The sequence below is a fragment of the Mytilus californianus genome, unplaced genomic scaffold (assembly GCF_021869535.1).
Source record: "Mytilus californianus isolate M0D057914Y unplaced genomic scaffold, xbMytCali1.0.p SCAF_2, whole genome shotgun sequence".
Classification (NCBI taxonomy): domain Eukaryota; kingdom Metazoa; phylum Mollusca; class Bivalvia; order Mytilida; family Mytilidae; genus Mytilus; species Mytilus californianus.
This window is the reverse complement of record NW_026262668.1, coordinates 31,278,962-31,423,140: the sequence shown is the minus strand read 5'-3', so window position 1 is coordinate 31,423,140 and position 144,179 is coordinate 31,278,962. Positions and strand designations below refer to the sequence as shown.

Sequence of the window (144,179 nt, the reverse complement as noted above, 5' to 3'; positions counted from 1 at the left end):
AGTCCGTATGGTAATTTTTCAACAATAGGATTTATCCCATACGAAGAGTCAAAATATGCTAGCAAACATCCCAGCTTGGGATTTTCTTTGTGATACTCTATTTCTGATAGAATATCGGACAAGTCATAAAGACGTGCGCTATCTTTGTTCGTCAAGGTAGGGAAGTTGACGAGTTTACTTGTGAGAGAGGCCTCCAACATTTCTGGAGCACCATATCGCTCATCCAGTCTCTGCCATAACCTTTGTATGCCTTTTGTAGGATTATTTGCGTTCGACGCTCTTATGCTAATGGCATGTTTAGCAGACTCTGGCCCGATCCACTTGATCAATAGGTCTATCTGTTCAGAGTCAGAAACTTGTAATTCGTCTGTGACGTTTTTAAAGCTGGCTTTCCATGTATGGAAGGATTCTGCCCGGTCATTAAAGCTTGTTAGCCGGGAGAACAGCAGGTCCTTGCGTAGGAGAAATCTGGTAATCTCCGACGTAGGGTTGATTTGTTGCTGTCGTGCAACAGGGATCTCTTCTGAAAAGCCCTGTTTTCCTATGCCAGTTATTGTTCCCAGATCTGGGAATACATTAACTTCCGGTGACTTAGCATGTGTAGGCAAGACCGCAGGTGTCTGTGATGGCAGGTTCAATGTCACGGAGGGCACGAAGTCTGGCGCTTCATGACTTAGCTCAATCTTAACAGACGTTTGTTTTTTCTGTTGAGGGGCTGTCACTTCCTGTATGGCAGTTGGTTCAAGATGTTTATTAACAAAGTCTTGCACACGTTGGAGCGGGTCTTCCGTCTCGTCAGGGAGATCGTCTAGCGCTTGGCTGTCATCGTACTCTAGGATACGATCCTCGGCTTCAGCGGCTGCAGCTTCTTTCTGTGCTTCTAGAAGGTTCAAATTGGCCTTTAGTTCAGCTCTTTCCCGGCTTACACGCGCAGCCTCTTGTTCCAATTGAGCTTTCCTGAGTATTTCGTGAGCTTTTCTTTGAGCGGCTTCCTGTTCTAATTGAGCTTTTCTTTGAGCGGCCTCCTGTTCTGCTTGGATGGCTTCTTGCTCCATTTCGGCTTTGACTTCCGTCTGTCTGAACAGAGCTTGTTCTTCTAATAAGGCCTCCTGTTTAAGGATCAGCGTATGTTTTTCGGCAAAGGCTATTTTAGACTTAGCAGCCTCTGCTTTGGCACGCTTCCTCCGTGCTAGGCTTGACATATCAGAGACGTTTGAGCTCCCACTGTGTGATGTTTTCTTACCCTTAGATGTCCTCGTTTTTGTAGATTTAGCCTTTGTGAGGGTAAGGCGATGCTCGTGTAAAGTTTCAATTGCCAGGTCGACTTTAGACATTCGGATATCCGTTGAAAATTTGCACGTATCAATGTCTTGAAGGCTGTCTAATGTTCTTGTATTTTTGAGATATTTCAAGTACTCGTCTGTGAGCCTGCGATAATTAGTACAGGCTTGTACAATTTTATCTTGTGATGTTAGCAATTGCTGGAGGTCGTTAGGAGGCTTGGTCGTTTCTAATAACTGAGATTCTAGGTTTGACCATAGGGCCTCTAAGTCGTGATAGAACTTGTCACGTTTTTCTCTAAAGGCTCCCTGTCCCTTTTCGGTAAGTTCACGTACTCGCCTAGTCTTGGCATTTTCATCTAAATGTGTGTTATCAGACGGATTTTCTTCTAGTTCTTTAGGGACATCTCCCTCAGGGGGCTGAACCTCTTCTTGCTGTTCGTGACTGGGATCCATGATGTAAATCAACTAGCAATGTTTGTTCAACGTTGTTGGTTTGCTGCATAGGACGCACAAGCTGTGTTGCGTAGTGTCAAGGTAACAGCTACGAACGATGCTCCGTTGTATTTCCTGTTCAGGAGATGTGTAGACAAGTTGTTGTCAATTTACTGTGCTGAGCCTGACTCAGCTAGCTTAACCAGGTGACTGTATCGCAATCTCGGCAAATATATAAAGAACACAACTTGTTTCGAAAATTGTAATTATAATATTCCACCAGAAAGGTTTACAAGTAGTCAGTAGATTGTTTGTGGTCAATTGACAGTGATATGTCTCGATTTCCTCAGAAAATTAAATGTCGTCCATGTTACATGTGTTGAAATATTGAAGCAGACGGTGTCACAGAAATTAAAGGCAGTCAATACGTACGGTGATGTAAGAAATCGGTCCAGTGCGATTTGTTCCGGATGATTATGAAAACATATAGTAAACATTGAATGTGAAACAGAATAAATATAGACGTTACTAGATAAGTGTATTTTACATTAAAAACAAGATCAGTTGTATTAAATTTAGTCATTAAACTCAGTTATTTGAGAATTGATATTTATAATATATCACTACGTTCGAGTCTCCGGCTACAAAATGCATACCCTCTAATAGTGTTTGCGTCAAAACGCTCGGGTGTACATATGCATTTCAGAGAACAAATTTTTAATCTAAATAAATTAAAGAATTGGTTACTCACTGTCCGTTGCTACAGCTACTGCCGAAGTGTCGTTTAATTTTTTGCGTTGGGTAAAAATTGACTTGCGCATAATTATGCACCAGAAGAGACTATCCGCATTAGGGTTGATGCATATTCATCGAGAAATCCAATTAAAACTTTACTATAAATTCTTTCATACATACAAATATTTTGTTTGGAAGTTTGGCTATAGAAAACTTATTAAACGACAAAGAACTTCCTAATTTTTACGGTGATGGTATTTAACGAGCCCTTAAATTTAGATACGATTCGGGTAAAATATCGATCCTGTATATAAATTTACAATAAAAGGTTACCCCATTCAACACTGTAATTATATCCCTGAATATTGTTTTTCATCGGTATAAATATTGATTTTGTTATCAATTAATTAAAACCCAACTAAATTTTATTGTTATACACATACATGTACTTCTTTTAAACTGAGTTTTACTGTGCGTATTGTTATGTATTTCTTTTATTCTACATTGGCTAGAGGTATTAGGGGAGGGTTGAGATCTCACAAAACATGTTTAACCTCGTCGTATTTTTGCGCCTGTCCCAAGTCAGGAGCCTCTGGCCTTTGTTAGTCTTGTATGTTTTTTAATTTTAGTTGATTTATATGTTTTGGAGTTAAGTATGACGTCTATTTTCACTGAACTAGTACACAATTTTATTTAGGGGCCAGCTGAGGACCACCTCCGGGTGCGGGATTTTCTCGCTGTGTTGAAGACCCATTTATGGCCTTCGGCTGTTATCTGCTCTTTGGTCGGGTTGTTGTCTCTTTGACATATTCCCCATTTCCATTCTCAATTTTACATGCACATTCACGGTCCTACAATATGCCGATATTTTTACCATTACAAAATATCGGTTTTTTTTACTGTTAATCACGTCTTAACTCTAAGTCCATTGGATGTTGAATGTGTTCTGATTGATATCTTAGTCTTAGAAATACATTTGTTGTATTAGTTGTTATTGGCTTTGAACTAGCATTCAGTAACTGCGAGTACTCTCAGATATCTACCTTGTGTTTTTGTGGGAGTTTTTTTTTCTAGTTTTTTTGGTTGTTCATTGTATCGATCTCATGAGTTAAACCCTTTTCAACTATATTCTTAAGTTTGTTTTTATGTTGTATTGTTACACCACTGTCCCAGGTCACGGGGAAAGTTTGGTGGCAGCAATCATGTTTCGGCCGCTACATTCTATATATATGAGCATGTCACTCTTCAGGAGCCTGTAGTCAGTGGTTGCCGTTTGTGCTGTATATCATATTTAATTTTCTATTATTGTCTTGTACGTTTCGGGGTCTTTAAAAGCCTTTTCACTCAAGTTTTCTTTATTATTTCATGGGATCTGAAAAACGATGTTTCCTGCAGAAGGTGCCAAAATATACTATGTTTGGAGTCCCCTCAAGTAATACATGTTGCGAGTTGTATTGATTTAAATGGACAATAGATGGACAATAGACATCTCCATATAATTGGTGATTTAAACTGTGTAACCATATACATCTATGGTGTAACTGAGTGGACCGTATCAAATGAAACTCGTGTGTTTGTTTTTTTTGCTATCTTCTGCAGACTGGAAAAAATGCACATCAAAATCTAGGTAAGTTTTTTATTTTCTGAAACATAGGCTATATGGTACTTTTATATATCTAGGTCCTGCTATGCCTTAAAACCTTCCTAAATGCATCAGTTTGTCTGAACTTATAGCAAATTTTGTGGTATAAAAACGGCCATATTTAAGGTTCATCAAAAGGAATTGAAAAATATGGCAGTGTTTACACCACAAAATCTACTATAATTACAAACTGATGCATCTAGGAAAGTTTTAAAGCATGGCAGCCAGGACCTAGATATATAAAAGTTATATGTAGTCTATGTTTCAGAAAATAAAAAAACTTACCTGGATTTTGATGTGCATTTTTGTCTCTGGTGGCATGAGAGTTGTCTAATTGGAAATCCTACTCCATTTTCTTATTTTCAAAGTGCTACAATATCAAATCGGTAAAAATACAGAATAAAAGTGACATGCCATGCAGTTTGTATCTATTTCAAAGGGAAACGTTGTTCAAAGCAATGTTTCATCAGGGTGGAAACAATCCCCAAAATGAGGGATATCCCTTAAACAAGGACTGTCCCCCTGACAATGGGTCATTTTGCTGTTGTATAAAAGAAAAGAGAAAAACTTTGCTTTTTTTAACTTAAAACGGAAAACATTCATTATATTTGGAACAACTTTTCTAAAAGAGGGATACCGGTGACTTATTTTTTAATAATAAAGAAGATATAAGTCAATGAATATTACAAAATTCTTGGACGTGTTTTGACAATATAATTCAAGATAGATGTATAGTTCTTTTTGAAAAGTTTCTTCAGATAATATAAATATGTGCCCTTTTGTACTAAGACGTGGTTTTAAAAAAAACAACAACATTTTTTATCACTTGAAATATACCCCTCATAAAAGGGATAGTCATTACACTGAGGGGTTACCCCTCACATAAGGGATCGTTCCCAACCTGTTAATTGTATTTAAGGATGTTCGCTCCTCTTGTCTTGTTTTTGAATTTCTGTCAGATATTCGGAATTCTCTGGTTTTATCGATGTATTGCCAATACAAATTTTGCCCGCTAACCCTACGTTTCTTTTCATAATTTCATTACATATAGTTTAAAAAGCCATATTTGAAAATCTTATAAAATCCTTGTTATTTTTTCAAAGTTTTTGATAGAAAAAAGGTGCCAATGATAAATGGATGAAAAATCTAGAGAGAATCATTTCCCGCCAAATTTTCAATGGCTTATATATCGAAAACATGCACACGGACCCTTAATTTTTTTCTGCTTTTTTAATTCCATTTGTTATATACTATCAATTTATAACAGTCTTTTAAAAAGTTTGTTATTTTGAAACAGAGCTAGGAGCAAACATCATAAATAAAAACATGTGGATTCGATGGAAATAAAGCCAAGATTTTTACAAATTCACAGACATGATTACAGAGATTTTTGTTATAAAATTTTAAATATAAATTTCTCTTTTGTTGGTCCTTCAGTGTATATAAAGTGCGAATCCAGTTTGTTCATTTTCACTGTCGTATGCGAGTATGTCTATTGTAGAATAAAGGATGACGGGAAAAACTGCGTTTGTTTACTTTTTGAAAATACGAAATAATTGATTTGAATGTATGTTTTAACACAATTTCATTAGAATATAACTTTTAACGTACAATAAGAAGGTTAAAGTTAAAAAAAGTGTAACTAAAGCAGCTGAATCCATAATATTGTTTACTGAATGCGATTCATTTTAACTATAAATGCGACGCATTATCACTGTAAGTGCAATCATTTCTGATATGGAATTTTTGGAGGTGCGATGAATTTTTATTGTTGTTTTATATGATAATTCGACATGCAACAACTGAAAATAGTCTTTAAATGACTTTAATATTGATGATATTTACAATTTGGAATGCAAGCTAGTCGTAGATGCTTACTTGATTATACACGGGTATAACAGGGTGCCTATAAAGTGCGAAAAGAAATAGAAACGAAAAGAAACGAAAAGAAACGAAAAGAAACGAAACGAAACGAAAAGAAACAAAACGAAACGAAACGAAACGAAATTAAATAACGAAACGACATCAAATTACGGTTCACTTTAATTAATTTTTTTTAATCTATTTATAAGAACAAAACTTTAAAAAGATCATAAAATACTTAGACAAATACAATATTGTATTACTTGTGTATGTGCCTTGTTGTGGTTTTTCGTGAGGGTGAGGCAACACTGACTGGCCTCTCGGAATTAACGTTCCTACAGTTGTCATCCTAGCTGTTTAATGGTACACTGGAGCATCCAAGTTTAAAACCAACTAAGGCACGGACCATTTGACTTTTTTTGGGGGAGGGGGAGTCTGGTCTTTTCATGTAGACCGGGATTTTTTTTTTCGAACGCTACGCGGGACAGATTATTGTTTTCATTGTTCAATGTAGAAAATTTATTTGAGATTTTTTTTTTCTAATGGAAAAATGTGGCCAACTTGGATTATTTTTTTTTAATCCAAGTGCTTGCTAGACAGATAATTTGTTTTACCTAAATCAGGCCCAGGATGTTTTTTCTAAAAAAAAGACCCCCCCCCCCCCCCCCTCACCTTTCCCCAATAAAGTCTAATGGTCCGTGTCTAATCGTGTCTGTCTAGTATAAAATATAGAGTTTATAATCAAATATTATATATTGTGTTTAAATTCCTAAACCACAGCTTGTTAACGATTACGCTGAATTTCATAGTTTTTTTCCCAATTTTAAAAGAAATTGTATCAAACTAGACAATACTATTTATAAATATAATCGGCTTAATATTCAATTTGACTGATTTAAATTTTATTTCTAATTCGTTTCGTTTCTTTTCTTTTCGTTGGTTCCTATTTCGTTTCGTTTCGTTTTATGTTGATTTCGTTTCGTTTTGTTTCTTTTCGTTTCGTTTCTTTTCGTTTCTATTTCTTTTCGCACTTTATAGGCACCCGGTATAACAAACGCATGGTTGATTCATGACATTGTGCGTTGTATACCGTTCGTCGATATTTTTTTCGGGGGCCTCGGTAGCCGAGTAGTCTAAGTAGTTACTACTGTAATCACTAGCCAGTCAACACTGAGGTTGTGAGTTCGAACCCCGCTCGTGCGGGTGCACTCGACTCCAATCTTAATTGACTAGGATTGTCAGTTTTCCTATCGAAGGTCGGTGGTTTTCTCCGGGCACTCCGGCAAGTTCCTCCGCCAATAAAACTGGCCGCCACGAAATAGCCCAATAGCGGTGTTTAAAAGTGGCGTTAAAAACACAAAAAACAAATCAAATCAAATCGATATTTTTTCTGTACGTTCGTTGTATGTTTTCGTCATAGTTCTGTACCGTTTGTAAGTAAAACATCGAGTACATAATTAGCTGTTTCTATTGAAATGCCTATCTTGTATTTATACCCCGCTTTAAAAAAAGTGAGGGTATACTGTTTTACCTCTGTCTGTCCATCCGTCCGTCCGTTCGTCCGTCCGTCCCATGAATATTTTTCGTCGAATCTTTCTCAGGAACTACAATACAAGGATTTCTGAAATTTGGTTTCAGGGTTTATGTAAGTCGCAAAGAGCCAAACATCTATGCTCTAATTGTAGTATAATCAAGTTTGTGTTACACCGAGTGTTTGTTTCGCGATGTTTACAATTGATTCACAGACCTGTCTATTTAAAAAAGTTACAGGGTGTTGATGTAATATAAATAATATACAATGCTGTCAGGAGCAATACACTTTGTTTTCATACACATTGAATACTTAACTGAACAGTACGTCAAGTAGTCTTTGGTGAAAATTTTAGGACGGTCTATCTACCAAAATCGCTTCGCGATGCAGCGATTAACGTCCGGAATCAATCATACGCGGTTATACCCCGTGGTAAAGAACCATTTAAACATGTTTTATAAATTTTGACTTGGATGGAGAGTTGTCTCATTGGCACTTATACCACATCTTCCTATATCTACTAACAATAAACAGTGAGTGCTTTTCTTTCTAACACGAACGATGCAAACGACTAAGCGCGCACATGTTTTGATCATTTGTTTCTAACATACGTTTGCAAAGTTTACATAAACTTTGACCAACTATGCACTCGCTAAAAATGCGTCTACACTTTGTCGTTCATCGTTTGTTAGTACAAACGCGACATTTGTTTCTAACTTCAACCTGATCTGATTAAACGATGTATTTGTTTCTACGTTTGTAAAAAGTCTGTTTACCAACAATATGTGCATGCATTATTGGAAGTTCAAACAGGGTCAGTAAACACTGATTGAACGATGTATTTGTTTCTACTTTTGTAGCGTTTAGAAAACAACAACAAACGCCACACAACGTTTACAAAATTTTGGTTAGAAAGAAATGCACTCAGTATTTAATATATCCTTGTATTCTTACAATAACGTATTTGCTTATTTGTAACAACGATTTCTGAGAAATTTAAACATAAATTAAGGTGACTCGATTGTGGCTCGAACTTTCTTTACTGAATAAGATGTATATACAACGGCATGATAAAAATCAATTATCCAGGCATCCAAGCGTCAAATGTAAGGCAATTGTTTGTGCGAGATGAAAACGTTACCACTCACTCAATCGTTACACCCCAGTTCTATTGGTATACTTCATAGTTTCTATTTCTGAAACAAGTGTAAATTGAATAGATCTATTGTTACGAATAACAATGAATTTGGAGTGTGACGAGCAGGGTTTCTGGAAACCCCATGCTTCTATATATTATTCATAGCAATAGAAATTGTTTTTTTTTTTCTAATAGCATGAACATAAGAGATTACGAATTGTGTTCACTACAAGTTGTTTCAAGACATATTAAAAAAAACATATTTCAGGAAATTCCAATAGCGAAAAAAATATTTAGCATCTATTTTGAATAAAAAAAAATCATTTAAAAACTCCTTTGCTTGAAGCTACAATTTTAATCCCATATGGCAATGTCTTAAAGAACATATATGTAAAGAACTTTTATTTGAATTATACATTCAAAACATATAGTTTTCATATGGACTAAGTCTTAAAGGGGCACTAGCTGTCAAAATCATATTCACCGATTTGACTCAAATTCTCATATTTGATTTATAAAATACTAAAACACATATCCAAATTATAACATGTCTTAAATAAACAGTTAATAATGCATATACTAGATAATATACATAAGAATTTCGTGTGTATTTTAGTCTAGACGCCATCTAATTAACTATCGAGATGACCCCGAAAACTACCGACGGTCACATAACAAGTTTTTAACATAAACATAGATATAAATAGAAATGGTCCTCGTGCAAATGGGTTTTTCTATGTTTATTTGATTTTGTGTTTTAGGTAAAAAAATAAGTTAATTTTCGATTTTACTTGCATAAGAATGATTGTTTTGTGGATCGAACCAGTCAATCAAATGATGTACCTTTGTTTCACTTTCCATGTCGACATTCTTTTCTATTAATAACCAAACACGCATAATTCATGTGTAATCCATCTCTAGCTAAGGGGTTAAATTGAAGTTCACATGCATACGGATTCAATGAGGTCGAATTATTCACTTGCAAGTGAATAATTCATCATCAATGTTTCTTAGCTTATTTTGACAAAATTGAACTGTACTGGCTGCTAAAAGCGAATTATTATTTCACTATTTCACTTTCATTAACTATTGAACAAAAACAAACGTAATTTAAATTTTGTATGTATCTCGTAGCTAGTGCCCCTTTAATGTATCATAAAATAAATATTAATGTTTGGATTGTTGAAGACTAATGATAGCACCCAGGGGCGGATCCAGCTATTTTTAAAAGGGGGTGCCAACCCAGGATAAAAAAGGGGGGGGGGGGGATTCCAGCCATATGTCCCCATTCAAAAGCAATAATCGTAAAAAGGGGGGTTCCAACCCCCGGAACCCCATCCCCCCTAGGATTGCCCCAAAAAAGGGGGGTTCCTACATATGCAATCTGTATTTTTGTAGGTTAAGCGTGTCCGGTCGTCGGGTTTCTAATCCAGACACACCTATCCCTCAGTATGTTCCAAAATGAATGTTTATAATTAATGCTGAGAAAGGAGGGGGGGGGGGGGGGCTTTTTTAAAACTGTAACATGTAAAATACATTTATGATTACCTACATTTAACTGTAACATGTAAGTACTTTGAGTTATTAATATTGCGTTAACTTCAGTCTCTTCTACCAATTCCAACGCCTGACTGGGGGTCTCATTGGGGGGGGGGGGGGGTTCTGATCCCGGATCCCGCTTACTGCTTTGTCAGATTCCCGTATCCCGCTTACACTATGTACGTAAGCAATTCTCATTTTTTTGTAATTTCCCGTGTCCCGCTAGACTTCAGTTCCCGTTTTCACGGCACAAAAATTTGACTTTCACGTGTCACGCTTACAAAAAATCGGCAATCCCGGGTCACGCTTAGACCCCAATGACACCCACCTGACTCATAATGTCGTCCGTCTTATACCCGTTCATATTGACAACTGCATACGAGAATGCACGATATGGCCAACCTTGATCTGCTGATGATCCATATAAGCACATGGATTTAACGGGCATATGCAAAACGGAAACTTTGAAATGAAGATCGTCAGATTAAGGTTACTAGTGGGTTTTCATTTAAAAAAAATTTCTTATTATTCATGGTTTGATATTGTCAATAAAAATGCTATCCGTTCTTTTTCATTTAATATTCAATGTAAACAAATATAGGGTTTAGCATCGGGTGTAAGTTAGTTATACACTTCGGGATACGGGTTTTCTTATCCAGACACACCTATTCCTCAGTGTATAACTAATACTGAAATGAAGATCGTTTTGTGACTGCTCTGTGTTATCTAAGATGCATCCATTAGAGCTATTTTCCTAATGCTTGTAGTTTAAAGGTTTGGTTGGCTTGCTTGCTTTTTTTAGTATAAATGTATGCTTGATCTTAATTACAATGCTTAAGCAAACATTTATACAAACAAAGCAAATAAGCCAACCACACTTTTAAACTACAAGCATTAGGAAAATAGCTCTAATGACGTTTAATAAGTATGTGATGTAGATTTAGACCGAAACCGAAAACTGCTTTTTCGGTGACGTGGATTCGCTTAGCTGTCCAAGATATATGTATTCAATGATGGCGTGTCATAGGAAAGGGTAAGTTTAATCCTACATATTGATCTGGATCTGGACAAATTATAAAAGAAAATAGAATTGACTATATAAGCAATAAATGCCTTTTTACCTCAGACTTTCACTCACTAAATATGCATATATAATCAATCCTTCTGACTTCATAAACTTTGTTAGAGAGTCGGCTGAATTAAGACTTTATATGACGAAAATTAATTAATGTCCTTCTGTGAAAATGCATCGCTTGTACAATAGAAATGAATCGCCCTACAGTGAAAATGAAAGTCTAGTATCATTATTCGACAGTAAACATGAATCGCATCACAAAACCAGCATAGTGGAATTTGATTCAATATCAACAAGCTGAATAACAAAACCTGTTTTAAGTTATACAACATTAATAGTAATGCTAAAAGGTATTCATTTTTCTGCAAATGAAACTTAACTGCTACGTTTAACTCTCGTGTGCGCTCTGTTCGTGAACTTTTCTTAATATTTATCTATCTGTGTATCAATTTTACACCTGGATGGCTGTAGGCGCGATGAAAACCCGTCCGCATCTCATACCTATATCATAAATTTATAAAAATAATACATATTATATATTGTTTCTTATTTTATTCAAAAATCATAAATTTGTCGTCTGTTTATTTTATCATTCTACATTTCATCAGAAATTTATCACGGATACAGTAAAAATGGCATTTCATGATTCGCACATTACATACACTGGTCCTTGATGTGCTAGCGTTAATTATTTACAGAAAGTCCTAAACAACCTTTACAATCCAAAACTAATGTCGAGCGCACCCTATACTAGAAGGTGTAATTCAATATCTATTGCGTAAGCTCCCTTTCGATTTTTATAATTTTCAGAATTTACGTTTACTAGTTATGGGGTTTTATTCATCAAAAAAGGGGGATTTTCCAGTTTTCGGAAAGGAACTCAAAAATGCTTTCAGCAGTTTTCATGAAACTTTGGTAAATTGTTTATTTCTATTGTCATAAGCTCCCATTCGATTTTTATAAATTTTAGATTTTACGTTTCCGAATAATGGGATTTTATTCATAAAAAAGGGGTGACTAGTTTTACCCAATATCTTTAATTATATATATTTGTAATAGGGGAATCATTGCTAGCGCTGCATGCAATAATACTCTATCTAGTAAGCACCTAATTGTCAAATATAGGAGTACTAGGGGAAAGGCAGCGGATTTTTTTAAAATAAAATTCCCATATGTTCAGCATAGAAACACCAAAAGGGCACATTATCCTTAATTGATGATCGCTTTTTAATAGACAGACAAACCTACATTTAACTGGATTTTATCTGAAAATTTACTGTTGATGGTACATCTTTGATTTGATTTTTGATTTTTGGTGTTTTAACGCCACTTTTAAGCACCGCTTTTGGGCTATTTCGTGGCGGCCAGTTTTTATTGGTGGAGGAAGCCGGAGTGCCCGGGGAAAACCACCGACCTTCGATAGGAAAACTGACAATCCTAGTCAATTAAGATTGGAGTCGAGTGCACCCGCATGAGCGGGGTTCGAACTCACAACCTCAGTGTTGACTGGCTAGTGATTACAGTAGTAACTTCTTAGACCACTCGGCCATCGAGGCCCCCGAATCTGTTTGAAGACCATATCGTAAAATGCCTTTCGTTTTTATTTGCTGTTTTATTGTTGTTTCATTGGCCAAACCCAAAAAATGTCCCTTTATTCCGATTTTATCTACTACAATTACTCAAATACAAGTCTTCCATTGTAGACGTGTGTCTCGTACATGGTATCATTTAATGCCACACTATATCACATTGAAATTAATCTTTTTGTCCACAAGAAACCTAAGGAATATATCAAGTTAAAATTCAAAAACATGTTTACTATTACTTCACGTTAAAGAGACTGTTGCGAGTTTGATTCAGGCTTTTGTAGACAAATTTACAAATGTACTAAACATTAGGATCATGTTGATTTAATCTCACCAGAGACATTATATGAGGATATGGAGGGGGTTTATAGAATTGCGAATAATGAGGAAAAAATATAAAGAATAGAGAAAATTTTACCCCCCCCCCCCTCTTTATAGCTTGCTGTTTGGTGTGAGCCAAGGCTCCGTGTTGAAGGTCATACTTTGACCTATAATGGTTTACTGTCTACAAATTGTGACTTGGATGGAGAGTGGAGAGTTGTTTCATTGGCACTCATACCACATCTTCTTATATCTAGTCAATGTATCAAGAAAATTCACCTGAATCAATGATTGATTTATTTGATTGTTTCTTACTTAATGTCCAGTGGCAAACACTTCTAGATATTTAATGCTAAGAAAGTGGTCTAAGAACTAAACCATAGATTTATAATTGAACCATTAAAATGATGTCAAGGGTGAGATGTCTCCTGTTGACCGGTAAAAGATAAACTAATCCAAGTACGAAATCATGAAGTATTGGAAGAAGTCAAGGTCAACTGAGACCTGCCAGACAACCAATGTACACCTTACAAACATATTATAGACCATATATATAGTTGTACTAAAACATACAATTTTATTATTATGAAACAAAATAATGCAAACTAGATGATCAGATAATTATCAATATTTTTCATAAATTTTATTTTGCAATCAATCTGAAATGCAAGTTGACAGAAGATGAAGAAAATTTATATAACATTCAAGTAGATATGAATGAAATAACACTACATTTGTCAAGAAGAACAATTAATTAAGGTTACTGCTTACTCTGAAAAAAACCAGACAGGCATAAAGTATTACCCATGTTGGTTATTTCCTTTAAAGAAATAAATAAGATGTACATTATAAATTTTTTTTACATCTGCGTAAATCCTTTATTTAATAACAATGTGCTATATGACTAAGATTTAGAGTGTATGTCAAAGTGGCAGCAAACCAACAAGACAAAAAATCGGAAGATGTCTATGAGGGTCTGGATGAGAGGTCCATCATTTATGTATTCTTTAATTTTTTACGTAATTTTTCTCTATTCTTTTTTTTTTTTGTCCTACTTTTCTTTTTCCTTATTTATTTGGCCATTTATTCTGCAAAAAAAAAGGCTATATCATGGGGAGAGCTATTTCAAACATTTAAACAAAAACAATGCAATTTTAAAAATCAGACAAAAGGTCTTTAAATTAACTAAAACTTTGGAATACAGCAAAATGCCTTGAGTGTGTAGGTAGAAGTAATATCTTTGGTTAGCTTGCTTGCTAGTTGAACCGTGAAGTCATTATTAAGTTAGGTTTACTACCCTCCTTTAAGAGTAGACTAGTCCGACAGATAACCAATCTATCTGTCGGTAGGACTAGACTACTCCAAAAGGAGGGTAGTATACCTAACCTAATAATGACTTCACGGTTCAGCTAGCAAGCAAGCTAACCAAAGATATTAACTTTACCTACACACTCAAGGCATTTTGCTGTAAAAGGGAAATTGCTTTTTAACAAATAAAATTCAACCATTAGATAATGTGATAAAAATTAATATCAATTTAAACTAATACAACTTATATTTTTGGGATATATTCCAATTTATAAAAAATAAACAATTGTTTGAACTGGAATTAAAATAAATGGGAAAATATGTCCATGGGACATAGATGATGCCCCCGCTTGCATATCATATAAAGTTATAAAGGAACATAACTGAAGAACGGTAACAGTGACGCTACCCAAATTTGATCTGAGTTTTGTGGTAATAAGTATTGTGTATAAGTTTCATAACATTTGGTTGAGGCAAACTTAAGTTAGAGAACGGAAACGAAAAATTCAGCATTTTTTCCATTTGTAAAGAGGTATAACTCTAGAACAGTAAAAGTGACACCACAAAGTTCAAACTTGATCTGTATTTTGTGGTAATAAGCATTGTGTATAAGTTTCATAACATTTGGTTGAGGCTAACTTTAGTTAGAGAACGGAAACGAAAAAATTCAGCGATTTTTCCATTTGTAAACGGGCATAACTCTAGAATGGTAAAAGTGACACCACCAAAATTCAAACTTGATTTGTATATTGTGGTAGTAAGCATTGCGTATAAGTTTCATAACAATTGGTTAAGGCAAACTAAAGTAAGAGAACGGAAACGAAAAATTCAGCAATTTTCCCATTTGTAAAGGGGCATAACTCTAGAACGGTTAAAGTGATGCCACCAAAATTCAAACTTGATCTGTGTTTTGTAGTAATAAGCATTGTGTATAAGTTCCATAAAATTTGGTTGAGGCAAACTTAAGTTAGAGAACGGAAACCAACTTTGGGACGTACGGACGGACAAGGGTTAAACTTACGGCGGGCAAATAAAAAATGACTTTAAAGTCTATCTGAATTAGTTTGCAAAGAATTCTGCTCAAACCAATGCTAGGGGCTGTCTCAAACTTGCAGTTAGGCAAGAGTTTTTGTGGTTCTATTTTTGCTCCTTGTTGAAGGCCTCACTTTTACTTTTTAAGAACAGCAATAAAAGTGCTGTTCCTTGTCTTTTTCTATGTTTTTTGCTGTGTATGTACTGATTTTGTGTCATGGATGAATACCCTATATCCTTTGCTTTTCTAATTCGGGATCCATTGCTGGTGTTGATAAGTCTTAATTTTTGATATTTTGTGTTTTTAAAACCATGATACAAAAGAAAAATATCTTTTTAATTCAATTAGACATATTTGTCATTAGATTAATAGCATACCCTTTAAGTATTTCTATAATGAACTTGATATAATGTCATAAAGCACAAACATATATGTAATTTTCAGGAAATAGAAATAATAACTGGTATATACCTTAAACTTATCACATAAAGTTTTTTTATTAAATTTCAACCCATAAGAGGAGAAGGGTTAAAATTGACCCTAAGATTTAAATATTTTTTTAATCTAGCCGGAGTACTACAAATAGTTCATGGAAATGGTTGTGATATAACTATTTATCTATTTGGAACATAACACTATAGTTTATGAAGTAACTGCTATGACCCCTTAATTATGCATAATTTGTGTTGAATCGTCCAATTTTCCATAGTTTATAACAGTTTTTGAATAGTTACTTTTGGCTGCAATCCTTGATCTAGGAATTATTGTTGTGTCTAGGGATAATATAAACATATCAGAAATATGCTAACCTTGGAGCATGTATTATAATGTACTTTTATTCAGAGATTTGTTATTGCTTAGCAATATTTTTTTTAAAATGGACCCATTGAAGAAGCAAACTGTGACCTTTTTAATCTTTATTATGAAGTTGACACTCAAGGCCATATTTTGGCAAAAGTGAAACTTGTTAAGTCAGATTGAGGTCAGCCAGTTTGAAATTTGCTGTTTCTTGATAGAAATCAAAAGAATAAATTTTGAATTTAGACTTTCCCAATATATTTCCATTGCTGAATGCTTTTTTTACTGCTGTTAATCAAATATGAAGAGAATTTGTCCAGGCACTGAACTGAATATCCAAAAGTTTTACTAGAGGTTGCAACATGGACACTGTTTAAGATACTTTTTAACAGACTAGATATTTTTTTATTTTTATGAATGACAATATAAGAAATTTTATTATGCGTGAATATAAGTGTGTTGTTCCATAATTAGACACATTTTTTCAATTCACCTCACTGATAAAATAAATCATAATAATAAATAACTTACATATCTATATATCACAAATGCTACAATAATGAAAAAGAATCCCAATAAAATAATTTATTATATACTTAGTAGTGTATACATGATATCGATATCAGTCACAGTTTTAAAGGCTTTATCACACCAAGTGGTCTAAGTAGTTCTACTACTGTAATCACTAGCCAGTCAACACTGAGGTTGTGAGTTCGAACCCCTCTCGTGCGGGTGCACTCGACTCCAATCTTAATTGACTAGGATTGTCAGTTTTCCTATCGAAGGTCGGTGGTTTTCTCCAAACACTCCCGTTTCCTCCACCAATAAAAACTGGCCGCCACAAAATAGCCCAAAAGCGGTGCTTAAAAGTGGCGTTAAAAACACAAAAAACAAATCAAATCTTTATCACACCATTAATCTGTATGACGTCACGTCAACGATATCAATCACTGTTGCATGAAAAAAAATCTACTTGATATATATAATAAAGTGTATAATATGATATGGCTTTTTCAATATCACACACCGAATCCACCTGCACCACCTGGCTGTGCCTGTTGAGCTCTCATCTCTTTTTCTTTATCTAAAATGATAAAGAGATCATGCAATACAGATGGAATGGGAGGACATTTGGGTCAAACATATTATTGAAAGGCTTGAATATTTTTAATATTTTTGCAATTTTAAGGGTCAAAGTATGGCTCTAATCATATTATCACATTCACATGCAGTCTTCATGCAAAACTTTTTTAAAAATCACATTGAGTTACTTATTGACAAGTTTTCATGTAAACAAGCATCAAATCTCAAACTCCTTGGGTTTTTTTTTACATCAGACTTTAGATTTTATATAAACTGTTTGTTGATTTTTTTGTGTAAGTACTGATAAAAGATTTTCATATTGTAAACCTTTACCCAAAATGCTTCTATGCAAACAAAAAAGTGTGTCCAAGCAGAAGATTCAACATATGGAGAATTTTGCTAAATCACCCAATTAAACAATGATGAGGGAATAAACAAGAGGCTCTCAAGAGCCTGAATTGCTCGCCTGTAATTTTTTGCTTAAATCTTTCATCAATGATTGTTTTTGCTTTTTAATATATATTAATGAGTGGCTTAAAAGTTCCATTGAGATGTTCTTTGTATCTCATATTTTCTTCAAAAGCAAAGAAACACATTTTACCCCTACGTTCCATTTTAGCCATAGTGGCTATGTTTCTTGACGTACAAGAAAATAAAATACAAAATTTATACTAGATACTCTGAAACTCATTCAGCCCACGTTTGGCTGAAATTGATTCAGCAGTTTCAAAGGAGAAGATTTTTTAATGTAAGCAAACTAGATGAACAAATTGTGAAAAATTGTCTTTAATGGGCAATAACTCCTTAAGGACACATTTGACAATTTTGGTCTTTTAACTTATTTGTAGATCTTACTTTGCTTAACATTTTTGCTGTTCACAGATTATCTTTATCATTAATAATATTCAAGATAATAACCAAAAACAGCAAAATTCCTTAAAATTACCAATTTAGTGGCAGAAACCCAACAATGGGTTATAAGTTCATCTGAAAATTTCATGGCTGATAGAACTTCACCTTATGAACACTTTTACCCATGTCAGCTTTGTTCTAACTCCTTTGGTTTTTTAGATATAAGCCAAAAACTGCATTTTACCCCTATGTTCTATTTTTAGCCATGGTGGCCATGTTTTTTGACGAAACAGAAAATAAAACACAAACTTTATTCTAAATACCCTAAGGATCATTCAGCTTAAGTTTGGTTGGAATTGGTTCAGTGGTTTCAGAGAAGAAGATTTTTTAAAGTTAGAAAACATGATAAACAAATTGTGTAAAATTGTCCTTAAAGGGCAATAACTCTTTAAGGGGTCAATTGACAATTTTGGTCATATAAACTTATTTGTAGATCTTACTTTGCTGAACATATTTGCTGTTTACAGTTTATCTTTATCATTAATACTATTCAAGATAATAACCAAAAACTGCAAAATTTCCTTAAAATTACCAATTTAGTGGCAGCAACCCAACAATGGGTTATTAGATTCATCTGAAAATTTCAGGGCTGATAGAACTTTACCTTATGAACACTTTTACCTCTGTCAGATTTGCTCTTACTGCTTTGGTTTTTGAGGTATAAGCCAAAAACTGCATTTTACCCCTATGTTCTATTTTTAGCCATTGCGGCCATGTTTTTTGACGAAACAGAAAATAAAACACAAAAATTATTTTAGATACCCTAAGGATCATTCAGCTTAAGTTTGGTTGGAATTGGTTCAATAGTTTCAGAGGAGAAGACGTTTGAAATAGTTTACACCAGATGGACGCCGATGACGGACGCCAAGTGATGGCTAAAGCTTACAGTTCCTTCGGAACGGTGAGCTAAAAACAAAAAATGCATAAAAAACATCTTAGTACATTACAGTAAGTAAAATACTTACACAATTCCCACACATGTTTTCTAAGTCTATTTTGTTCATCTACTGACATACCTAGATAAGTAAAAGTAACTTCAATGAATAAAGAATAACAAAAAGCAAAATTAAGTATAGCCTGTTCGATAGTTCAAAAATGGTGTGTAACAGGACAAGGATAACACAAGTATTGAGTTATCTAACATAGGGATGAACTATAATTGAATCTAGAAAAACATATTATATGGATTCCTTTTTGTTTCCAAATTGCTAAAATTTCAATACATTCTTTACTTTAATATATAAGATCATTTGAACTGAAGTAAAAGATACATAGAGTTAATAGAGTTATACAAAAAAATAAAATACTAGCTATTGCTCAGAGTATTCTAAAGTTATCATTCTGAACCCGAATTTTACTAATGTTCACTCAGAAACAAGTGAAAGTGATCACAACTTTGAAATAGTAGTTGCAGCAGCAGTCAAATATAAAACTTTAACATGTATTTCATGGTAAGTAATATGTTTACATCAAAGCCACCCCTGCCATCTTTTATACAGGATTTGGCCCTAGAGGGATGTTGACCAAATTCTGTTGAAATTCTTCATTATATAAACTGAATACTTCAAAACAGCCTTTCAAAGGAGTGAAAATTGCATTTAAGCACATATATACTCATACAAAACCATTGAATATTAGATTAATAATTCAACAGAGACTTCACCATTTTTGAGTATTTCAAGGGGAATAACTCTGAATGCTCAATAACATTTTACTATTGTGTAAAATTGGAAAGCATCAATCTAAAACAGTGATAGTTATTGAAATTGACCAGCATTTCATTGAAGGTAGTTTTGTTATAAAGTCTTACACTAAAGCTAACTTTTGAAGTACCATCCAAAAACCATTATACCATTCGGAGGTAAATCAAGGGTATAACTATGGGACAGTGATTGTTGCAACTGTAGAAATCAACTTTCAGCTGCATTTTATGGTAGGTAGTATTGCTAAGTTATATGGTCCTACACAAAATAGGAACTTAAAAAAACAGAAATAAGTTGTATGGGACAAACAGATAGGCAAGCTGCTTGCAAGATTATTTTCAGGAAGCATAATGAAACATAGAAATCCCAAATTTGAGCCGATTCTTTCGAGTTAAACATCATTTTCTAATAAGAGATGATTTGTCATAATTAAGAATACTTACGTAAAAGTTTTATTTCTTCTTTTATAGATGAATCATTTACATTTACATACTCCATTTTGTCAAGGTCAAAGTTATAACTGTAAAAAAATTCAGTATACATGTAGATACAAATACAAACAGATCCTAAAAAAAAAATAATTCTGGAACTTTAAATATATTATTTTCATTTATTAACAGGTATGAAAAGGCAAATTAATTTCAATACAAAAATGTTGTTTAAACTCAGTTTTTACTTTATGTGGTTTATTCTATCAGATGGATCAATTTTCATCTCTTTGGAGAAATGACAATTAAAATGAAATTTGACCATTGGGTGGAAACCTTACTGAGGCATCATCAAGTATCATCATCTATCATAGAACACACACATCTCATCATAATACTTTTGGAGCTACCATTTTCCTCGGGGGGCACTTCCTATATACAAGGTGATAGGACGTGCCGCTGGAATAGGTCACCTTTTCAAGCTTGAAAATATGTGAAAAGGTCAGGGAAAACTATCCAAAATATAAGATAAGGTCAATAAAGTTCCCATAACTTCTTCGTCTGTCATCTTTCTCGGTGTTCCCGTCTGTGTTTTTATCAACCAATTTTTCTCTTTTGACACTTTGGTATTCCACTCTTACATTACACACCACATGAAACCCAAACAATATGGGAAAAGGTTACATTTTTACCCACACAATATATGAAAAGGTATACATTTTCAAAATCTAAATTATATGAAAAGGGTGGAGTAACAGAACCCCAGCGGTACCCCCTATCAATTAAGTATTGAAGTAGCACCCCCGAGCCATTTTCACTATGATTATTATGTCAGATAATACATATTCTTGACATAGAGTCATATTTTCTAAATAAAAACCTTAGCTTACCCTATTCCTTGTTGTAAGATGATGACACAACTTTTATTTAAATAAAAATGTACTCTTACCCTATTCCATGGTGCAAGGTCATGACTATGCCTCTGCAACCTCTCTGTGTATCTTTATGGTTGAGTACTGTATTATTTGCCTCATTATCAAGTGTCCTCCATTCTGTAGGACTATCATCTTTAAACTGATACTGTATCACTATTCTTCTGTTAAAAAAATGATTCATGTTTTAAATTTACGATCCAACAGCAACATCATTTTAAGAAACTTAATCATTTTCTCAAAGAAAAAAGTTAAAATGATCAATAATGTAAAAGTGTACTTGTAAAGTAAATCAGAAGGAATGCAGGAAATTTCATACATTCCATATATTTTCATATAACCTCTGATGGTGGGTTGGAGGTCACAGTTTCTAAGGTTTCATTTATTGTCATGGTAACCAATTTTTGTGGATTGAGCAAAATTATATTTTTTAGTCATCATGGATATTTGATTTCATGGATTTGCCAAAGTTAGCATACAGACCTAAAGAAAATTTGTACTTTGCTGAGCATTTACATTTGTGGTTTACATATATCCACAAAATCCATTAAAAATTGGTACCTTGGTATATTTGACCAAAATATTTCAGAGGTTGAAAAGCTAGGCAATCCATATTTAGTTTAGTGATGATGTATGTCAAAGGTTATTATGATATAAGGTATTGTATTCATAATCAGGAAGCAAGATGACGAAAGGGTGTGCTGGCAGACTGATAGAATAAATTATAATTTTAGAAAAATACAAACGTTAACCCCTATTTATTCTTTCTTCTTCATCACTGAAATTAAAAAAAAAACATTCAACTATAAGTTTAATTGATATAATAAAAATCAAAAATCTTTCATTCTTGCTATAACAACACTGATAATTAACTCATGTCCTACGCACATTCGGGAATTAAAGTGTTGTCCATTCACTGGTTGAATATTTTTCTTTATTGGAATTATTGGATTACTTATTCTATGATTAACAAGCATTCTGTGAGTATTGCATGGCAATACATAGTCCCCTACTGGTTACAAATTCATTGTAATGGAACAAAATTCTAACTTGATCTATAACTTGTCATGGTGTAAACTACATCAAAATATCAAGTCAAAATCTTCACCCCCAATTAAGCTTAACCTCTCATTTAGAACAGCATAAAAAAAATTAACACTTTGTTAACTAATTAAAATTCTGCAATTAGATCTTGCATGAAAAACATAAGTTGATATAAATTCTATAACACTTTTACTAAAACAAGGTATTTTGACCCCCTGAAATAGAAAATTGAATCCTCTATCCTAATTGATCAAAATTTTATTAATTTATGATAGAAATAACACCACTTTAATTTTATAATAAAATGCTTCGCTGAGCGCAGCCTGATACGACCGCAGAGGTCGAACCCTGAACAGTTGGGGCAAGTTTATACACAATATTTAAGCTTGATACTATCTGAATTTAGATTGTGATCAAATTTTTGACATACTATAGGTTTCTGACACAAAATTAATGTGGTCAAAGATCTTAAAAATTTGAAATGGGACATTTAATTTACCTGGTTTAGTGGTCTGATATCCAAAATCTAACAACATGGTTAGATTCAGCATATAAAAAAAACACCAAAAATTTTATTTTAGTTGAAATCAAACAAAGTTTAATTTTGGACCCTTCAAACCTTAATATGGACTAATTTGAAAACAGGGCCCAAAATAAAAATTCTAAATGCACAATAAGATTCAGCATATCATACAGCCGCAATAATTCAGTTTTTTAAGAAATCAAACAAAGTTTAATTTTGGACCCTTTTGACCTCAATGTAGACCAATTCAAAAATGGGGCCCAATATCCAAAATAGTAATACAATAGTTAGAACCCCCAAAAATTAAAGACTTTAATAAATTCATCCCATTGAAATTGGTTAAAAGATTTGTATTTATTTTCAATTGAAGATTTCTTGCTATTGCACAATACTGTGCAATTGAAGATTTCTTGCTATTGCGCAATACTATGCTATTGGGCAATACTGTGCAATTAAAGATTTCTTGCTATTGTGCAATACTGTGATATTGAAGATTTCTCGCTATTGGGCAATACTGTGATATTACGCAATACTGTGCTATTGCACAATACTGTGCAATTGAAGATTTCTTGCTTTTGCACAATACTGTGCAATTGAAGATTTCTTCTTGAAACTTTTCAAAAAATTTGAAATTTCCAAAATTTTGAAGAAAAAAATGTGAACCCCCCAAAAAAATTGGAAAAAAAAAATTCCCCCAAACTTTTTGAACCCCCTCCCCTGCAGTAATTACCCCCAAACTCAATACCAGCCTACCTTTTGTGGTATGGAGCCTTGAAGTACACTTTTAGACAGATCCATACACTTATACACAAGTTATTTCCGAAAACTACAAAAATGCTTGTTTTTGGCCCCTTTTTGGCCCTTAATTCCTAAACTGTTGGTACCATAACCTTCAAAATCAATCCCAACCTTCCTTTTGTGGTATTCAACCTTCTGATACAATTTCATAGAGATCCATTCACTTAAACTCAAGTTATTGTCCTCAAACCAAATGTGTCTTCGGACGACGCTGACGACGCCAACGACATGATAGCATTATACGAACGCAAAAAAACCTGTACACCACTTTATCTAGTTTTTATTTTGCAAAAAGTGTCTTGAATGAAATTAACTGCTTCGCTGAGCCCAGCTGGATACACCTGCAGAGGTCCAACCCTGAACAGTTGGGGCAAAAATGGACACAATATTCAAGCTTGATACAGGTCTGAATTTGGATTGTAATTAAATATTTGACATATTATAGATTTCTGAATAAATGTAGTCAAAGAACTTGAAATTGGTTATATGAATTGATTTATACTCAATTAAAGACTTCTTGCTGTTGTGCAATACACTGTGCTGTTGCGCAATACTGTTGTCAGACTATAAACAAACAATAACTTTTCAATGTTATATCAGAAATTTATAAAAAAACTAAAGGGAGGTTATCTTAATAGATATAAATCAGTCATCAAAGTTTAATGAAAACTGCTCTAAGCACTTTAAGGATATTGTCCAAAAACTTGAAAATCAACCCTTTTTTTATGAATAAAATCTTATAACTCGGAAACGTAAAATCTTAAATTTATAAAAATCAAAAGGGAGCTTACAACAATAGATATAAACAATTTACCAAAGTTTCATAAAAAATGCTGAAAGCATTTTTGAGTTATTGTCCGAAAACTGGAAAATCCCCCTTTATGTAATGAATAAAACCCCATAAATCAGAAACGTATAGTCTAAAACTTAAAAAAATCAAAAGGGAGCTCATGTCGATAGAAATAAACAATTCACCAAAGTTTCTTGCAAATTGGTGAAATTGTTTTTGAGTTATTGTCCAAAAACTGGAAAATCCCCCCTATTTTAATGAATAAAAAACCCCATAACTCGGAAATGTAAAATCTAAAATTTATAAAATTCTAAAGGGAGCTTACATCAATACTGAATAGATATAAACAATTCACCAAAGTTTCATAAATTTTTGAGTTATTGTCCGAAAACTGGAAAATCCGCCTTTTTGTAATGAATAAAACCCCATAAATCGGAAACGTATGGTTTAAAATTTATAAAAATCAAAAGGGAGTTCATGTCGATAGAAATAAACAATTCACCAAAGTTTCTTGCAAATTGGTGAAATTGTTTTTGAGTTATTGTCCACAAACTGGAAAATCCCCCCTTTTTTAATGAATAAAACCCTAAAACTCGGAAACGGTAAATCCGAACTTTATAAAAACGAAAGGGAGCTCACGTCAATAGATATAAACAATTCACCAAAGTTTCATAAATTTTTGAGTTATTGTCCGAAAACTGGAAAATCCCCCTTTTTGTAATGAATAAAACCCCATAAATCGGAAACGTATGGTCTAAAATTTACAAAAATCAAAAGGGAGCTCATGTCGAATTCACCAAAGTTTCTTGCAAATTGGTGAAATTGTTTTTGAGTTATTGTCCACAAACTGGAAAATCCCCCTTTTATAATGAATAAAACCCCAAAACTCAGAAACAGTAAATCCCAAATTTATAAAAAACGAAAGGGAGCTCACGTCAATTGCTATAAACAATTCACCAAAGTTTCATGCATATTGGTTAAAGCGTTTTTGAGTTAATGTCCGACATGTTGACGACGGACGGACGGACAGACAGTCAACGGTATACCATAATACGTCCCGTAAACGGGCGTATAAAAACATATGTTTGAAAAGATTTTAAATACCATTTTTTCTTAGCTATGATATTTTGACCCAATTACCATGGAAAATTGATTTTGACCCAATTACTATGGAAAACGAACCCCACCACATGTTAGGATTTTATTTCATTATAGCATTTTAACTACTTATACCATGATTGTATTATGTTCAAATTAGTATCTGGAATTAGTGAACAGGGAGGGCTTCAATTTTCCATACAGGGGGCAGCAGGGGGTCAATTTTCCATGGGTTCAAAAAATAATATGACACTACCAGGGGGTTAAACTCAGGAAATCCTGAAGGGTAACTTAATGACCTGAAGGGTTACTTACATTATTTCTAAGTCAAAGCAGGCATCTGCACCAAATCTGTATCTTTCTCTTGTACCATTTGGCCATTTCACCTTTTGGAAAATGAAAAAATATAAATGTTATTTTCAGCCAGATGTATAAAAAGTACAATAATTCAAAACAAAATATGACACTACATGGGTATAAATTAAAAGTGTCTTTTTATACAAAAATCATTGTGTCTCTTACTTCAATTATTTTTCCTGTATGACACATAAAATGTCCGTTTAATATTTTGTATCCAAAAAATAAATCAGTCAGTAGAAAACTACCGAAAGATCAGAAAACACAAACAAGATTGTATCCCTCACCTGGTAAAATAAAATGCTCCGCTGGGGCGCAGCTTGATACGACCGCAGAGGTCGAACCCTGAACAGTTGGGGCAAGTATGGACACAACATTCAAGCTTGATACAGCACTGAATTTGGATTGTAATTAAATATTTGACACAGCATAGGTTTCTGACACAGAATGAATGTGGTCTAAGAACTTAAATTTTTTTAATTTACCTATTCAAACCATATCATTATTATTTGCTTATATATATAAATCAGAAATAACCAATTTAAAATGGGAAATTTTAAAGTAAAAAAAAGGAAAAAAAAATCCCCCCCCCAATTTTTTTAACCCCCTTATGATTCATCACCCCCTAAAACAATCCCAGCCTTCCCTTTGTGGTATGGTACCTTGCAGTACAATTTCAGAGAGATCCATACACTTGAACACAAGTTATTGTCTGGAAACTAGAAAAATGCTTGTTTTTTGGCCCCTTTTTGGCCCCAAATTCCTAAACATTTAGGGCAATTACCCCCAAACTCATACCCAGCTTTCCCTTTGTGATATGGAACCTTGCAGTACAATTTCATAAAGATCCATACACTTACACACAAGTTATTGTCCTGAAACTAGAAAAATGCTTGTTTTTTTGCCCCTTTATGGCCCCTAATTCCTCAAATTTTGAGGGAATTACCCCCAAAATCAATCCCAGCCTTCCCTTTGTGGTATGGTACCTTGCAGTACAATTTCAGAGAGATCCATACACTTGAACACAAGTTATTGTCTGGAAACTAGAAAAATGCTTATTTTTGGCCCCTTATTCCTAAACATTTTAGGCAATTACCCCCAAACTCAATTCCAGCTTTCCCTTTGAGATATGGAACCTTGTAGTACAATTTCATAAAGATCCATACACTTACACACAAGTTATTGTCATGAAACTAGAAAAATGCTTGTTTTTTGCCCCTTTTTGGCCCCTAATTCCTAAAATTTGGAAGCAATGACCCCCAAAACCAATCCCAGCATTCCCTTTGTGATATGGAACCTTGTGGTACAATGTCAGAGAGATCCATACACTAACACACAAGTTATGTCTGGAAGTTACAAAAATGCTTATTTTTGGCCCCTTTTTGGCCCCTAATTCCTAAACTGTTGGTACCATAACCCCCAAAATCAATCCCCACCTTCCTTTTGTGATATTGAACCTTATGGTAAAATTTCATAGAGATCCTTTTACTTAAACTAAAGTTAGAGTGCGAAAACCAATGTGTCTTCGGACGACGACGACGACAACGTCATACCAATATACGACCACAAAATTTTTTAGCAAGTTTGCTAATGAGGACTTTGTGCTTCTGATAATTTTTTCAATTTACATATCTAACCTAGCTCCTATAGTTTTTGAGATAACTGCCAAAACTACCAAAAAAGACATATCAGGGGCAATGAATTCAAAACAGGCTGCCTGTTTTTCTCCAATTGTCAGGGAAGATACATCTTATCATGGTGATCCTTTTTTTGCAATTTTCTCTTTTCTAGCTCCTATAGTTTTCAGGATAACGACCAACACTGAGTGCTAAAAATTGGAAAAAAATGATATGTCAGGGGCAAAAACTCATGAACAAGAAGTTAAATTTTTCTCCAAATTTTAGAGTAGATAGTTCTTATCATGCTGAACATTATTGCCTTTTACACTTTTAACCTAGCTCCTATAGTTTTGATGATAATAGTCAAAAACTGTGAAAAATAGAACTTGCATTTTTAGGGGCAATAACTCCATATAGCATCTTCACATTTTTCTGATATTATCAGGTAGATCAATTTTGCAAGTTTCAACAGATAATGGATGATGGATGCAGAGATGGCAAAACAGATGAGCTAAAAATGTACAGTAAAACCAGTAAAATGTAAAAATTTATTTTTACCTTTTTTTGTGTTTTTGTTGAAAACTATAATAGACAGATAGCAAAATTAATCAGCAAGACTAGATCTACAAATAAGTTAACAGTGTCAAAATTGTCAGTTGACTCATTATAGGAGTTATGGTCCTTAAATGAAGGTTTTTACCAATTTATGTGGGTTTACCTATTATGCTGAAAAAAACCTGTTATAGATAATTAAGCAAGACAAGATTTATAAATTAGTCAATAATGCTGAAATTGTTGGTCAACTTTTAATTGCAGTTATTGCCCTTAAATGACAATTACAATTGTTTATGGCTCCATTATATTGACAAAATTGGGTGAACAACTCAAAACAGACATAAGTGTGCTGAAAAAGGCAATCAATCTTTGGATGATCCTCTTTCAAATTCATATCAAGCAGCCTACAGCTTCCAGAGCTTCAAGACTATTTGTAGAACTCTTTATGTTTTATGGTATGTTTTTGTTGTTAGATTGTGTAGTTATTGATGTACACCCTACACTCTTTCAAGTCCTGTTATTCTTTTTACAAATTAAAATTTCATCTGGAACCAAAATTTAGTCGAATGATCCTAGTGTGACCTACACAGTGTCAAATCCACGTCATAAATTCTTGATCAGTTTTCAAGTCCTCACTCAAACACCTAAAACTAATCATGTAAAACCAAGCTTTTCTTTGATGATCTTTCAATATCTGAAATGCGGATAAATAACAAGTGAAACTGTGAGCTACTGCTCACTGATGATACCCCCACCGCAACTGGATAATTTTAATAGTGTAAAAATATGCAAGTGTTTGGTAAACAGGAAGTTGTTGAGTGATGAATCTGAAAACACATCACACGGTATAGCTGACTTACATAAACCCTGAAACCAAATTTCAGAAATCCTTATGATGTAGTTCCTGAGAAAGATGCGACGAAAAATATTCATGGGACGGATGGACGGACTGACGGATGGACTGACGGACGGAAAGACAGACAGAGGTAAAACAGTATACCCCCACTTTTTAAAGCGGGGGTATAATTAAACTAAATAAAGATACTGTTATCTATAGTCATCACCAATGAAAGTTAGGTAGATTGAATTTCTCTTAATAAATTTTCTCAGATGCAAAATATTTGTTTATATATTGTTTCATTTAAATGCACCAAACTGCTTAAACAAGTTGACAAAGGTGTGTTGTTATTTGTTGTGACCTTTAATCCTTTATGTAATCTTTGTAGGTTGTACCATAAGTGTAATATCAAATTACTGTTAGGGTCTTAGTGATCAAGTGGTCTAAGAAGGTCTTCCACAGTAATCACTAGCCCATCAACACAGAAGTTGTGAGTTCGAAAACCTTGCGGAAAGGTGGGCTTGAGTCGAATCTTAATTGAATATTTAGTTTTGTGGTTCTATCCACCTTCCTCCACCAATATAAAAACTAGCCAAGAGTGTTACAAGTGGTGTCAAACCCCAACAATTAATCAATTACATGTAGTGTTAAAATTTAAATATGATAACTGAATCTTTTAGCTAATTATCTGAAGGAAAGTCGAAGATGAAACTAAAACAGAATCTGATCAAAAGTAAACATGCTTTATCAAATTTATAAAAACATGATTTTGGACTCTGTGGGACCTTTATAATAAAGCAGGAGTCCAAATTACAACCTATTCTAGCATACGTGTAATAGAAAATCAACTTTGGTGCACAAGGGCTATTGAACATAATTAATAAGTTTTGGAAAGGAATTAAATTTTAATGCCCCCGCTGTAGGTGACGTGGCTATTTAGTGTTACCCTTGACCTTCCGTCCATTCTATTTTTGTACCAAAGCTTGGGGGGGGGGGGGGGGGGGGGGGGGGGTATTCATGTCCTCAGACACATTCTTCTTTTGATTAATATAAATTATAAGAAAGATTACATATTTTTATGGGACATGTATATGGCTGTTTTGATAAGATGATGTTTCCAATATTTTATTTAAAAATATATAAAAATTTATCACAGATTAATAAATGTAGCAGTTATTCTGGATCTATCATTTGCACTCTGTAAACATTCTTTTTCAATTACATATTAATCATTTATCTACCCCAAATCATTATATCATGATGAAAGAATCAGAAAGATACCGTTGATTCATTTATGATAGAGGATACCAATTTTTGTGGATTGAGGGAAATGTTTATTTTCATGGATTATTGATTCCACTGGTTTCTTTTAGCAATTCTTCATATACAAGATTTCAAAAATAAATTTTTTGTTGAACACTTAAAACTCATGGTTAACCTAAATCAATGAAATCAATGAAAATTAGTTCAATGTACCCTATTAATAAATAAAATGCTTCGCAGAGCCCAGTCTGATTGACCGCAGAGGTCGAACCCTGAACAGTTGGGGCAAATTTGGACACAATATTCAAGCTTGATACTATCTGAATTTGGATTGTGATCAAATTTCTGACATAATATAGGTTTCTGACACAAAATAAATGTGGTCAAAGATCTTACAAATCTAATGTGCAATACTGTGCAATTGAAGATTTCTTCTTGAAACTTTTCAAAAATTAGAAATTCGAAAAATTTGGGGAAAAAAATATGAACCCCTTAAAAAAATGGAACCCCCATCCCCCCAAACTTTTCGAACCCCCTTGGAGCATTAACCATCAAACTCAATCCCAGTCTTTCCTTTGTAGTATGGAACCATTGTAAGAGAGGTAATTATATGCATTGAAATCACAGTATTTGATGTTTCTAGAAACAAAAGCTAAAGTAATTGTCCATTAACCAGGAAACCCTTATTTTCCCCCCTTTTTTGCCCCTTATTCCTAAACAGATTGAGCCATAACCCCCCAAAGCCAATCCTAACCATCCTTTTGTGGTGTGGAAACTTGTGGTACAATTTCAGACAATTCTATACACTGTTCCACAAGTTATTGTCTGGACACAGAAAAATGCTTATTTGGGCCCCTTTTTGACCCCTAATTCCTAAACCATAGGGACCATAACCCCCAAAATCAATCCCAACCTTCCTTTTGTGGTTTCAAACCTTGTGTTTAAATTTCATAGATTTATATTTACTTATACTAAAGTTATTGGCAAATTTCCAATTATACTAAAGTTATTTGCAAATTTTCAATGGAGTTTATTATACTAAAGTTATTGGCAAATTTCCAATGGAGTTTATTAATACTAAAGTTATTGGCAAATTTCCAATATACATAATTTAAAAGCAGTGTAAGTGAGGTAATTCAAATGTGTTAAATTAACCTGGAGTAATTGTCCATTAACCTGGAAACCCTTGTTTTTCCCCCTTTTTTGCCCCTTATTCCTTAACCATTTGAGCCATAGCCCCCCAAAGCCAATTCTTACCATCCCTTTGTGGTATGGAAACTTGTGGTATAATTTCAGAGAGATCCATACACCATTCCACAAGTTATTGTCTTGAAACTAGAAAAATGCTTATTTGGGCCCTTTTTGGCCCCTAATTTCTAAACTGTTGGGACCAAAACTCCCAAAATCAATCCCAACCTTCCTTTTGTGGTCATAAACCTTGTGTTTAAATTTCATAGATTTCTATTTACTTATACTAAAGTTATTGTCCGGAAACCAAATATCTTCGGACGACAACGTGATACCAATATACGACGCAAAAATTTTGCAGTCGAATAAAAAATGAGTTCACAGTAACACTTATAACAAGGTCACTCTCAATTTATGATCAATATTTTTAAGTCCATGATGTTTCAAAAGATGAAATCAATTTATAAAAAACAATAGGCAAGATGAAAGCAAAAAGAACATTTTCCCTGCATTAACATTTTGGTTTAGAGACTATAGTCAATCAGGATAGTCTTCTTATGTTGTCTATAATTATTGACTACGGTAATTCATTGTTGGTTGATTTAATCATTTTCAACAAAATCACATCAATCACTTGTTTGCTTCCACTTATCAACTGCCATGGTCAGCTTTCCGTGTATTTTGTCTTTATTCATACTCATCACATGACACAGCTCACATGAACAGACCACCTGTAAAATAGATAACTCTAAATAGAAACACAGGCTCTCGGTTTTGATATTCAATATACAGTGGATTTATTTATTTTTCATGGGGACCAATTTTTACATGGATAGAGGAAAACTTGCATATTTGTGGATATTTGTTTCATGGATTTGCCAAAGTCTGCATACAACTTTTAGAAAAAGTGATACATGTACTTTTTTTAACATTTATATTTGCGGTTAACCTTTACACACTAAATCCACAAAAAATTGGTATCCATTGAAAAAATCCTGCATCCACAGTACCTTTTTTTTTATTAATTGACAATTTTCAAAGACACAGATCTTCTGGCTAACAATAAAAATTTACTAGTAAATTCTTTGATGTAAATGTCTAGATACCCTTTTTTGTTTGTTTTGTTGTATTGCTGTCTCATTTACATATATCTATATCACATTTTATTCATTTGGTTAGGGAGCTACCATTTGATTTTTATTAGGGGGGGGCTAGGATGAAATTTGAAAAAAAAGGCAAGGCAGGAGTTTTGAGTAAAAAAAAGGCAGGATGAGACACTTTGCAAAAAAAAAAGTCAGGATAAACTAATAAAAAAAAAGGCAGGATCGAATAGAGTGAAAAATAAAAAGGCAGGACAGTGATTACAACTAAAAATAAACAGCTGCGCCATGAGTGCATGATATGTCCGTCGTCTTGTGTGTGAATTTTTATGCAATGATCATAAATAGTTTCTGACATACGCCGCGACATGCGAAAACCCCCCTTTTTTTACAAAAAACTCAATATCTCTAAAATAAAATTTTGAATCAAGACCAAAAAGTATACAGATCTTTAGATTAATATAACTAAGAAGTGTGTAAAATTTTAAGCAATAATCATAAATCGTTTTTGAGATACAGCGCGACATGTGAAGACCCCCCTTTTAAAAAAAAAAAAATCAATATCTCTAAAATAAAATTTTGAATCAAAACCAAAAAGTATACAGATCTTTAGATTAATATAACTAAGAAGTGTGTAAAATTTTAAGCAATAATCATAAATCGTTTTTTAGATACGGCGCGACATGTGAAATTTTTTCATCCTAGCCCCCATAAAAATCAAATGGTAGCTCCCTTAATAATGTCTTTTCATGATTTTATCTATTAGAGAATCTGCTGTTGAAAGCAGATATTAGATCTCTGATTAGCTTAAACAATTTTGAGGTTGTCATACTGCAAGGGCATATTTCAAATTGTTGGAACGTCTATTTTGTTTAAATTTTGTTGCACGGTTCCTTTTTTGACAGATTTGGAAAATATCATGTATATAAGAGTCACTGAGAATCAAACCTCGTCCTGAAATCTTAACCTTACTACTTGAATTTAAAATTGAGGTCAAGGTTAGGTGACAATGACTGGCTTACATGATCTCACCATGAACTACATTCATACAAACATATCATCCTAGGTTAAGTGGGGATAGTTGTCTCATTGGCATTCATACCACATCTTCTTATATCTATATAATTAATGAAAGTTACTTGCAAATTGTTAGTATGGCTATTACCAGAAAAATTAATTCTTGTCTCCAAGAGCATGCATATCTTTGCAGGCAAGACAATGAAACAAAGTTATATATGTAGAAATTGATGACTATTTTTTTTTTGGTGTACGGATTATTTAGATCAATCTCTTTTAGGAAATAAAAGCCAAAATATGTATACTGTGGATTTATTTATTTTTGTGGAAATTTGATTTCGTAGATTTGCAAAAAGTCTGTATACAAGTGTTTAGAAAATGTGTACTTTTGTTCAACATTTAAATTTGTGGTTTACCTTTATATAATAACTATTTCATAAAACAGTACTTGTTGATATTCATAGTTTTTACATAAAATATACATGATATATAGCGAAATTTGAAAGTTTGAATAAAGTAATTTGCTTTGGGAAATGTCTTGATTGTTATCTTTAAGAAATGGTTGAGGATTGTTATAAAAAAAAATGGTTTTAAAGGATTTTTATCCATACCTGAGACTTCCAAAGTAGCACCAGTAATGTATCGACTTTTATCTGATGCCAAAAATACACAGGCATCTGCTATGTCTGCAATACAAACAAAAAGTTTTTATTTTATCCATATTAATGGAGTCTGATACCGTATATACAGGTTCACAGTACCATACTGGCAGTTACATAGTGAAAGGTCAATTAGTATTTGAGGAATCAACTCAGAGGTTAAATTAAATATTTAATCAAGAATATGTGTCCATAGGAACACCATGCCTTTAGCGTACAATCACAATTATGTGTTCATTGAACTAATCTTGGTTAAAACCCTAATTTGACATATATATACATTAAAAAGTTCACATTATAATAAATATTGGAACTAAGTTTAAAGTTGATAAGACCACAATCTATCCAAACCAAAACTTAAACTTGATATAGGGTGACTGACTAACAGACCAATTAACAGACAAATGAATGCACAAACAGGAAAACTATATGCCATGCATATAAATTGTGTAGCATTGTTAATAAATGAGGTTAATGATAGGAGTCCTTCATTTCTGTATTCTTTAAATTTAGGTCATTTTTCTATATTTTTTATTTTTTTGGCCCACTATTCTCGATTCTTTATATTTCATCACCCCATTATTCTATTTTTTTTTAATTTTTTGGGCCTATTTTTCTCTATTCTATATATTTTTTGGCCTTCATTCTGCATTTTGTGTCCATTATTCTCTATTCTGTAAACCCCATCCAGACCCTCATTACTTTAAGTGGGAAGCTCATATGATCCCTCTTGGTATAAAGATATATAAGTATTGGTCACCGTAAATGAGAAATCAACTCAAATGTTAAAACTATATTGGGTCATTAGTCACTGAGTACCAAAATAATCATATAAGGAACAAAAACACGATAGTTACATCAAAAATATATTAATCAAAAACCTGATAATAAATTGTTCAAATAAGGCCTTTGAAAATAGTGGAATTAACTACTTTTGGAGTGTCAAAAACTCGTTGGAAGTACTTGATAAATTGCATGCATATATTGGTGATTTTGAATCTGTTCAAAGTTTTGACTTTTCTACCCTATATACCACTTTGCCTCATATTCTTATTAAGAAAAAATTCACACACCTAATTAAATGGGCATTTAAAAAGTCGGAATGCGAATACATATGTTCAAACTCTTTTAGGTCATTTTTTAGTAGCAACAAACAAAAAAGCTATGTCAATTGGACATGTACATGCTTTGATACTATATCTGCCCTTGAATTTTTACTTGATAACATTTTTGTTCGCTTTGGAGATCCCGTATATCGTCAAGTTATCGGAATTCCAATGGGGACTAACTGTGCACCACTTATTGCGGACCTGTTTTTGTATTGTTATAAGTTACAATTTATGACTAAAATCAGCAAAGACCCATCGAAACAACATCTGATACAAAAATTTAACAATACTTTTAGATATTTGGATGATATATTGGCTCTCAATAATGACAACTTCAGTATGTATACTAAAGAAATTTATCCTGTTAAACTTACTTTAAATAAAGCTAATAATAACAATGACCACTGTCCTTTCCTCGATCTTGATATCTATATCATTAACCGGAAGCTTAATACAAAAATTTATGACAAAAGAGATGATTTTTCATTTCCTATCGTTAATTATCCATTTTTAGATGGTGATGTTCCCTTGTCACCATCTTATGGTGTTTATATATCTCAACTTGTACGATTCGCTCGTGTATGTAACAACGTATTAGATTTTAGCGAGAGAAATTTATATATTACTGAAAAATTATTACACCAGGGTTTTCGATATCATAAACTAGTCAAAACATTTACTAAATTTTATCATCGGTATAAGGACATCATTCGTAAATATAACTCAACATGCAGACATCTTATACGTTCGGGTATTTCACATTCAAACTTTTATGGTAATATTCTTTACAAAGCACAAAATGTCAGTATTCACCTCAAAAGCTAACAAAACCTTTAAACAGACTTATTAAGAAGGGATATAGTTACGATACTGTTGTCAGGTCATTAAAAATTGCATATTTTGGCTTTAATATTGATTCACTTATAGGGTCTTTGCATCGGAATTAAACATATTTATTCTAAAACCAGTTGTTGGCATGACACGGGTTATGTTCTTCTCATATATTTTATGACGGTATAATACTAAACCCCTAACAGGAGGGATTGTGCCTGATATTCATATGATGAAGACATAATCTTTCAATCAGTTTAATTGAGGTCTGGAGCTGGCATGTCAGTAACTGCTAGTAGTCTGTTGTTATTTATGTATTATTGTCATTTTGTTTATTTTCTTTTGTTTCCTATTCTGACATCGGACTCGGACTTCTCTTAAACTGAGTTTTACTGTGCGTACTGTTGTACATTTGTTTTTTCTACATTGGCTAGAGGTATAGGGGAGGGTTGAGATCTCAAAAAACATGTTTAACCCCGCCGTATTTTTGCGCCTGTCCCAAGTCAGGAGCCTCTGGCCTTTGTTAGTCTTGATTCATTTTTAATTTTAGTTTCTTGTGTATAATTTGGAGTTTAGTATGACGTCCATTATCACTGAACTAGTATACATATTTGTTTAGGGGCCAGCTGTAGGACGCCTCAGGGTGCGGGAGTTTCTCGCTGCATTGAAGACCCATTGGTGGCCTTCGGCTGTTGTCTGCTCTATGGTCGGGTTGTTGTCTCTTTGACACATTCCCCATTTCCATTCTCAATTTTACAAAACATATTATGGATATTTGCTGCTATATTTTAAGTTTTCTTAGTATTTTGCAACCATTCTGTTTTTTTTTAGTTGAAAGAGTGTGAAAAGCAGAAAACAGAGAAAAATATAATAACACTGCATGTTATTTTTCAAAAAAGCAAAATGAAGTCTTTCCTTTTAAGTAATATTTGTTAAGATTATGAAACTTTTGTGTAATTATTATTGTATGCCTAATTTCTAGGTTTTATAAAAATGATGCTTAAAACAATGACAATAAAATCATTTATGTTAGTAATTCGTCTGACTGCGATAGCTACCTTCTGGTTCCCCTAGCTTTGTCATTGGTATCAACATCTGTGTAATCTGCATAAGATGTTCTGGTACCTTTTCTGTCATTGGTGTTTTGATAAAGCCAGGTAAAATAGCATTTACTCTTATATTGAATCTGAAAACAAATTTATGTGATAAAGTAAATCTTTTCAGTTAGTTGTAGCATATGGTATATATATATCACTGTTTATACTTATACATTCTTATTTCAAATTACAGTGAAATGCCAAATATCAAACATTTGACCTGCTGCATTTGTTTGCACCTGTCCTAAGTCAGGAACCTGTTGTTCAGTGGTTGTCGTTTTTTTATGTGGTTCTTAAGTGTTTCTCATTACTGGTTTTTTATATATAGATTAGACCGTTATTTTCCTGTTTGAATTGTTTTACACTAGTTATTTTGGGGCCCTTTATAGCTTGCTGTTCGGTGTGAGCCAATGCTCCGTGTTGAAGGCCGTACTTTGACCTATAATTGTTTACTTTTTACACATTGTGACTTGGATGGAGAGTTGTCTCATTGGCACTCATTCCACATCTTCTTATTTCTATATGAAACTGATCTGTCACTGACTTAAAAAACATTTACATGTACTAGCACAAAAGTGTTCCGAAGTTAAATCTCCTTAGTGTTGTGTTTGATTATATCCTCTTTTTTATGTTCAAAGGAGGTTTCAGGGATATGTAAATGATACAGCAACCCAATAACAAAAATAACAAAAAGATTTTTAATCCATAAGAAAGTATTGACATTAGCAATGTCAGATCTTTGATGATGATTGTTAAATTAATTCACTTCTTGTCAAGACTCAGATTTGTCTAAACCCAAACTAAAAGACATACAAATAGTTGTGGATACCTGTATATTTTTTTACTTGTATATGTTACTTACTTTGCTACTTCTTTAGCAGCTGACTTTGTGAAGCCTATCACACCAGCCTTGGATGCTCCATAATTCGTCTGACCAACATTGCCTACCTGTAAATAAGAAGAGATACTGAGTAAGCATTTATGAAAAAAAAACTATAAATGGTACTAAAAAAACATATGAACATGATGTACACGTGAGATACAAAATGATAAATTGCTTGAATTAGGGACTTTTAAAAAAAAAATTGTCCAACAATTGGATGATACAGATAGTAAGTAATGTGTGCTGCAATCTTTTCGGTGCTAACCAATGATAAGATGTTATTAGTAAAATGTACTTCTACTGTTTAGTTCTTGGAAATCTCCAATAGACATGTTACGATTTTCTAACAGGGAAATTTTGCTGATACATTATAATTAGGCATCTGTTAATACCACTGGAATTCCTAATTTATATGTCAATATCATGAAAAAATATGGCAGACATGGCAAGATGGTAGAAATCCCATTTACTCTTATAACTATAAAATATACACTGAAGTAACATTAATTTTTCTATGATAACCAAGGCCTATTTCAAAAAAAAAGAATTATGTTTTCAAATTCAAAGTAGCCAAGTGTAAGAAAATCATTATTTCCAAATTTAAAAAAAAAGTTTTAAATCATCTGAATGACTAAGTTTAGAAAATTTAAGTAAGAAATAGTCTCCAAATTTTTTTCTACAAAATATTATTTTTCATGATTTTAATTTACTTAAAAATTCTATGGAACTGAGCCACAGGATTCTATGCAGTATATACAATAACTTAAGCAAGAGATGTATGTAGTCTGCTTGATAAATTATAATAAGGGCTTATAAGATATGTCAATTTCACAATGCATAAAAATTTGGTGGACTTTTAGAGAGTTATTTCCCTTATATGTGTTTATACAAAACCTTAGTGATGGATATTTGTCAGTTTAATCTAAACTGTCTCATTATCATCATAACAGTCAGTGCTAGATAAAGTCAAAATATTTGATTACACACATTGTTTTCTTAATATAAATATTACACATTTTTAAACAAGATAAATATGTCAGCTTTTACTCGCTAATGATACCAATTCAATAAGAATTTGGCAAACAATATGTTTAAATTGCTTAAATGAGCAACAAATGTAAAAATGCATCCAACCATATTAAAAGCATGTTCACTTATAGCTAAATGATAGCAAATTACAGTTAGTCCTGAATTGTAGTCCCAAAAATACAACGAAAATTTCATACATGGTCATTATGACAGTGTATGTGTAAGAAAATTGAGGTATTGAGTACACTTAAATCTGATAAGAGAGAGCGTGAAAAAACATTATAAAGTACAGCATACTCACATGAAGCCTGAAACAAAATTCAGGAAGTAGTTTCTGAAAAAAGGCAACAAATATTTCATGGAATGGACGGACACACACTTAAAACAGATTTAGCCCATCCTTTTGAGCTGGGTAAAACAACATAAATTTTTTAAATATACTTATATCAGTTTCCTAATAAAATGAAACATAATAAAATACCTTCCCAACAATACTTGATAGATTAATAATGGATCCACCACTTAATTTGTTCTCTACAATGGCTTGACTGACTGCTTTGTTTAACAGATATGTTCCCTGAAATAAATGGGAGATAACTCAATACAGATTACTAAGACATGCTTCTTTTCATTAAACAAATGTCTAAAAGACAACCTCAATCTCTCTGAGTGAGAGCTTGGGATAAAATTATTTGATGTGTTTCCTAGAATATACATGTAGAGAGTAGATCTTTAAAATTCTGAGCTCTTTCACCTCCTGTGGGTGTGCATGCCTCGTTATAATAAATGGGAGTTACCTCTGTATCAATTTGATTCTGAACATTACAGATAATTTTCTAACAGGCCTTGCTTCGAATATTTTCTGAAATAACTGGAAGATAATATTGTAATCAGATCACATCATAATCCTAAATCAAGTTAAACCATGTGATGGAACATTTTTCTTTGAAGATGAAAAGTTCTTTAAAGCCTAGTTTAAAGCATAGAGAGATACATCTGTCAGTTTGTCGGGAATCTTTGTGTTTGATAATTTATGAAATAAGATATATATTTAATTTAACTAAACTTCTATTGTATAAAGGAGATAGTCCGGGAAGGGCTAGTTTTGGCCTCAAATTCGAAGTACATTGGATGAAAGATTTTTGACATTTTTTAAACACTTAAGTGTCTACTTCAGTCAATTCAATTAGTATGTGTAAAAGATTTGAAATGATTTGGTCATTACAGAAGTTCATATTCAAGCTTAAATATGAAAAATTTATCAAATAAAACATCACTTTTCAGATGGTTTTTGTTTAAAATGGAAGTGGCCGCATTCGTGTTCAGCATGTTCAGTCTCAACCTTTATATATCTTATGTATTATCATCAAATACAACATATATCTAAATATTAAGACTGAACACAAATGCGGCCACTTCCATTTTAGACAAAAACTGTCTTAAATTAGCACAAATGCTACAATTGTGAAGATTTCAGTAATTTTGCATGAATTTATGATGCTATTACCTGATGCATGTGCATTGTTTTGTCAAAAACTGCCCATATTTATGGAACAAAAGTATTCTACTTTCTAATAAAGAGCTTAAAGTTTACATTTCAACAAATTTGTAAAAATGCTATATTTTGGGGTCAAAAAGGGGTCTTACCGTGCCTACTGCTTTAATTTTTACAAAATGAAATTGGTCAGAATTTGGATTGACTATTTCAAATAAACTAATTTAACCCTGTCACATGTTTATTTGCTTGTCCCATATCAAGAACCTATTTAGTGATTGTCTTTTGTGATATCTTGTGTTTTTGTCCCTTAGGTAATTTGGTGTTGACGACAGATGTTTGGTGGTGTCTGTTGGATTCATTCCTAGCTTTTTTTAAACTCAGAGGAATTAAATGATTGAAAATTAGTATAGATACAAATGTATTGTTGAAGACAGAATGTTGACCTGTAGGTTTCTATTGTTTTTCTAAGTTGTTTGCAGCTGTCTTGTTGACATATACCCGCCACTCTTTCTTTTGTTTTAATTCTTTAATTCTTCTTTAGTACCTTTAAATTGACATTTATTACTTCATCCCACATTTCCTCTTTCATTTTTAACATGTATGTATCTCTTGTGATTCCAGCAGAGTTAACAGCAATTGTAGGGACTGCCATATATCTATCTCTGATATCAGTCATCAATGTGGCTACTGATGCTGAGGATGAAACGTCAACAGTAAAAGGATGATGATGTCCTGAAGGTAATATGAACAAAGAAAATAAAATAATGTGATAAAACCATTACAAATGTGAAATTTTGCCTAATGTACTATGTGACCTATCAAAGCCAATAAACACCTGCTAAGGAGTACAGGTATATAAATCTAGCTTATAATACAGTAACTAAAATAACATACATTTATCCTTGGTTTAGTGAATTTAAAAAGGCCTTAAAACTGGCTGTCTCAATACTACTTCAAACAAATAAAATGTTGCTTTTCTTGGCAGTTGTTTCACAGTACTCTGTACAGTGTATACTTATTTTTACAATGGATCTAAAGGGATGACTAGGGTATAGAAATATGGTCACCTGGACGTCTTCCAATCAGGCTAAAAAAACATTTGCTAAATTGGGTGTACTTTGGCTGTGCAGGATGTACATGTATAAAAACACAGAGACATCCTGTCAGAATGTGGATGTAAAATTTGAAGCCTTGAGTAGTGGGAATGCCACCTTCTCTGCATGTAATAGAACCATTAAAACAACTTTCTGATGGATAATAGGTAGCCTGTTGCAATGCATAATTTCTGTCCCCTATCCAACATATACGCATTTTAAGTGGTAGTCCAAATTTCCAGCCGTTCATACCATTACAGAACCTAGCTACCTATTGGATTCAGTATTAACGGTTTTTCGTCCTGAATATGCATGAAATATTTTAGCTAATAACAATCAATCAATTAGTATTGTTTGAATGTAGTCATTTGGTGATTTATAAATTTCGGTAATTGGACTTATCAAAAGATTATAAGTCTTGGTAAAATATAAAACATGACAAAAAATGTAACTAGGTTGTCGTTTGTTGATGTGGTTCTTAAGTGTTTCTCGTTTCTCGTTTTTTTATATAGATTAGACCGTTGGTTTTCCTGTTTGAATTGTTTTACAGTAGTCATTTTGGGGCCCTTTATAGCTTGCGTACTTTTACCTTTATTTGTTTACTTTTTACACATTGTGACTTGGATGGAGAGTTGTCTGATTGGCACTCATACCACATCTTCTTATTTCTGTTTATAAGACTTATAAAAAATAAGGATATGTGGTATGATTGTGAAAGAGGTGTTTATAACATTTGTTTATTTACATATCAAGATTAAGACAATGGAACATGAAAGCTTCATTAATTTACCTTCGCTAATTGACTTAAGCATTTCATGTACATGGTGTACTCCATCTTTGTTTACATCAGCCATAGCAACCATTGCACCTTCCTTTGCAAATGCCTGACATATTGCTCGCCCAATACCACTACCAGCGCCTGATTACAAAAAAAATATGTACTATTATTTTTCAATTAATATATTTGAAACATTTATTGCATTTATTACAGTTCATACATTTTCCCATTAAAGCAGTCCGGCCTCCTCCATCAATAAAATCTGAACAACACAATATTATAGCTTATGGTGCTGAAATAGGCATTAAACACCAATAATTACTCAATCATAAATTCTAGTAACAAAACTGATTCAATAAATGAGATATCAAATTTATTTTACCTAATAATCTTATATAAATTATTGATACAATACAACTGAACTGCTTACACATATATAATGTATATCTGTACTCTGCAAGAGTTTCATATGACATCCCATTTATATACCAACGAATGCAATGACCTTTATATACAATTAATTCTGTGGGGTGCCATATGGAACTCTTACCCTGTACTACATTGGAATTCCAAGGTTTTATCGTTTAACTTTTGTATTAAGATTGAATTTGTTCATTCAAAATTAAGTTCATAAAAATTACACAACCCCCTAAGTCTTCATTGAAATATCCATCTTTTGCTGCATGTTTGGAATTCTGGTTTAGATTAAATGATTGAGGAACAGAGTAGTACCGGTACATAAAAAGGATAACATACAGGATTTACAAAAAATCTGCATTACAGAACAGACCAAAACAACTACATGTTGCTATATACTAACAAACATCCAACCCTCTGAAGATAGATGTACAAAAAATGTACAAACAACAAATAAAACATGATGCAGATAGCCCAACTTGTCAATATAATGGAATTTTATATGACTATCATACAAGTAAGAGGTTTAGCAAGCTATAAAACCAGGTTTAATTCACCATTTTCTACATAAGGAAATGCCTTTAACAAGTCAGGAATATGACAGTTGTTTTCCATTCGTTTGATGTGTTTGAGCTTTTGACTTTGCCATTTGATAAATGACTTTCCGTTTTGAATTTTCCTTGGAGTTCCGTAATTTTGTTATTTTACTTTTTGGTACAGGCACAAAATATGTTGGCTGTTTTAAAGGTTCACAATTAAAGCTTCCCATTGCCTAACTAGACAATATGTTAAAGAAAAACACACAATAAAAATATGCACATGCATGCAGTGCAGCTTCTAAAATTTAATTTTGTCTCTGTAGTGGTGCTTCTCCTGTATATAGTTCTAATTTATTATAAGCCAAGCGAGTAAAACACAGATCTATAATAATTACTCCTGATAGATATATAACAGCCCTCCACTACCTCAGGTTTTTGAGCTGTGGATTAATGCCAAAAGGGGTCTGGGGTTTGAACCCTGGCTGGTACAAGATGCAGTAGAAATTTTGGATGCAATGATCATGCTATAATGGTAAATGTATTTTGTACAATGTATATTTGAAAATCATGGCCAATAACACAAATTAAATGTATTTTTGAAAGTAAAACCATCATACAGATACATGTATATGCCTCTGTATGTATACAGCTATATCTTTTTTGAAGTAATGTATAGAATATTGTTGAACAAAAAGTGGGCAAGGTATCTGAAATTTGAAACCGGGTCTGTTCTCCCTGATTCACGTTTGCCCTTGTACCTGTTCGCCCTTGGTCTGTTTGCCTTACCTGTTCGCCCTGGGTCCGTTCGCTCTGAGCTTTATTTTATTTTGTTGTATATTATACGTCTTGTTGTATAATGTAGAGTATATGTTAAAGTTTGATCAAAATTTCGCCGGATATTGATCATATAATTAAATATCTGAATAAGTTTAGTAAACCTTATTCCACTATATCAAATTTGTTTTAAAGTAGGGCGAACATGTTATCAGGGCAAACGGACCCGATACCATGAAATTCTTCTTCTTCCAAGTAAGGAACCCAGGTCTGTCAAGTTTTCATGAAGCCAATGCGTGAGATTTAGAAAAAGTGGTAAAGATCAAAGAGAAAATACTATAGATCAATGGAAAATGTCACCAAATAAGCATGAAAATGCATGAGTCACACGCACATTGCATTGTGTGACAGATTTGACTGCACTGGGATCCAGATTCAAAATTTAAATGTACATGGTTCTGCGCAAAAACTTTGCACAGTGTCAGGCAACACAGAAAGTTCTCTCTTGGCAATTTACAAGAGCGATCGATACATATATAAGTATATATGTTTTTCTTTTCAAAATTGGATTTTGTTCCCCTGCCATGCATATAAGTGGCCTTAACTTTGTGCTGTCCATGTACATTTACTAAATTTATGCTATTAAAGATGAAGTTACTGTTGTAATTTGTATAAATCTCAGATAATTAGGTTTCATAGAGTTTATGTCCCAGGTTTTAATTTAGCTTAAATTGAGACTACTATAAATGTCCAAGCATAATATTCTATACAGTAGAGCTAAGCGAAAAAAAAAGAGACTTTGGTGGGAAATGGCACTGAAATTTACCAGTTACAAGCGCAAGCTTTCCTGCGAGCATTTTCATTGACAGAGAGGTCTTATCGTCCTATATTTCTATTTTAAGAACCGGAAACCAAACTTGGGGAAACCCCATCCGGGTCGTTGTGATGGACGCCCCCATGACACACATCAACATGAAATATTTATCATATTTATTTTAGGTTTCTACGGTATATGTAGTTCTCTGACAGACAGAAATGGTAACTATATTTCAAATCCCTGATGCCTTTCCTTATTTGAAAAAAATATGTTTCATTTCAGCGCGTAATTCATGATTTTGAGCATTTTATATATAAAATTATTAACAATAAGAAGATGTCGGGGATAGCCTATTACTATGTCTCTGGTTATTCAAACGAGAAAACTTAACAATTGTAGTCACCTCGGCACCTGGTAACCCTATTTAATTCGGCACCTAGTTGAATCTGGACCCAAGATTTTTATATTTAGATATAAGAAGATGTGGTATGAGTGCCAATGAGACAACTCTCCATCCAAGTCAAAATTTATAAAAGTAAACCATTATAGGTCAAAGTACGGCCTTCCACACGGAGTCTTGGCTCACACAGAACAGCAAGCTATAAAGGGCCCCAAAATTACTAGTGTAAAACCATTCAAATGGGAAAACAAACGGTCTAATCTATATAAAAAACGAGAAACACTTATGAACCACATCAACAAATGACAACTACTGAACATCAGCTTCCTGACTTAGGACAGGTGCAAACAATTGCAGCAGGATTAAACATTTTAATGGTACCAAACCTTCACCCTTTTTCTGAAATATTAGTGTAGCATCACAACATAGAAAGACACACTATAAAATATCAACCGAAATGGCTTAACTCAATTAAAGGACATATTAACGGTAAACGGACAGAAAGTCACAGGACAAAAAGTCACAGGACATAAAGTCACAAATTTGATAGGACAAAAAGTCACAAATAATTTGTTGACAATTTTATGAATGTATAAGAGAAAGATCTTGAAATAATTTCTTTTTATTACATATATTCATTTTTAAGTTTAGGAAATTGTTCATAAGCCTTGATAAATGAAAATTTATTGAATTTTAATCATGCAAAGGATACATTTCTTGGCACAATGAAGCCTTTTAAGTACCAAGCCACTTTAACATTTTGTTTTCATAGCAATTATGTGATCATTATTGATATTTATTGAATAAATTTTAATTACAAAGTTGCTTCATATATAAGACTTCAAGAAAAAAAAAAAAAATTTATTAAATTAGTGTTTTCTTGATTAAAGAAAAATAATCTCAAAACTGAATTGTGACTTTTTGTCCTGTGACTTTTTGTCCGTGACTTTTTGTCTGTGACTTTTTGTCCTGTGACTTTCTGTCCTACATTCATATTAACATAGTGAACATACACTGAACAAATAAATTTGACCTATGATACAATGTAAATACAAAATAAATAAACTAAGGGAAGAATAATAAAAGTAACATGTTATACCGCTATGAAATGTTAAACAATTTAAGAAAAACAATATGCTAGAACAAAAATATCAGCCATTTGCAATTACTTTAAACACAGGTAAATGAAAATAATTTTGTTGTTAGGTATATGTGTACAGTTCAAATAGAGAAAGGAAATATTTTTACAAAATAAATAATTTTGATGTTCATAGTACGAAGTGAAAATTTATAGTAATACCAAACACCATGAATTCTACTAGCAATGTGCAGTATCCATGTCGGTACATAGGATTGTTCACTATACGTATACGGAACCCTTGACCAGACAGTATATTGCATATTGCTAGTAATCAAACAAAAGTTGATATCGATGCCACCGTTATTTATTCTACACAATTCAAGTAGACAGGAAATGCAGAAAAAAACAATTTTAATAACACTGATTAAATGTATTTTTATTACGGATTAAACAACAGCTTGGGTAGGATAAACTGGTGCAGTTTCAACCAGACCAAAAGGAGAATTTTGACTGGCACATTGTTTACCCATGTGACGGATTGCTTCCCTTCAGTGGTAGATAATTAGTCAGCCGTTAAATAAAGCAGTTGAGCTAAGGAAGTACTTCTTTAGCTCAGTCGGTTAGAGCGCTGCCTTGTAACACAGAGGCCCCAGGTTCGAGTCCCGGGGGAGACTATGTGATTTTGCATTGAGAATCATGATCTCTGGTTACATTTGGTGCCCAACTAAAAAACCCACAGTACATGCAGTAGTTAGAGTGGAGTTGTAAGAGTCATCATGGTATGATGACTCTTGAGGTGGGGGAAGTGTGATAGGATTGCTTCCCTTGAATAGTAAATACTTAGTCAGCTGTAAAAGGTTGAGCTAAGGAAGTACTTCTTTAGCTCAGTCTGTTAAAGCGCTGCCTTGTAACACAGAGGTCCTGGGTATGAGTCCTGGAGGAGACAGGCAATTTTGTAATGAAAATCATGCTCTCCGGTTACATCCGATAGAATCTTCTAATGTATACATATCCTATGTTTTATAATATTATATTATATATTAATTATGAAACATCTTAAAATACCTGAAATTGTTAAAACAACAAATAGGTAATTTTTTTTGCTTGGTATAAGTTCTTAAGTTAGAATATTGAGAAGAAATAAAAACATCTAATAAATTTATTGTTCTTCATTGTTTATTTTATAACAATGTAGAATTACTAAAGGCAACAGTAGAATACCGGTGTTCAAAAGTCATAAATCGATTGAGAGAAAACAAATCCGGGTTACAAACTAAAATCGAGGGAAACACATCAACTATAATATGTATAAGAGGAAAACAAAGGAACAACAGGAACACTGAAGTGCAACAAAAACAAACGCCATAGAAACAAACTATTTGATAACAGCTGCCATATTCCTGACTTGGTACAGGACATTTTAAGAAAAAATGGTGGGTTGAACCTGGTTTTATGGCTAGCCAAACCTCACGCTTACATGGCAATGTTAAAAAATATATCGCTAAAATGACAACACTACGTGACAGAAATACAGCACAAACACTCATCACAGAGAAAATTTACCTATTTCAATAACCTCTAAAATTGTCAAAAATATATATAAAAAAATCATGTTCCCCATATATATATCAAAGATATTTGTATAGCACTATACAAATCCTTTCCCATACCTCTAAACAAATGCTAAATAGCTATATATAGGAAAGAAAAAGGTTTAAAAAATATTAGGTGTCGAAATGACTTTATATACATGAATGATATAGGTGCCAAATCGACCAGGTGCCAATTTGACTTGTACCCAAACTTAAACTGCCTGATTTTTGTACAAAACAATAAACTAAAAACAAATATGATATACAGCAATAAACGACAACCACTGAATTACAGGCTTCTGACTTGGAACAGGCACATACAGAATGTTGCAGGGTTAAACATGTTTTAGGGGCGGACAGTGGTGTAACACATACAAATTAAACAAACTATAGAAATTAGTTGAAAAAGGCTCAACTCATTAGATCTATACAAAGTACATATAAAACCTACCAAAAACACAAAAGACACAAAGTACAGATCTGAAAGTACTCATAGCTACTGTTCAAAGCCAATCACAACTAATAAAAAAATCATGTGTCTGAGACTAAAATATCAATCAGTACACATCCAAGATAAGTCATTTGTAAGTATAGTTCAGATAATAAGATAATTGATAAGATAAGAAAATCTTTATTTTAGACTCAAAAGGTCCATATATATAAACATAATATATTCATGACACAAAATATTTTGTTTAAACAGGATACAATGTTTAAATATTTACACAGTATTATAGTTAAAATTTTAGATATAACAGGAGTGTGTACTGATCTAGTCTAAGATTGTTCTGGTATCTGAGATCTTTGAAAAGATGCAACCTTTTGGGGCTGTTTTTGCCAACTCAGACTTGCATAAATTTTGTAGGCAAGTTTCTGTCTGAAAATCGTACATGTATTGGATCCATTTTCAGGTAGACACATCATACATATCATTTGATTCCTTAATTTTTTCCATGAAAATGTACCTTTAATTTGTGTACTTATCCTGCTTATACCCTGTGGATAAAAGGTACTTTTTTGTGTAGAAAAATGAATAAGAAATTGAAAGATATACGATGTAGTGAAATAATTTAACTACCTGAAATTAGTCTGAGATTGCTCTGGTGTCTGACGTTCAGCCTTTTTAAGCTTTGTTGGGGCTGTGGGACCTCAGAATTCAGTCCATATAGAAAACATGGAATTTGCTGACCTAGACCTAATGGGACAAGTTTCCACCTAATATTTATAATAGATCCAGTTTCGTTGAGTAGACCATCCATGCATCATTCTATTGCTAATTCATTTTACTCCATATGTATACGTATATCATAATTACAAAATGTCCAAGAGAAACAATTAACAATGTATTGAATTCTTATAATGTATCAGGATTTTGTGTAAGCACTCTCACACTTACACTTTTATAAAATTTATATCGGAAGATTAACATCAGCAAGGTCTTGTAGTATACATGTATACATGTAGATGAAAAAGTTTAAGAAAACAAAAAAATATGGCCCTCGGACAGACACATGTAGGATACAATGTATGTGCATCTGCAGAGGACATTATTGTGATTAAAAATGATCAAATTCATCTTTTTGCCATTACTAAGAAGCTCTAAATGCAAATGTTAATACATTAGCTGACAAATTAACCATCATGTAAAGTACATGAATGTATGTTTTTTGTACATTTCAGGGAACCCCAGTAAAAGATGTGACAATACCAGACAGTGCCCTGAGGTCCCTCATTCTACAGAAACATTGTGATTATATAGCTTCATATGGGACTAAGAAAGATGATTATGTAAGTAAATAAATGTATAGAAGACTACAAAAGCAGTTACATGTATGTATCTCTTAATATTAAAGAAAGAGATATTGAGTACATTTTTATAATCATGATAATGCATCTACCAAACAAATGTAGGTAATCTAAAAAGAGACACCAAGCAGCTACCATATATTGTTATACATCCACCAAACAGTCTAGGTTCACCTAAAAAGAGACACCAAGCAGATCCCATATATTATTATACATCCACCAAACATTGTAGGTTCACCAAAATGACATCATGAGGCTCTATCAGCTATTATTACCATAAATTCAGAAGTTTTTGCATTTTTTTATTATTGCAAAAAATTGTGACTGAATAGCATTAATAGGTTTTGCAAAAAGAAAATTTGCATTTTAAATTTTGATAGCATTTCCCATAATCTCAATAATTTATCTTGCTTTTTTGTTGGCTTTTCAACGATCACAATAATAATGCCATGAAAAATTTATACAATAAAATCTGATTTCAATGCAGTCACCACATCTGGCTTACTTTTTGCGCTATGCAGAAGATTCACACTTTGATACTGAAATAGTAAAAGTAGTGACCCCTTTAAATTTTGATATCAATAAAACAGAAATTGAAGTACAATGTAGCAATAAAATATTAGTTTTAAAAAAGAATTTTAAGGACAGGTTTTTGACTGTCGCCTAATGTCTTCTTTGTAAAGCTTTTTTGCATCATTGTTCCCAGATTCAATAACTTGCTTACCTGTTATCGTATCAGAAATGACTTTTTCTAATGTTTTATAATAAAATTTTATTTTCAAAATTAAACATTTTATAATTTTGGCAGCAAGAGGTTATTTGAAAATGTTCCTTATACTGAGTTATTGGTATCTTTAATTTTCAAGGAGACTAATGAATTTCATTGTCAATCACTTTAAGATGATAGCCAGTGCTGTTTGTCCAAATAAAAGTCTGCATTTTTCTGCAATACATGCATAACATTTTCAGGGGTTCACCTTTCATGTCTTTCTCATGTTAATGTCATAAAAGTGAATTTTATATTCTGAGGCAATGCATTGTTATTCCATTCATTGATTTTGATATATGGATTATTAATTGACATTAGTTGGAATGGATTGGAGATGTGGAGATCTCAGTATAAAGTAAGTAGATGTGGTATGATTTCTAATGAGACAACTATCCACTAGAGACCTAATGACATGGTTGTAAGCAACTTTAGGTCAATATACAAAATACTAAACAAATACCAAAAGCTTTTAAAGGCCCCACATGACAAATAGTGAAACAATTTAAATGATGAAACCAGTGGTAAGATTTGTGCTAAAACAATATACTAGAACTAATATGGTGGGGACAGCAACCATTGATATCAGCTGTATTACTGTGGATTCATTTATTTTCAAGGGAAAATTTTCCTGGATTGAACAAAAAACTTGCATTTTCATGGATATTTGATTATTCATGGTTTTGCCATATTCTACATATAAGACTATAATAAATTTGTAATTCGTTGAACATGTAAAATTCATGGTTCACCTGTAACCACTAAATCAACGAAAATTGGTACCCCATGAATAATAATGAATCCACACTTAATATGTTTTTGCAGGAGTATTGTATCACAGAGTATCTACGTATGAGTGGGATGTACTGGGGACTAACAGTTATGGATATGATGGGACAACTGGACAGAATGAACAAAGATGAAGTTATACAATTTATACAGCAATGTCAACATGAGTGTGGGGGAATTGGTGCCAGTGTGGGTCATGACCCTCATTTGCTCTATACTCTGAGTGCTGTGCAGGTGAAGTTTAATTTTATGAATTAAAAATTAACTACTTCAGATAAACTTCTAGATTTTGGAAAAAGAAATCATACAGGACCTTTTACTTTCCTTAGTTTAAAACTACTAATTTTATAAACAAATTCTTATAGAAAAAAACACTTGTAAGTCATTTTAGCACAACTTAAAGTGGTTTAATACATGATCCAAATGTGATGACAAGATTTTTGTAAAAGAGCCACTGGTTTAGTTTCTTAAGGACTTAATGAATATTTATTCTAAACAATTATTAAGGTGCCCGGTCACCCTCATGCATATATATATATATATGGCCTGATCAAACTTCAAAATTATCTCAGATTTTCCACTCCACATACATTTTGTAATATGATTTAACCTATAAATTTACTGATGATTAAGTAAATATGTTAAAGTAATCACTGACAGATAATGTGTATTAAATGTGTTTATTAATCCTCTTATTCATTGTTTAATATCAAAGAAGTACATATACAATTTTTATATCCTGCTTTTTACAGATTTTGACCCTGTATGATGCTACAGATACAATAAATGTAGACAAAGTCGTGGATTATGTAAAAAACTTACAGCAGGATGATGGTAGTTTCTATGGTGATAAATGGGGTAAAAACCTTATAGAAATATTAATGTTATATAAGAATTGCATTAAAATTACAACTGTTTAAATTTTTTTAGTCAAAATTGTTTCTCTTACCATTAGTGATCGCAAATACAAGCAGTATAAATACCCCATTGGAATTTTTGTAACTAGATTAAAATCACAGTTTCCTGCCGAAGGTCATCAATTCTCTCCAGGCACAATGGCTCCCACAGCCAATAACAACTGGTGTTATATAAAATGCACATATATCCAAATAGTGCTGAAAGTGGTGTTAAACATAAATAAATCAATCAATCAATAAAATCACGAAGAACATAATTGTACTTTTGTTGACTCATTTGTAGGATAAAAAAAAAGTAACTGTCTGTAATCGATAGTTGATTGGCTTGAGTGCTACTTGGCAATGGCTCAATAAAACATCTGTCAAAACACCACTTTTGAGTTCCAGCGGCACTTTTCACAAAAAATCTCATAAGTAAAAATATTTGTAAGTCATGAACATTTCAATATAACTTACAATCAATTTTAGTCAAGTGATTTTTTTGTGTAAAGAGACGCTGGATCTTTAAATAACAATTGAACTTAATTTTGTATCTGTTGACCTAATATGAGGTTTGCAAAACGATTGCTTTTGGTCTTTGGTTTTTCATTTTCAGTGATATTTAGATGATCAGCTTTCAATGGTGTAATTAAATTCAGTGTAAAGGAAGACTGAATGGTGCTTAATCATGGAAGGAATAGGCTAACATGATCTTGGGATGATATTACAAATAACGTTTTAACTTACTTGTAGGGGTCTCCATAGCATGACAGATAGCTTGATAGATAGCTTAATAGATAATACTGACCTTCAACTTCATGAGAAAACAAAAATACTTTGTATGACTATAAATATGAATAAAAGAAAATGTAAAGGGAAAGGAAATGCAGAGTAAATGTATACAAGACAGCAACCCAATGACAAAAACTACCAAAAGACATCTAGAGGAGAACATACAGTCCTCAGCATTGTTAGGTGTCTATACAGTATGTCATGCTCTTAGTCTATAAACCATTTAAACTTCTATATAAATAAAATTAATAGATGTGTTTTGATGACAGAAAACATAATTATGAAACTGCTAATTGAAAAAAAAAACTTTTATTTAACATTCTATTTTTTACAGGGGAAGTTGACACCCGATTTTCATTTTGTGCTGTTGCCTGTTTAGCTTTATTAGTAAGTATTTTATTCAGTTTGGTATAAATGATTGAACAGCAATACTAACAAGCATTAGCAGGAGTAAATTCTTTTGATTAAAAGATAGCTGGACGCCAGACTTTCCTCTTGTGATTCCTGGTTACACGTTTCTTATTAGTAATCAGTTATATTTGAACAGTTGTGTATGACTCTGATGGACAGTGTATCATTCTATTCTGTTAAATACCTGATAAATGTGGGGTGTATTCTTTGGATTCCTCATTCATTTTTAGCTCTCCTGGCTGAAGGCCAGTATGTGTTTTTATACGCCGTTTACGGGACGTATTATGGTATACAGTTGTTCGTCTGTCCGTCCGTCTTCAACATGTCGGACAATAACTCAAAAACACTTTCAACAATTCGCATGAAACTTTGGTGAATTGTTTATATCCATTGACGTGAGCTCCCTTTCATTTTTAATAAATTTTAGATTTTAATATAAGTTTCCGAGTTTTGGGCTTTTATACGACCCCAAAATTTTTGACTATAAATATGAATAATGATAAATATATAGGCAAAAACTGCTATACATGATCTACAGAAATGATCATATTATCAAGGATTCATAAATGATTTTTTTTTCCATTTTATTGTTTCTTTCTTTCACCTTGAAAACTATAATAGCTAGACATCACCTGTAAACAGTAAACCAATTGATATAAATTTAAGAATAACAGACTAAAATTGATCATAATAAAAATATAATTTACTTTGTGACATCAAAACTCAGACTACATACACATTTATCAAGTTCAGATCATTTTTTTTTAGAAAAGACTTGATGCAATAGACATAGAACATGCAGTAGAGTTTGTGTTGACCTGTATGAACTTTGATGGTGGGTTTGGCTGTAGACCAGGAAGTGAATCTCATTCAGGACAAATTTATTGTTGTGTTGGAATGTTAGCTATTGTAGGACAACTTCATCATATAAATGCAGATTTATTGGGTTGGTGGTTGTGTGAAAGACAGCTGCCCTCTGGTGGGCTGAATGGTAAGTGTAAATAGGAGAATATCAAGATAGTTGTTGTTTCAATTTGGGAGTTGAAAAGTTATATCATATGACATTTTTCTATGCATACGCCTAGTATTTCACACAAGCAAATTAGGCATGTTGATTGACTTAAATAGATTTCTGATGTTATTATGTAACTTTTTTGTGTAAAATGAAAACATACACATTTGAAGGGAAATTTTATAGTAAAGGTGTAATACCACCAAATCATAGTACGTCACATCCGGTTGCATACGAAAAAGGGTTGAAAAAAAAATTTCCCTTGAATTTGACAGTTGTAGGAAATTAATCCTACATTTCATTGCAGTAAAAAAAATTCTGAGTCATAAACATATATCTTGGGTGTTTCAAAGCACCATTATTTTTTTATTTGGTGTTTCTATAGAATATTTTGGAAACTTGAGATTACATGGTTACTAAAGCTTGTACACCGGAAAAAAAGGGGTGACAATTTGATTGGTTAACTTCCAGTGATGGTTATTTCTTATATGCAATGAAATGTTATGTGAAATTTTGTCTATAGTACTGGACAGGATAAAACTTTACTCATGCCAAGTATTTCTTTATTTGAAACAAAGATAAATTCTGGACAATTTTTTGAAAAGTGCAAATTTGACAAAGACTAATAGGGGAAAAACTGGTGGTATTACACCTAAAGTGTATTACTGTAAGTTAAGAAATTGTTGTGTTCATTTATTATTGCAATTGTTGAAAAATTGTCAAAAAAACGAGATTTATAAATGCAATTTCAGGAAATGGTGCATACAAAAAATGCTGAAAAATTGAAATGAGAGTTTTAATGCCCCTGCCCTTGTCCATCTGTATGTCCGTCCATCTAAGTCTGTACATCCCAAAATTGGTTTCCCCACTTTAACTTTAGTTTGCCTCAACCAAATGTTATGGGGAGCCTCGGTGGCCGAGTGGTCTAAGTAGTTAAGTCTCCCAAACGAAGTTTGGGAAGACTTATTGTTTTTGCTCAGTTCTTATTATTATTATTATTCTTCTTCTTCTTCCTCTTCCGCCGCTTTTAAATTTGAACTTGTCCGCACCCGTTCTCCAAAACCGCTTGTCAGATTAACTTAGAGTTTCACAATATGTTAGACTAACATGTCTAGTGGTGCAATCAGGGTTTTGTTTGTTCAATGGGGTTTATAAAGGGGTACTTTGAGGGGCAAAAAGAAAAGAGGGTTTTACTATAGAACCCTATGGGATTTTATTTTTTTAAATTTTCAAATGAGTATAAATTGAAAACATTTGTGATAGACACAATCTATTTAATTGAAAATGTTCTAATTGATAAAGCACATTTAATGAAATACAGGGTTAGTCCCCAGGGGTCACCCCCACCCCCTGCCATTTAAAAAAGTTCTAATACCTTGTAAGTGGTCAAGATCCCCACCCCTAAACCATATATATTTTGGTTTGTCATGCTAAGATGGTTTGAATGATATACAGGGTTAGTCCCCAGGGGTCATCCCGACCCCCTGCCATTTGAGAAAGTTCTAATATCTTGTAAATGGTCGAGATCCCCACCCCTAAACCATATATATTCTGGTTTGTCATGATAAAGCACATCAAATGTAATACAGGGTTAGTCCCCAGGGGTCACCCCCCACCCCATGCCATTTAAGAAAGTTCTAATATCTTGTAAGTGGTCACGATCCCCACCCCTAAACCATATATATTCTGGTTTGTCATGCTAAGATGGTATGAATGATATACAGGGTTAGTCCCCAGGGGTCATCCCGACCCCCTGCCATTTGAGAAAGTTCTAATATCTTGTAAATGGTTGAGATCTCCACCCCTAAACCATATATATTCTGGTTTGTCATGCCAAGATGATTTGAATGATATACAGGGTTAGTCCCCAGGCATCACTAATGCATATAACTTTACTGGACCAAACCAATTTTCACTGGACTTTGCCCAATGTCAGGCGACCCTGGGAATTACGAATTATGGGAGCTTCGTTTGGGAGACTTCGTAACAGCATCCTGTTACAATCATTTCTTGTTACTACTGTAATCACTAGCCAGTCAACACTGAGGTTGCACTCGACTCCAATCTTAATTGACTAGGATTGTCAGTTTTCCTATCTAAGGTCGGTGGTTTTCTCCGGGCACTCCAGCTTCCTCCACCAATAAAAACTGGCTGCCACGAAATAGCCCAAAAGCGGTGCTTAAAAGTGGCGTTAAAACACCAAAAATCAAATCAAACCAAATGTTATGAAACTTATACACAATACTTATTATCACAAAACCCAGATCAAGTAAGAATTTGGGTAGCGTCACTTCTACCGTTCTTGAGTTATATCCCTTTATAATGTTATATGCAAGCGGATGCATCATCAGTGTCCTCACGGACACATTCCCCATTTATTATTTATGGGAAACCTATTCCATCATAGTAATAAAAACATCACAAACGTTTTTGAACATTTTTGAATTTACAGTATTTGCATTTAAGCATGTTAAGTACATTGTGCATTTCAGTTATTCCTAACCAGGTTTTTTTTTTCAAGGCAAAATGCTTAATCTACAACATGACCTTTGACATGAATATGCATGAAATATTTTCTATTGGACAATTAGCAAACGAAAAGCAATCAATTAATCAATATGACGTTTTGGAAAGGTAATTGAACTGAGAATGGAAACGAAATCTATTATGATACTTATTTGCTGAAATATTGATTATGTACATTTTGTTATTAAACATAAAAAGGATGACAGAAATGATCAAAAACATTTTACAGTACAACAAAGTTCACCAACCACCAACACCAGACTGAGTCCTCTTAAAAATAGACATACAAACAAAAACATCAATGAAAAACACATTGTCTTGAATGACTTGGTACAGGCACAAAATGTGTTGCAGTGAAACTAGTTTTACTTGCACACAATCCTCCCCTTTGCCTACCTACACTGCATGTCGTGAAAGTGAAACACATTAAATTGTAGTTAAACATTGTAGAAAAATTTTACTTATATTACAATTTTCTTCAATATGTATTATGTTTACAATAAAATCAGTGTGCAAAATTGATGGCAACCTCAAAAGAAATTATGACCATTGAAATTAATATATTTGGAAGGTTTGAATTTAAGGTATATGTTAAAACCAATTGGATCAGTGTTATTTCAAAGTGAGGACAAATAAATTGCAGACAGTATTTTGCTTAAAATTTACAAATTGAATTTTATTGAATTTATTTTACTATTAAAAATTTGTATACAATTCTCAGCTTAATGAAATAAAGAGTTAAAAATTAAGAATTTCTTTTATAGGTAGACCAGAGAAATTACCAGATGTTTGCTATTCCTGGTGGGTTTTAGCCTCACTTAAAATCATAGGAAAAATACACTGGATTGATAAGGTAAAAAACATATGCAAGATTTATTTTTTCTTCATCAGTATATGCAGGAAATATATAAAAATAGGAATATTGATTAGGTTTTTGTCAAGCCTGCGACTTTTGTCGCAGAAAGCTCGACTTAGGGATAGTGATCCGGCGGCGTTAGCGTTAGCTAACTTCTTAAAAGCTTTATATTTTAGAGGGTGGAAGATATGGATGCTTCATACTTTGTATATGGATGCCTCATGTTACGAAGTTTCCATCAGTCACATGTCCAATGTCCTTGACCTCATTTTCATGGTTCAGTGACTACTTGAAAAAAAAGTTCCAGATTTTTTGTAATGTTAAATTCTCTCTTATTATAAGTAATAGGATAACTATATTTGGTATGTGCGTACCTTGCAAGGTCATCATGCCCGTCAGACAGTTTTCACTTGACCTCGACCTCATTTCATGGATCAGTGAACAAGGTTAAGTTTTGGTGGTCAAGTCCATATCTCAGATACTATAAGCAATAGGTCTAGTATATTTGGTGTATGGAAGGACTGTAAGGTGTACATGTCCAACTGGCAGGTGTCATCTGACCTTGACCTCATTTTCATGGTTCAGTGGTTATAGTTAAGTTTTTGTGTTTTGGTCTGTTTTTCTTATACTGTATGGCATAGGTCTACTATATTTGGTGTATGGAATGATTGTAAGGTGTACATGTCTAGATGGCAGGTGTCATCTGACCTTGACCTCATTTTCATGGTTCAGTGGTTATAGTTATGTTTTTGTGTTTTGGTCTGTTTTTATACGACCGCAAAAATTAAAAATTTTTTGGTCGTATATTGGTATGACGTTGGCGTCGGCGTCGGCGTCGTCGTCGTCCTAGACACATTGGTTTTCACACTCTAACTTTAGTTTAAGTGAATGGATCTCCGTGAAATTTTACCATAAGGTTCAATACCACAAAAGGAAGGTTGGGATTGATTTTGGGGGTTATGGTACCAACAGTTAAGGAATTAGGGGCCAAAAATAAGCATTTTTGTAACTTCCAGACATTACTTGTGTGTTAGTGTATGGATCTCTCTGACATTGTACCACAAGGTTCCATATCACAAAGGGAATGCTGGGATTGATTTTGGGGGTAATTGCCTCAAAATTTTAGGAATTAGGGGCCAAAAAAGGGGCAAAAAACAAGCATTTTTCTAGTTTCATGATAATAACTTGTGTGTAAGTGTATGGATCTTTCTGAAATTGAACCAAAAGGTTCCATATCACAAAGGGAAAGCTGGAATTGAGTTTGGGGGTAATTGCCCAAAACGTTTTGGAATAAGGGGCCAAAAAGGGGCTAAAAATAGCATTTTTCTAGTTTCCAGACAATTGCTTGTGTTCAAGTGTATGGATCTCTCTGAAATTGTACTGCAAGGTACCATACCAAAAAGGGAAGGCTGGGATTGATTTTAAGGGTAATTGCCTCAAAATTTTAGGAATTAGGGGCCAAAAAGGGGAAAAAAACAAGCATTTTTCTACTTTCAGGACAATAACTTGTGTTCAAGTGTATGGATCTCTCTGAAATTGTACTGCAAGGTTCCATACCACAAAGGGAAGGCTGGGATTGAGTTTGGGGGTGATGAATCATAAGGGGTTTCAAAAAATTTGGTGGGGTGGGGGGTTTCCTTTTTTTTTCTTTTTTTCCTTTTTTTTTCTTTTAAAATTTTCCATTTTAAGTTGGTTATTTCTGATTTATATTTAAAAGCAAATAATAATGATATGGTAGGAGATACACACCAAACAGGATGTGTAAATTATTATATAATAAGTATTGTGCAATAGCAAGAAATTTTCAATTGCACAGTATTGCACAATAGCAAGAAATCTTCCATTGCACAGTATTGCGCAATAGCAAGAAATCTTCAATTGCACAGTATTGCGCAATAACAAGAAATATCCAATAGCACAATATTGCGCAATAGCAAGAAATTGTCAATTGTACAGTATTGCGCAATAGCAAGAAATATTCAATTGCACAGTATTGTGCAAAAGAAGATACTTCGTATAAATTGCTTATTTCTTGACCAATTTCAATGGGGTTTTATTCTTGAATTCTTGGGGTTCTTTAATGTGCTGAATCTAACCGTGTTATAAGTTTTTGGATTTTGGGCCCCGTTTTTAAATTGGTCCACATTGAGGTCCAAAGGGTCCAAAATTAAACTTTGTTTGATTTCATCAAAAATTGAATTATTGGGGTTCCTTGATATGCCGAATCTAACCGTGTATTTAGATTCTTAATTTTTGGTTCCATTTTCAAATTGGTCTACATTAAGGTCCAAAGGGTCCAAAATTAAACTAAGTTTGATTTTAACAAAAATTTAATTCTTAGGGTTCTTTGATATGCTGAATCTAAACATGTATTTAGATTTTTGATTATGGGCCCAGTTTTCAAGTTGGTCCAAACCGGGGTCCAAAATTAAATTTTGTTTGATTTCAACAAAATTGAATATATGGGGTTATTTGATATGCTGAATCTAACCATGTATTTAGATTTTGGATATTGGACCATAATAGGTGAATGTCCAATTTAAAATTTTTAAGTTCTTAGACCACATTCATTCTGTGTCAGTAACCTATGCTTTGTCAAATATTTAATCACAATCCAAATTCAGAGCTGTATCAAGCTTGAATGTTGTGTCCATACTTGCCCCAACTGTTCAGGGTTCGACCTCTGCGGTCGTATCAAGCTGCGCCCTGCGGAGCATTTCATTCTTATACTGTATGCAATAGGTCTACTATATTTGGTGTATGGAATGATCGTAAGGTGTACATGTCTAGCTGGCAGGTATCATCTGACCTTGACCTCATTTTCATGGTTCAGTGGTCAAAGTTAAGTTTATGAGTTTTGGTCTTTTTTTCTAATACTGTATGCAATAGGTCTACTATATTTGGTGTATGGAATGATTGTAAGGTGTACATGTCTAGCTGGCAGGTGTCGTCTGACCATGACCTCATTTTCATGGTTAAGTGGTCAAAGTTAAGTTTTTGAGTTTTGGTCTTTTTTTCTAATTCTATATGCAATAGTTCAACTATATTTGGTGTATGGAAATAGTTTATGATCTATATGTCAGTCACACAGGTTTTATTTGACCTTGACCTCATTTTCAAGGTTCATTGCTCAGTGTTAAGTTTTTGTGTTTTTGTCTGTTTTTCTTAAACTATGAGCAATAGGTCAACTATATTTGTTGTATGGAAGAATTGTTAGCTGTACATGCCTGCCTAGCATGGTTCATCTGACCTTGACCTCATTTTCATGGTTCATTGGTCAATGTTTAGTTTACTTGGTTAATGTTAAGTTTATGTGACAGTTGTAATAAAGCTTTATATTTAGGACTATCAACATAATATCAATGATTAGTAAAGAAGGCGAGACATTTCAGCGTGTGCACTCTTGTTTTCTATCAACACTGAACTAAATAGTTTATTTATCAACACAGAACTAAATGCCTGCACCTCATGTATGTCAAAATTTTCTTCAATAAATTATAAAAGAAAGGTGGAAGATATTAAAAGGATATTCAAACTCATATGTCAAAGACAAACTGACAACACCATGGCAAAAACAAAAAACATCATAGACAACATTCTACAAAACTCAACATAGAAAACTAAAGACCGAGCATCCTGAACCCCACCAAAAACTTGGGGTGATCTCAGGTGTTCTAAAGGGTAAGCAGATCCTGCTCAACATGTTGCTTAACAAATGATTACTTAGAATCATCTGCAGCTCTTTTCACAAATAATCTTAAGAGTAAAAATACTTGTAAGTCATACACATTTCATTATAACTTAAGATCAATTTTAATCATAAGATTTTTTGTGTAAAAAGTGTTGCAGACGTGTATAATTATTATTAAGTGTGGTTTGTCAGGTAGCTTATAACAGCATTGGCACAAAATCTTAACCATTTGAATCATATAATCTATGGATTTAAACTTTTGAAGAATGAATAAAAGGAGACTTGGAGCAATTTAGAGCTTGACATATGGTATAGACAAAGTTCTATTATTTAAGAAATATATTGTCCATGAAAAAGTTTATTCTTACAATATCATTAAACTTTAAAAATTGAAATTATTCTTTTTATAATCAACATTTGTCCTTTTACAGGCTAAACTAACAAAATTTATTCTGGCATGTCAAGATGATGAGACTGGAGGGTTTGCAGACAGACCTGGAGATATGGTAAATATCATCTTAAAAATAAAAGAACAAGTGCCCCCTTTCCCACCTTACACAATACACACACATATTTAGGTGCCTGTCCCAAGTCAGTAAGCAAGTATATCTTAATAGTTTTAGTCTTTTAGGGAATTAGTATGATGGCAGATCTTTGAAATTTGTCTGTTAAATTTATTCACAGCAATTAAGACTCAAAAAGTCAGATTTCATAGATTGATATTTTGTATAGACACCTGACTGTAGTTGAAGGCTGTTTGTTAACACTGAGATGTCTATTTGGTGAGGGTTTTTTATCATTGGGTTAATGTCTTATTGGTGTATACCAATATCTGATTTTTGTGTTCCTTTTTAACTGAATCGGTTTTTTGTTTGTTTTTTTAAGCGCTTTTGCCTTTTAAAGACTTTTGCAAGCTCTGTTTACTTTATTTACACTTGACTAGTCTCCAGATGAATTAGAGCTTTACATACGGTATTGATTCTTGTCTTTTGTTGAAGACCATGAGGTGACAGCTAGATGTTTTACCTGATAAGTTTTATATTTGGGTTACTGTCAAATCCTAAACTTACATTACTTTTTATTTTGACTTGTCAAACAGGAGAAACTGGAAAATGACAAAAATCAAATAAACAGTGCCTTTTTTTTTGTTTTTGCAGCATCTTCAACAAATATGGTGATATTATTATAACAATTAATAATTTACAATTTATTTGATTTCAGGTTGATCCATTCCATACATTATTTGGCATAGCTGGACTCTCACTTTTAGGAGAAGATAAAATAAAACCTGTCAACCCTGTGTTCTGTATGCCTGAGGAAGTCATAAGGGGGAATGGAATTCAGTTAGAACTTTTGTGATATTGATTTTTATATACAGGGCTCCAGAAATTTCAAACAGAACATCTCTTTTCAGGAAGCAGAATTGACAGTGAATTGAGAAGTAAGGTTTACGAAAATTTTGCGAAATGTGTTAATGCGAGTGAGGCTTACACTAGAGGAAAAGTATAATGGGAAAGCAATAAATTTATTTGTGATATACTGTTCATTCAAGAACAATTTATTACGCAAATTTAATGTCACAGTAAATGTACATGTAGTGCTGAAAGAGAGATAACTCTTAATTTTATTTGAAATAATTGTATATGCATGAATAAAAAATGTTATCATTAATTTTTCTTTCTAAGTGCTTTAAAATGCAAATAATACCAAGGGAACTTAAAAATACACGTATACTTGAAAATAATAAGCATAGTTCAGTTGAAATATAGATGGTTAAATTTTAAAATGCCTTTTTTGACCAATTATCTTTAAATTATGTCTTCACTTAAGCTTGTATTTTTCTTTGATATAATGTTTAATTTTTGTTATTCAATTTTATGTTGGAGAGACTTACTTACTATCGAAGGCAAGTTTTTTAAGTCTTTTTGTTTTTTTCAGTAATGCACAGTGTGCAGATGTCACAGAAACCTATTTGCTCTAGTATGATTTAATTGTACATGTACCATTACACACATAATAGTGGAATTTAGATATAATCATACATTTCTGCCATATATGTCTAATATAGATATGAAAAAGTTTTTGAATGGATACATCAGTTGTATGTAGGATATCATTGATATGAAAGGACTTTATTTATTTTTCTTTAATTTTTGTTGTTATTATTTTGAAAATTTTGAATTTCTGAAAGCATTTGAAACCATGATATTTTTTATTATTGTTATTGTTAGAATGTAGAAGTACATTTTATTGATTAATGTTTCACTCAATACATATTGGTCAACTGATGCTCATACCTTCATCTTTATTAATTGTTGTATGCTTTACATCCAATGCCATTACTTTCACATAAAGTCTATGTTTTGTGATATAGTACACAGTTTATAATCAAAGTGCATACTCTCAGAACAAATCTATGGTGTGTGACGACTTTGGAATTATCATTCACTACTTTGATTATGAACTGATGATGGCTGATAACCTGATTCAATAAAACAACTGACAAAAAATATTTGATGGCAATGAAAATTCAGAACAATTTGATATTTTTCATAATCAGTAGACTATAACTTTTTCTTGTTTTTAAAATGTTAAAAACATTAACATCTACATTACTATTTTATTTTGGTACTTTAAATTTGAAATCAATAAATGCATTTTATTAATGCAAATTATAAAATGCTGTCTGCAATGTCTAATTTAATAATTCAACTTAGACAAATCTGTTATCTAACCTTACATATTTAAATTTCTCTTAATTTATATATGCTTTCAAGTAAATTGTAAAAGTATGTTATAAAAGGTAGAATGAAAGATTTTCATGTTAATCATCAATTGCCATTTTATGTGGATACATCATGGTAGTAATAGATGTATTAAATATAAATAAAAATTATTCTGTTAGTTATATTTAGTAGGAAGAATCTTCCAAGGATCCCTTCAACCCTGGCATTCAAAATGTTTGGTTTTGAGCGTTCCTGATGAAGGAAAACCAGAAAATCACTTCAGATGCACAAAATTAATAAAGTGTTTTTCTCATTTTCCTAGATTTGGTCATTGATTTTTTTTCCCTCCTGATGCATTTCTTTAAAAAAAAATATTGTTTTACTGGAAATTTAGATAGCAGATTTTGAAAGAGCAACTTGAATTTTCAAATTAAAAATCTGACAAAAATGTAATGTTATTGTAGTAAATAAACCATTTTGTAAGACGTTTCGTCCACTGGCCTTCTTCAGTTTCTTTATTATCTTATTTATTATAGATAATAAAGAAACTGCAGAAAGCCATTGGCCGAAACATCTTCATCCCTTTGTAAATTTTACTGACGCCATCATGAGTTGGTTATCCGTTAAGGAATATCTGTTTCACAGATGATAGCGAATATGTTCCTAATGTCGTTACTACAATCCCGTCCCCTTTTCCCGAATGTGACCTACCGAATTAGACTTATTACCAACATGACCGGTGCCACATGTGGAGCAGGATCTGCTTACCCTTCCGGAGCACCTGAGATGATCCCCAGTTTTTGGTGGGGTTTGTGTTACTCAGTCTTTAGTTTTTTTCTGTTGTGTTTTGTGTACTATTGTTTGTCTGTTGGTCTTTTTCTTTTTTGGCGTTGTCAGTTTATTTTCGACTTGTGAGTTTGAATGTCCCTTTGATATCTTTTGCCTCTCTTTTACAAAATGGTTTGTTTACTACAATAATATAATATATGTTCCCTATTGGAAATTTGAAACAAGAAAACATGTAATGGAAAAATTGAGTGTTTTGATGTTAGTCATGTTAGAGTTGTCTTCCTTTGAATGGAAAAAAAAGATGAATTGATTTTACATATAAACTACATGAATTTCAGAGCAATTCTGATAAAACAATAATGGATGAATTAATGGTAGACTCCTGAAAAACAATTAACATTATAACATTTACATATCTGATATACAAATAATTGCATTAATATGGATTGAAACAACATTTATGAGGTTTGTCTTTCTTTTACCAGAAAAAAAAAAAACATGAACCAGTGAAGTTTATATATATATGTATTTATATATATAATATGTTCATTAATATTGAGTAAGACTTTATTTTATAAGTTTTGAATTTCCTATTAGGTATTTTAGATAACTGTCAATAAATACTTTCACCCATGTGTATCATAACCTACAAAAAAAACTGAAAAAAACACATTATAAATTTGATGCGTCCAAGCGCTTTTCTGGATTTACTTTCTTCAGGAATGCTCAAAGCCGAATATTTGAAAGTCAAGGATGTATAGGGACCGAAAACGTTGCTACAATACATGCTTCAATGCTTAGATAATTTCATTGATTAGGAACCCTTGATGATTTAAATTTTTTTGACATTTAGGGTACCTGGCAAAGATAAATAGAGATGCATGTTTTGCAAATCAAATTTAATTTCATTATACAAGTTGTATATTCATTGGCACAGTGGCAAAGCTTCCATTGAGGTATTTGAGCAACTGCCTTGCCAAATTTTGTACCAAGAAAAAAATAGAGTGGGTAAAAAAAAGAAAGGAAAAAATGAGGTGTATTTAAGAGTATGGAGTGAAGATTTCTTTTACTTTTTAAACATATATTTCTCAGTATTAGCTTACATAGTGTTCTGCTATATACATGATATCCTCTCACTTGATAATTCGAAGTTTTGTAACCATGTTGAACACATCTATCCCATCAAACTTGAAATAAAGGATACAACAGATAAAGTTATGTCTGCCTCATATTTTGACTTACATCTAGAAATTGACAATGAGGGTCTGTTGAGAACAAAACTTTATAGCAAAAGAGATGATTTCAGCTTCCCAATTGTGAACTTTCCATTTCTATGTAGCAACATCTGCTTATGGAGTATATATCTCCCAGTCAATACAATATTTCAGAGCTTGCATTTCCTATCTTGATTTTCCTTGATAGAAGGTTGCTGCCTCCTGAAATATGTTTCACAGATGACGACAGATATTTTCCAATTGTCATAACCACAATCCTGTCTGTCCTCTTTTCATCTAAGATGACCTACAGAATGAGACTTATCACAGGGCTTGAACTTACATTATCAAAAACATTGGGTGCCACAAGTGGAGCAGGATCTGCTTACCCTTCTATTGTTTGGTGGAGTTCGTGTTGCTCTTTATTTTTCTATGTTGTGTTTTGTATACTGTTGTTTGTCTTTTGATCATTTTTAGTTTTTGCCACGGCATTGTCAGTTTGTTTTCGCCTCTTTCATAACAGTATAAAAACATAAGTCAAACTTTGTTTCATTAAAATATGACAAAATATTTTGTTTAAGGAACGGACAAATTATACTTTTGATAAATCTGAATGAAGAATTGTGAAACTGACATGATACTTATTTTATTGGTCCAACATGCCTTCCTTTTCCAGTGTTGAAACTCGTGCCACACATTCTGCAGAACCTATCTATTGGACTGTCAATTTGCTGTTGTCCTGTATGAAATATTAATGACTGGATGTTAGGCAAATGTGAACAATATATAAATCAATTAACTTTTTGCATCTGTAAATTGCAAACAGGCTTCGTCCATGAACTATCCGCTGCCTTTAAGATCAGATAAACTAAACCGGAAATACATGTACACCTTAGAATCATTCCATACACCAAATATAGTTGACCTATTGCTTATAGTTTCTAAGAAACAAACTTAATCAGGAAAACTTAACATTGACCAATGAACCATGAAAATGAGGTCAAGGTCAGATGAACCATGCCAGACAGACATATACACCTTACAATCATTCCATTAACCAAAATATAGTTGACTATTGCTTACAGTTTAAGAAAAACAGACCAAAACACAAAAACTTAACACTGAGCAATTAACTGTGAAATGAGGTCAAGGTCAAATAAATTCTGCCCGACTGACATGTACATCGTAGAATATTGCCATACATCAAATATAATTGACCTATTGCATAAAGTATTAGAAAAAAAGCCCAAAACACAAAAACTGAACTTTAACCACTGAACCATGAAAATGAGGTCAAGGACAGATGACACCTGCCAGTTGGACATGTACACCTTACAATCATTCCATACACCAAATATAGTAGACCTATTTCTTATAGTATCTAATATATGGACTTGACCACGAAAACTTAACCTTGTTCACTGATCCATGAAATGAGGTCGAGGTCAGATGAAAACTGTCTGACAGGCATGAGGGCCTTGCAAGGTACGCATATACTAAATATAGTTATCCTATTACTCATAATAAGAGAGAAATTAACATTACAAAAAATCTGAACTTTTTTATCAAGTAGTCACTGAACCATGAAAATGAGGTCAAGGACCATGGACATATGACAGATGGAAACTTCGTAACATAAGGCATCTATATACAAAGTATGAAGCATCCATGTCTTCCACCTTCTAAAATATAAAGTTTTTCAGTAGTTAACGCTGCCGCAGCCGGATCACTATCCCTATGTCGAGCTTTCTGTGACAAAAGTCGCAGGCTCAACAAAAACCAACATATTAAAGTTGTAATATTTTTAATTATGTTTCATATCCATAAAAATCATGATAGTGTTCACATTACAAAATGACTTTAGGTCAATTTTCTTCAGTTTCTTATATACCTTCATGCATAACAATTATGTTTATCACATTTTAAGGAAGAACAAATACAATACAGTACATAATTTACATGATTCTTTAAAACAAAACAAAAGTCAATTTTTACTGTGGTAAAATTACAGAACAAAACATCACATAAAATAGATTGGCTTAATTAAAAAATAAGAATGATATCAAGAATTGTCAGAATTTGGATGAAACAGTACAAATAGCATCAGCAACTATTTGTTAGTTGCACATCTATTGCTATTACCTGATATGTTAAAATTAAAGCATTGGTTCTGCAGTTGGCCTATTTGTTTCAATAAACTTACAATTTTTATGAGTACTTTTTAGGTGTTATCAAAATGTAAACAACAATAACCTCATCACTTGATATCATGGACATAAACCAGCTGAGTTGGTTAAGATTTTTTATGCTTGCACATACATTTTCTCTTTTCAGTTGTTTTTTTTAAATGGCGAACTAGTAAGAGATCATATATAAAATGAGATATTAAAACATAGTATCACAGAACACCTTATTTATCGTCATCTCTATAAATCTTAATAAACAATAAGTATTTCAGTTAAATATAAGACATCAAAAACAGGATATAAACAGACTCAGCACATAAATCTAACTCTCGGCACGTAACTAACTCTCACAGTGTTCCATAATGTCATTCACTCTCATACATCTAACACATTCATACAGGTATCAACAGTATCATGCTGCAGACTGAGGTATTCTCCCTTTAATCCCAACAATCTCATCCCAACCTTTTCTGCAGGTTCGTCGAATCCATTCATCCTCATCATCATCTGCAATTATAGGTAAAATATTAAGTTTTTAATCAGAGGACTTCAAATTAATTTTTATAATTCAATAAGAGTATTTTTTTGCTTTATTTTTTTCTTGAATTTTAAAATACCTGGTATGTGATATTCAGCTGAAAATATGCTGACTAAATAATAAAGGCATTCCAAAAAGAAAATGTATCAAATTTTTTAACTGATTTTGGTATGTTCAGTGTTAATTTTTTTAGTTTTCTAATATTGCGCTTAAAAAAGCATGTATCATGTTAAATGATATTATGTACAAACTGTTAAAATTTTGTAAACTTAGGTTGAGACAAGGAAAATAATAGTCCTAGATAACAAATTTAATTGAAATAAGAGCACTAGAAATGTTTGCTTATTTTGAGAGCATTTAAAAAAAAAAGATGGCTGACAAATAAATTTTGACTCTTGGGATTAATTCATGATGTCATGATTTATATATATTTTATTTTGTTAAATGCTTCCTTAGCATAGAAGCTACAATTATCAAGTTTCAAATTTTTTATTTGATCCAGCTGGGGAACGAACCCACACTCCTCCCAATTCAAGGTGAACTCACTACAAGCTATATTATATATATACACATGTATAATGTTAAAATTACATTGAGTTATCTAATGAAAGATGAAAAAAAAAACAATCATTTTTACAATTCAAGATTTTTCTAGCAGTCTTTGTTGAAGTTATAATGTTAAAAAAATATTATTTTATTAAGGTCTTATTAATATAAACTTCTTTATTCCTCTAAACTGATAAAGATTAAAAAAACCAGCATGATTCATACTATACCTGGGGATAAATGCACATTTATGAATAAATAACTAAGAATTAAAAATTTAAACTAAAGCTTTCTATGTCAGATTTTGTTCTAACTTACCTGCATTTCGTAAAAATTTATGATTATAATCGACAACAACTCTCGTATCTGGATTATAGAATCCATCTCCACAATCATAACATCCTTCTGGTATGTCTCTGGGGGGCACTCTATTTGTTAACTGTGATCGACCTTAAAAAATATATTATCACAATATTAAAATAAGGAGATATGGTATGGTTGACAATGAGACAACTTTCCACCAGATTCCAAATTACATGGATGTAAGCACTGTATGGCCTTTGATAATGAGCAAAACCCAAATTGTATAGAAAGCTATAAATGGTACAAACATGACAAAACGTAAAACAATTTAAAAAAAAATTTCCAGTCTATCTTCTACCATTGGAATCTGATTATGTACTAATTCTAAGTTGTCAACATGGTCAACAACTTTCAAACTATAACAAGAGACTGCGCACATTTTTGTGATAAGCATATTCCAACCTATAATTCCATCGGAAAGATCTGAAAAGGGCTTACATATAACAACTCCATGCTTAGCTTCTAACCAAAATTTAAAGTGTCATTCTGTTCTGTAGTACTGGAGAAATATGTGTGCGGTTAAAATATTAAGGTCTTTCAACATATCAAGATTTAAAGTATCAGCAAACAGGAAGTACGTGTCTGACAGATGAAAAAGTGCTCACACTTTACAAATCATCTCTGTCAAGCTGCTGACTAAATATAAAGAAGTTCTTTCCCTTAGTACAATGATAATTTAGCGATGAAAATGTTTATTGGATGAATGGATACTGGAATAACAATGTCTTTTTGACTAATTTCTTACATCACCTAGATCATTCTTCATCATATAATCAAAATTTTATATGCAGTATAATATGCTTACTTACTTATCGGTATTCTTCTATTCAGTCATAGCACATCATTGTATTTTTTTTGCAGGGGAGATAACTGCTGTTTATAAATAAGACAGCATGTGAAAATGACAATTACATAAATGTAGTTTCATAAACCTACCTGCAGGTTTTAAACCATTACAAATTTCTGTATAAAATCTTCTATCATACCCATCACAATATTCCCAATTCTCTTCCTCATACCGTAATCCATCAGCAAATGTGTATTTACCCTGTAATAAGAAATTAAAGCATGATTTTACAAACTATTATACATACTTTGAGGGGATGCTTATTCAAACAGTGTCAGAATAAATATAAAATACTGGTAATATAATAAACAATTTTATGATTTATAACGATATTAATGACAAAATTTACTATAATCAATATTTTCAACAGGTCATACTTTAGGGCTCTACAACAATGTTTCTCCGCTTGGTAGAAGTTCATGGATTGATTTGACAAGTATAATGGTCATTTTCAAGCTGCATATACAAGTGTAAGAACATCTAAATAATTACACTTGCTTTTAATTAAAAAAAAATGAAAGTTTTACCAAGAATTAGATGATCATGAATTAGCCTGAATGAATATACCAGGGTAATTGAATTTTGCAGCATATAAACAATAATGTTTTATATACTTATTTGTGATTACAAAAATTTGTACTGTTTCCCCTAAGTAGATTATATAGCCATACATTACTAATAAAGAACTGTACTTTAAAGATGATAAAATTAAGACAGATGAACAACAACATGACATATGTACAAAGTAGTTAACATGCTTGACTTAGAATCAATTATTGAATACAGAATCCATTATTACCGTGGTCTAGCTTTCAAAGATAAATAATGGATCGTCGCGATAAGATTATAATCCTTACATTAACAATGTTATTATGTATGTACATGTATCAATTAGTGTCCATAGTAGGACATTATTTTTTTTTTAACTTTAAAATATTTCGTATCAGATTCCATTACAAATATTCTGTTCTAACTAGACAATATTTTGATATTATTATTATTGGAGTCATTGGGATTAAAATCTAAAAAACCACCTAGGCCTGCATACCTCTATGGCAATACCATTCTCCCATGTTGCATCATATTTACTACCGTTTGGGAAAAATAATGTTCCTTTTCCATGGAACATGCCATCCTTCATATCACCTTCATATTTTGTTTCTGTTGGAAATTCATACTTTCCCTTTCCTTCCATTCTAAAAAGAAAGTTAACTGAATTAGTAAAATTACAACAGAGTTCTCGAAAAGTGGTGGTCCGAGGGATTTGACCACCAAAATTTTGTAAGGACCGACACAATTTTGGTATTTTGCAATTGAAATATTAGTGGGGATCAGTATATTTTCTTCAAGGACCACCAGAGGAAAAAAGATTTCGAGAACTCTGTTATAAACTCACTTGCATTGTTAAAGTTTGAATCGATAGTAAGATAATAGAAAATAAAGTAAATTCAAAGACCATGTTTCAAAAGAATTTTGAAAATTTCACTACAAAGTACCTATTATTTTGCACTGAAACTTAAAATTAAAATGCATTTAATGCTTATATCAGTTCTACCCTCATCCTTATTTTGAAATTTATGTGAGCAATAAGGCCTTAGGTATCAGGCAATAAAACCTGTCTATTGGCCCTAGGTGCCTTTTATGTATTAGTTTCATGGACTTGCTGTCTCATTAGCGTATACATTACCACACATCTTCTTTCATTAATACCTATTCTGTTCAATAACCTTTTAAGAGTAGTGATTTAATCTATGTATTTGAAATTCATCTTTGATCTTCTATGTTGTTTTTCGAATATCGACAAAGATAACTGATGCAATTTTCTAACAGTATCATGCATTAACAAAACTAACTTTGCTTATAAACATGATAAATGTTAAAACATTTTTATTTTGCATTTTATTTTTTCATTTGTACATGTGTACATGCAAGTTAAATTTGCGTTATACATGTATGTCAGACACACACAATTTCAAAATCAATATTAATCATCTAGCAGCAGATGTTTATTTATAAAAATTGTGGAAAGGTTCAAGTTGGAATTAAAAGATTAACAAATTAATGGCATCTTCTTAAAGTCATATGATACTTCAAATCTAAAAACAGCGGTGGATCCAGCCATTTTTAAAAGGTGGGTTCCCAACCCAGGATAAAGAGGGGTTCCAACTATATGTCCCCATTCAAATGCATTGATTGTCAAAAAAAAGGGGGGCGGGGTTCCAACCCCTGGACCCCCCCCCCCCCCCCCCTGGATCTGCCACTGAAAAATAGGTTGAAAATTTTGTATATTGGGACAAAGTCTGCAATAACAGTAAGAAAATCACTATACTAATAAACTCAAAATTGTTATTTTATTTTTATCCTGTTCCTGTTCTGTTGACGGACGCTGCCATGTTGTAAGTCATATGATTTCCCCAAAATTTGTATAACTGATTATCAAAAAGAATAATGGGAACATACATTTTGAATTTTTCTGTTTGAGTTCGAAACAAATTGAGACTAGAGCTTATTCAACATACGATTTTATAGCAAGCAAAATGAGTTCTCACCTCAGATCAATCCGGCAGATTTTTGTTAAATCATTTATAACCCGACTTTTTATATTCGTTGTTTTTTAGGTATAATTCTCATGCTTTGAAATGAGAAGAAAAAGACACGCTTCCTGAAAAGCTGAAGATTATGTTTCTTTCTTTACATGAAAAATGTATATAAAAAAACATCACTCTATCTTTTACAGACGTGCCATGTAGTAATGTCCAAGGACGTTTGACAAAGTATACAATCAAAATCAAAATTATTCACTATTCTTATTGAAAAGGTGTACAAATTAGCTGTGTTGTACTACACTAGACTAGTAGTAGTACTACACTGTTTTCTTGATGTAAACTGTTCATGGCTTGTATTGTGAGTTTGTTGGATACAATATATCCTGTTTGGCTTGTTAAGTGTATGGATATCCCAAAATGTGACCTTATATTGTGTTTACTGATATTAACCTCCCATTTTTGTAATCTCCATCATAACTGCTGCCTGTGTACTCCATTTTGCCGCAATATTTTGTTGTCAAGGAAAACGGAAGTTGTATATTTACAAACAAAAGTCGGACATCATAAATCCGGAGATCGTAATAAAAAACAGCGATGCATTCGTTTTAAGATCTTTTAAAATTCGGTCTCCTCCTATATGAAGGTATATACATATGTGCCAATGGAATGGGGTCCCTTTTTTGATACGTCAAATATATCAGTGGGGTGCAATTTTACCGAGGAAATATATCAAAAGGTAGTAATTGAAAAGTGTTTTTAATATATAATAAGATCGTTGTATATGCATATAGGTACTATCAGAGACATATAATACAAATATAATATAATTGTATTATATGTCTCTGGTACTATTTGACCTGATAAATATATGAATGGGTTATGATTTCGCTGTGAAATATATGTATAGGTAGGGATTTCACAATTATTCAATATAATCCCATCTGCACAACTGTACCCAAAATCCCATGTTGAGACCCCCCCCCTTGGCGCCAAGGAACTCAATATTCAGAACAACAGCTTACAGATATTCTTCATGTTCTTGATGACAATGAATCAAAAGCCAACTAGAAATAAAAACACATTGGACCTTCTTATCACCAACTGTCCTAGTAAAATGATGAAACTATAGATGTCATTCCAGGAATTTCAGACCATAATATTGTATACATACAGTATGCAGAAATGAACACCAATCAAATGACAAACAACCAAAAGCCAAGAAAAATCCAACTGTATAGAAGAGCTAAATGGGACAACATAAAAGAAGATATAATATATGAATTTGCTTTATATCAAAATTCAAAAAGAAAGCATGAACAAAAAGACAAACATAAATATTCTCTGGAATATGTTCAAGGAAGGACTAGAAAGCAGTAAAGCCAACACATACCTTCCGAAAGATGCAAGACTAAGGACAAAAACCCATGTATAACCCAGGAAATAAAAAAAAAACTGATGAGGCGAAGAAACCGAGTCTTCCAAAAGAAAAAAGAAATCAAACCATGCTACTGATATTAAAAGATTTAAACAACTGAAACAAACCATCCAAAGAAAACCAAGACAAGCCTATTGAAAATACATAGAAAACGTAATAACTCCAGAAGATAATGAGGACGTCCACTCACCATGATCAAGTACCACAAGGGTCAGTCTTAAGGACCCAGTCTCTCTCTGTTACATAAACGACCTACCAGAAGGCCTACATGCACTCAACAGTGAGACCGTTTGCAGACGATACTGTTGTCTATTTGGCCATTTCCTCAGACAATGACTGCCATAAACTCCAAGAAGACCTGGACAAACTGGCAAAATGAGAAATAACTAGAAAATGGAGTTCCACCCTGAAAAATTCAATCAAGTGGGACTACAAACTCCACGGCAAAACAATGGAGCATGAAACATCGACTTAATACCTGGGCTGCACCATCACAAATGATCTAAATTGTGGAGAACACATAAACAACATCACAGGAAAAGCCAGCTGAAGCCTTGGTTTCTTATATTGAAACTTCAACATCAGCTCAAAATCAATCAAAGAGCATGCCTATAAAATATTAGTAAGACCACAAATGGAATACGCCACGACAGTATGTGACCTGTACCAGCAAAACCACATAGATAAAATTGAAAAAAGTAGAAAGACGAGCTGCACTATATGTAACAAGCAAACAACTGACAAGTGTCAGCAATATGATCAATGAATTAGGATGGAAAATCTTACAAACAAGACGAAAAGAAGCTCAACTCATCATGTGTTACAAAATAACCAATGACCTTGTAGCCATAGACAAGAGTAAACATCACACTTACCTATTACAGACAGCCGCCAAAGATTGTATGAAAATGGTATGTCTTCGTAATCACCGTCAAGGATTGGAACAAACTGCCTCCATATATCGCCACAGCAAAGTCTTTTGAAATATTTATGTCTCAAGTGTAGAAGAAGAAGAAGAAGATTACATTAAAAAGGAGGGAAATAAGTTAAGATACCATAGAAATTAAGAAATTTTCCAAAAAAACAATTAAAGGGTGGGTCCATTCCCCAAGCGCCCGTGGACTAAAGCCATAAAATTATCTGCTATTGACTGCAACCCCCCCCCAAACAAAAAAAATATAGTCAGGCTAGTTAGTTTAATCCAGTTAGACGGAGCAACAGGGGCGCGGTCAATATCGTTGCTTCAGATGATATATCATTATATTCATATGAATGTTAGTTTAATCCAGCTAGACGGGGCAACAGGGGCGCGGTCAATATCGTTGCTTCAGATGATATATCATTCTATTCATATGAATATTTATTGCCATTATTCACATGATTAAGATTTAGGTGAACAATTATACGATAAGTATATATCTTTAAAAAAATATTATTAGCCACTAATCTTAGAATCTAAGGAATGAATTCTTCATAGTTGTGGTTTTCTATAAAACGAAAAGAAGCAACTGTATTCTAAACTGTCGTTTTTGTGCCGTGTGCATAACAGTAAGGAAAAGTAGTATTAAATAAAAAATTGCCAATGATTATATGACAACTATCCACCAGAGTTCAAATGATGCAAATTTAAGCAATTATAGGTCACCGTACGGCCTTCAACAATGAGAAAAACCCATATTGTATACTCGGTTATACAAGGCTTCAACATGAAAATGTGAAACAATTCAATCGAGAAAAATAACTACCAAATTTACAACAATACAATTTACAAAAAAAAATGACAAACATGAAACAACGACAACCACGCACTAGGCTTCAGGCTCCTGACTTGGGACAGATACGTACAGAATCAATGTGTCTGAATGAATCGTATTTAAGTTTACGGGCTCTATAACAATATCACCGTAAAAATTAGGATGTGATATCCCGTTTTGATAAAAAATTCTATAGGTAAAGCCGGATTTCCTAATCAAATCTCTGTATCTGTGAAAGAATTTGATAAATGTTTTGATTAATTTAAATTTGTGGTAACGAAATTCCTGACTGTATTGTAGGGTAGCAATTGGTGTCCATAGGAATGCCTACAACCTGTAAATCAACTTTCAATGATTGCCGAATCGTACATAGATGTTGCTAAGAAGAAAACTTACAGCTTTTATCACCCTCTCACAATTCCAGTGAGTATATCTAGCACTTTTACATATTTCTTTACAGAAGAAGGCTTAATATGAGATGCAGCAAATACGTCTGCAGTCAGATTTTTCAAAGAATCGTTGCATTAAATAAAGGAACTTCTGTTTGATAAGATTGTGTGATAGTGTAGTATACAGAGTCGAAAAGTCATGACTGTCAACCGAATTGAACTGACCATTAAAAGCACGTGTTTTATTCAACCTGACATCAAAAGAGTTTTTGACACTCCAAAAACAGTAAATTCCATTATTTTCATATGCTGTATTACAATAATTGATAACAAGCTCTTTAATAGAAGTAGTGGAACTAGTCAACATTTCTCCGATAGCAGCAAGTTATGGTATCATTATTTTTTATATATATTATATTTTTTTTCTAAAATTTGCTGTTTGATTTAAGACCACGAGTACATGTTGCCAAAAATTTGATATTTTTTTTTTATTATTTCGTGCGCAGAATTTCACAAGAAACAATAAGATTTTTGTTTTATTTGTTACGCATAACACAATTCAAATGAAAGTTTCGCCACATAATAATTTGTACATTGTTGTGTTTGAACTCAAGACAATAAAATGTCGAACAATCTGACAATAATGAAAAGTTACATAAGAAATCCAATTATGGACCTGGTAGAAAACAGAATTGCTTATCAGTTTCGTATTGATTCTGCAAGTTTTATTGATAAGAACCTTAAGAGATCCCACTTGAATCTGATAGATTTGCCAGCTTAGACAATATTTTTTACGTATAGTCTGCAATTTATTTAGGTAATGTAAGCTGAAGGTGGAAATATCTTTCCAAGTCTATTAATAAATTAATGAGGTTTATGTGGATGGTGTCTAGATACATACAATGCTGATGCAGCTATAATAAAGTGTTGGGCAGTTAATAAAACCTTGATGCAATCAATAACTATTCATGTAAAGTATATATAGAAGATTTAGTACTGACGAACACGCTTTTACATTGGGCTTATATGCTAAATAATAGCAACAACATACAATGCTATTACATGTAGGCAATAAGAGTCCCACTCTACCTTATGTTTTCTACAAAAATGCACTCACAAGCGCACACGTCCGTAAAGTACCTTATACCCCATTTCACTATTTCTCTACTCCTTAAAATCGCGTCGTATCACTTTGTATTAATTGAGATAATCTCATTGTTACTTATTGTAATTAATCAATTGAATATAATTCTACATTTTCAGAAATATAAAATCGCTTCCAGTTCAACATATATATAAAATCGCATACTCTCAATGCGATAGGTCCCGGGGGTGAACACCTTTTATTTTATGATATAAATGTATATATTTTACCAAAATCTCTCAAATTGAGATTAAAAACTCTTTTTAAAATACTTGTCTGTATTGGTTTGACTTAATACAACCATTTCACTGGTAAAATCAGTTTGTGTATGTGTATATATATAAGCATGAGTGTCATTTGTCCTAAATATTGGACATCATATATAGTTTATCTTAGCCTTTAAGCTTACACTATATATTTCAGTTGACTTTTTAATTGATTATTGTGAAATTCGAGTCATCCTGTCAACGAAAAGCCAATAACTTGTAACATATTAGATTTTAAATATTAGACCTTATATTATGGGTCTAATTTTGAATTATGGGTGTTTTTATTGCCGTTCATTTAACAGGAACCATAATATGTTCACACGACATATAAGTCTACTGTATGGCGGAGACATAAGGTTAACTTTTAAGTATAACCGCCTAACCACCAGAGGAGGTTAACTTTCAAGTATAACCGCCTAACCACCAGAGGCATAGTTTTAAGAGGATTTAAAACTTGAAAGAAAATGAAATCTAAATCTTTAGAAAATAACGAGCATGTTAACTTGTTTAAGTGCATACATAAAACAAATAAAAAGAAGTGGTACGATTGCGCATGAGACACCTATCTATCAGACACCAAACCGCGTGGATGTGAGCAGGTACAGGTCACTGTACGGTTTCCAACAATGGGCAAAACCCATACCGTATAGTCAGCTATAAAACCCCAAAATAACAAAATATTATAAAAGAATTCAAACGAGAAAACAAGCACATTGTGTGTGTGTGTGTGTGTAGAGGGGCGTACGTGAGTGGGCTGTTTTCAATACTATTGTTCATTGAAAAAATCTACTTGGAAACCATATGACCGAATAAAAAATGCAGCTCGTTAATACAAGATGTACACATTAGCATTGTAAGACAGAAAGGATTGTGGCTATGGCTATATACCAAAGACACAAAAAAAATAAAAAAATCTTTCTTTTGTAAATATGTCATGAAGTCTGTCTGAGATAAAAATGTACAATTTATTACACAAATTCATTGGTATTTTATCCTTAAGATGATATCCAATGTTGATAGTGTTATGAACTATGACTTCTAGGGAAATTGTAATTAATAGATTTCATTTGAAATTGACTATTTTATCAATGAAATGTACCACAAATTTACATCATACTTTACGATGAAAAAGATCGGCGTACTGATAGCATCATTACCCATTGGTTATTATAATGTTAATTCACATAAATAGTATCGTTGTTAATTCATGAGGAAAATATAGGATTATTTGACACAAGGTGAACTTACTCTGGAATTTCCGATGTTATCTCGTATTTATAACTGTAATATTTCCTTTTTTGTAAACTTATTTTGTAAATTGGAAATTTTAGAATATGTTAATATCTACTTATATTTTGAAATTTCCAATAATTTACAAATAGGAAATACAACATAATTTGCACATTTAAAATTGAGATTTTGAACATTGACAGTTCAAATTCTTACATTAATAAGTACATAAAATTAAAACTTACAAAAAAATGTTTATGTAACACATCGTTCTTTTAATGTACACATATACATATCAACTCATCGTTGGATCAGACACAGAGAGTACAAATTGAATAATCAAGTTCTATTTACTAAACTCGAATGATTTCGATAATAAATTGGATTCTTTTTTCCGTAAAGGCCTTGCTCGAGTTTGCAACATTTCGTTTTCTACGCACGATTGATAATTAACAAGCCAACACAAATTTTCCATAACATGAATGATTTATGATTTTATGGTACTAATCCTAGAAAGTTTATGAGGTCAATCATTTGTTTACCTTTGGAATTTTGTTTTTCATACAAAGGTTTCGCTCGGATTAAGAAGTTCTTATAGTAAAAACAAAAAACTATTTTTGTCCATCAGACCTTAAAATAGATTCTTTTAAATTCTTATGCTGTTTTGGATAAACCTAAATGTGTCCAAATTTTCGTTTTCATTATGCCCCTGTTGTTTCCGATAATAGGGACATTGACCAATGTTTGCTCAGCGTCCAGTGACGCATATTTCATGCACATGAAGAATGACGAGAACTAATTAAATAATAACCAATTAATTATAGTACTGCAAAGTAGAACGAATGGGATGGGATGAGATAGATTATTTGCAAAAGAATCCTCCCGGACGAGGATACTGGCCATGCAGTGGTAAATAAGTTGACGCAGCAGATAAATTATTCAGAACCATTCAATTTCTTACTGTCATCAATGAAAAGCAAAGTGCAAAATGTACATAAAAGTTACTATGATCTACATATTTATTCTCAGGGATTTATTTTACTCCTTAAAACAAACTTATTTAATTGTTATGTACCTATATAAAATACGAAACCATGTTGTCTTAATCTATGGAAATTAAAAATCTATTCAGAAAAGTTGTTAACATGATATGTAAAAATAGATCCAAGGAACAAAAATGTGATGAGTCGGAGGGACTCAAATTCTTGCCTCATTGGTAACCTTAATGATAAAACACATTATGTATAGAACAATACACACTGTGTATTATGTGTTGATGTTTGGTTATAATTCTAATAGAATAAACATATTGAAGATATACTTCACATCTTATTCTATTATTCATTTTATTCTAATACCCCGATTATCAATTTTTATATAGTTTGGTCAATCAAATTTATCCGCTTATTGTTGGTCATCTGTGTTGTTAGGGTCTCCCTGTAAGATAGAAACTGTTGGTCCGAAATTGGATGTCCTGTTTGTTAAGCACTGAATTTTGTGATCGAGATTTCTTTTCGGCGGTTTCTTTTCAGTTATACGTGTACAATGATTACTGATTTTAAACTATGACGTCAATGAGTATTTTTGCCTTTTGCATGTAAAATCAAAGATGTATTTTTGCCTTTTGCATGTTAAATCAAAGGTGTATTTTTTTGGAGTTGTTGGGGTGAGGGTTTTTTAATCAGACATCCATAACACTTAGGATGTGGCGAGGTTTGAAAAGTTAAGTGCGAATCTGCCTAAGAATCAGCAGTGGTAAAAACATGACAAACAAAAACCCACTGAAGTTGACATTAATTCATGTTCAAAATGTAAAATGGTGCACGAATATAACATTCGTTTCCTTTTCCTGTTCTGGTAATTCAAGATATAATTTGGTTGAAATGCACAAAAAATTAACAAGTAAGCGGAGCTAACTCCGTAACTTGCTATCATTCTAACCAAAAGTTATCTAGAGATTTCTAGAACTACCAGACACCCAGAAATGAAAGACCTACCATTTCCAACCCAGGATGAGGGTAACATCAAAATAGGATGGTTAGGTCGGTTGGTTTTTTTCCGGCCATGTTTTGATTTTTTTCAAATTGTCTGATTCTTACAAAGACTGGCACTTAAGTGAGTACTTAGGCATCACTTATCTCGATCAGTGTACTTACTAAAAGAGTAGCGAAAAAAAAGTACAAAGAACAGATTAGTGCCTGATTAAATCATTTCGGCATTACAATAAATAGAAAAACAGCAACATGAAAATCAGTACTTGATATTGACATTTCAAAGAATCAGTTACTAGTACTGAAATCGAGCCAACACTTTATCTATACTGAAATAGAAATCATGCACTCTAGACCAATATCGGCTGCTGTACTTCTGAAATGATTCAACGCAGTCCGGTAAAATAACGGTATATAGAACTAAAAATCTGTTTGCCATTTCATTTCAATTTTTCGAACCATTCTTTGTTTTTGGTGATTCCGTGTCTGAGAAACGGTTCAAAGTTTGGTTTTTCACTAATGTAGTTAATGGTTTGGTATACCATTTAACAACTTGATATTCAACTGTTATATAGAAATTTGAAATTGAAATTTCTCACGTTGAAATCAGGACATATGGTTTATATCTACATTTTTTTAACGATTTCTTGAATACTATGTATGATCATTATTTGAATACGAATGTATTCATTTTCGATAACTTCTTGACATTTTTGTTTCACTTCAACTGAACTTTTATATATTTGGCCTGATCGACCCATTATTATTATTATCTATTATGATACAGTATTTTAACGGCGCATTATACATGTACAATGTAAAAATTATCATAAGCGCTTTACAACAAAAAATCAATTCACAGATACAAGTATTTACAATAGAATATGAAAGCCCGTGATAAAAAATCTTTCAGAACCTACTTATAAGATTTATTGTTTCCTTGGTCTCATCCTGAATATGCATGAACTATTTGCATCTGGACGTTAAGCACACAAACAACAATCAATCAATCTATTTTTCATCTGTCATTTAAATATTATACTTTTTAAGGTTAGATAGCATAATTGAACTGTAATTTATGATCCCTTTGACAGTTTGGAAGATACATGTATTTGTTGATTGACAAACGTTGAACACGATACATGTCGAGATTGTGTGAAAAATAACATAAAGACATTACTAATATGTTCATATAAACATGCAATAATTCATTTCTGTAAGGGTTAAAGGGTAATTGAATAATATTGTCGAAAAGTTGACGTGTTTTCTCCTTCAGCTGGTTCTGATGTGTCATAAATACAATAAAGTACAAACATTTATGTAATCTAAAGAATCTGACCTGTTCTTGTTACACACGCATTGTTGCTATAACTGTGAAACTCATGATAGCACAGACATATTTTCTATTGCAAACTTAAAGAGTTTTGATATTGAGGTATTTCTTATTGTTCTTTTTTTTTTTTTTTTGTTGTTTGTATTTTTGATGGTTTGTATGTTTGTTTCAAGTACATATTAGGATAGCCCAATTCGCTTCGGAAATTGATATTTCGAAAAGAAAACAGTTTTGCATTTCTTTCTTATGAAGAAATAAGAAACATATTTTATATTTTTTATCTGGACACCATGAGACCATTTACTGTATTACCAGATGAAAAAAAAAAACTACACCATAAATATAGTAAAACGGTAAATCTATATAACAATTTTTTTTTGAAAATTCCAAAACAAATATAAACGGGGAAGTTACAAAAGTTTTTAGTGTCTCCATATACCCATGTTTAACGAATTACAAGCCTTTTTGGATATATGACATAGATGTAAAACAAGATTTTTTTCGAGTAGAAAAATCATGAATCATAACTTATTTTGACTGTTAAGTTTTCTATTATATTATCTATTGAATACGCATTCACCAGAAAATATATACTATGGCATTCGTAAGGGAACATAATAATAAAAACTGAAAAAGAGAGATCATTATCTATTTGATATTGTCTACAACAAAGGAAAATTATTGAAATCCTTAAATATAAACTAAAAAAAAAACAAATATGTAGTAAGTAAGTGTGGTTTAGCTGTAGGACTATATACAAAAAAATACATGTATGCCCTCTACATGAAACAATGTTCAAAGGAAACTTTTTACCAACAAAGAATTCATCCAAATTTTGTAAGGGTAAAAGTGTAACTGAAACATATATATCAAACCACGATGTTGAAAACTATACAGAAGACAAAATAAAAGTATATTGTATCTGCTACAGACAATTAATGATGAACATTCTCAGAGAAGATGTTTGTATGCCCGCGGGCAGCCGATTCATTTGACGTGTATATCTATAGCCGACTCCCAACCCATGACCTCATCACCTCTTGACAGTTGCCTCCGGACCAGCACTGTATAGAAAGATTAAATCATTAGCAGTTTAACACCTTATATAGTATGATGATATAGTTTTTATCTTCAGCACTGTAGGGCAAAAATACATGTCTGTAATATTTTGAGATGCAAGTTTAATATGAAAAGAAGAAAAATGTAACATGCTTTTTCATCAAAAGAATTTGATTAAAATCACAGTTGGTTAATAATCAAAAAGCTGACTTTGTTTGATATAGAATTTATCGTATTTGTACATTATAAAAAGCTGTACATTTAGGAAATACTGTATATATTTAAGGATGTTTCATCGGTAGATGGTTTCATGTGAAAATCAAACTGTCCTTGATCAATTCAACGCTGTTTAAATCATAACAGTCATACCTTAAGCAGAAAAAAGAAGAAGAAAAACATTTCTTTATACCATTCTATCTTAATCTATGTTCTTGCGCTGTATTATTAAATAGCAATTTTCCATACATCTAATCTCACATATCGTATTAATTAAATTTCATTGTAGAAATTTCGATGTTCCTCGATTTTCTTTTGATTGACAGTCTTTTGTTTTCTGAGTTGTCGTTTGTCGACGTGCTGTTGTTGTTCTGTGAATGTTTATGACATATAAAAACTAAATCGATTGGATGTGTACTAATTGGTATTTTAAGTCGTAGATATATTACATATGTTAGCCATTATTGGCTTTGAACTAGCTTTCGGTTACTGCAATTATACTCTCAGATCTTTCCTTTTTGTATTTAGTATTTTTGTTGATTGTTTTTTTTTTGTGTGCTTTGTATCGATCTGATGAGTGATGCTCTTTTCAAAAGATTTTTATATTTTGTTCTTATGTTCTTCTGTTACACAACTGTCCCAAGTTAGGGGAGGGTTGGACGCCTGCTAATATGTCAAACCCCGCCACATTCTGTATGTGCCTGTCCCAAGTCAGAAGCGTGTAAATCAGTGTTTTGTCGTTGGTTGCTGTAAATATCACATATTTTCTTCGTTTATTGTTTTGTACAGTTGGTTGTTGTATTGGTCTGTTGAACCACTGTCCCATTATAGGGAAAGGTTTGGGCGCCTCAAAACATGTTAAAAGTAACTTAAAACAAGCCAAATTCTGTATCTGCTGTCCCAAGTCAGGAGCCTGTAATTCAGTGGTTGTCGTTAACTTCTGTATATCACATTTGTTTTTGTTTTTATTTATTGTTTTGTACACTAATCAGGCCGTTAGTTTGCTCGTATGAATGGTTTTACATTTGTCATATCGAGGCCGTTTATAGCTTGCTATGCGGTATGGGTTGTGCTAAATGTTGAAGGCCGTACTATGATCTATATTTGATAACTTCTGTGTCATTTTGGTCTCTGGCGGAAAGCTGGAAATCATAACACATTTTCTTAGTTTTATATAAATTCTCCAGTTAGATATATAAAACTGATTACAGTTTACTTCGCGAAAAGTTTTTCATTTTTGTTTAAAGGATTTACACATAAAATGAGTGAAGACTTGTATTTACCAAATATAAATAAGAAGATGTGGTATGAAAAAACTATCCATCCAAGTCACAATGTGTAAAAAGTAAACAATTATAGGTCAAAGTACGGCCTTCAACACGGAGCCTCGGCTCACACCGAACAGCAAGGTATAAAGGGCCCGAAAATGACTAGCGTAATACAATTCAAACAGGAAAACCAACGGCCTAATCTATACAAAAACGAGAAACGAGAAACACTTATGAACCATCCCAGCAAACGACAACCACTGAACAACAGGCTCCTGACTTAGGATAGGTGCATACAAATGCAGCGGGTTTAAACGTTTTAACAGGCACCAACCTTCACCCTAACCTGAAGCAGCGATGTAACATTACAACATAAAAAGGACACACAATAAAATATCAATTGAAATGGCTTTACTCGATCAAAAAGACATACACAAAAACAAGTACATATACACTGAACGAATAAGTTTGATCTATGACACAATATAAATAAAAAAGATGTATCAATGTCAAAAAGACAACTTTAACCTAGGACAAAATGGCGTTAAACAAAGTTACGTACACAGATAAATTTAAATATTTTTTACAAAACAAATTTGTTGTTCATAGTACGAGTACAGAAGTGAAAATTTATCGTCATACTAAATAATTTTCAAAGGTGGTACATATTAAAAATAGTAAGACGAGATATAACACAAAATAAGTAAACATTGAATAACAAAAATGCTTTACAAATTGTGTCAACAGGTCAAATTAACACGAAAGTACGATTTGAGAGTACTCTCAGTTACTGAAAGCTAGTTAAAAGCCAAAACCAATTAATAATAAAAAATCATGCATCAGAGACTAAAATCAATTAAAACACATCCCAGGCAGGGATTTAGTGTTTTAACGCCATGGACAGTCAATTTTGAAAGAAGACATAACTAGTGCAATGCCAAAATAAAAGTAACGACAGGTAGTAGGATAGTTTTGATCTAACCTTTTAATAAATATGTATGATGTTATATATAGATAAAACAATTTCTAAAAAGAAAATAAACGTGGATGTGTATATATACATCCCAAAAAAAACATTAAAAAAAAATACAAATTTAGTTATGTTTTAATTTGTTGATGACAAAATCGATGTTAGTGCAAATGAAAACAATATTCAAAGATCTTATTACCACATTAATACGATAACCTTTACTAACAAGTTTGTTTAAAGGTTCGATAAGTTTACACGGATCACATAGTGGTTTCCGCGCTTTTAGTACAATATTACCGTAAAATTTAAGATGTGAAATATCGTTTTTAATAAGTTTTCTACAGGTACAGGCAAATTTTACAAATCAAATCTTTGTATCTATAAAAGAATTTAGTAAATGTTTTAAGTAATTTATGGTAACGAAATCCCTGACTTAATAATTTACCAGTGATACATTGATCACGTTCGTTAAAATCTATGACATCACTACACACACGGGCATAACGAACGAGTTGGGATATATAAACACCGTATGATGGAGCCAAAAGAACATCGCCGTCTAAAAAAGGAAAAATAACAATAGGGAATGAAAAATCGTCTCTTTTGTCGTAAATTTTTGTATGGAGTTTCCCTTTATAAATTGAAATGTCTAAATCTAGGAAAGGACAACTACTGCTGTTTATGTGAGATTTATTTAAAGTAAGTGCTTTTGGGTAAATTTCGGTAGTATATTTAGAACTCTGGATTATTTAATGAAAAATATCATCAAGATAACGGTAGGTATTGTTGAATGTGTCAACCAAATGTAACAATGAAGTGTCTTTACTGATTTTGGCCATAAACTTTAATATAGGAATAAATCTGCTACTTAAAGGGGCGCATTTAGTTTCCATAGGAATACCTACTACATGTCGATACAGTTTTTCGCCGAAACGTACATATATGTTGTCCAGGAGAAAATTTAAAGCTTCAATCATATCTTCAAATTTCCAGTAAGTGTATGCAACATACTTTCCTTTTTCGTTACAGAAAAGGCTTTAAACGAGTTACAGCAAATAAATTTGCAATGAGATTTTTCAAAAGACCATTTAATTAAATATGAAAACTTTTTCTTGATAAGATTGTGTGGAAGTGTAGTGTAGAAAGTAGAAAAATCATAACTGTCAATAGAATTAAAAGGACCATCAAAAGCACGTATTTTATCTTAAACCTCTAAAGAATTTTTAACACTACAAAAATAATTAATACAATTATTTTCATATACTTTATTACAAAAGTTCTTTGATAGTAGTAAGGGAGGTAGTTAGAAGCACTGACAGATTAGTAGTAGAACACTTACTAAATGCGGAGTTGAAACGAAATTTAAATGGTTGTTTGTGTAATTTAGGTAACCAGTACATAGTCGGGACTTTCAAATGTTCGGAAGAGGCTTTAAGCTGGGTAGTGGCAGTTTGTTTACAATTTGACTCTCTGTGGAGCGTACGGACCTGAATATAGAAGAATTGATAATTTCGTTTTGGAGAACTTCCGTGTAGTATATGCGTCACACCACCACTACATTATTGGCTGCGTTGTCTGCCGGTATGAACACAAACCGCTCTGCGAGTACTTGGAGTTTATTTTTTATTCTAGAAATGGGTATATCATGAACCCTATTATTAATTTCAGAATTGTTTTCAAAATGAGATATACGAATATCAACAGTATTCATAATTTTATTCAAATAACTGTCTAGAGATTTTTTTATCAGACTTTTCACATTTACGCCAATTTTTACAGAAGGCAGTCCTAGGCCAAATACCACAATTAGTTCCTCTATTAGTTCTTTATAACTTTTTGTCTCATTAAAAAAATTGCACCATGCATTTTTGTCAAATCTTTTGTGTGTGTAATGTATAGTACTAGTCCAAAAATATATCAAAAACTCAGAAAAAAAAGAAACCAATCACTCTTACAAATTTAGCCAATACACATCCATACCCCTATTGACAAGTCAAGAGATGTTCCGAAAACTGTAAATATTACCTTTTTGCACTTGGCCTAATCACTCTTTCCATATCAAAATCAGTTTAAATACAACATCCAAAAACATATTTCACCTCTCTTCTTTCATTTCCACCCCATAAAAACTAAGAAATCAATGAGAAAGGCAAAGAAAAAATTAAGAAAAAATACACTTTAGTTATTGGGAACTATATTCGTGAACATTAATTGTGGTCTTGGGCCAGACAGAGCGTCTTTAATGACCTGACGACACTGTTTCCAATCTACAATAGATGGAGGACGATATTTAGGTCCTTTATTAAGAAAAGTTTTGACCTAACGGTCTTCAACGATGTTGAGATCTCCTCTAATGACATGACCATAGGGGACATATCTAAAACTAGATGTTTCACAGTCTCAAGAGGAAGGAGCATTATTTTCTATATTGACGTCTGATGTTACTGACATATAATTAAAATTCAAACTTCTGCTGGGTTTTTTGTACGAATACGAAATAATAGGTGGTTCTGTATTATCAAAATATGGAGGTATTTTGCTATGGATGGTAAAGTCATTGAATACACTAGATAAGTAATTAAAATCAATACCTCTATTTATATATTTTAATTTAAAAAAATGCCGTTTATGATTTTCAGGTTTATCGATACTAGGAAACAGCCTGTGATGACAAAAGGCTGTAATAATACGGATGTATTCATACAACGGGCTGAAAAATTAAATTTTATCACACTCCAGAAAAATATCATATAGTTTACTTATTGGTATATGACCAAGTTTGCATAGTAATTGATGTCTACCATTATTTTGTATTATAGATAATAGATCAGCAAGTGTATAATTTATACGATGTTTAATACGTAGATACGTTTACCATGAGAATGCACGTTTTTATTTTGCTAATTAACCATCTATGACTACACTCAGTTTTAGCCATTTAGAAATATTCTAGTGGTTTTTTTTAATAGATTGATGTTATTTATTGTCCTCCATTTATATAGAATAAATCCTACTTGATTTTCAAATATCCATGTATTTCATAAATATACCGTATTTTCATAATTTATATATATATAAAAAATTAAAACAACACGTTATAAATTTCATGCGTCCGAAGCGCTTTTCTGGATTTACCTTCATCAGGAACGCTCAAAGCCGAATATTTAAAAGCCAAGGATGTATAAGGACCGAAAACGTTTAATCAAATATAACCTTAAAAATTGCCAAATCCATCTAAGGCCAACTTTGCCTGAGGGAGTTGAAACCTTAGTTACTGTTTATTTTCAAAATTTATAAACGGGCAATTTTAGATAGTTTGTTATATATCATGTCAGTACCGAAGTACTGACTACTGAGCTGATGATACCCCCAGGGACTGATAGTCCACCAGCAGAGGTATCGACTCAGTGCTGTAAAAAAAATTAAAACAGCACGTTATAAATTTCATGCGTCCGAAGCGCTCTTCTGGATTATATAACTGTTTCAATATATACAAAAGTACTAGTACGCATCAAAAGATCTCAGTGTCTTATATATACTGGTATAAAATCTTGATACCTTGTTGAACTTGCAGTGAATTATGTGAGCATTTGATCTGCGTTGATGACTCAGTGTGAATTTGAGACGCAGAACAGCAACGGAACAGTTGCTCTTTTGTTTTTGTTTATGAAGTACATATAGGGATTTTGTTCTGCATTAAAACACAACATACCTTTTTTCTCATTACTTTATATACATATATATATATATATATACTTGTATATATATATATATATATATATATATGTACAAGTCTAAATTGAAAACAGCGTTCAAACCTATGATTGCGTTGGATAAAAACCGCAATTTTTAGAGGGGTCTAAATACAGCACAAACAACATTTTCCAAAAGACCAAAAAAGTGAAAAAGTATATTATATATATATTATTACAAAATATATTATTTCATATATATTATGAGATTGAGAGAAGATACCATGGGGACACCTAAAATCCACAAGTAGAAGAACAATACACAACACCATGACAAAAATAAAACAACACTCCACTAAACAACAACAACAGCAACACGAACTCCACCAAAATCCGGGGGTTAACTCAGGGGCTCTAAAAGGATAAGCAGTCCAAGACTTGTATCAACCCACTTTTTGTAAGTTACTGTCATATACCATCCACAAATTTATTTAAGACGACTGTTTCTTCTAGTTCTATTTGGATATCATAGTCATGTATTGTTTTGGTTTTCCTAACTTCTAGTACCTACCGACTGCTAATCGAGAAGACCGTTTAGAATTCTTCACATGACATTATTAAAATGTAAATTAAATCGACAATTTCAAGCTAGGTTTGTTTAGCACATAGTAAGTGTTTGGAGTATGGAGTCATTAAGTGCAATTATCACAATGATTGATCTCTTTGCACTGACATATAGATAGCTTGAAGCAATAATTTCTAGAAGTCTGGCTGCATTGTAGGAGAATTTGCTGCAATTTACAAAAGTACACATTCAGCTGATCATTGTAATATGTTCGTTCGTCGTGTATTAAATCAGTCAAGGTTTATTCTAATATCTATTCACACTTAATGAAATCAAGTCTTTACATTGAATCATTAAAACTTGAAGACTAAAATGTGATTACACATCTGTTTATCTGCAATAAAAGTCCCCTCCCTTTTACTCATGTGTGATATATACTGTAAAACAACAACCATTTAAATGATGATCCGGATTATATTGTAATTTATCAACATCTTCATCAGGTCCCGGGGTAAAGTCTGTCATTTGTCAGTGAATCAAAGAGCCCCGGGCATTTGTTACTCACGGCTGAACAAGGACCATTCACCTTGCATTTCTATGTAACAACATCAAAGGGAATAAGAATAGAGGAAGACAAGCGATATAGACATCAAAGACATAATGTCACACTATGAAATACACTAAAATAAAAATTATCAGATTAAAAAGGCAGGTTTAACCTTTTATTAAGACGACGAAGAAAAAGAAGAGACTGGGGTTGTAAAAACAAAAACAATGAATGTGACGGTAGACATTGTTAAAATTTACAATATGAATCAAGTGAAAGGGCCCATTTACAAATATTTACTAGTATTACGTAATATAGTTAAAGATTGTGCACTACAAAAATAAAATAAGAAATACGCGTCACTGATACGATATACACACGCAACAACAGATGTAAATTAAAACAGACATCGTTTAAAATGTCACAATATGGCCTTTCTCGACGGACAAATTCCCTACCAACTAGTAAACTCAAAAAACCCATGTCTTAACAATCGGCTTGTTCAACGAAAACGAATAAAGAATCAACAACAATAACCTCATATCGTGTTCTGCGGCATCTACAGACTAAATCCTGTGTGAACCCATTCTTATTCGTAGAGAGTTGTTCTAGGACTTTTCGAAACACACTGGGCAAAACTTGTTAGAAATGGCGGAGTGGTGTTTCGAAAAAAAAAAATGTTTCATTAACTCAATTTCAGTCATTTTACTGATGACAGACCATAGAATGGTCTTATTTTTTGCGGAGTAATGTTTCGGGAAAAAACCCAACGTTTAACTAAACTTCAGCCATTTTATCGTTCACAGGATGGTCTTATTTCCTTTAAAGCTTCGAATATTACAAGGAGTGCTAAAATCATATTAGGAAAAATTATATTCTACAAATATCAAGGAAAGATTAAATATATCTTGGGTAGCATTACCTCTGTTATTTATTCCTATACATTTTAAAACTTATTAGAATTCAATAAATTATTTCTGATCATTACGTGAAATTGAAAGCAAATGAAATATTTCTGTTTCAGCAAGCTTCAAATAAGATTTGTAAACCCAATCAACGGTTCCATCCATCTTCCGTAAAACTCAAACACGGTTTTAATTTGATTGAAAATGTTTGCCCGAGACAATTTAATCCAGTTCTTTTTGTTATGTAATAATTAATGAAATAAAATATTTGTCAAATTCTCTTTGTTTGTCGTTAAAACTAATTACATGTTGGTCAAAGCGTAATAATTTGTTTTCTTTTTTGGGGTCATTGTTGGTACAAACGGACCTGATCTTTTTGGGTATAGACATACATTGAATTTAATGTAGCTGTATATCTAGTATTATTATAATAGTTCACGTCGAAATGCAAGAGTTTGATTGGTTAATACGGGGGAGTTAATTTACTTTATTATACTTCACGTTAAAATGCCGTATTTTGATTGGCTAATACGAGGGTGTTAATTTACTCTATCACATGGCTGAGCGGGTGACAATTTTTTTGAATGTCACCCTCTCGTCCAGACCAATCAAACATCAATAATTTAAAGGACAATGAATTGAATTTACATCAAGTAATTAAATACAATGCTTAAATTCTACGTTTTGGCTCAGATTTAATTATTTGACTGTCAAAATAAAAAAAATAAAACATCTTGCCTCACTTTTGTTGTTTTTTCTAATACCCGTAACGTTGTTATGTACGTGACGTCATAGAAAATACTTTTAAAATAAAATTAAGCTGTAAAAGACAATAATGATAGGACATTCAGTATAATAAATTAAATAACACATAGCTGAGAGGGTGATAGAGCAGATTGGTACCCCTCGAAAAAGCATTGTCAACCTTGCCTTCGCCGCAGTTGACTATGTTTTCTCGGGGTAACAATCTGCTCTATCACCCTCTCAGCTATGTGTTATTTATATACTCTACCATGGCAAATACTCTATAACCATTCACGGAGACGCTTGATCAAGTGTGCGCTTTATTAAACACGGATGGTTGTTATGTACAAGACGTCATAGTTTATTACTTTGAATTTGAAATTTAATAGACAGTAATAACAGAACATTCAGTATGATGTTACCCCTCAAAAAGACATTGTCAACCTTTGCTTCACCTCCGCTTAACCTTGGCTTTGTCAAAGAAAATCATATTATGGGCAACATGTCGTCTTGGAAAAGTTTAAAAGTTAAACACCATCCATCTCTGGTTGTAGAACAATAAAAAGGCAGTTTTTTCATGCCAATTATGTATTGAAAGAAATACAATTTAGGGATAGTTTTTTTTCTTAAAATATATGTGTTTGCCAATAGTAATACCTGCTGTATACGGGCAAATGAAATCAGGTTAAATTATCTCCATGTATTGTATTAAGTTAACATTAATCACCAATTACATCATTGTGACGATTTGACTTCTGGATTAATGAATCAGATACTAATATGATTAAAAAGAGATGTGTCGTTTACGTCAATGAGACAGTGCAATAACAACATAATAAAACACATAAGACATATATAGAGGTCAACATACGGCCTTTAACAATAGACAAGAACTTTAGATCTAGTTTAAATCGGCCTCGAGTCTAGACTGATAAGCTGTGACTGACTTAATAGAGAATACCAAAGAAAAACAGTCAATAACAGAATATTTAACGGACGAGAGAACTAAGACATAAACGAAGACAACCACGTACAATTTCTCAACTTGTATACTCAGTATGTTTGTGCACTTTTAAGACAGTCGATGTACAATATTTTGCAAACGGAAAAAAAACAACATTCGCAGATGCATCGGAATTTTTGTTTACTTTAAAAAAAAATGTGAAATCAAAAGCATCACATCTGTAAAAACTTTTGTCGCTAATCGTCTTCTTTCAACGTTTGGTGCTATTTGTAACCGTCTTCTTTCAACGATTGGTGCTAAACCGTCTGTTTTCTTTCAACGTTTGGTGCAAAACCGTCTTCTTTCGTCGACCGTTAGGTAGTATGTCGATTATTATACAGATCTTTACTAGAGCGGCACTTTTTTTTAATCTTCGAACTGTACGGCATATTTTATTCCAACATTTGTTTACAAGAAATAGAGATAAAAAAATGTGTTTTCAACAAGAATCGATACATTTTTACTCTTTCCGAACATCGACTATTATACAGATCTTTACTATAGCGGCACTTTTTTTTGAATCTTCGAACTGTACGGCATATTTTATTCAAACATTTGTTTGCAAGAAATAGAGAGAAAAAAAACCGCTACATGTCGCATTCATGTCATGAAATATATAGCATTCGAACTCCACAGGAATATTTGAATGGAAAATATGAAATAAGTTCAATATGAACAAAAATCTACAAAAAGAGGCGGAAGATACTAAAGAAAGAATCAAACTAATATGAAGTCGAAGAAAGACCAACAAAATCATGGAAAATAATGAAAAACGACGAAAAGTCAAAACAAAAAAATGAAAACAACACGTTATAAATTTCATGCGTCCGAAGCGTTTTTATGGATTTACCTTCATTAGGAACGCTCAAAGCCGAATATTTGAAAGCCAAGGATGTATAAGAACCGAAACAATTGAAGAGCTATATAACCAAACGGCAATCTACAAAACACTAATTATTTGTAAAATTAGAGTATAAACACTACACGAGACTAAAAAATGGAATAATTGTAAACACAATCATCGTAAATGTACTATTAAATAACAAAACTATTGGCCGAACAAATTTATACGACGCCAAACCTTCCCTGTATTCCAATCTAGAAAACTTTTAAAAGAGTTATATTATACACATTTTTCCATTTCGTATTTGTAAAATTATGATTTTAAATCTTATTAGTTGGCTATTTTTAGACATTATATGTTGCGCATTAGTACAATTATAGGTTTCCAACAACAAAGGCGAAAGACTAACATTACAGACAAAACTGTAAACAACATACTATAATCAAATAATGGCGTAACAGGAAATTTAATTATATTGAGAGAAAAAATCCCAATAGTTCACATAGTAAACGAAGTTGATATTCGCAGAGGCTGATCTGGCAACTTTTAAAAGTGATTGTGGGTAACACTGGATAAAAAGAGGAACTTGCATCATAAACTTTATAAATTTTATGTGATTTAGATAACATTGTGCGAAGAAAGGGATTTTGATCCCCCCCCCCTACACACACAGAGACACTCGGTATACGTCGGTTCTTTGAAATGACATTTAATGAACACACCAACAGTCTTCTAAATTTTCTCAATTACAGAAGATGTAACCAAGGATTTGTATACTATTAAAGGCTTGTCCATACAAATTACGAAAATAAACTAATTCTTGGACAAATAACCTAATGTTTTCTTCTCAGAAATAGACTACATAAGCTGTATTTGGCAAGCATTTCGAAATTTTGGGTTTTCAATGCTCTTCAACTTCGCACTTTATTTGACTTTTTTTACTTTTTTTTTATTCAAGCGTCACTGATGAGTTTTTTATAGACGAAAAGCGCGTCTGGCGTACAATATTTTAATCCTGGTATCTAGGATAAGTTTATATCTAATCCTTTTGGAATTTTTATAATCGAATGCAAATACACACTTCGAAAAAATCCCTATTCAGTTGAGACATGTTCTGAATTAGTCATTTTAGCTTTCACAAGATGGGTTTAATACATTGGAAGCTGTTGTTTATCTCTTTTCAGTCTTTCCGTATTAATCGGTAGATTTTTCATTTTGAAATTTGACAAACATATGGTATTCTTGGGCTTATTTTTGACAAATTGTTAGATTGTCAGTGTGCTTTGGGACTGACAACAATTCAATTGTACATGCGACAACTTACATGCATGTTATTGTAAATTTTCGTTTTATGACTTATGCAATTGCACTAAAACGGAGATTGTGACTTCCGTTTTAAACCATTTTTTTCAACGGATTAGAAAGCGACTAAAAGCACAATGGATTTCAAGCAAACTATGTAGATATCAATATCGATACTTGCACGATAACGTTACCATGTTTTCGTCAACAGAACTTAAAATTCCAAATCTGCTAGTTGAAGCATCATTTTCGCTACCAAACGGTTCGGTTGCCAATAAGGAGAATTTGTCACTAATTATAACTTACCCATTTCAATTATTTGTTGCTTCGAAATTTTAACCCAACGGAAAAGGCAAACAATTATTTAGTCATTTGAAAAACACATTGCTTGGCAAATTATGATTGTGTATATTACTTTCGAACATTTTCGTTTCATGCAGAATAAATATTTTCAAAAGTTCTGATTGGTTTAAACCGTCATAAACAATGAAAATTCTACCAATGACTTGACGTTATTTTGATTTTGGGTTATATACAATGAAAATTACCCTTAACGGCTGTCATTTAGATTCTAAAACGGCGAAATCGGCACAAGGGCTTAGGACACTTCTTAAGATGTGACCGCTTGCTCTATGTTGAAAGCCTGACTGAGACTTTGAGATTCAGCAAAGTATTTTGTTTAATCCTTTACTTTTGTCAAGTATTGATTTTGTGTCACGACATTGTACATGACATCCGTTCTTTACAATTGAATTCGTTGATTGCTAATTTTCAGTGACGTTTAACACATGTTCTTGTGATCACTGATAGTATTGTAAAACTTGTGCACTGTAATGTAGAAGGAATGTTTTACATCAAGCGCCAAAACCACGACTGTCCTTAAGGAAGATATGTCAAATATTTGTCCATGAAAAGTTCAGTATTGGCACATGTCCATATTAGTATATTCTGACCACAATCAGATACGTGTCTACTACTATTGGTCTATTTTTCATACAAAACTATTGTCTTTTCGTCGTTATTCGATTTTTGATGTGTTTTTGTTTTTGCAAGGGCTGGCCTTTATACTGTCCCTTTGGTATCATCTGCCTCTTTTTCACTTTTCACGGTTTTGTTAAATGAATCTTACGAAAACATGATGATGCATGTGTTATGATATGGTTGTAGGTTTGACTTAACAATAATTTTATTTTTGGCTTTATATGTATGAATAAATGGAGATGTAGGCTATAAGGGAGCTACCATTTGAATTTTAGGGGGGGGGGGGCTAGGATGAAAAGGCAGGACAGGAGTTTTGAGTAGAAAAAAGGCAGGATGAGCAACTTGGCAAAAAAAAAGACAGGATGTCAATTTATGTAAAAAAAGTCAGAATAAACTAATAAAAAAAGACAGGACCAAATAGAGTGAAAAATAATAATGCAGGGCAGAGATTACAACTAAAACAAAAGCAGGACAAAATGGTAGCTCCCTAAGCAGTGAGAGACTTGTATCTTTATCGTATAAACAAGACGTGTCTACCAATTTGTCACTTACATGCATGACAGCTCCTATTATAGAGCTCAACATTTGTCTTGTGGTATGCCCTCATTTATCTCGAAAACAAGCAGTGCGTATTGATTATATAATATATTTATTGCAAAACATATGAAATAAAATAAATACCACCTTCTGTTCAGGGCTATCGCGTCCGACCAATCAAAATCGTTCTACACGATGATATAGTTATCAACGTCGAAAGGCGGTGCATAGAACTTGTTCAGATCACAGTACATTTGAGGAATATTGATTATTTATATAATACTATGCTTTTAAATTGCGTAAAAAAGTTTAATTACTTTACACTCAGTATAAAAACTGAAGTCTTATCAAAAGTTTCAATGCAAGTAGAATATAGCAAAATGGAGCAATAACATCGATATGGTAAGCAGGGGACTAGTGAATATTTGGAAATTTGTCAACAGAATTGCAGTTTTTTTTCAAAACAATGTGGAAAACTGAGCTCTGGTTAGCTGCTTGATATCGCTTTTCATTCAGTAACTCTTTCATTTAAAGTTCGCACAACCATTATAAAATTATCATTGATCTATATCATCACCATTTTTAACTATTTCACCATTTCCCATAACTACACAAAACATATTTTAGCATTTTCTAGAAATTGACAACAAGAATCGATTGAGATCAAAACTACACAACAAAAAAGATGCTTACAGCTTCCCAATTGTGAACTTTTCATTTCTATGTAATCATTCCAACAGCGACTGCATATGGAGTATTTATCTGCCAATTGATACGATATTCCAGAGTTTTCATTTCCTATCATGACTTTCTTGATAGAGGTATGCTGCTTACAAGGAAGCTTTTAAACCAAGATTTCCAGGTGACGAAGTTGAAATTCATCTCCTCGAAAATTTCACGGATGCACTCACGAGTTTGTTGACTGTAATGTAATACCCGGTATCTGTTTTACAGATGACGACGGAAATGTTCTAGTAGTCGTAACCACAATCTCGTCCCCTTCCCCCGAATGTGACCAACCTATTAAGACTTATCATCGGGTTTGTACACGAGCAACACGACTGCTGCCACATGTGGAGCCATATGAATTGTCACAGAATTTAAATAAGTCACAAGAAACACGACTGATGCTACAAGTGGAACAGAAACTGCTTATTTTTTCTATATTATTTACTAACATTCCCCTTCGTTTTTTGAAGTGGTGTTTCTTTTGCTCAGAGTATAATATTTTGTGAAGCAAGGTTTGCTCTCCAGTCCTTTTGTTTCTTCCATAATCGCTTTCTTCGTTTAATGATTTTACTTCATGATATCTGTTAAAGTGTTCATTTTATTTGTCTTTGTATATTTTAACCTTTTCTGTTTAGTCCATTCTTGGTATATACTTTTGACGTGGCTAGTTTCTTATACATCCCGCCATTGTGTTATTGTGCTATGGTCATTTTTGTATTCTTGTCTTTCATTTTTGCTTATGTACTATGTCTATAGAGTGTCTATATGCCATTTTGTTTTTATTTGTTTAAATAGTTATTTGTTTTTATAGTGATTAAGATTATAACACAATGTTGACTGCTGTACCCCAATAATTGACATTTTTACCTATTATGTCTGTTTCTTTTGCTCACACATTGTTGTCAATATAATGGAATGCTATATGACTGTCATACAAGTGAGAGGTTTAGCTAGCTATAAAATCAGGTTTAATTCACCATTTTCTACATAAGGAAATGCCTGTATGAAGTCAGAAATATGACAGTTCTTTTCCATTTGTTTGATGTGTTTGAGCTTTTGATTTTGCCATTTGATAAGGGACTTTCCGTTTTGATTTTTCCTTGGAGTTCGGTGTTTTTGTTATTTTACTTTTTTCTGACTTTTCTACGTTGCTGTAAGGAAACAGCGATATGTTATTCCATAAGAGAATCAAAATAAATCTTTTTTATCATTATCTGTTGTCTTTGTCCTATCGTATGTTATTGCACTTTGTATATATTCACTGTTATTGCCTTATCTCACAAGATAAAGGAAACAGATAGAAAAATCGATGGTCGATTGAAGGTGCAATCAAACTTTCTGCATTTGATCCAATTGTCTGTTGATACATCAGTCTGTTAGATTTCAAAGGAGAATTGTTATTTTAAGAGAAATGTCCATCATTTGATGAACTTTATTACCAGTGTATAGAAAAACATAACATATCTGAGTCTAGATGATAGAGATAAAAGATATCTTAGATGACAATTCAAGTCTAGTAAACAATCGTCTATTACACCAAAGCTACGGAAAATTTAAAGATATAAACTTCTTTGTATCTCACAGTTATAGTCAATTTCTGATCTGTTTTCAATTTATTACATTGATCTATGAACTGATTTTAGCTTTCAAATTTGTTATCTTAGCATAACAATGTCGGTTCATATTTTTGCAATTCACTTAGATGTACAATTTTTATTTTATTATTTTTGTTTACTGCGAGCTAAAGATTTTATCTAACAATTTTTCACGTGCAAATGCAGGCAGTATGACATTCATTTTTCCTTTAAAAAGTGATCATGAATTTCTATATTTTTAAATCTATGGTTTTCCTTTGCCTTCTTTTGCGTCTATTTATTTTTGTTGAACGTTTGAAATTCCGAGTTGGCAGTAAGCGTTTGATTATCAGCACCATTGACGATAAATATATTTTCGAAATGTACATGTGGTGCATCGAAATTAATTTCCTATTTTATTGGGTTTTTTTTATTAGCACAATTTTGTATCTTAGAGCGTGATATATATTTCAATGCAACTATTTAGGTGACATATTTGTATTCTTTTTTGGTTATATGTGTTTGATACGCTATATACTGCTGAATATATTAGGTTTTTTTTTCTTAAAGACTTGTCTTACTTCGAAATTATTTCATGGAATTTTCTATAACGACCTTGTATCGATCATTACCAGACTGTCATACTGGAGCAAGGGTTTAAGCCCAAAATCAATTTCAATGTTTTGAAGTGAAGTTTTAGATGAACGTTTTAAATTAAAACTACCTGAAACTCGTACGCTGTCTACTTAGAAATTTTATTTTGCTCTCAAATTCCTTATCCGAGACATAAAATATTATATGTAGAATGTCTGGTTTTTAAGTGCCAATTGCGCGGCAAATTAACTCCTCGAAAATAAGATTGCTTTCCCGTAAATTCTACCATGCCAATATTAAAGAAAAATTATCTGCAGGCACTCTATAAAAGTAGATTTATCTTCATCAGCAGCTTTAGTCAATGAATTTTAGCTGATTAAAGGTAGAAATGAGAGACAATTACGTAATCATAATCTGCAGTGATTAAATATAGAGACGAGGTACATCAAGGTATAATTAAATAAGAGAGAGAGAGAGAGAGAGAGAGAGAGAGAGAGAGACGATAATATGCCTGACGATAAATATAATAACATTAACGGTAGAAATCTTATTACACCAGATGCGCATTTTGACAATTAATTTCTCTTCAGTGATGATCGTAGCCAAATATTTGAAAATCCAAAATCCAAACGTTTAAGAGGTGATAAAACCAAGAAGGACCTAACGGACAATTATATTGCAATAAGAAGATATATTCCTTAAAATAAGGTGATTTCCAAAATTTCAAAAACAACTGACGGTCATTCTTCAATATAGGTACTAATATTTCAAAGGATTATAATTTTCAAATTTTAAAGTTTGAATCACCTGCACTTACGAAGAAAAAAAATACTGAACAAGGTTTCTGGAAAATAGAGAGGAACGGTTACAAAATACTTACAGATATGTATAAAAAAACAAAGGTTTGAACCAATACACGATTAAGGTCTGATTCTTTCACGCTGCCATTCTTGGCCTTTGTAATTTTATTCGAGTGTCACTGATGAGTCTTGTATAGACAAAACGCGCGTCTGATGTACAAAATTTCAATCCTGGTATCTATGATGAATTTATATCTACTACGCCTCAAAATGTATTCATGTATAAAACTGCGGTATTGGCAGTTGGGTTTTCGAATTAAGGCTTTTCTATTCTCTTATAGCTGGAATTGAAATGACTTGTATCAGGCACATCCGAGTCGAATAAATTGATAAGACATTTAATGGCATAATTATACACAATGAATATTCTGAAAAGGAGGTATGATAATTGCCCCTGAAATGACAAAAAAAAGTAGTAAAATCCCTAGGCTTTTAAAATCATGTTTGGTAATAATGCTGACAATGGCTTCGGAAAAAAATAGTGCACTAGTGGCAGTACCAAATAATTTTTTAATATAACGTAAGGTATATGGATTTCATACCGATTTCCTTTTGCATGACCATGTTTTCTGGAGAAAAAGGACCCTTAAATTAAAGATGGCAAAAACAACTTTGATCTCGAGCGTACCTGATATATATAGTTGCAGAATCAAGTGTCATGAGCACTGAAATCTGTACAAGTTGCAGAATCAAGTGCCATGAGCACTGAAATCTATACAAGTTGCAGAATCAAGTGTCATGAGCACTGAAATCTATACAAGCATTATAATTCACATGGATACTTCTGCCATAGCAATCAAAATTTCCCATATCCATTTTTTTCAATGGCTTGAATGTATATATAGTATGCATTTAGTTATTCTGATGCATGTGTCCTAGAGGAAAATATGTATGTTATTTGACCATGAAAGGTATATTGTTGGCGCATGTCCATTACAACTCTGACTAACCGCAACATTAATCTGTAATTTGTTTATAATTATCACGCTTTTTTAAAACTCCTGAATCATTTTATTTAGAACTGCCCAGAACTGATATGCATTGATTTTTTTACCTAAAAGTGCAGATCTGCCAGGCACACAATTATGAATTATGCATAACTTACGCAGTTGAAAAGTGTTGTTTAAATAGTCGTTTGCTTTATAACTGGACTTCTTATAGAATATTGATCTTTAAGGGATGCTCGCAGTTATTGTTTTATTTAGAAGACTTTTTTAAGTGATATACGTCAGACAAAATAAAAACAATTAGCACTATCTATGATATTAATAAAAAAGAATGAAATAAAAACAATTAAGAGTTATAAATAAAACGCTACAGAAGTATACCAAAATTCGAAACTCGTAGATCCATTATAATATACAAATCAAGATGACAAAAACTGAGGGAATCGCTTGTTCTCTAAAAAGAGCGAGACTGTACACATTACAATTAAAAACTGAGGAGATCAAATGAACTACAAACGGAGCGAGACATTAATAAGATAAATCAGAGACAACAGTTGTTTACCGATGTTCATATAGGACACAGTCCGTAAATTTGCGGATCAGAGGACTATTCTGGATTTTATTCATAGATCTAAGAGAGCACAAAAATGTCTCTCGTGAGTTGAGACACAGGCACATCGTATCAGCAAACCAATACGAGATAACGAGCATATTACTTAACTATGCGGTTTGAATGTACTTCCTAACAACCCAGCTTGGACAAATATTTGTGTTAGGAGCGCACCAGTCAATGAAGTTCGTACAATGTACATGTACCCGCGTAACGTATCAATAAGATACCTGCCAATTAGTTAATAGGGAGTTAAAGTCCCTTTTGGTTTAAACTTTGAATTTACGAATCACAATATATAACTGAAACACCTGCAGCTACTTTGGTTGTGCCTTGTATACGTTTACTTGTATAGTGATCATAGAAAATGAACATTACCTTGACCTATAATGGTTTACTTTTATAAATTGTTACTTGGATGGAGAGTTGTCTCATTGGCACTCATACCACATCTTCCTATATCTATTTGCAACCTTTACCTGCAATTGAAGGTAAATGCGCTTCGAACGCACAAAATACTGTAATTGATTTTTTTTCATTATACACAGGTAGTCGCATACACCGGTGTCGCTTGTGGAGCAGGATCTGCTAACCCTTCTGGAGCACCTGAGATCACCCCCAGTTTTTGGTGGGGTTCGTGTTGCTCATTCTTTAGTTTTCTATGTTATGTTGTGTGTACTATTCTTTGTCTGTTTGTCTTTAATTTTTTTTAACCATGGCGTAGTCAGTTTATTTTCGACTTATGAGTTTGAATGTCCCTTTGGTATCTTTCGCCTCTCTTCTAGTGGACAACCTGATTTGGTTTTCACATTAAACCATTTCAAGTTTTCTTGCATTCTTATCATTTTAAAAATAAGGAGATGATTGCCAATGAGACAACTATCCACCAAATTTCAAATGAAGTGGATGTAAACAATTATAGGCAACCGTACGGCCTTCAGCAATGAGAAAAACCCATACCGTATGGTCGGCTATAAAAGGCCCCGACATAAAAAAATATGAAACAATCCAATTGAGAAAACTAACGGCCTAATTTATAATTTGATTGTTTTATTTTCATATTCCTTCCTTTATTTAATCTTAAGTTTTGGTACGCAAAGTTACTCCAATCTTTTACTTCACAATAACTTTTGTTTACAGCTAGGATTGGTATCAACCTCTTGGTATATATATGGTTAGAGCCCGATTTGTCAGCCATCTGCTTTCTTCCCATTTCGTTATCTCCCTATTTTCTGTACTTTATTCTATGACCTTTAAATCTTAATTACAAGCACTAAAGTTGAGTGTCAAGATTATTAGAGATAAAGAATTACATAACATGCAAACATTACTTAAGGAAAATGTTTTATGGAAGCAGCGATATCCTTTTCAAACTCTGACATTTATAGAATTATCCATTATTATAATGGTATTATTATGATGTAGTTATGTCTTTGCAATCTATTTCTGTTGAATGGACAATAAAGCTAAAGCTGAATTAAAAATGTTCTACTTAGGAGAATTAATTTATGGAGCTAGCTATATATTTCCATTGCATGTGAAAAAGGATATAGGATTTTTATAATTAGACGTTTGGAAAAAGAGGCGAAAGATACCAAAGGGACATTCAACTCATAAGTCGAAAATAAACTGACAATGCCATGGCTAAAAAAAAATGAAACAAAAAACAAACAGACAGACAAACAACAGTACACAATACACAACATAGAAAACTAAAGACTGAACAACACCAGTCCCACAAAAACTGGGGGTGATCTTAGGTGCTCCGGAAGGGTATGCAGATCCTGCTCCACGGCATGTGGCACCCGTCGTATTGCTCATGTTAGTACAAACCTAGTGATAAGTCTACTTAGGTAGGTCACATTCAGGGGAAAGGGGACGGGAATGTAGTTACGACAATTGGAACGTATCCGTTGTCATCTGTGAAACGGATGTTCTATAACGGTCAACCAACTGGTGATGGCGTACGTAAAATTTACGAAGGGATGATTTCAACTTTACCACTTGGAACTCTTAGTTTAATAGTTTCATTGTGAGCAGCAACACTCTATCAAGGAAATCATGATAGGAAATACAAGCCCTGGAATATCGTATCAACAAGGAGATATATACTCCGTATGCAGGCGCTGCAGGAATGTTGCTACATGGAAATGGAAAGTTCACAATTTGGAAGCTGAAATCATCTCTTTTGTCGTAAAGTTTTGTTTTCAACCGACCATCATTGTCATTTCTAGATATTAGTCAAGATATGAAGCAGACTTAACTGTATCTGTTATATCCTTTATTTCAAGTTCGATGGGATAGATAAGTTTAACATAGTCACCAAATTTTAAATTATTTATATAGATAACATCATCAATATAGCGGAAAGTGACGTCAAAGGATACTACTAATAGATATAAGAAGATGTGGTATGAGTGCCAATGAGACAACTCTCCATCCAAGTCAAAATTTATAAAAGTAAACCATTTTAGGTCAAGGTACGGTCTTCAACACGGAGCGTTTGCTCACACCGAACAGCAAGCTATAAAGGGCCCCAAAAATTACTAGTGTAAAACCATTTAAACGGGAAAACCAACGGTCTAATCTATATAAAAACGAGAAAGGAGATACACTTATGAACCACATCAACAAACGACAACTACTGAACATCAGATGCTAACTTCTTTTCTTTCTTCGTAAGAAGTTCCTGTGTGAATTCAGCCTCATATGAAAAAAGGAACAAGTCGACAAGAAGAGGAGCACAGTTGGTTCCCATGGAGAATATTTTGTTTGAATCAGATTGATATTTTACAAATTACGATGTATACCTCCCTAAGACAAGATACTTGTATCTACGTTGGTCATTCTTTTTAATGAAACAAAGCAGGACCAATTCTTCCAATTTGTCTTTTTGATTGGAAATGGGAATACTTGTGTAAAGTATAGAAAAGTCAAATGTTTTAATACTATAGCAAGATGAAAGAGTCTTATAGATTGTATGTACTATTATATGTACTATTAGAAAGGTTACCTTTTTCCTCGCTAGATATAAGAAGCGAAATCAGTGTTTTATGGGATATATTGCGTTGACTTAGAAAGCCGTTTTCAGATAATACAATATTTTTTTTTTAATTTACCAATGATAGGTGTATGAGCCAAAATAAAACTATATACCTCTCTGTAAATATTTCTCTTAAAAAGAGAGGCAACACAGAAACATTGCACATGTTCATGAATTCAATGTGTGGTTTGTATTATAACTCATAAAATAGCCTGATGCAACTTCGGTTCTGTAGAGATCCGTATGAGAAATTCAATTATTGTGTTTAATACATGTATCTTTATAGGCGCATATTTAGGGTTTCAAAAACATGTAACAGACAAAACAGACATTAATGAGAAGAATCTGCTTTACATGCATATTTCTAAAATAAATGGCCATATAGCAATTCCTTAAGGCATAAAATATTGCATCATGCAATCTATCAGAGGTTATTAGGTTGATCAAATATCAGTCTAAAAGTTACGTAATTAACCGGGAAATCCCAGGATTCCTGATTAATTAATGATCTGGAACGGCTGCATCGTACTAGCTAGCCTAGAAACATTTTTGCTGAAGTTTTCTGCTCTAAGTTGTTGGTTTTGATCTTTGTCAACAAATGTTGCATTAGCCACATGATTTTAATTCATAACCTGTTAAATTGCATTTTGATATTCATTATATAAAAAAAACGTGCTCTTTTCTTACCCCTCCTTTTTGATTGGAAAATATATTTTTTTAGTATAAAATTATCCAAAATATTTTTAGTTTCGCTCCGTTCTGCGGTATATAATATTTTTCAATTGACCCCCCCCCCCCCCCTTTTTCCCAACCAAACCTCCTTTCAAAAATCCTGGATCGGCCGCCCCTGTCAACATGGCATTGAAAGATTAAATAACGGACATAATCAGATCAGGAACATATATATTGACGGGACTTGACACTACCTGATTGTAGTTGATTTTATCGTCGTGCCATAGTTAATAAAGATACGATACAGAAACGGACATGTGTTAAAAACGGACTCGCTATTATCCTAATAATTTCTGATATTATCAATAAAATGTCATTCAAACTAGTTTTATAGTGATGCTAGTGTATCAAACTTGTATTCTGTCACTTCAAATTTGTTAAAATCGCAAGCATTTCATCACAGAATTGTGCAGAATGCAAACCAGGTAATAAAAAAAATGGCGGCCATTGCCGTGATGATTTACAAATTCCCAAACTATTATAAAACACTTCACATCAAATAAATCAAACTTATTTTGGTAATTTTATATGACAAAATATATCTACTAAATGATAAAACTTGTATTTATTTACAATTAGAGTTATGTGGTTTATTTGTTGAGCAGTTCTGATAGTTTTTCAGTCAGACGCTACCAAAATCCGTAAATCTCGGGAAGTCTCGGGGAGTCCGAGATTTTATCAATTTTATACTGAAAAGCGTATCAGATTCATTTCCCGTTAGATATACTGTTCCCAGATCAGATGTATAAAGAAATTGACATACGGATAAAAGGATTTTGTAAATATATAATGTGGGTTTTATGTCAATGAAACAGCAACCTAACACACATTATCAAAAGAGAGTATTTATCAAATGTTTTATTTTCAACGAGCTATAAATTTATAAAATTGGCAGAAATATTTTGCATTTGCACATACATTATTTTAAAATATTATAAATTGGAAAATATATTATTTGATTTGGCAAAATTTTCAACAATTTTCAACGGTTTCCATTTCGTCAGACGAATATATTTTTGTTATATATCCAATGTATATTGAAATTTTTTTTTTCTTTCTGAAGCACCTGCTATCAAACACAGATCTGATGGGATTTCATGCTTTCAAAAGTTTTGCGGTTTAGGTGTTCGCTGTTCATTAACGCGTTTATATATTGTTCAGTTATCTCGTTGCTTTTAACTGGTGTATAGTTCTTGTATTATCCTCTGAATTTTTAACTTCTAACTGTTTCTCCGTTTATGTTTACTTTATATCTAAAATTGATTTTTATATCTTGAAATTGATCCTTCCGGATATCCAAAAACTAAGATGATGATTTCAGTTTTCTATTGCCAATTTCCTATTCTTGATTAATTGATAACATGATATCCTACCTATAGTATGGTCTATGATTTTAATATACCTCGGCTCGTCGATTGTGCCATAGAGTATTATCCTTACAGCAATTTTACTAACATTTGTATACCTTTTCCACCGAAACTACTTCACCACAGTAATTCAGAGGAAATTGTCTCTTTGCAGGTTCTGAAGTCGCGATCATGTATATATTTATCGTGACAGTGTCTCAATTTTTCATCACTAGATCCCACATGTATATTGTGTCAATCTGACATTGTTACCGATTTTACCATGTTTCTGGCTATAATGATTGTCACAATTTGGAACTGTGTGGCGGGTTGTGCATGTATTGCATTAACGCACCTTGTCTCGTCTGAAGTTCATGTGATTAATTCCATTTGCACTCGAATGCATACGCTACAGTGTCTGTATTAAACCTAGACTTTTGAGCACAGACACTTGTTTCTATCCATGGGAAGGTCTACTATCCATATATAATAGAAGTATATATGGATAGTTGACCTTCCCATGGATAGAAACAAGTGTCTGTGCTTTTGGGACTATTGGAAACTGGTATACTGCTTTTGTATTCAAAGGAAATCTAAATTAAGGAAAATAACTCTTGAAATCAGTAAGGTGTTTACAATAGGCAGCTTCTTTGATTATTTTTATTGGCTAGCATTACAATAGATACAGTTATTTGTACAACAAAACTGTTCGTTCAAAATACTTTACTTTGACCAGGAGCTATTAGATATGAAGCATTTGCTGTGTATTTTTAGCAGTCATGATATGAAGGTATGACTTCAGAGTGAATGACACGTGTTATTGTAATTACTATTATCCTAGGGCTCACACATAAAAAAGGTTGTGAGCTCCAAAACCAAAAGGGCCTGAAAGAATAGCCAAATCAGAGACATGTATTATACGTCGTTGGCCAAATATAGATAAACGTTTGGAGATATCATTATTAGTCTTTTAGAGTTATGAACATGGAATGGGAACAGTAACTATTACTTGCGTTAATTTACCCCTATTTCATGTTTACTTCCTATGAATGTTTAAATACATAAACGTAACCAGTAGTGTTTGTTGCTTTTAAGACTTGCCTTTGTGACTGATGTGATTTGTCAATTAATTACTAACTTTTCCTCACTAGGTATAAGAAGCAAAATAAGTGTATATATTGCGTAGATCTATTAAGCCGTTTTTGCATAATACGATCTCTTTTCTTTATTTACCACATACATGAGCCACTATAAAACCATATACCTCCCTTTAATACTTCTCACAAAAAAAGAGGCAACACAAAAACATTGCATATGTTGACGAATTCATTCGTTGAGGTAGAATATCTCTTCTTTTGTGTGGTTTGTATAATATCTCATAAAATAGCCTGATGCAACTTCGGTTCTGTAGAGATTCCTATGAGAACTTCTATTAAAGTGATTAATACATGTATCTTTATGGGCGCAGACAGTAATGATAATCTGCTTTACATGCACAAGTCTAAAATAAATGGACATATAGCAATTCCTCAAGGCATAGAATATTGCAGCATGCAGTTTATCATAGCTGATCAAGTTGATCAAATATCATTGTTACGTAATTAAGCGGGAAATACCAGGAAAGTTCCTGTTTTATTAATGATTTGGAACGTCTACATCTCACTAGTAATCATTGTATTCCAAGGAACATTTATGCTGAAGTTTTCTACTTAAAACTGTTGTCTGTTAATAAATTATGTGTTTACTACAGGATTTTTATTGATAATGACATGTAAAATTACACTTCGATATTCTTTATAATATTTTTTTTCTTCGTAAAATTGTAAAAGGCCCTAATCTACTGATCATGTCTAAGTTTAAGGGAAATAATCAGGAGTATAAACAATTGACCTACGGGTTAAAGGGATTTTTTTTTAGATATATATGATGTAGGGTTTACGTCAATGAGACAAAATCCAACAAAAAAAGGCTAAAATACATTTAGAGAGTTTTTTTTTTTAAAGTTTTATATTCAACGAAAAGCAAGAGATTGTAACTCTTTTAAGTTTATGAAATTGTCGGCAAGCTGATGCATATGAGCATATAGTATCAAATATCATAATAAAACGGAAGTTTGATTTTACTGTTAGATGAAGATTTTGGGCTCTTGTTGAAAAGGGATCAATATTTTTGAAAAGGTATACATGTAGTTCCATATATGTTCCCGACAATACACCCGTCCCTCCTTGTATTATCCCCATGTCGACAACTAGAAAAAGCGACAGAAGTTACCAAATAATACAGTGGTAAACGAGGAATACCTAAAGAAATTGAGGTAAAAAAACCAGCTGAACGCACAAACGATTAAAGAAAGGTACGAACAGAAGACGACTATAACTAGAGCCTAGGTCAATACGAGCAGCCATCAGTTCCGGAAGTGATATCAAGTACTCCGTAGGGTTTGTCATGGTAAATCTAGCGAAGGATTGACTAGCCTCTATCTTGAAATTATGGCGTCTGATTTGCTCTTGTTGGGGTTTCAAGATATCCAATCGGAGATAACACAAAATTAATAAGTGAAAGATGCTATATAGGGAATAATAAATAATATTCTTGAAGTAAACATTGACAAATAACTGATTTTGGAAATTAACTTGAAGAAACCGAAATCGGAAAAAAGACGGACATACTGAAATTATGAAATTAAGTACATAGAGGGGATTGTAGAGATATTTTTATATTGCTTAAGTCAGTATCTTGACCTCTAGAAGTATTGTGTTTGTATATTTTGTGTCGATGTGCTATCTTACTGACCTTCGGTTTCGGTTATCTTGAAATATAAGATGCCTTTTTATTTAGATTGAAATATTTGTCTTTGCAAAAATTTTACCCTAAGCATTCTTTGTGAAAGTTTATCCAGAAATGCGCTTATAACTCAGTAAAATAAGGTTTTCAAGATTTTTACTTTTTGATATGTATTCCACTTATTAAAGTTTGCTCTAGCGATTGGACAACATACTAGTATATAAATAACGTTAAACATCATGAATCAATAGTTCATATCATACCAATAGCATATTCTGATATAATCTTATAAGCGTGCTTGAGACCAAAACTTTAGAAAGCTAAATAAAAAAAAAAAAACATACATAAAATCCGAAAAGTGTAACCAGAATGGAAAGAAATTAGTTCTAATTGCGTAATAATAAAATAACGTGTATTATTTTACCGGAAAAGCCAGCAACCAATAGCTATTCCACACGAGACAGACTCATCTCTCTCACTAAAAAAAAAGTTAATCTACGTAGTGTATGCATACATGTAGTTGAATACTTTATAGGTGAAACCATGTTCGTTTTAGCTGAAAATTGAACCTATGTTCAATATAGCTGAAAATTGAACCTATGATCATTAAGGCTAAAAAACATTAATTAAAACAAACAAAACAAACAAAACAAACAACAATCCTAGGAGAACAATGGAAAGGTAACCGTCTAAGAGTTTTGTAGAAATCGTAGACATGTGTAGCTCAGTGATAGTCGTATTTGTCTAGGCTAAATGAAGGTGTGAAATAGCGCTTAAGGTTCCGAATTCAGACAAAGTACAGATACATATTATAAGTCAATTGACAGCGACCTTTGGCAGTTATAATAAATCATAACTGAATCATCAAAATAATCGCTAACTACCATGAATGACAATGGCTTTATATATAATGTTCAGATACTACTTACAGATCAATCTATTTATATTGTATTTTAAGATCAAAATGTCAATAAAGGATTAGGGTCAAATTCCCCTGAATTCATTTCACGCCAGGACCATTTTCAAAAAAAACTTATCAATAGATACTTAAACTCATAATATCACAGCCAAGTATGTGCAATTTAAGATTCGAACAATATTTAACTTATGTCTAAACCGGGCATCAAATTATAAACGTCTGAAAAATATCTAAAACTTCAATTTTGGTAGAGTTTTGCAAATTTCGAGTATTTATCCCTAAAATGTACAAGAGACATCGTTTAAAAAAAAACCCAAAAATTATGTTTGAAGTAAAGTTATATGTATTGTCTTTTTGATACAAATACATACAAAATTTGCGATTTTCATAAATTGCTTCTGACAACAGCAACATTTTACACTGAATAACTTTTTGATTTTATTGGAAAAGGCAAAATTGTGAAAATTCTATTTCAAGTATAAGTATAAATAAGAAGATGAGGTATGAGTGCCAATGAGACAACTATCCATCCAAGTCACAATGTGTAAAAAGTAAACAATTATAGGTCAAAGTACGGCCTTCAACACGGAGCCTTGGCTCACACCGAACAGCAAGCTATCAAGGCCCCCCCCCCCCCCCCCAAAAAAAAGAAGACTAGTGTAAAACAATTCAAACAGGAAATCCAACGGTCCAATCTATATAAAAAACAAGAAACGAAAAACATTTATGAATCACACCAACAAACGACAACCACTGAACAATAAGGACTAGATTCTCTAACATTCAATTTCTAGTAGGATTCGACAACTTGCATATTTTGCTCTTCTGATTGAAACAAATACAGTGGAAGTAACCTTACTTCTTTTCACTATGATTGTACAGTTTTGTTTGCATTTGGAGTTTTTTTTTCATGAATGACGTAATTATGACAAAATAACATATATTATTATTATTATGATTTTTAATTTCCTCTTGGTGTTTTCTTATTTTTTCAATTATATGTAAAGGAAGTTGTCCTTAATTATTAAGAACAATTTTATCAACCTTTTTAATAATGCATGTTTTAGGCTCCATGAAATAAATAAAATGTACGCACAAATTGCCAAAACTATAAACAAAAGTTTCATATTTAGGAAGTGTTACCAGAAAAGCAAAAAATCTTTGATGTAACAATAAACATTCCGTGAGGTAATAAGCTTTAAAAAGCTGATTCAGCGGTTTACTAAAAGTTTCAATGATTGATCTATCAGGTGTCCTTTGTAATTAGGAATTGTAGATGCTGCAATCAATTTCTTATGAAGACGACAAATCAATGTGGCTGGACAACTTCCGAACAATTACTTCCGACCAAGGTTTGATGTTGTCTATACTTTTGTCTTTCACTGAAACTGATTTTGGTGTCTAATGTTTTTGACTTGACTTCATCTTTATCTAATTCAACTACCGGTTCATTTTCAAAGACTCGCGTTCTCTCGTGTTAATCACGCACTTATCGTCTAAGAGTAGATGGAATTTTTTATATTTGTGTTATAAAATTGTTTACTAGGAAATTTACATTACAACTGAGGTCACTTGTTTTACCAAAACGGAAATAATGGAAAGTATTTTTTTTCATTTTGATATTATTATTATTATGTTTTCATATATATTTTTAAAAAAGTCATATGGAAATCATACATTAAACCATCTTTCTCGATATTTTCAAAAATCAGATAAGATTTTTCAAGTATACAGAAATATCATTTGAAATCGGAATGACGGGTGTCATGTCGATAGGCTCTCTTCAATGTCAAATATGAAAATGATGATTAACGTGATGTTGTAATTGCAAAATAATCAAAAATTTAAATAACTCCCGATTTTAAAATGATGTCTGAAAACAAGATCAAGTGGTCCGCTCATTTAATACAGTTTTCCTTAAAATTCATTCTTGGTGAACTAAATAATTTACTCATAGAATGAAGTATCTTGTTTCTCATCTACGAGTTGACTGAAAGTGCAACAATCATAGGACTGAAAAGGATACCATTTGAATTATAGAGAAAAAATAAATAGTAATAAAAAAGAACAAAAACTATAATCTATAGGGTTAATCTAAATTAATAGTTCACAAACTTGATTATTGATCTATAAGATATACAATTAATCTGCTCTGGTCAATGCGGATCTGTTTTGCTGTGCGGGATGTACAAATACCCAGTCACGTCCAACTTTTATTTTTTTTGTTTTATCTTGTTTTGTTTTGTTTTGTTTTGTTTTGTTTTTATTTCATTACTTGTTTGTTGTTGTTGTTGTTGTTGTTTTGGATTTATTTTATTGACAATATTTTCCCTTTTGACAATTATTCAATTTTTAATATAGAACTCTTTTCTAAATTTTCGGGCAAAGAAGATCGGATAAGTTTGAATTTAATGATAACACACAACCATCCGGAATTCAAATGATTATGATGATAAGAAGAAAAGGCGCTAAATATCTATAGTAATTACAGTTTTATATTATAACAAACTGGACACAATACAGTAAAATTTCGAATCGACAATTAATTGAATTCTTTTTGTTTTGATGCACGGTAAGTAGAAAATTTCTTTTTTTTTCAAATTCGGACCAGAACTTCAACAATGAAATAATAAGGTACAAGTAGGTTGTGAAAAGTTGATCAACCGGGATGAAGATGGTGACATTTGAACTGCTACAGGAAATGGGTATGTTGGTTACCAGCAATAGTAGCTTGCAATAGAGCACGCATGGGCCAATGAATATGGAGTTATTGTAAAATTTCTTATTTTGCAAAGCATCGTGACACTCTCCCAACAAAAAGCTTTGGATTCAATATAGTCCAATCGTGCATGCCCAATGTGGCAGCGTTATATATACATCTTGCACAGCCAAATATGTCGAGGTGACCATATGTCTATTCCCCAAATCAACTCTTTTGGTTTGAAGTGGTGCAAACGTTATTTGACACAATTTTGGAACATCAGACGCTTATGGTACTAATGGTACACAACAAATGTGGAATAAAAAAAAACAATGGGAAATAAACACATTTAAAAAAAAAACCAAGCACAAAACGAGGTGTTGTCCTGGTTACAATACATAAACGCTTAAAATATAACATATATAAATATTCCTTCCAAGATGAAAATATATATTGTGTGAGTCCGAAGCGTTTTTCTGGTATAAACTTCATCGACCAATGATATATAACATACTTGAATATCGGAGGATTTATATGACCAAGAGGTACCTAAAAAAATCGCCAAGTTCATTTAACTTGGAAGTTGGAACTTTAGTTTCTTAATATTTTATTTATTTATAATTCATGTCAGTATCAAAACACTGACTACTGAGCTGAATAATAGTTGATAGCCTCGAGACCTAAGAGTCCATTGCTCCAGTGCTAGAAATGAAAATAACAATACAAATTTGATGCGTCCGAAGCGATGTTCTGGATTTACCTTCAACATGAACGCTGAAACCGAAAAAAATCATAGCCAGGGATATATAAATACCTTAATACGCGCCGAGATATATGACCAAAATGGACAAAAAAAGGTATAGCCAAATTCCGCCAAGGTTAACTTAGCCTGAGGGGTTTGGCACCTATAACTCTGTATAAGTTTCATAAAAGTGTTTCCCCAAAACAAACACCCAAATTTATTCACGACAGTTTTTTCTAAAATTCTTTTAGAAGAGGAACTGTTTTACACATTTTTAAGAAATTTTAACCGTCTTTTGTGTTTGCGTTTGTTTGATTATTTTACCTTAAATCTAAGTAAAATTTATTTAAGAGGAGAAATTAACCAATTGGCTTTTATGCATTGTAAAAAGACAACAATTCTTAAAAAAGAAGAAATCAAATGTGTGCTTAAAATATGATTAGTACGTGACGTTAAAATATTTGTTTATCATTGGACAACAAACTGTCTCATAAAAAAGTATTACGGTCCGCATTATTTAAGATTTTTATCAAAAATTCAATCTTCTTGCTTGAAAAGTAAAATCTATGATTTTTAAGTCTAACGTTACACGATTATAAAGGCGATGAATATATCAATGACTTTAAGTAGATCAATACACATCTTATATTTTATGACTGAATGAACACTACGGAATACCTGTAGGTTTTAAAAGTTAATGGCTGGATTTTAAAAGTTATGTTTGTAACAGTATAAATTTTATTTGCATTGCTTTTTCAGTTACTATGATCACACCTGTGCGAAGCTCCGGGGTTGGGAGTAAGAACCTCACAAACATTTTTATGATTAAGACCTTTCTTGTTTGTTTAAACGTGTAGCAGACGATATTTATAGAACGCGAAAACGGTCGGCTGCGTCTTGATCAATACAAGGCCATATATGAATATTCAGAGTGGGAGTCTCCTATCCCCGTGTAACTTTGGACAATCGTACCTGCACAGTGAAGAATTAATTACAGTTGAATCATATCAAGAGCACATTTAGACTTTTATTTTACTAAATGTTTTCGGGCATGGGTGTTGTAACACGTGACAACTGAAACCAATCCTGAATCGTTTGATAAATTACTACTGTTTTCAACATAATATATATATGGAAGTGAACGTATTAATTTGATGTTGTTTATCGTCGAATGACAGCGCTTTGTAGGTAGTTACAACGGCTAGAAGGCTCTTCCCATTCATATATAAGGAGACTGACTTCATCAATCGGTCCTTTCACTTTCAATTTTCGCTTCAGCTAATAGAGAAGTTAAGTGTGCAATAATCTTCCAAGATGTCTAAGTCTAGCGAGAGGATTACTGAGAAGAGAACAGTGATAACATCCTCGTCTTCTGCCTATGATGATGGCGATGACTCTATTTACTATAAGTCTGGAATACAACCTCGGCAGTCTACTGTAGTTTCTCGGTCTTCAGTTGGAGGACCTAGTATGAGGTCTAGTATCGGAGGTGGCAGCGGTGGAACCGTTTACTCGCGTACTGTAGAATATGGAATCGGTCGATCAGCTGGAATGGGGGGTCTTAGCCCAGGAAGCTTTGAAAAAGTATCGAACACCGGAGTTCAAACTGTTAAATCGAGCCGAGAGAAGGAAAAGAAAGATATGCAAGATCTAAACGAGCGATTTGCAAATTATATCGAAAAAGTGAGATTCTTGGAAGCCCAAAATAGGAAGTTAGCATCTGAATTAGAAAACTTGAAAACAAAATGGGGAAAAGAAACAAGTGCTATCAAATCTATGTACGAACAGGAATTAGCAGAAGCCAGAAAGTTAATAGACGATTTAACAAGAGACAAGAACAAATTAGAAATCCAAAACAGCAGTTTACAAGAAGATATGAACAATTTGAGGCGACAGTAAGTACAATCCTAAACTTTAAAATGATCCATGTTTATGAATAGACCCCATGGTCTTTATATTGATCAGTTATTTAAACAATAATCTGTTATTTCAAACTTTTTGCACCGGTTTAACCTGTTAGGTACGAAGGATCAGCTGGTCACTTAAAACTTTCATTTATTTGTAAACAATAACATACAAAAAAAACCACTAATTTTGCAGTAAAGCTCTTTTTACTAGGAACTTATGTCAGTGGGAGGTCTACATCTACAGGTTTTTGACTTAAATGCACTAGAAAAGTTTATCACAGTCTATATTGCATTTGTGTAATCTTCAATCGCCTACACTATGTTTTATTCCTTATGTAGCTATCAATGCAATTTTTAGAGATAATATTCGAATACAAAAAGATAAAAGTGTTATTTTATACTTTAATGGTAACATATTTTATGGTGATTTTAACATTTGAGTAAATACGTATACGCTTGTCATGTCATTCAAAAGTTGAATGATAAAAATACAAAAATTACCTTGATCTGACCTGTCTACCGTTATATTACATAATTTTGCATATCAGCATATTTGTAGTAGGAAAAATTTACTCTGTGTTGTGACTTATGCAAAACAATACCTTTAAGAGGTGTCTTTAAACTTAAACAGTTTGTATTTTACACCATTCAAACAGTTCAGCAATGATTAATATTATTTTGGTCATGTTTTAAGTAAATTGGCATTATTGTGTCCCTCGCGTTGTTTTTCATTCAATTTTTATTTACATAAGTGCATATAAGATCTTATATCTACTTGTAAACTTAAAAAACACAGGAAAAAAAAACAATAAGACATGTAGACTAATTAAAATACATTTATCAACTATAGACAGGTGTATATACAAAATGTCAAGCTATTAGTCGTCCTGTTTCTTATAAAGTTCAGTACAATACATACAGTTCAAAATTAAAATGTCGTTGACCCTATACAACAGTATATTTATTTACACAATTATGCATCTTGTCAAATATTATCGAAACTGCCGATGTGGTACTATTGTATATCAAATACAGTACGATTCTATGATTTCTATTCAAAATTTATTATGATAGTAGTAAATAAGTTCCTGTTAATTCCTTATAGGGGTTAACTGTTGAACAAATACATGAATAATAGATTACATAATAGTAGCAGTCTGCTTCAAACACAATCTCGCTGGAACTTCTGCTTCCATGCAACCTTGCAGACGATCGAACAAACCGTCTGACGAACTCATCACGTTCGGTAAACAAGACAAAATAGATTATGGTGTAGTGACAATGTCGAAATAAATTGGCCATTAAAAGTGATAAAACGATGTACTTTACGTTTACTTACCAATTACCCTGAATCAAATTATTACCTTTAGTGTGTAATTTATCGATATATTTTCGATAAAAGGGCAAGAAGGTCAAAGACATTTGTTCAGAAAATGGTTGACATTTTTAAAATTCACCGAATAAGCCGATGTCCTCGGACTGCAACTTCATTCGCGTTAAATGTCAATTTGTAAACGCTGCGAAAAGGATTCTGCAGATTCTTACTAAACGAAGTATTCTTATATAATATTTTAGTTCTGACATTTAATTCGTACAAGAATATATCAAAATAATAGAATGTTAGTATACTATTTGGAACGAACGCCTCATTAACTAACTTAAGGATCGCTATTGAGAATAACCACTTCTCCATTGCAAAGTTATGATAGCCACTTTACAAATTTGAAAGCGATTTCAAACTCGAACAAGCCTTGTTTCATCCTCCAGTACACATACAGGGCATTTATCAAGACATAAAAATGTTTACCTTCCAAATCTACAATTCTTCACAAAAGCTATATTAAAATACCTGTTTATGCAAACATTTCCTTTAAAATTGATACATAAGAATTAATATGCATTTTAGACTTGCTAGTTTAGATTAAAAAAATTATGAAACATTTCTATAAGCTTATTAACATTCTCTCTTTACTAGGAAAGAAATTAAAAAAGAATTTAATTTTAACGATGATTTTTCTCGGAAAGGTTTGAAATCTGAAAGAATATTCATTGAATCGTCATCCCATGTTAATGGGTCTTGCATATGAATTGTGACGCACAAAACAGAGTTCAAAATTTCAAACTGAAAGATGCACAAGTACGGTTTTGTATACCTGTATACTTATACCCAAGGGACAGCACAAGTACGGTTTTGTATACCTGTATACTTATACCCAAGGGACATATCACTTCACTTGTTTTCGTTCATGCCCGTTTGTTATTAAGATTAATGATTTACATGTATAAAAACTGGGAGGTGTTTCAATCTCAAAGGTTTTACACGATTTGTCATATATACAATCTTGTATCTGCTATTTTGCAGAAAGTTTACCTGGAAAAAATTACACGCATTGTCGTTTGATATTATAATCCAATTTACTTCTTCTTTTTTTTTTAAAAATATGTTATATTTTTAAAATTTGTTTATCTTTATATAACTAATACAAAAAAGGAAATAGGTGTTCACTTCTAAGAACCTTGTCTTACAAAAGCACTTATCATGTATATTAATTTCTATAAAGAAAGATCAAACGTGAGCTTTAAATTTTCTAATAGTTTACAGTTTGAATTTCATGGCTGTAAATCAAAGCAGTACTCATCCCGATAACAGTGTTTAATTTTATTATAATAAACCAAATTAGTTTCAAATGTTTGTTTAGATTGTTTAAATATTTTTCACTTAACTTTCGATTCTATATTTGATGAACGGTTTGAGTTTAATTGAAATTAAATAAATACATTTCATATAATTTTAACAAAGTAATTCAATTATAAGTTGTTTCAATATACACCTAATAGGGCAATCATTCCACATTAAAAGGACAAATATTGAAAGTTCTCCTTGACCGGTCAGAATATTTGTTGACAAAGAAGTAACATAACTTGTTCCTCTGACATCATTTTAATGACCAGAGCATATTCTGGACACCTGCACAGGAAGTTTATTTTGTTTTTATTGTGACAAACGTCTCTATCAAATAGTGATCAATGACCAAACAACAAATCACCTCTTCCAGTTTTTTACCACGACGAACCCTGTTCTCGAAATACATGAAAAGATAGTTCAGTCATTCTAAGTTAATATTTAGGCTAATTCCGGTGCTTGTAAGAATATATGATTTTGCTCATCAATATCTCAAAGACAATCCAATGGCACGTAGGGGAAGGAAATGTGAATTAAAGAAGATGTTTGGTATACGTCCATAAGACAGCAATTTAATAACACAAAGGCTGAAGGACATCTAGAGGTCAACATAAAGTCTAGAACAATAGACAGATTTCTATACAATATGTTAAGCTCGAAATCGCCCAAGTTAAAGAAAAGTGTGAATAAGTTTATCATTTTTTTGTTGTTCTAGAATATCTTAAACGTTAACTTTGGGTACTTCAGTTAGAAACAGAAACAGTCGTACAACTAATTCTTCTGTTTTGAGATTAACTTACATCTTAACGAGTCTATAAAAGGTCATTCTTGTCAGGAAGGATATTTAAGGGCTGATTTATAAGCTGCACGATCTCTCTGCTAGACAGCTTTGATTACATTCTTACCGAATTGACTACTATTAAAACACAGTTGGCTAAGAGTTGAATACAACCGTACAACTATGCTATAAATATATGTTTCTAGCATTTTACAATGCAAGTTTAAGTTAAATGACAAACTGATACATATAATTGTGTGAGCATAAAGCTGTCAGTCTATTCTGTCTAAAATAGTTTTATTATCAGAATTAAATTTCACTGAATCAGCAACATTCAGTTCATGACCGACTGGTAACTTGGAAACCCCCAGGAGTTCTTAATATGACTTGAACTATTAATGCTTCTTTTAACAAAGATGTATTGTAATTGCCTTTTAGGTAGATGTTCTATTATGCTTTGCATCTAAATAAACTTATTGTTGGTCTCAGTTTGAATTTAAAATGATTAACTGCTAATAGTCAATTGAGATACAAACTTTTACAGGGGTTCAAATTAGTATGGGTCTGAGGTCCGGGGCCTGTCCTTGCTGGGAGGGAACTTTTGGTGTTTAATTAACAAAATGCCAGTTCCTCCCATCATGGAAGTATTATATTGACTTTATAATACTTACTTGCTCCAATCCTTTATATTGATGCTTTATATAGACCTTACTTAAGGGGAATCTTTCACTGCAAAATTCAAATGAATGGCCTAATATCTTTCATTCTTAAAATTTGAACCTATTGAAATTTTGCCCAAACTTTCTGTTCAAGGTCTATCTCATTTTAATGGTTTCTTGGTCTACATGTGGATATTTTCGATAACGATGTCGACACTGCAAAACTGTCAGCTCTATTTACGTCTTTGCCAACTACACAATCTAGCCACAGATACGAAAAGAGTTTGTCCCATATAATAATATGCCCATGTACGAAGCATAAACATATTATTATATGGGTATGTGGGACAAACTGACCTGATTTCGTGCTGTGTGGGCTTAGTCATTACGTCCTGATGTGACATAAAGGCCTACAATCAAAATTAATGCAAATTAATTTCCGATTGGTTGAAAAGTGGCAAAGAGTCGATAATGAAGTAGGGTTAATATTTTTTTATAGTACCATACAATTTACGACTTTCATGACTTTCGGCATTGCGTAATAACAACCGAGTCAGATGTCGTCTGCTGCATAATTTGAATATTGTCGTCTTATTTATTTAAGAACTTTATCAATGTTCATTAAGACCAAATGGTACGTTCAAATAAATAAGCCATTTGATAAACGATAATCAACATTTCAGATCATTTAACATTATGAAAAATATATATATGCGTGAATATTATTTCATTTTCATCGATATATCAGACATTCAAATAGATGCAGATGAAGAACGTCTGTCTGTTTAATTCCTTTACACTGTACGCAAGGGAAACCTAAACTGTAATAATATATATATAATTCTCATTTTTCATCTATATATGTGTCTATAAAACATTGATCAGAGATTAGGTCAAAGATATAAACAATAAATACCTATTTATTTAAGCTTGGGTAAATTCATATAAACGGGGTCTACACCTTATCAGGTGAAAGACATAAACAATGAATACCTATTTATTTAAGCTGAAGAAAATTCATACAATGGGGGTCCATACTTGCAGAATAAAACATAGGCTATAGTTCTATCAAGAAATGAGCATATGAACTAGAAACAAACGCAATAATTAAAACGACACTTGCGTCAGTGACTAAGAGACGGGCGAGGCAGACGTAGAACAAAAGTAACTTTGTAACACCCCAATCTAGGCACAGGTGTTTGTTCTAATCTGTTATGTATTTTTTATGTAGTATAAGTATTTAAAAGATTAGGAATAGCTCCAAAGATTTAGTCTAATTAAAATTTTGTTTATATCGTACAAACGACGTTTTTTTAAGGATCATTCCCACTTCAGTAGTATTAATTAAAATTGGTATGTTATAGAGAACAAAAGATTTAACTACATTTTCAAAAGAAATATGGGTGAAAATTCTTGAATGAGATTTCCCGCGAAGTTAAGAGGTTATATTTTGTTGTGTATAAGTTTGATTTATTGTTGTTTGTGTCAAATATATCATGCATATTCCGGACGAAAACTTATTGAATAAGTAGGTAGCTTAATGTTGTGCAATGAGGGTCGAGAAGGACGAAGGTCTGACAACTTGTACTGTCACATGAGGAGATTCTGGGTAATGGCAGAAATGGTGCATTTTGAAATGACGCATTGCAGGGGATTCTTAAACATGCATATATTTAACATGACCCTCTTTCAACACGGGACATCGGATTTTATGCCCTAGTCCTCCCCAACATCAGAACGGATCTTCCAGTCATTAACATTTTAGGCTTATCATCTTTTTATACACTTTCAAGTTTCACAACTGAACTATTATTGCACCTAAAATATTCACCTGTAAAATATAATATTTGGCTTGCATGTATAAGAAATATTCAATCATTTTAACCTTACGTTTTGTCAAAATTGACAAACTATTGGTGCATACACAACTTTTTTCTCGCACCCATGCAAATGATAAAAATAGATGAGTAACAGCGTTGTTTAATATTAATATAAAGTGTATTTAGTACACGAAGGTTTTAACTGGTGGAGGACTAAACTTAGAATACTTATAGTGTATTCTGTAGGCCGTACTTGTACATTTGTAGTACACCAACCGTAAAATATTTATCATACAAACCCTTTGAAAACAAGTTTAAATTCTCAGTCACTATTAATTCATAAAACCAGAAAATCTATACTATGATTTAAAACGGCGTAACTAATACGTTCGGTAGACCAAAGCTATTTAAATGTACACTAATATAGTATATTTCACCTTGAATTATCCCATTATTAGTTTTAAACTATAAGTTAGTGGTTAGAAATTTACAGTAGTACAAACGAAAACTAGTATATGCAGATTGAACATAAAAGATAGATTACAACCAAAAACTAGTATATGCAAATTTATGATAAAGGATACATGTAGATTACAACACCCACGCTCGCTGATATTTCTGATTTTGAAAACACTTAGTCATATTAGAGTTTTAAATTGTCAATAGACTATCAACCCGTGAGTTTACCCTCATGTTTAAGCTTTAAAAGTTAAATGCTGCGAAATATTAAAAATTCTCAATATGTCTAGTTACATCTGAATTGAACGCCATTTTCTCTGCATTGATCCGTCTACATGAATAGATCCGTACAGATGTCTACCCCGAATTAAGTTCTCTAGTTAACCCTAATAGATAATTTGACATTTTCATATATCAATATTTACATATGTTAAGAAGTATTTCTTTCAAATAATCTTTTAACCGAGGATAAACGTAATATAGATCGAAGATCATTCATAATTTGAACCAATTACATACAAAGTAGCTTTCAAGATCAGAGGTAGTGTAAAATAAATTGGAAAGATCCCGAGAGTCCTTCGATCCAATAACACAGTTGACTTTGTCAAGTCAACAGTTTTTCATGTTTTACGCACCATACTTTCTTGAATGCCATCAGTTATTATACGGATATATACCATATTCAAAGTCTAGAATTATATATACATACAAGTCTTTGAAATAAAAACAATCTTAAAGTATTAACGTTAAAAGTATATGTAAACATAGCATAATCAGCTACATACAACTTCAATGAGCAGACGTTGGTGCGGTTTGATTGGCATTCATCATAAATATTAAGATATCAATCCACAATGAAATCAAAAACTCAAATTTCCGTTATATAAAAAACACACACAAAACCGTATTGACTTTTTGATAGACTTGTATCATATTGTGGTTATTCATTCTTCACTTGACTTAACCTCAGAATTATCGTTAGTCGGAAACATGTTGAAAATACAAAATTAAACAAAGCAAAAACTTGTATTGATTTTTGTAATATTGATTTGATGCACTGTATGTTTTTCTTGGCATACTTTGCAACACTGCATAATTTGGGTGATTTAAGTTAATTATTACAGTTTAAATTATTTATAAAAAAAATCAGCCTTTCAAAATCTGCTTTGTATTTTAAATTTCCATTTTTGAAGTGTAAATTTAGAAAATGTTAGAAACCACTATTACGTACCAAAAGATGAAACTCTATCTTTTAATCAGCCGCTTTATTATACAAATAAACTTTCACGATATTCGTATAGAATACAACAAAGAAACTTTCACGATATTCGTATAGATTAATACACCTATCGTCTGCTGATACCCTGCTTTGACCGAAATGTAATCCATGTATTGCTGTTCTGAACTTCACGTAGCAGTTCAACTTGGAGTCTTCTTCTCGTACCTACTCAAATAAATGCCAATTCTTAAAAAGAAATTCAACAATTAGGGATAAATAACCAAACATTTTAACGCCGATCTTTATTTGTTCGGTAAAGCTCGACTTTTCCTCATGTACCTGAAGCTATGTATTTTCCGACAATGTATGCTTATTGTATGAATATGCTTACACCATAAAGTAAAGTCCTACTTGCCTCGTTATTAAAAACTGAGAGTTTACACTTAAGCACTCACTCCTTAAAGCAAAGTCATGTCGGTCCCATAATTTTTAAAAGAAAATTTACACTTAAGGTGGTACCTAACACTACAGGGAGATAACTCTGTAAAAATCAGCTAAACGTTTTAATTACGTTTTATTGTTAAGGAAATAGTAAGCTTCTCAATGATCAAAATTAGTGTTTGTCAAACTGTTATATAACCAATGAAATTTTTCTGATAAAGTGGTTGGTTCAAATTTTTTGAAATTTGTATATTTTTGTCAAAGGGTCAGAGTAAACATTTTGTCAAAATTTTATGAAAATTAAACGAGCCAAATTAATATTAGTCAAGGTGTTGGGTACCACCTTAACATACAATTTTTTTAATAGAATGGACGATTTGAAGAAGTATCACGCTATTGATCAAGAACAGATAAATAAACTGAATCAACAATTATCCGATTATGAAAGCGAGATTAACATGCTTAGAAGGACCATCAGTTCACTTGAGACAGAAAGAGGACGGGACAAAGAAAGAATCAACAAACTTCAAAGCGAGGTTGACAGATTAAGAATCGTAAGTTGTAACTTCTGAATAAATTTTGCTTTTGAAACCGAAAATTTTAAAAAAAAGTTCATGTAAGAAGATATTAAAGTGTGTTAATTTAGGGGACCGGTATTATTTACCCTTCTATAGAACTTGATGTCACATATAGTGTTTCGAGAGGTTTATGTTGATCAATCTTATTTTACTATATTTTTTTTGCAACCATTTTACTTTTGGGCATAGTGATATCTATCCTCTGAGTAACTTGATCTGAGTATCCCTTATGAATTTTCAAATTTTCGTTTTAGAGTTTCTAACTTCAGGGCATTTTATGAAGATAAATCCAGTTTTCAAATCATATGTATCTTATGAATTTGCTTTTGGTATTTTGAATGAATTAAAAAAAAATCTATAATTTGTAATCTTAATATCTCTAGATGTTTAAGTTGATGAAGTTGAGCGAGTTACAATCAGCAACTCTTTCAAACCATATTTTATGCTGAAAAAATGAAGACTTTTCTAGAGAACGAATTTACAATCCTCAGATAATATGTATCAAATTGATTTCGATATCTCGTTATTTTGAATCACAACATCTTTGACACCATCTTTGCAGGAAAGTTAACTAGGAGCGATAACTCACCTATTTGTCTACACAAAATTACACCCCATACAAAGTCAGGAGTTGATTGAACTCGTTAACGTGCAAGAACCATCAATTTTATATTCTTAGACACGTTCCTTATTTTGTAATGTCTGGCTATCTACAATAATTTACATTGCCATTTATTTCTAAGACAATTGTATTATTATCCAGACACATCTCTACGCCACTCGAAGCTCTGTTATATTCTCCACCAATTACGGGAAACTGCAATTTTAGTATTCCGGAACGTAAAATTAACAGTTCGTTCACGCAATAACTAACGACATTACGTAACGAATGTAAAGTAATTACAAACTGCAAAGTCGAGTATTCTTTTCAATAGCACTACTAACAGGGACAATAATTCTGTTATATTTTATCAGTTTAATCGAAAAATGGGAATGCAATTTTACAACAATACGCAATCATGAGTGCGCTTGATAATTCAGATTTGTTGCTTTGTCCATCTGTTTCCTTTATCAATAAATGATTCATGCGTTTGTTATATTCGGAATAAATGAATTTAGTATTTTTTCAATTGTCCAAATATCAACGTTCAGACAGCTATTGATTTGTGTTAGCTATTTCCCTTTTCAGAGTACTGCATATAAAATAATCAACTTGCATTTGTTTCATTTTAAATGTGGGAGAAGCCCTTGACATTTAAATGTTCCATACATTATCTTTAATTTTCTAAATATGGTCAATCATGACACAAATCACATCTTTAAATGACAAGAAATGCACGTATATGCAACTTTACTTTACTTTTCTTCATAACCCGGCATCGGAACTGCATGGTCAGCATTTATTACATGTACAACTATGGTATTTACATACACAAAACAGATGTATTGCTTTTTTTTGTGTTTTTTTTTTTCTTCCAAATTTCGGTTTTCCATTTGTTGATTGATTGAAGTAATTTAAGTATGTATCTTTTATTGATTAGTTGTTATAATATAAGTCAGTCGATATTGCTGCTTAATACAATGATGTGTCAATACGTCAAGGAATCTAAAATATCCTAAAAGTTTTTGACATGAGCGCATTAACAGTTATCTAATTTTACAGGACCTGAATAATGAAACATTGAACCACTTAGATGCTGAGAACAGACGACAGACACTTGAGGAAGAGATGGAATTCCTGAAGAAGGTCCATGAACAGGTAAAGCGAAGTGCATTGAAATTAACTTATTGGTGTACATTTTCAGCTTTAACACCATACTGCGGTCATGCTTAACGAACGGTCCTGCGCCGTAAGCAGTCAACATTTTTAAAGATGTTTTGACAAGGAACAGTCATGTACTAGAGCATCTCACATAATAATAAATTGTTCTCTTAAAATAATTAATGCTTTGACATATGAAATCGATATATAATTGACTTGGCATTAACATCATATGAAATAAAAGTATTATTTGTTATGCTGTGTACCATGTGTAGACAAATATATTGTTTTACCGAAGAACATGAAGACGTAATTGAATAGACAAATGTAAAGAATATTCAATTTCTATCACCCACATGGGAGTCTATCATATTCTAAATACCCCATTACTTGCTGCTGGTAATATATATATATATTGCCAGGTCAGCGTTAAGTCAAATCAATATGCTGACACTGCATATAAACTACCCAAATATCAAAACAATTCAGCAGTTTCTATATATACTGTCTGACATGTTATAATATTGAATTTGTTGATTTATTTGGGATGTGAAGCTGAAACCATCCAATTGTATAACCCATGTGGGAGATCTGCTTTCTGCTGAAATAAAAAAAAAACAAGCAACATAAAGAGATAAATAAATAAACACCAATAAAATAAAGTCTACCAAAGATAAATGGTTGATATTTTCTGAATTTGATGAATTGTATCAGACAAACTCATTCCTTTGGTGTTGAAATACGTTTGCAATGATTTGATATTGAATCAATTTCTATGCACATAATAAATAAATGACAAAATGGGGAATTTGATTCTTTAGGTTGATTTGGAATACAGCTGCAAGAAAATTTAGACAGTTGATTCCATTTCAAGTATTCAGAAAAACTGTGAACCAAGTAATTGAATAATAGTTTCCATTAAATTTAAAATTTACTCTAACACATTATGTAATCTTTCATTAGCAGATTTTTATCCAGCAATTATATATCAATATTTTCACAATAGTTAAACTAAAAGATCATTATAGGAGGTAGACTGCCCTGCGATATAACATTACCTAAACAACGTGTTCCTTGGATAAAAAAACTGTTATTATAATGAATATGAAATACACTGCACTTATTGTATTGATTTTTTTCACATCTGTTATATGTACCAAGTACACCTTTGATCAATGTATGATAACTTAAACATGGTATTTACATACAACATTTTCAAAAATAGGAACTCAAAGAACTGGCAGCTTTGGCATACAGAGACACCACTGAAGAAAACAGGGAATTCTGGAAGAGCGAATTGTCTCAAGCTATCCGAGATATTCAATCTGAATATGACAACAAGGTCGATCAGTTGAGAGGTGATATGGAGAGTTACTACAATCTTAAGGTGAGTGTAATATAGCAGAATTAAGGTAGTCAATTCATGTTGAAGTGTGGTAATATATTTTATTTTAGAAATAAGAGCATAAGAAGATCATTTTGTGAATTCCCCTCGAGTTTTGCATGTCACTGTACCCGATTTGATCGGGTTCTTCATGGTTGAGACCTGTGAAGTCATTTAGTAGAATGAGATAGCCATGTCTCTGAATAATTTTTTATCTTCAATTTAGATTTATTATGAATATTAGATATGACATCATCAATATATAAGATATGACTATATGATTTATGACATCATCAATATATATGAAAGTGAATGTTAAAAAGAATTTTGCTAAATATTTTGTCTTTACGATTTCTGTGAGTACCAATGTTGTGTGATTTCTGTTAGACGAAAGATAACTCAATTGCTGCAAATATATATCGAAAATGTTATGCATACTTTAGTTTTGCTCTGTAATAAATTTTAACAATTGAGTATCTGGTAATGTAAATCAAAATTAACGTTTTATCTTGAAGGGAACTTCAAACTATACAAAAATATATCAACCGAAATAATTGCTAGCTTAAGTTGAAAACCTTTACAATATTTTGTTTAAAATTCAAAGCTATGTTCCCATATTTTTTTTTGTTGAAATTTTAGGTCCAAGAATTCCGTACAGGTGCCACTAAGCAAAACATGGAGGTTACACATGTGAAAGAGGAAAACAAGAAATTAGTAAAGAGCATATCAGACCTGAAGGGAAGACTTGCCGATTTAGAAGGAAGAGTAAGTCATTACTAGTTTAAGGTGGTACCAAACACCTTGACTAAAATTAATTTGGCTCGTTTAATTTTTATAAAATTTTGACAAAGAATTAATTTTGACCCTTTGACAAAAATATAAAAATTTTAAAAAAACTTGAACCACACACTTTATCGGAAAAATTTCACTGGATATATAGCAGTTTGACAAACACTAATTTTGATCATTGAGAAGCTTAACATTTCCTAAACAATAGAACGTGATTAAAACGTTCTTCTGATTTTTACAGAGTTATCTCCCTGTAGTGTTATGTACCCCCTTAAACATATTTTATTCGCTCAAATACAAATTGAATAAAACACATGTTTGACAGACATATGAAGTCTTTCCCAGCTACCAAATTAAATGTTAACAAAACAGTATATCAGAGCATGTATACATTAAATAAAGAAACAAAACAAAACGTAAAAGACAAATCAAAGCTTAATTTTGATGACCATGTGTGTGTGTGTGTGGTTATGTTTTACTATCTGTTAAAGTCATTTCTAGTTTGGTACTTCAGCTTAGTTTATGAAGATAGAAATATAAGATTATCTTTTTAGAATCCTTACATCTGTTCTATTTAAAGATTAAATTATTTATACTGGAAGACGCTGTAACAACCGTCCTTAAAAGATAGATAACTCTCTTTCATGCTTGTTGGTCGTGAAATAAGTTTTTATCTTTAATCTTTACAATGAAATGTTGAAAAAGAGTATACAGTGAGAATATAAATGTAAAAAAAAAAATGAAACGTTACAAATACCATGCACAGTTGTCCGAAAGTTAAATTGCTCAAATATTTGTTGGAAACTGATTCAACAAAACATATTATACGCAGGCCATACGGTTGCCTATAATTGCTTACACACACTTCATTTGAAATTTGGTGGATAGTTGTCTCATTGGCAATCATACGACATCTCCTTATTTTTATATCTATTTGTTTTAGAATGCACAATTAGAATCTCAATACAACAGCTTACTTAGAGAATATGAGAGCATACAGAGTGAACACACGATGGAGACAGTTAAACTAAAGGAAGAAATCACCAACCTTAGGTCAGAAATGGAAGCAATCTTAGTTGAGTTACAGTCATTGATGGATGCTAAACTGTCATTGGAGCTTGAGATCGCCGCTTACAGGAAACTGTTGGAAAGTGAAGAAAGCAGGTTTGTTATCTACAAAAATTGTGATTTTATTGTTGCAGTTTTTTTTATTCTAGAAGTCAAGATGAATATGTTTTAATGATTATTTTCTTTAGTGCTCATTTATTGCACATTTGGTTCAATATAATGAGAGTAAGAAAGGGGTTAGTGTACACGAAATAAAAATACCAAAGTTGTTCAACACTACTTAATAAAATTAAGCAGAAAGACATGGGTTTTTCTTCCTTTTTCTCCATGTCAAGTATACAATGAAAAAAAAAAAATGCTTTTGATAGATTTTGAAACAAAAGAATATTTCACAATATGTCATCTTACTTAAAATAATATAAAATTGTTAAAAATGTTTCATATTAATTTGAAAAAATATAAATAAAGATAACTCTTTTAAGGTAAAAGGTACGTAAATAGGCAATCTCACGGATTCTTATGAAATTTTGCAAGCAATTTGAGCATGTGGAACTGCATATGAATATCGAAAAAAATATACAAGTAACTTTTATACTTTCGGATATATAGCAAATTGAATATTCTGTAGAAAATAGTACAAATGAATAGGATGCACGTAAATATAGAAAAAAAATATTGAAAACATTGACTTTAACTTGTCTTTTCTGAAAAATGTGTCCTACGAATTTTCTTTAAAACTAATATGGTATTGCCACTAAAATTTCCGTTTTATAATATGAAAGTTATAGGGGGTCACCGAATTCGTTTTTGCTGTATGAATCATTCAAGTCTCGGCTCTTTTTCCACGCTGTACAGAAGATTCAACTATTCATACTCAAAAAACGAATTCGTGACCACCTATAAATTTTATACCAATAAAACGGAAATTTCAGTAGTAAATAAAGGTATATCATATTTAAGGAAAATTCGTAGGACAGGATTTCGAGAAAAGTTAATTTTAAGTCAAAATTGCTGAACTTTTTTTGTGATATTTACGTGTATTCTATACAATTGTACTACTATTTTCTGAATCTTTTATTTGCTATATCTCAGAAAGTATGAAAGTTATATATATAATTGTTTCGATAGTCATGTGCAGTCCATCATGCTCTAGTTGTATGCAAACTTTCATAAAATTCTGCGAGATCATCTATTTACGTACCAATTACCTTAAGTATAGTCAATTTGATGAATTATAAGGGGAAAAGAAATGTGGATGTAAAATACTACTCAGAATTTAAGCATGAATACCAGTATCTAAATGAGATTAAAGCAAAACCTTTTTATTTATTACAAAAAACTTTAAAAGCCAAGTTCCAGTTTCAAAAAGTTTAACAACATTATTAATTTTAAGCATTGACTTTTTATTATTGGTTATTAAATGGCAAATTTTCAAAACGTTAATGGAACATTTCGTTTATCAATAATTGATTGTATTCTATCTTTAGATACATAATCAACTGTACTTTTCTTTTACATATTAATAACATATAGATATTGTGATGCTTTGTTTTATGTCTAAGATGTTTTACAGTGACCTGTTTAATAGGTAAAAACTCTTTGCACTCGCACTAACCAAACTCTGCCTAATGATTTTTTAACCTAATGATTTTTCAAAAGGTGACGGAATTTTCAAGAATTTGCTTTTCAATTGATTTTTCACTGCAAATGAGCAAAATGATTTCTTTAAATTATCAATAAGTACCTGTTTTGCATACCAGGCACATAACCAATTCATATGGAAAGATAATAATATTAATTTTTGTCAAATATATACTTGATCTAATTAGTTTTTGTAATGAAAAGTGGTTGTTCAATTTTTTGCTGCATTTGGATTTAAAATATCAGAGTGGAACGGCTACGACGACTTGGGATAAATGTTAGCAATATGAGAAGTGTTTTTCGTGGCTCACCAGTAAACTATAAACCAGAACCATCTTACGAATATAGCACCGGTATTTCTGCTGACGATGAGCAGACCGAAAGGGATATAACTCCAGACGATGAAATTCCACCCACTATTGGAACAGCAGGGAATGATGGAATGAGGTCGAAATTAAATGAACCGGAAGTAGAACAGAAGTCGTATAGTGACCAAGAAACGGTTAAATGCATTACACCAGAGGAGACTGTTGAACCTAACGAAATGTCCAAAACAGAAAATCCAACAGAAAGTACCAAATGTACAACGGATGGGGAATGTGTCAGACTAGAAGACAAACAGGATGTAGAATCTAAAGTTGAAAGTGTAGAGTCCCCATTAGATCAGAAGAGTCCGCAAGAAAATGAGATTCGTACGGACATTTCTGTGAAAGGTACAAATGATGACGAACGTGAGAGACTAGACGACAAACAGGACGTAGAATCTAAAGTTGAAAGCGTAGAGTCCCCTTTAGATCAGAAAGAACAAGAAGTTCATACGGAAATTTCTAAGAAAGGCATAGAGGATGATGATTCAACTATCAACCAAGCTGAGTCAAAGATTAAACAGCCCGATCAAATAGGTAATGTTGAGATTAGAAACGACGATCTGCCTGAGGAAAAACAATCGGTAACTGATGATATCACCTCTGAAAAAACTGACGACAATAAAGCTGCTGTAAAATCTACTAATGAGGACACGGCAACAGAATCAAAGCCACCAGAAACCAAAATAGATTCTGTTCCAAGTAAAAATTCGGATGAAGTGGAACTAGAAACCACTGATAATTCAGTAACATACAAAACAAATGACATTATAATTGAAAATCAAAATAATGAAGTCGGCAGTTCTGATTCACGTAAAAGTCCCGAGCCGTCATCAAAGGAAACAGTAGAAACACAAAATAATGAAATGGTCGAATGCGATGATGATACGAAAGTAAAATCTGATGATTGTACTGTTGATGTTAAAGCATCTCCTGGTGATTTCGAGGTTGATGGAAAAGCACAATTTGATAACATATCAAAACAGAATCAAATGGATGACACAAAACAAATAAACGTAGATGATGCCATCGATCACGAAAGCATAAAACATGATGTCGGTTCAAGCGAAGAGGTTTCTTCTCATGATGAACCAGGGAAAGAAGCAAGTAAAACCATAGAACATGATATTTCAGAACAAACAACAGATACAGTTGATAAAAAACAGGAAGAAAAAATAAATGATAGAAATGAAATTAAGGATCAGACTGAGCAAATTAAAGATCAAAATGAGGAATCAAAAAGCAACATATCAAATAAGCCACAAGAATTAGACACAATAGGACTGAGTAAAGATGAAAACGATGTTCATGAAAACGATGACATAAAATCAAATCAATCAGATATAATCAGTGATAAACAAAATCAAGACGACAGTCAAATATCAAAATCTGAAAGCCAAACAATCACTGACAAAAAGAGCGATCTCAAAGAAACATCTGATCAAGATGATAAGATAACTGTAAATGGTGAAGGACCCCTAGATGAAGACAATAGTCAAAATGTGAACCAAAAGAACGATGAAATGGACGATGATGAAGGTTACTTATGCTTTATGTATACACTGTTTTGTTCACCTGCCAATTTGTCAAACTTTGATGCTGCATGTTTGTGCATTTTGTTGAGTCATTGTTCCATTTAATATTCATTGTCTTCATTCATTTTGTTCACATAACAGGTCTCATATCATTGAACGAATACGAGGAGCAAGTTATTATAGACGTTTCAACGATGAAAATTTTCCTATAGACATTATAGGTACTGTAGAGATTGAAAATCCAACCGTCCAACCGGAAGCACGTGATCCGGACGACCCACCTGATTATAATCCGGAAGGTACTTTCAGACACATTGGTGAATGTTGTTTTCCTTTCCTTTTGTTCATTTTTACTTTTTATTTCTTCCATACAGAGTGGGCATGAGGAATGTAATTGAACAATCCATGAACACACAAAGTAGAGGAGCAGCCCAACTTTCTGAAATGATCCAAGAATACGAAACTAAGGGCGGTTCGTAAATTTTTCACTGAATAGAGGAGCTAGTGGAGCTACTAATGTATTATATCGGTCGATTTTACTAACAGTCAAATTATCCTACTGAATGCACTTGTCTATTATATTTATCGAAGATAAACACGTATATTCTCAGTATTCTTATACAACTAATGAATTATATCGGTCTAGGTTTACTTTACTAACATACAAATAATCTTATTGAATGCACGTTTCCATCATCTTTATTGAAGATAAAAACATCTATTCTCAGTCTTCTTAAAACCGTTTTGACAGTAATTTCACGTTCTTACATTTGAAACTTATTTGATTTATATGTAGATGTTAATTGTTGTTCTAGATGTGTTTTTATCTATCAAATCGCTGGGTAATTTATGTCGACAATGAAAAATCCTTATTAATTTCCCCTAATTTTATGACAATTTACTATGGTTGGTGGTGCTTAGGTGGTGGTATATAAGCTTTAGCTATATATAGATAGTACTATGACTAGTTTTGCCCTCTTTTTATATCAGTAAGTGCATGATTGCTTCCATGAAAGTTACATCCGTTTAATAGTTAACATTTTGTTAGTTTGTTTTTATTATTTTAAGAAACTTTTCAAGATTGTCAATTTGTCAATTCAGAAATTATTTAATACATTACAAATATGTTTGTTTGAAACTATTATTTTTACTAAAGATGTAACGAAAATGGAAGTACCATACTCGGTATAAGAGGAAGGAAGATTCTCATTTCAAACATGATTTCATTCTCATTAATCTTTCGTTTGTTGATTTTTCTAACTCTAGAGAGCTTTAGTTTGCCTCATGTGCTTTGATTTATACTTACATGTTTGCATTTAATCAAGAACTTCTATATTTAAAAGTACTTTGAATGTTTTGTTGAATCCTTTGAAAAACTTCATTTAATTAGAAGACTATATGCGTGTTAACATTTATGCATGTATTACATATATACTCAGCAGCTGGGTTTTTTTTTCTAGTGCTTAAAATTGTGTATTGCTATAGTTTTTAAGACAATTGCTGTCTGCAAATTTAAACTTCTTTCCAGGCGTAGTTGATATACTAGTATTTCCCGATCAACATAGGGACACGACTTGATACAAATGATCATAAACTTAAGACAAAATTATTTGGGCTTTATATTATTAAGATATATAATTTTATGAGTTTTAAACGCCAAAATATTTGTTAGTGTAAAATTTTAATATACCATATTCTCAAAAGTTTATATAATTAAGATATGTAATTTTATGAGTTTTAAACGCCAAAATATTTGTTAGTGTAAAATTTTAATATACCATATTCTCAAAAGTTGAAAACAATAATTTAAGTAAGTAGTATTGCATGTTTTATATTTTCTTTACAATTCTTTGGTTTAGTATAAGATTTCAAAAGATTACAAAGGCAAGAGAAAAACATATAGGAAGATTTGTAATGTTTTTTTTATATTATAACGTTGCTTCAAAAGTGTTCTGCATATTTTATTATCGCTTGCGAATTCTTCCCCATCACGAGTTATTATAATCAAACGAACTATGTATTAATAGACAAGGTGTGCTATTGTTTATAGATTCCCATTCGTCCATGAAAATGATGAGAGGCGAAGTATCAGCTAAGACAACATACCAGAAAACATCGACAGGACCAGTCTCAATCGCTGAAGTACACCCAGAAGGAAAATATATCACTTTAGAAAACACCAGTGCACAAAGACGGGTAGGTTGACAAAACTGCCAGAAGTATCGGAGCCGACAATACAAAGTTGCATGTATATTTTCCCCAAAAAATTCAGTTGTATTCATTTTCAAATTATAAAGATAATTACTAAAATTTAACTTTAAAATAGTTTATGCAAATCATTTTATAGTTTACCTTGGATAATGTGTACTGTAATTAAAATATTTATTTATAATTGTTGATTATCATAGGAGATCAATTTAGATGGCTGGAAATTGAAGAGAGAGCTTGATGGACAGAAAGAGTATGTCTACACATTTAAAAACTTTATTTTGAAACCAAACAAGTCCGTGAAGGTAAGCTCAATTATTTAGTTATGAAGTATTATTCTAGTACAAACTTAAAGTACACGTCTTAAGTACATTATACAATTGCATAAAATACCACCAAGGTATTCTCATTTTGTATACAACATGTTAGAAATAATACATTAATTCTATGACATCACCTTGAACCAATTTCCCAAAATTACCAAATTGATAGTCTTTACGCCTTTCGCCAAAGATATCAAAACGTATTCTAATTAATTATACAATTTTAATTTTGCAAAGAATGAAATACTATTGATACTTTGATAGGTTTGGAAACTTCTACATCGAATGTTTTGCATGTTTGAAACCAAACAGTGACGTATGAACCCTTAAAAAAGGGAACAGTAGTATACCGCTGTTCGAAATTCATAAATCGATTGAGAAAAAAAAAACAAATCCGGGTTACAAACTAAAACTGAGGGAAACACATCAAATATAAGAGGAGAACTACGACACAACAGAAACACAACATTAAAATGAAACACACACAGAAACGAACTATAATATAACAATGGCCATTTTCCTGACTTGGTACAGGACAGAAAAAAATGGTGGGTTGAATCTGGTTTTGTGGCTAGCCAAACCTCCCGCTTTCATGGCATCCTAGGTAAATGAATTTTTAATATAAAAGCATTCAAAATTGAAATGAACATTGTTTATGATCAATTAAGGGCAACAGTAATTTATCGATGTTCAAATGCAGTCACAAACAGACGTTCAAATCTCATATATCTCATTATCTCAACACGAACAGCTTCTCCTACTCCAGAAATAGTTAAGCACCATCCCCTGATCCTACAATAACGAAATACATCCTTTCTATTTTAGTATATAGTACGTACCTGTATTGATTTGAACTAATTAGCATATGTTTTTGACTATTTATAGATTTTTGCACGTGGATTTGCATCTGATGCCGGAATCAATGACCTTGTCTTCCGTGATTATGAAACATGGGGTGTTGGATCAAATGTCCAAACATCACTTATCAACGAAAATAGAGAGGTAATTGACAGCTTAGGATATTTCAGGCCATCGTTTTCAAATAAAAAGCAAACCAGACCATTCTAGCCAACTTCTCAATGATTTATGTTAATGTTTGAGTTAATGTAAATGTGTATTTAAGGGCATCTCAAAGTTTGCAATTGAGTATGCAGAGAGGATAATCAAATTGTGTGTATGATTAATAAAAGGAAATTATGCAAAATGGTTTTTGTAGCATTTGCCCCTTTGCGGAGTTAAGTACTCGAAACTTTTCTAAAAAAAAAAATTACCTTCCTATTCTATATCAAAGGAGATGTGTCAGTGAGATAGCAGCACAAAGTCACACGATATCGAACAAAAGACATCTGCATGTTTTAAATACATTCAATATGCGTTTGATCTTAAACACCTATATATTTCAATATACTTACTGATAATTTTTTTATTTCATTTTATAGGAGAAAGCCACTCACAGACAGAAAACAAACTACAATTAAAAATTTAAAGAACAGACTGGCGCAGTGAATAGATAATAATCTGGCTTGATTTATATTGCTTATTAAACCTTATTCAGAATTTACTGAAAATGTTTTGGATAAAGATATTGTAAAACTGTTCATTTTATTTGTTAAAATTTTAATTGTATAGAGCAGTTGCAGCCAGTAGTAAAAACATAAAACAAGTGGAACCTAGCTTTATTTCAAGGTGTATTAGTCGCTTATATTGAGATCAAAGGGTTTGTGATATTATGGAATGATAATGTGAAAATGTGAAGTTTATATATATCTATATATATATATATAATGAGTGACAGAACTTTTAGAGATTTTTTTTACATTTATATACATTTGCCTTTATTTTTTAAATATTTTATGCAATTTTGTCTTTCCGTCAAAATTTTCTCAATATTTTGTTTATATATGTATTTCATGCTTTTGGAATATTTACCAGTTGTTGTCAATGTTATGTACCAAGCTTTCTATGTTGGTCCTGGAAAGGTACCATGTTTTGTTCACTTGAGAAAAAGTATGTTGTTGCTATGGTTATAGTACGCAGACGGATGAAGACGAAATTCACTATTTATATTGTAAAATTAAGATGGAGCTGTCACCAATTGTCTTGCCTTTTTAATAAATTATTCACAATTATTTTCTCGTTATTTTCTATACATAGTATATATCACTTTGTAAAATACAAGATACATTACCACTGATTATATTAAAAAGGTCGAATTGCTGTAAAAGAAAATATTACAAGATCATGTGAAGAAGAAAATCAAGCATAGTTAATATCAGCAAAATCCCCTGGCAACTTACTACTGTTTATTATCATTTTCATTTGCCATTTTATTGGCCCGAGAAACGTGAGAAAAGAAAGAACAAAAAACAAATGTTTTAAATTTATTACAAAAACAAACTAGCGGTCCACTCAGCCAATATGTGAAACAATAAAAATAAATGTCATGATCCTTACTTCTGTATTCTTCTTCTTTGTTCCGGTCTCTGATAAGATTTTATTTATTATACAAGGCACCTGATTTTATCTCCAGTTTTAATCAGACGGGGGTCCATGGTGTTTTAGTTTAGAATTAATTGCTTCTTTTCGTGGTACATCATTTTTCTACCAGTTTTCTACCAGTGACACGACAGATACAGTGGAGCAGGAATGGCTTCCTTCCTGTGGAACTGTGTTCACCTTCAGTTTGAAATTGGGTTTGTGTTGTTTTATCTTCATTTTATTGTATAAACCTTGCCGGTCTGGTGTTTATCTTTTAAAGTTGTATTACTTCTTTTAGACTTAGACATGGTGTTCTATGTGTTGTCTGTGCTTTTTTAGATTGTCCCTTCGTTAAATAATCATTTCTAGAGATATTATTATCGAGTAACAAAACATAACTTAAAGTATGCTGTTTAACATAAAGAGAATCATCAAAACGATGTTTGTGTTTTGTTTTATTGGGTAAAGATTGCATGAATCAAAAACCCTATGGTACTGACTTGATATCTAAATCTTCCAAGGTTTATCACTACTTTTGAGATACACAAAATATATTGTATTGATCATAACATTCTTAACATCCTATCCATGAACATTTCCAGAAATTTATCAATGAAATATATGCTCAGATATTGAAGTTACAAAATGATGTTAAACTTGTCAAGAAAATTACATAGTTGTGCAAGGTGCAGGAATCTAATATCTGTTCTAAAAATATCAATGATGTCATTGTTAAAGTAATCTTTAAGATTGGAGTTATCTACCTTTGTCCATAATTGTAGTATATCCAATGCTTTATACAATGCAAGGTTTAAATTCACTTCCCACTGATAATTTATGCAATATTTACCCTTTAGTGCTTACAAGCACTTTGATACTTTGTGTTACTAATTGATGACAGAGCACACAATTCTTCAGTAAATTAGCAAGTATAGTAATGTACAACGAACTTTTGGTGTTGCACTATGAACCATACCAAATGATAAATTGAACACCCGTCTAAAAGTAATAAATAGCAAAGCTTTACTATAAAAAAAAGTACCATACGGTGGAAATTTATTGTTTTGGAATAAACGTCGGCGTATTTTGTTAACATGCAACACCGAAGAACGAAGTGATCAGTATGCTAGAGTTTCTTATTGACAACATATTTGTTGAATTTGGAGGAATAATTTTCCAGCAGGTTGTCGGCATTCCTATTGAAACCAACTGTGCGACTCTCCTTGACGACCTTTTCTTATTTTCATATGGACGGAGATCCTTCAAACACTTGTAAAAACCAAGAAGTTAAAAACAATTCAAACTTTTCTGATTGGATCACATTGCTATATCCTTCTGAACTAGAGATTCGGGATACCACAGCTACAGCTTCATCCGCCTCAGTTTGAGACATATCTCGAATTTGACTACACCGGTCATCTCAGTACCAAAATCTATGACAGACGAGACGGTTTCAATTGTGAATTTGTATATTTTCGTTACCTTAGCAGCAATATTCCAACTTCACTAGCGTATGGAGTATGCATTTCTCAACTCATACGATATTCAATAGCTTGGAACTACTACTCGAACTGAAACGGCATGGGTGTCTGGGCAAAAAAATAATGACGCAGGGTTTTCTCAAAGAGCGTCTCGTCTTGAAAAGTAAGGTTAAAAAAAGGTTCAACGGGCCAGTTCTTGAACAAAAGAAATTAGTGTAAACAATATTTTATTTAGAAACAGATAAATAAATACGTACATCAATACAATACATGGATTGGAAAACAAGTGACAAGTCAAAAAGAAATTGATTGGAGTGTTTAAATTCGCTTCAGCAGCCACGTGTTTATTTCAACAAGCCAGCGTTCATTACAAAAAAAAAGTATTGACAAAAATACCGAACTTCAAAGTAAATAAAAAGGGATCGTCAATAAAAACTGACAAAACCAAATGCTCGACTATATCAATAAACGTAACAAAAGGAAAACAACTGACATGTTCGAATAAAATGGTAGCTTTAACCTGGTTTTATATATCTAGCTAATCCTGCCACACAATAATGGCATATGCACTTTCCAGACAAAGTACACATTAAGTAAAATGAAAAAACATGGGTACACAAGTTAAAACCACACTATTAAAACCCCATGCATTTTTTTTTTTTTTTTTTTTTTGAAAAAAGAAAAAAAAAAAAGGTACAGGAAAGATAAAGAAAAAGTTTATAATGTGGCATCGTCCTTAATATTTCTGTAATATTGGCCAATGGACGTTGAAAACTTACCTCACTTAAAAAACAAATTAGTTAAATAAATAAACTTAAACTTTATCCGAGTTATTTATCAAGCAGCAAAATGGAATGTACAATGAGCTGCAAATGTTTCCTATCTGCATCCGATTTCACCCGGATAGAAGAACGCCCGATGAAGCTTATAGTTTGTTTAGCGAAGTATTGCGTATATTTTTTGTCACATTGTAAAATTATACACTTTAATATTTACATACTAAATAGTGTGTTAAAATTACATTGTTGGACATTTTATGATTTTATTTGACATGTGTAATTGTAATAATTTGTGTACTGATTAATCCACACTTAAATAGATTTGTATATTATGTGTTGCTTATTATAGGTTAGACTAAGGCATTATTATATTTCAAAGATATAAATTTTAACATTTAGGATAAAATATTCCGAAAACATAAATTATAACATTAAGGAATTATATTCCGAAGACATAAATTATAAAGTTTAGGAATTATATTACACACAAAAACGCTTATCACTAGAAAAGCATATAAATTAATTGTGAACTTGGAAGATATCATAATATATATACATTTATGTCACATCTTTTATTCTTGTTGTTTTGATTCACGGAATTACTTAAATCTTAATATTAACCAAAATTACACTAATCCAACATCATAATTAAGACATTTTCCTTCCAGTGAGTTTGGTAAAATTTAAATAAAATAAAAAGTTTATGATATGAGTGCCTTTTTCTGTGGTCTTTATTTGGTATTAAATAGTAACAAGGAGAACATAATCACACTAAAGGTTAATGAAAGCCAATGAATGAAATCAACTATAAAACACTAAATAATCAGTTTTGCACATTTCAAAATTACAATAAACTTTTCAACAAATACATAATCTGTTTGCGCTTGCGTAATCTTGTTTTACAACCTTGTTTTTATGTGTTAATTCTTATATTTCAAAATCTGACAATTCTCTTTATCTATATTTTACATGTACTTACTACAATATGAGCTTATAATACTCCATTACTCTATTTACTTCGGTTTAGCTTGTCTGAATGTACAAATACTAGATTCCCAATACTCATATTTTTTTCATAAGGTCTCATTTGTAGAGACACATTTTCCACACAACCTTCTGTGGGACCATCCAACTTTGAACTTTTTCGCTGATGTATCACTGTTCTCTTTCAGCACCCTGATTTGAAAAAAAAACATTCACTAGTCCGTATTGGATACAATAACCTCTCCTGGACTTTCCTCATGACATAAAATATCCTAAACGTTTCTTAATTTACAAACAATCACTATCACAGTAAATGCTTCACAATTCTTACTTAAGGATGTTCGCTCCTCTTGTTTTTTTAATTTTTACCAGATATTCGGAATCCTCTGGTTTTATCCATGTAGTGCCATTAAAAAAATTTGCCCGCAAATCCCTACTTTTCTTTTCATATTTTTATTACATATAGTTTAAAAAGCCATATTTGAAAATCTTATAAAATCCTTGTCATTTTTTCATAGTTTTTGAAAGAAAAAAGGTGCCAATGCTCATTTTATGAAAAATCTAGAGCGAATTACTTCCCGCCAAATTTTCAATGGCTTATATCTTGAAAACAAGCACACGGACCCTCCATTTTTTTTCTGCTTTTTAAGTTCCTTTATTCGTATACTTTCAATTTATAACAGTCTTTTAAAAAGCTTGTTATTTTGAAACAGAGTAACGAACATCCTTAATATAAACATATACAGTGCATAAAAATATTGCCACAGTTTAACAACATTGTTTTCTGTATCAAAATGCAAAACTGCATTTTCAGACAACTTTATAAGAAGCAATTTTAACAATTAGACTTTGTCAGAAGCAGATAAACTGGTCCACTCTAAATCAGAGGTTCCCTAGTAAGTCCATATTTGAACTCCGAATAACATTAACCAATCTATCTATATCATCTGCACTTTAAAGTAAATTACGAGATGATTTTATTTTATCATCTTTGTATTTTGCAACATAAATTATATTTCTTAAAAAAAATAGCATCTGTTGTCTTGGGCATTAAATGAAGCTCATCTGGTATAGTATATATGGTTAATGTCTACATTTATCAAAGGACTATGCTTAACACCATAATTACGTTTACTCTAACTGCTTACAGAAACAATCTGATAGTGTGTGCGAGACTTATCACATGAGTGGTAAAAACCCATGGTTTTGATATTTCATAGTTTTCATTTTATGAACATTGCACCAGTGTCAATGGACAATCGAAGTTGCCTATCGAGCCAAATAGGCCTTAAAGAATCTTCAAAAATATCATGTCACCACACATACCATAAAAATCTCAATTTCTACATTTCAACCATCTACTAAAACGGATTTATTTTTCGCTTAACCATTAAGTTGGTTTAAGTTTGGTTGACATTAATTTAACTTTTAAATTCTCCTAAGTTTCTGGACAATTTATTATTCTAACTGTATGTGAATGTGTGTAAGACGGAGTGCTGTCAACTGATACAATCTGTATAGAAAAAAATACATAATTCTAAATTTGCTGACACGAGAACAATCAAAAGAAATCTTTATATAAAATTTGTTATGCTCTTGTCCATTCTTTAATAATTCTTTTAACTTCAGAATACAAAAAGTAAAATCAC

The 144,179-nt window shown here is 32.3% G+C and overlaps 4 protein-coding genes and 1 long non-coding RNA gene across 5 annotated transcripts; 3 read left to right on the top strand and 2 right to left on the bottom strand.

The window, feature by feature from the left end:
• Positions 1–30,885: 30,885 nt before the first annotated feature.
• LOC127729695 (estradiol 17-beta-dehydrogenase 8-like) lies at positions 30,886–45,133 on the bottom strand. Its single transcript, XM_052237543.1, has 8 exons — positions 45,067–45,133; positions 42,523–42,651; positions 41,183–41,370; positions 39,622–39,717; positions 38,091–38,176; positions 37,190–37,317; positions 34,144–34,218; positions 30,886–32,146 (listed from the first exon to the last, which is right to left on the bottom strand). The coding sequence occupies exons 1-8, from the start codon at positions 45,101–45,103 to the stop codon at positions 32,130–32,132; spliced, it is 756 nt and encodes a 251-aa protein (XP_052093503.1). The 5' UTR covers positions 45,104–45,133; the 3' UTR covers positions 30,886–32,129.
• Positions 45,134–45,162: 29 nt separating this feature from the next.
• On the top strand, positions 45,163–64,579 carry LOC127729694 (geranylgeranyl transferase type-2 subunit beta-like). The gene is made up of 9 exons (XM_052237542.1): positions 45,163–45,278; positions 49,811–49,918; positions 51,528–51,725; positions 52,244–52,349; positions 53,514–53,566; positions 54,359–54,581; positions 57,893–57,981; positions 62,107–62,181; positions 62,897–64,579. Exons 1-9 carry the CDS (start codon positions 45,276–45,278, stop codon positions 63,032–63,034), a joined length of 993 nt encoding a protein of 330 aa, XP_052093502.1. The 5' UTR covers positions 45,163–45,275; the 3' UTR covers positions 63,035–64,579.
• Positions 64,580–68,191: 3,612 nt separating this feature from the next.
• LOC127729696 (MORN repeat-containing protein 5-like) lies at positions 68,192–73,946 on the bottom strand. The gene is made up of 5 exons (XM_052237544.1): positions 73,881–73,946; positions 71,933–72,080; positions 70,974–71,085; positions 69,993–70,124; positions 68,192–69,097 (listed from the first exon to the last, which is right to left on the bottom strand). Exons 1-5 carry the CDS (start codon positions 73,925–73,927, stop codon positions 69,003–69,005), a joined length of 534 nt encoding a protein of 177 aa, XP_052093504.1. The 5' UTR covers positions 73,928–73,946; the 3' UTR covers positions 68,192–69,002.
• Positions 73,947–74,113: 167 nt separating this feature from the next.
• Positions 74,114–89,471, top strand: LOC127728778 (uncharacterized). Its single transcript, XR_007994370.1, has 3 exons — positions 74,114–74,166; positions 76,920–77,042; positions 89,128–89,471. It is a non-coding gene; the product is annotated as an uncharacterized LOC127728778 (long non-coding RNA).
• Positions 89,472–115,890: 26,419 nt separating this feature from the next.
• Positions 115,891–138,937, top strand: LOC127729693 (70 kDa neurofilament protein-like). Its single transcript, XM_052237541.1, has 11 exons — positions 115,891–117,084; positions 125,523–125,709; positions 127,397–127,492; positions 128,721–128,882; positions 129,519–129,644; positions 130,612–130,832; positions 132,624–134,281; positions 136,328–136,473; positions 136,686–136,790; positions 137,694–137,810; positions 138,248–138,937. The coding sequence occupies exons 1-11, from the start codon at positions 116,504–116,506 to the stop codon at positions 138,284–138,286; spliced, it is 3,438 nt and encodes a 1,145-aa protein (XP_052093501.1). The 5' UTR covers positions 115,891–116,503; the 3' UTR covers positions 138,287–138,937.
• Positions 138,938–144,179: the final 5,242 nt, after the last annotated feature.

Excerpts from the sequence above, each read along its gene's own strand:
- LOC127729693 (XM_052237541.1), top strand. The coding sequence starts at position 116,504 with ATGTCTAAGTCTAGCGAGAGGATTACTGAGAAGAGAACAGTGATAACA. Across the intron at positions 127,493-128,720 it reads TGAAGAAGGTCCATGAACAG|GAACTCAAAGAACTGGCAGC; the intron begins GTAAAGCGAAGT and ends TTTCAAAAATAG. Across the intron at positions 137,811-138,247 it reads TTATCAACGAAAATAGAGAG|GAGAAAGCCACTCACAGACA; the intron begins GTAATTGACAGC and ends TTCATTTTATAG.
- LOC127729696 (XM_052237544.1), bottom strand. The coding sequence starts at position 73,927 with ATGGAGTACACAGGCAGCAGTTATGATGGAGATTACAAAAATGGGAG. Across the intron at positions 72,081-73,880 it reads GGAGATTACAAAAATGGGAG|AATGGAAGGAAAGGGAAAGT; the intron begins GTTAATATCAGT and ends CTTTCTTTTTAG. Across the intron at positions 69,098-69,992 it reads TAAATTTTTACGAAATGCAG|ATGATGATGAGGATGAATGG; the intron begins GTAAGTTAGAAC and ends CTATAATTGCAG.
- LOC127729695 (XM_052237543.1), bottom strand. The coding sequence starts at position 45,103 with ATGAAAATGCTCGCAGGAAAGCTTGCGCTTGTAACTG. Across the intron at positions 41,371-42,522 it reads GCTTAAGTCAATTAGCGAAG|GACATCATCATCCTTTTACT; the intron begins GTAAATTAATGA and ends TATTACCTTCAG. Across the intron at positions 37,318-38,090 it reads GCTGCTAAAGAAGTAGCAAA|ATTCAATATAAGAGTAAATG; the intron begins GTAAGTAACATA and ends ATTTGTTTTCAG.
- LOC127729694 (XM_052237542.1), top strand. Across the intron at positions 53,567-54,358 it reads TTGCCTGTTTAGCTTTATTA|AAAAGACTTGATGCAATAGA; the intron begins GTAAGTATTTTA and ends ATTTTTTTTTAG. Across the intron at positions 57,982-62,106 it reads AAATACACTGGATTGATAAG|GCTAAACTAACAAAATTTAT; the intron begins GTAAAAAACATA and ends GTCCTTTTACAG.